The sequence below is a fragment of the Carya illinoinensis genome, chromosome 1, assembly GCF_018687715.1.
Source record: "Carya illinoinensis cultivar Pawnee chromosome 1, C.illinoinensisPawnee_v1, whole genome shotgun sequence".
Classification (NCBI taxonomy): Eukaryota; Viridiplantae; Streptophyta; class Magnoliopsida; order Fagales; family Juglandaceae; genus Carya; species Carya illinoinensis.
Window position 1 is genome coordinate 20,903,157 of NC_056752.1, and position 144,179 is coordinate 21,047,335.

At 37.1% G+C, this 144,179-nt stretch overlaps 4 protein-coding genes, 2 long non-coding RNA genes and 1 pseudogene across 17 annotated transcripts; 6 read left to right on the forward strand and 1 right to left on the reverse strand.

Moving 5' to 3' along the window:
* The first annotated feature begins 22,168 nt into the window (after nucleotides 1-22,168).
* On the forward strand, nucleotides 22,169-28,235 carry LOC122313122. Of its 10 annotated transcripts, none has more exons than XR_006243307.1 (7): nucleotides 22,169-22,587; nucleotides 22,671-22,726; nucleotides 23,602-23,710; nucleotides 24,547-24,615; nucleotides 25,559-27,332; nucleotides 27,671-27,723; nucleotides 28,001-28,235. XR_006243307.1 is itself a non-coding variant. In XM_043127866.1 (7 exons), the coding sequence occupies exons 2-6, from the start codon at nucleotides 22,724-22,726 to the stop codon at nucleotides 27,710-27,712; spliced, it is 432 nt and encodes a 143-aa protein (XP_042983800.1). In that variant the 5' UTR covers nucleotides 22,174-22,587; nucleotides 22,671-22,723; the 3' UTR covers nucleotides 27,713-27,723; nucleotides 28,001-28,235. The 10 variants fall into 10 exon arrangements, 1 of the variants encoding a protein (XP_042983800.1); XM_043127866.1 differs by lacking the exon at nucleotides 23,602-23,710 and having other exon boundaries at nucleotides 22,174-22,587; nucleotides 25,559-25,684; nucleotides 27,141-27,332; XR_006243301.1 differs by having other exon boundaries at nucleotides 22,178-22,587; nucleotides 25,559-25,684.
* A 1,831-nt stretch (nucleotides 28,236-30,066) lies between these two features.
* LOC122313150 lies at nucleotides 30,067-34,612 on the forward strand (annotated as a pseudogene).
* An 11,545-nt stretch (nucleotides 34,613-46,157) lies between these two features.
* LOC122313158 (putative disease resistance protein At1g50180) lies at nucleotides 46,158-50,680 on the forward strand. 3 transcript variants are annotated; one of them, XM_043127927.1, is made up of 3 exons: nucleotides 46,158-47,432; nucleotides 48,182-49,784; nucleotides 50,513-50,680. In XM_043127927.1, the coding sequence occupies exons 1-3, from the start codon at nucleotides 46,385-46,387 to the stop codon at nucleotides 50,580-50,582; spliced, it is 2,721 nt and encodes a 906-aa protein (XP_042983861.1). In that variant the 5' UTR covers nucleotides 46,158-46,384; the 3' UTR covers nucleotides 50,583-50,680. The 3 variants fall into 3 exon arrangements, with proteins under 3 accessions (XP_042983861.1, XP_042983852.1, XP_042983869.1); XM_043127918.1 differs by having other exon boundaries at nucleotides 46,159-47,432; nucleotides 48,149-49,784; XM_043127935.1 differs by having other exon boundaries at nucleotides 46,159-47,432; nucleotides 48,398-49,784.
* An 833-nt stretch (nucleotides 50,681-51,513) lies between these two features.
* On the forward strand, nucleotides 51,514-53,854 carry LOC122313173. Its single transcript, XR_006243310.1, has 2 exons — nucleotides 51,514-53,011; nucleotides 53,094-53,854. It is a non-coding gene; the product is annotated as an uncharacterized LOC122313173 (long non-coding RNA).
* A 26,558-nt stretch (nucleotides 53,855-80,412) lies between these two features.
* LOC122313177 lies at nucleotides 80,413-83,282 on the forward strand. The gene is made up of 4 exons (XR_006243311.1): nucleotides 80,413-80,996; nucleotides 81,653-81,720; nucleotides 82,630-82,945; nucleotides 83,044-83,282. It is a non-coding gene; the product is annotated as an uncharacterized LOC122313177 (long non-coding RNA).
* Nucleotides 83,283-94,975: 11,693 nt separating this feature from the next.
* On the reverse strand, nucleotides 94,976-95,488 carry LOC122318863. Its single transcript, XM_043136610.1, has one exon. It carries the CDS (start codon nucleotides 95,486-95,488, stop codon nucleotides 94,976-94,978), a length of 513 nt encoding a protein of 170 aa, XP_042992544.1.
* A 30,256-nt stretch (nucleotides 95,489-125,744) lies between these two features.
* Nucleotides 125,745-130,281, forward strand: LOC122313185 (putative disease resistance protein At1g50180). The gene is made up of 3 exons (XM_043127960.1): nucleotides 125,745-126,938; nucleotides 127,668-129,315; nucleotides 130,096-130,281. The coding sequence occupies exons 1-3, from the start codon at nucleotides 125,894-125,896 to the stop codon at nucleotides 130,136-130,138; spliced, it is 2,736 nt and encodes a 911-aa protein (XP_042983894.1). The 5' UTR covers nucleotides 125,745-125,893; the 3' UTR covers nucleotides 130,139-130,281.
* Nucleotides 130,282-144,179: the final 13,898 nt, after the last annotated feature.

Here is a 144,179-nt window from a genome sequence, read left to right on the forward strand (position 1 = left end):
CACCTCATTCCTTCTCTTCCACAGTCTCCATGCCACCACTGTCATCTCAATAAGTATATTATCATTCATTTCCTCCAGCAGGTTGATCACTAGTTCTCTGAAGGATTGGTTTTGAAGGCTCCTCTTCTGCAGTTTCTTATAACACAAACCCCACACATCTCTCACTGATTCGCATTCCCAAATGGCATGTTCAATGCTTTCAACTTGATGTAGGTAGATTGGACAGTTAGGCTCTTTAACTATTCTCTTTCTGAACAGGTTTTGCTTAGTTGGTAGGATGTTGTTGCAGGCCTTCCATGTGAAAAGTTTTTTGAATTTGGCATAGCTAGACTCCACAACTTACCCCATTTCTCTTTTACCTTTTCACAGCTGGATTGTCCCTTGTTTCTCTGTTGAATGTCATTTTGCATGTGGTAGGCACTTCTGACAGTAAATATTCCATTGTTTGTGCCTCTCCATATTATCCTGTCAGGGTTGTTGCATATGCTTATAGGGATTTTCTGAATGGATGATGCTTCCTCTTCAGAGAAGATGTCTTTGATCAATTGTACATTCCATGCTTTTGTGTCTTGGTCTATTAATTCAGTTACCTTAGCCTCTAGATCGAGTCTAGAAACCCCAGATTGTATTTTGAAAGATGTTGGAACTAATAGCATCCCTTCTTCAATTAATGGCTTGGCTGCCATGATGCTCTTCCATATGAGGGAAGGGTTTTTTCCTTGCTTTGCCTATAGGAACTCACCATCTCGGAAATACTTTGTGGAGATGACTTTTACAACCAATGATTGAGGATTTTGGAGTAATCTCTAGCCAAATAATTTGTCCCATGAATACCAGTGGATCTTCTTTTCTTTAGCCTTCTGTCTCCACCAATACTGCTACATAATGCGATTGAGTTCCATCAGAATGTTCTTTGGGATCTTGAAGACTCCCATGCAGTAGGATGGTATAGCTTGGATCACTACTTTTATTAGTATTTCTTTTCCAGCTTGAGTTAGGGATTTAGTTTTCCAGTTACTAATTCTGCTCCTTGCCATGTCCAAGATGTTTTTGAACCCCTTTGATCTAGATCTTCCAATGAGAGCTAGCTGGCCTAAATACTTTTCATAGGGCTGAGTGGCTTGGATACAATCCCTTTCGCTTCTTGGTTTGTGTTTTTGCTAAAATAGATAGAAGTCTTATCTTTGTTTAACCTCTGACCTAAAGCATTCTCATATACTTCTAGGAGGTGGATTAATCTACTCCACTCTAGGGAGTTAGCCTTGCAGAAGAGCAGGCTGTCATCAGCAAAGAGGAGGTGGCTTATATGCAACTGATTTCAAGCTAGAGGGACTCCTGTTAGTGTCCCAGATGTTTCAGCTACTTGTAACATGCAAATAGGGCTTCAGCACAGAGGATAAATAGGGAGGGTGATATTGGATCACCTTACCTAATGCCACGAGTAGGAGTGAAAGCTTTCTAAGGCATACAATTGATAAGAATGGCATAGGATACAGTTGAGATGCACCTCATTATGACCTCAATCCACTTATGAGAAAACTCCATTTTCCTCATTACTGCTACCAAGAAAACTCATTCTATTCTATCATATGCCTTGCTCATGTCTAGTTTCAAAACCATGTACCCTTCCCTCCCTCTTAATCTTCCTTGCATGGTGTGAAGTGCCTCGAATGCAACTATAACATTATCAGTAATCAACCTTCTCGAGACAAAGGCACTTTGGGATGGTGATATGACATGAGGAAGGATCTTTTTTAGCCTATTGGCTAGGACTTTTGCGAGGATTTTGTAGCTTACATTGCACAGTGAGATAGGTCTATATTCAGTGACTTTGGTTGGATTTTTTATCTTAGGAATTAAGGCAATATAGGTGGCATTGAAATCACCAAGCCATGAATTTGTTTGGAAGGCTTCTTGGACTGCAGCACATACTTTTGGTCCTACTATTGTCCAATGGGTCTGGTCGAAAATGGCAAGGAAGCCATCGGGTCATGGAGACCCTAGGCCATTCATACTGAAGACTGCCTCTTCAATCTCAAAATTTTTGATTTTCTTGGTTAATGAGTTGTTCATGTCATCAGTAATGGTTGTTTTTGTGTGCTTGATGTAGTCCTCAATTCTACTTGGCTCTAATGAAGTGAAGAGGTGCTGAAATAAGTCTTGAAACAACTGGCCTATTCCTTATGGTGTAGAGGCTTGTTTTCCACTCTCGTCTGAAACTTTCTTTATAGAGTTGTTTCTTTTCCTTTGGCTTGCACACTTGTGGAAGAAACTTGTATTTCTATCACCCTTTTGCAACCATTGTTGCTTTGCCCTCTGTTTCCATCTTATATCCTCCTCTTCAAGTAGGCAGTCCACCTCATTGTCTCATTGTCCTCCCACTCATTTGAATCCTGAAGCAGCTTTAGCTGGTTGAGTTTTTCAAATATGATCCATTTTTGGTTCTAAAAGGATTTCTTATTCCAGATCAACAGGTGATGCTTGCACCTCTCTAGTCCTTGTGTAACTTCTTTGATACTCAACAGGTGAGTGGCTGATGCAGTCCAGGCTTTTGTTATGAGCTCCTTATATTCTTCTCTTCTGTCCCATTTGGATTCATACCTGAAAGGTCTTGCTTTAGATCTATACCCCTACTTATTACCATATTGTAACACAATTGGACTATGGTCAGAGCTTTGGGCTGCCAGAAAGGCGACATAAGAGTTTTCATATAGTCTGAACCAATTTGGGTTTCCAAAGGCTCTATCTAGTTTTTCTTTGGTAAAGAACCTCCCCTCCCTTCTGTTACTCCAAGTAAAATAATTACCCCGAAATTGTATCTCACTCATGTCACATGCCTCGACTGCTTCTCTGAATGATTCCATCTACCTATATGGTCTTGCTGCTGCCCCTTTCTTCGTATAATGATGCAAAATTTTGTTAAAGTCCCCTATGCAGATCCAAGCTATATCATCTTTTGGTTTCAAAGCTCTTAAAAGCTCCCAACTGCCATTTCTTTTTTAGGTTTCAGGGTTGCCATAGAACCCAGTGAGGAGGACTATAAATCCTGATTCTGGTAACTTAACTGAAATTGAGACGTGGTTTCTGGTGTAAGTTTCTAAAACCACATCCTTGTTATCTTTCCATAGGAAGGCCAACCCTCCACTATAGCCCTTGCTAGCCACCACAAAACTTTGCTGAAACCCGATTTGTTTCTTGATATGTTCCACTCTATTTCTACTACACTTTGTTTCCATGAGGAAGACAAAGTCCGGGACCTTTTCCCTCACCAAGAGGTGGAGCTCTTGCACTGTTTGGGGGTTCCCAAGCCTCGGACAATTCCAACTGATGCAATTCATGGTTGTAGGTGGGGCTGCTTGGTAGCCTCCACCTTTGAATTTGGATGGTAATACTTAGGGCATGAAGTATGGTGCCTTGGTTTCTTAGAATCATATTAGTTTGAGATATCTCCCAATGTTTTTTTTGAGGTTTTTTTTTTCTTTTTCCTTTGTTTGCTATCCCAGTAGGTTCATCTGAGTTGGTAGTGTGGGGTTCTCGAGCTTTCCTCTTCCAGCTGGATTGTCTAGTTTTGATTGTGCCTATGACAGGCGACTGTTTGGAAAGGAAAACCTATTCACTACTATTCATATTCTTGCTTGGAACTTTGAAATGGCCCTCTTCTACCACAAACTCTATATGTACAGGTTCATGTTCCATGTCATCCTAGGGACAGTTTTAAGAAGGGGACTTTTTTCCTTGTGGGTAGGGGAGTTGTACTATATTATTGGCCTCTTCAAGATTTAAAAAGTCAGCTTTGCCAACTATAACAGTATGGGCAAGTTTACCTGTCATGTAGCAGCTTTGACTTTCTACCTGAGTTGTTGGGCTTGCAGACACCTTTTGCATAGATCCATGCCTTATTGGTTCTAGGTTCACAGCTACTACTTTACTTTGTGCCATGGCTCTCTTTGCTATACTTTTTCTGGATCCTTTACCTACCCCCGCCTTGCCTGGTTGTTGCTGCCTTGGTTCTATGTTATTGGAGTTTGCTCTGCCTCTATAGTGCCATTGACGAGGACCTGGTTGGAGCAGCTCTTAACCAAGACCCGTATTGAGCAGGAAGTTCAGTCTGAGGCTAATTTCCAAGCTTTTGGTTTTGGCATCATCTCCCCTTGGATGTTTGATGGTTCCAAATCTGAAACAAAAGGTCTGTCGCCTCTTGTATTTGAAGGCTATCGATGTTTGTCTTTCACCTATTTGGAGCCACCTTCCTCTAGCCAGAGGTTTGGTAATGTCCACCTCTACTTGCACCCTTAAGTATCTGCCCCAGCTCTTCCCTTCTTTATCTACTTCGACCTTGAGTACCTTACCAATTGCAGCAGCTATTTTTTTCCATAGACTTCATTCATACCCGCAAAGGGGACATTATGTAGTTGAACCAAGAAGGGCTCATGAGAAAAGCTCACTTCATTTGTAGGGAGGGGTGCTATCAATGTCTTGGATAACTATGAGATTTCTGTCAAAGGTCCAGGGCCTTCCTTGGAGCACATTATCTTTGTCTTCTATCTTCGAGAACTCCATGATGAAACTATTGTTGCTTACTTCAGTGAAAGTGATGCCATCTTCCACTCTCCAGACCTGAGGCATAGTGGAACAGAATGCTTCTTTGTTAAAACTCTTTTTGTTGATAACCATTACTAGAAGGCAATTGGTTCCTCTTTGCACTGTTGCAAACATGTCATGTTCTAGGAGTTGAACTAGGCCTTCCTCTTTTTCAGTAAGATTTAGGCCTTTCCATAACTTTGAGAGATCCTTCTCTACCATTCTTTTACGTTGCAAACTAGATCATTACGTTGAAACTTAGAGAAGGAAACCGAAAAAACAAAAAAAGACTGGACTCTCAATCTGCACTGAGAGTAGGGGGGAGATCGGTCCGGTCCGGTCCGGTTCCGGGGGGTTTGATGGACCGGACCGGACCTATTCGGTCCAGGGATTCCCTACCCTGGACCGGACCGAATCTCAATGGAACCAGGCGGTCCGGTCCCATTCGGGACGGTCCGGTCCGGTCGGTCCAATCGGTCCGACCGGACTCCAAATGGGCCAATGGCCCAATTTTTTTCTTACATCAATTTCGGCCCAACAGTTAAAATCCACTAATAATTTATCTAATTTGAAGCCCAAAATACCAAAAAAATACTTAGAAAGAAAAATAAAAATAACCATTAAAAAAAATTATCTATATACAATAAATTTGAATAAAATATTTTACTACCAAATGAAGAAAAATTTCTATATACGTTCCAAACAATTTAAAGATCAATCAATTATAGTATATACTATTTAATATTTATCATATATCTAAAAAAGGAAAGAAAGCTCTTCTAACAAGAGAAAAATATAGTTACACTAATAGATAATAACTTAAATATATTAATTTAATATATAACTAATAGTATACTATAATTACTATTATATATATTAGTAATTTACTATATACTAAATTACTAATAGACTATTATACTAATATAGTAATACTATTAGTCTATTAATATATAGTAAATTAGTAATATTTATTAACTTATTTATTATAAGTTTATAAATTATAACTAATAACTAGATGTAAATATCATGTAATACTAATAACTAGTAGTCATTTATTAATATAGACGGTTAGTGATTTAGTCTTAGTCTTAGTAAGTTAGTATAAATATTATTATATTAGTATTATTGTATTAGTATAAAATTATATATATTAATAATTAGTATGATAAATATTAGCCTATTAGGTAAGATAAAAATTATAAATAATTATAGATTATATACAATTATAAATAATTATATACAATTATAAAAATTATAAATAATTATATATAATTATAATTATTATATAAATAATAAAATATATTAATATTCATTCGGTTCGGTTCGGTCCGGTCCGGGGCAAAACCCCCCTGAACCGGGACCGAACCGAAACCTGTCGGTCCAGAGAAAATAGGACCGAAACCGACCGGACATTCTACCGGTTCGGTTCGGTCCGGACCGAAACTGCCGGTCCGGTCGGTTTTGCCGGTCCGGACCGTCCGATACTCGCCCCTAACTGAGAGACAATTTCTTTGTATCAAGATACAAAGATACTCAACCTTACACTTGCTCTCTCTCAACTAGAGAGGAAAGAGAAGGACCATCTCCTAATTCATCATTTCAAAACTTGCCGAATGGGGGCAGTGTGTGATCTGATCTCTCTTTGCCAAAATCCTCAATATTTATTTTCAACAAGAGTAATAGTGTAATATTATGTATAATCATGTAGCGGCTAAGTATTATATAATCTTTTTAAAAAAGAATTAGATTTATTATTAAAAATAAATTTTTTCATAAAAATCTCGTATTTATTTATTTTTTTCAAAATGCTTATACGATAGTTACATAGTCACAATTATAAGTATATCTTAAAATAATGTCTTTACTTCACCTCTCAAATATATTATACCGTCAAATTTAAAAGTTAAAAAGCTTGTATAACATTTTCAATCTTAACTTTCTTTAAACAAAAATAAAACTTCTAAAAAATATATAGTTATTTATTTTAAATTCAAAATTATTTTTACAAGTTTTTTTTTTTTTTTTGTACTTTTAAATGAAATTTTGTTTTTATATTAATACTATAAAAATCAACCAAATTACACCTTCCATACATTAGAAGGCCGGATAATATAAACTTTTTAATTGAAATACATTAAATTGTGTGCATCCCATGTTTGAAACATATAAAAATAACCAAATGTCGATGGCTTGATTGGCATAATCTCTAGTCTCCAAAATGGAAATTTGGAGTTCGAAACCCCCATCTCCCAAATGTATCAAAAAAATATATAAAATAAAATAAAAATAAAAACAATAAGAAAAAGATTTGTTTGGCATGAAACTAGAAGATCCAAACTTGACCCAAATAGGCATGCCTAACGGAAGACTAATTAAGTTGAATTCATAAAAGCTTGGATTCACATACAATCTAAGTTCAACCCCTAAAAGCTTTTAAAGCTTATTTTCTTTACTTCACTTTCTTTAATTGCTTCCATCTAAATATAGAAAAGTGAAAGAAAGTCATAAAATGTTTAAACCCATTTTTTACTCTTTTCTCACATTACCAGGTAAGCAAACGTATTAAGAAGATTTTCTTCTTTATTAAGCATTTGGTATAAAAGATATTTGACTAAAAATAAATAAAAATTGCTCAAACTTGAAAGTCATCAACTAAAAATATCTATAAATAAATCTAAATCTCAGTCCCTTCTCCTTGAGTTAAGTCCTATTTTGCAACTTCAAACCCCACTTTAATTATTACCCAAGATAGTCACATATTAAGATAAATCAAGTCAAATACTCATTAAGAACTACCTTTATAAACATATAAGAAGATAGGTTTTAAATAATAAAATAACATTCATATTTAGTCATATTCATCACATTCATTCTCATTAATATGTATACATTATTTTCCCTAGACTTATCAAGGTCTCAATCATGCATTAACATTCAATCTCATTTATGCCTTTACAGAATTTATTTTGACCTCATGACCAGTACACATTGCTAACTACTGTGTTAGGGTTAGTAACTCTTGTAGCCTAGGCACTTCCTAGACTATTAAGAAAAAACACAATCCTTGTGAGGACCCCGTCAGTGCAAGGGGACAGACCACCGATGGGCTTGAATGAAAAGATAGATGAGGGACACTCTATTGGTTTAGTGTAGAAAATAGTTGTGGGGGCTACAAAGTGCAGCTAGTCCAACATGTGGCCGAGCAAGCACCTTGTAGATAGCCTGGTAGATATGCCCAAGAGCAAGGTGGAGATGAGTGCCTCCCTCCCCCCTCCCTAAATGGTAGGTGAGCTAGAAAATTCATCTACTGTGTAGGCGAAAGCGAAGAGCTAAAGAGGCTAATGGCTCTAATGAGACAAGAGGTACTCATCTAAAGCGAGCAACGGTCTAGGACAGACCAAAACAGATATGAGAGCTTTTCCGAACAACACGAAAGATGCTTAGAAGAGTGGCAGTGTCGTATACAGAAGCCCACACATCACCTAAAGGGTAACATCCAAAGTGGGTTTGCTATAGAGATTACAACTCAAGAAGTTATATCATTGTAACCCAGAGGTATGACCCAATGCCACATGGAAGACCCTCATTCAAGGAAGAACTAAGGAGTTGACAAGTCGTAGGGAAGTGCAGACCATGCCCTGGCCATCTATCTTTGTCACCTTGCAATACGACAGTCGAGGCCAAAGAACTTCTATCCAAGTATACCTAGAGTCAGATATATGTTAGAAGGACATCTGACAATCACATCCTATAAAAAGGATTTGGATATGAGATCGAATCTCACTTTTAAGATCTTAAACACCTAGGACCTTGTGGAGCCGAATTCTTTATAGGAGGCAAGGAAGGAGCGGTGCAACAGAGTAGCGAACCCAACGTTGTGAGGTATGTTAGCTTGTAAGACAGGACTGGGGAATAGGGGGAATAAGGGGTAAATGTTGTATGTAAGAGGCATTTGCATTTTTTGTAAACTTCCCCTTTTTTAGCATGAATAAATCTATTTTTGATCATTATGTTTATCTTATGTTCATTTCTTATTTTCTGAGACTTTGAATGTGCTTGCTATTTTTTATTGATTCATGATCCTAATGTGAATATCTATATCTATGTGTGAGTGTACCTTGTGTCAATAATCATGGGATAGGATAGAGTTCCCTGAACCATTCCTGCGAGACATCGCCATAAGTTTCAAATGAAAAAGGTAGGCTTAGTGGCATATAGAGTTGCATTACTAGCCGAATGCCAAAAGGTGCATGATGTATATCATTCATTCTTTTTGAGAAAGAGTTTCATGACTCAATGTTAAGGGGTTTTTCCCTGGGCTCAAAAGGCCTAGTGGCTGAGCCCAATACCCAAGGGCATGTACCAACAAAGCCACTAGTCAACCTGGCTAAAGGGCTCTCAACCTGTGTAAATCAAATTCGGGGCCATGGAGCAGAGGTCAGTCCGCGACCCAAGAAGCGCGAAAAATCTGCCCCAACAAAAAGGGAAGAAGAACATGTTATCTCGACGGGACTGAACCTTAAGACGAAACAAAATATCACGCTACATTAAATACGTTCACCAGAAGATCACAGTACATTAAATGCATCCCTCAAAGAGCCACGCTACATTAAATGGGTATGGCAAAAGGGTTTCAGGAGGACATCCCTCCCCCCAGCCGTAGGGCATGACTATCTGACCCTCGAAACCAAGTATAAAAAGGGACCCCGAGGTATCAAAAAGAGGTTACACTCTAGACTCTCTGAACTCTCTAGACATTTTCTATATTCATCTGCATATTCTTCTAGAGTATTATGGACTTTAGCATTGGAGGCTCCCTCGACTGCCACAAGGGCGACCTCCTCTCAGTACCTTCTTTGTGTTTGCAAGCCTCAAGACTGAAGACCCGAACTACTAAGAGCCTGACCCATAGGCATATGAAACATGACGTTAACATTCAGGATCCCCGAATAATTAGTCCAAGCGAGATTTAGTTGCAACCAAATTTTACTTATGAGGAAATGCCAGTACGAATCGTATATGGGAAGGAATGAAAACTACGGTCCAAAACTGTACTTTTGGTAAAAGTATTGTGGGGAAGCCTAGGAAATGAGAAGTTCACATAGGAAAGTGAAAAGGTCACAAGGGAACATTTTCCCTAATTATTCGAGCCACAGTAAGTGAACGGTCATGCACTTTAATAAGGGCATTTTATGCCATTGGATGAGTAGTTATGCGGCTATAAATAACCCCTAAACCCATTTTTCAGAGTTAATACTCTTAGGGGATGCTTGAAGAATAAGATGAGATGAGAAATCTGTGAATAATAGTGAAATGGTTTATGAATAGTAATAAAATGGTTTGAGTTATGATGTTGTATGAGATTTTGAAAAGTGAGAGAGAAAAAGTTGAATAAAAATGTTATAAAGTTAAAATATTGTTAATATTATATTTGTTTTGAGATTTGAAAATATTGAATTATTTTTTGTATTTTATTTTACAGTTTGAAAAAGTTGTAATGATTAGTTTGAAAAAATTATAATGATTAGTTTGAAAGTGTTTGTGTTTGATTGATGTTTGAGAATGAAATAAAATGAAATGAGATGAAAAACATTACTAAACATCCCCTTAGAAATTTTAAGAAATATCACTATGGTTAGGGAGAAGAAGACCGTGCGGAAGGCAGCTCCAGCACCAGGATTAGCGATTCATAAAGGAAAGGCGTGAAGAGGCAAGGCTATTAGAGGAACAACAACGGGTCAAGGAGGAACATCAACTAGCAAGAGCTCTAGTTGCGAGGAATTGTAACAAAGTCTTGGACTATAGCGATGGTGTTGTGTTCACCCAACCAATGGGATCATGCGAAGTAACACATTTAGTTTTGGAACAAGAGTTCCAAAAGGAAAATGAAGACGAGATTGCGTTGGGAATCGATGTCACTGAAGCTTGCAAAGATGCTAGGATACGACAGAGTAGAAGTCGAAGGAGCAAAAGAAGCCAACAACTAACTCAAAGGGAAGAAACTTTTGATCCAATGATGGAGGGTCAGGTTTGGAGGTGCATGAAGGATCGAATGTACCCCTACTATCAACCAGTGAGCCCGTCCATAATAATGGACAACGCAATTAGAGATCTACCCCAAAAGCACCCCTGGCACTCCTATTAGGGGTGGGCTCTGACTCCTACAGATTTGGATTCCTCAACTTCAAGCTCCGACTTCGATAACCGTCGGAGTCCAAAAACAACTCTGATTCCTACTCTGAGATAGAGCTAACTTCAGTTCCACTCTGCTTGATTGGTATTAGAGTCGGAGTTAGAGTTCCATTTAGAGTTGGGTTTTTCTTTCCCATTTTCTTACCCACTCACACTTTCTCAAAATCCAAACAAATAATAAGAAATTTTCTTAGCCACTCTCACTATCCCAGCATCCAAACAAAGCTTAAGAAATTTTCTTTTGCATTAAACACACTTCCTTTTCTTTTTTTTTTTTTTGAAGTAGAAAACTTGTAATCTATTAAGGATAATGTTGGCAATCAGCCATTACAAGATCTGAGACATTATACACATTCTCCTAGCATCCAAAAACTGATTAAAAACAAGTTATAATACTAAAAAAAATATTCCAAACTAGTAAACACAATCGGCGATAGAGACAACAATTTCGAGACATCTATATTGGTTGTTGACGACGTTCTTTACATGGGAGGTATGACACCGTTGATCCTAGCCACAGGCTGGTATACATGAGACGATGACAAAGAATAAAAAGAGACTGAGGAGGAAGGGAGACTGTGAGAGAAAATGACTGAGGAGAAATAAAAATGCGTAGGGTTAGCAAAGAGATGAATATATAGGATTTGAAAAATAACGTCATTTCAATATTTGTTTTCTTATAAAAAAAAAGAAAGTTGTAGGTGCATGGTTTGGTGTTTGTTGGGGCTCAAACCATGTTCAATTAGTTCGCAAAACCTAACAATGACTGTTAGGCTACTTGACAAGTTCTATCAATTCAAATATACTAAGTATACCTATCGAAGTCAGAGTTGGTAGCTGAAGTCTTGTTCAACTCTGAACTCCGACACCGACTCCGACTCTAAACTCTAAATTTTCTGACTCAATTGGAATCGGAGTTAGAGTGAGTGTCAGCTGAAGTCAGACTCACCGGAATTTTTGTCCATCCCCTAATTCCTATAACAAAGAATAGTCATCCCAAAATCTTAAGGACAATTTTTTTTTTTTTTTTTTTTTTTTTTTTTTTAAGGAAGGGAGGATGTAAGGACAGCTCCGAATCGAGAGAATATATCCCTTCAAGTAGGCAAAAAAATCCAACGAGAAGAAGGTAGTTAGGCAAGTAACATGTAGCCGAGGATGAAGTATGGCGAGCAGCACATTGTGACAAATAAGAACAGTGTGAGCAGCACAATGAGAACAAAGGGACTAAGGAGGTTAGCTCTATATCGGGTGAGCGAAGGATGTGTTGATCGTATGTAATGCGAGCAGCAGGTAATGGAAAGCCTAGTGCGGAGCTAGGAAAGCTTCGAGATAACACGAAGGAACTCAAAGGGTAGCAGGTGACGTCTCAACTGGAGCATGCCTAAGAAAAAAGGAATACGGACCTACAAGCCATACGTTTGAGCTCAGAAGTAAGGTCTAATGCCACATGGTTATTTTTTTTTATAAAGAGACAGACTGTAGGCCCATTTTCGAGGCAAACTGTAGGGACGTGCACATCTTGTCCCATCAGCCCACTCAGTCTCTACCATTCTTTAGTTCAGTGTACATGTGGACAATCGAGACTCAAGATCACTCTTTTCATCAATCAAATGCCAAAGTTGTCAAAACCGTAACTGACAGTCCTATCATATAAAAGACATTTGCATAATAGTCTTCATCTCACTTTTGAAATCGTTAAGTACTTCAATACATTTTCTTTCCTTTCTTCTGATTAGAGACTTCAAGGAGGTTAAGTGATCAGAGTCTTCATCACTAAGGCGACCAACGACTCCAGTGCTACCCTTAGTGTTTAGCACTATCCAGGTAGATTCACTCCTACAACTATACTACTGATGTGGAATAAATGTCTATGGGTATGTTCTAGTCATTCAAGAAAGTGTCTACAATTGTTTTCAAGTTATTAAATGAGGGAAGAAATGTGAATACAAAAAGTAGTTGGATGAAACATCAAGCACTTAATTGAGGGAAGAAAAATGACACATTAATTAATTAATAAATAATTAAAAGTAGGACTTGGATATAAAAGTAATTCTTTTTTTTAGAGAAAAATTTGTCTGAAGTCAAAATTTCTCAAAACTTACAAGACTTACGTGAATGATACAGTAGGATAAATGGATGATGTGAGTGAACATCATGAAAATGACACCAAGTATATATATGAATGTGTCCCATTTTTTCTTTCCAATATTAATTGACCTTCTACTACACACAAATTGACTCAGTGATCGAGTTGGATTAAATTCAAAGAATTTGTAGTAGAAATTGGACTATCAGTCTAAACCCATTTTAGATGCTGCATTCTAACTTTTTAACAAATTCTCTCCTAAAATAGGTTCACAAACTTTTTAGAATCTCAATTCCTACAAATTAATTCTCTTTTATTTTGGCTGATGATGAAATCGTGCATCTAATTTATTCTGGCACTTTTATGTATTTTTATTTATTTATTTTTATTCTGCGTTCTACCATGCGGCAATGGATGACATGAAAGGTGTCTATTTTTCTAAGCAAAAATAAAATTTCCAAATAGAATTGATTGCATTGGTCCAGCATATAGAACCTTCTAGTCCTCAGTTTCTAGTCCTCAGTATATCCACATATCTCCTATGTCCTTCAAGATCAATAATCAATTTCTCGGCTCTCAGTCACCCTTCATTACCAGAAAAAATTTGGGTAATGGTGGAATAGGAACTTCTCATACGGACAACCCCTAACTTTGGGTTTGGGTACGTGCATTTGCTGCTGTTGCTGATGTTTAAGCACGTCAATCAGCATACATACAGCTTCAGCTAAACCTCCATTTATCGGGGGATTCTGATTCTTCTGATTCATATCTCTTTTAAGGTTCTGAGATATCTTACTGCTAGTCATGTATCACTTCTTGAAACACACAAGTAAACGTATCACAACCACATACTATCTCTAATACTTCAAGAAATTTAAGCCGAACAAAGATGAAATTTTAAACCTAATATTTGGTGCATTTCCTAAAGACATGTAGATTTATAACCCAAAGACGTATTGCTCTGATACCACCTTGTGATGTCCCCAAATTTTGCTTGAGATCAGACGGACATTTTAAGTGTCAAGATATGCAACATAAGGTTACCTGCCCCCGTTCATGACAATAAGATGCAATGTTTATAACATGCATCTAGCATTATGCAATATTCGCATAAGATAATTTTTTTTTCTTTAGCAATACTATGCACCAAACTGAAAATATCTCAAATATTTAAAACATACTTTATACATAAACGATCACAATGCTAGTCCAAAATGGTTGTGACCAAAAGAGTGCTGGAGATTCAACTCCATAAGTACAAGTTGTAAGCTAAGTTAACTACTATACTATCATCGATATCGCAGTGTCGCTTAGTGATTGAGCTGAAATATTGCATATTTTATACATTTAGAACCAATATATTTTATTTATTTTATTACATTATTATTGGTTAGATAAAGAAAAAATGTTTAAGATGAATAAATCCGAGTTGTGATTTAAATTGTTTAATAGCATGATATATGCTTAATTTTAGAACTTATGATTTAATTGAGCAATTTTTCTTTATATGCACAACACATATTTTTTTTATATATATTTTATTCTTCTTATTTTATTCTATTTTATTTATCTTTATATGCAGTGGTCAAAAAAATGAAAGTTTGGAGTTATTAAAAGTTACACATGGGGCCCGGAAGGAATTCCTTTTCTTTTTAGTTTTTGCATTACACACGGGACTTGACTTGGTTTATGAAGAGGATGCATGCCGCACGGATAAAAGGGAGAATTGATTTTCGTATTGGGACTTTTGACCTGGGACGGCAACACATATTTTTCTTTTGGGGCATTTCAGCGCCGCACACAATTTTCTCTCTTGGGCATTAATTCATTCACGCCGCACACATTCTTTTCTCTGGATGGAATTCACGCACACGGGGATAGATTCGTTTGGGACTACACTGCAGCGCCATTGAAGAGCTCCAATTGAGGGGTCCAATGTCTGCTGCTGTCCAGCCTCATCCACTACTTTCCATCTCCTTCACCATCCATTTGGCTTGTTCTTTCTATTCCATACTTTTTATTTAATTTCAATTTGAAGTTTATGGTGTATTTTTGTTGTTTTTGGCTTAAAATTTTGGGCATTTAGTTTGCTGTTTATTTTATTTTATGTTAGTTATTTTTCTTGTTTCTTTAAACTTCTATTAAATATGCATTACAATTGCATTTTAGATTGATTAAAGGTTAATTAAAACTTAAATAAATTCAGCTTTATTATTTAATTTTCAGATTACTTAAAATTGTTTAGCGTAGTTGAGTCATTACTTGTTAATTTCAAATTGTTAGTCTTTTATATTCTATTTTGACACTTAAAAATTCAAAAATATAAATCTAGTCTATGACTAGTACCTTTTTTTTTTATTTCCGTTGCACTCTTCTATTCATTGTACATACCACCAATTTGTTTTGTGAAATTTTCACCATTTTATACGAGTTTGAATTTAAACAATTTTTCCCGTGAAGATGATCTAGGAATTTTTATTCCTAATTATTACACGACATCCTCCTATAATTGAGATAGCATTTGTGCTACTTATCTTTGAGTGAGTCAAATTTTTGGCGCCGCTTAGTCGACCGTTTCCAGTTGGTTGATTCCTTGCTCTCCTTCAGATCCTATAACAAGATCTACCATTCGGTGGGAAATGATAGTTAGGACTACCATAATGAGATTTGATTACAAATCTTAGTAACTTAACAGAAAATCTCAACATAGGTTAATGATGCATGCATGGCAGTAAAAGTATGAATATATAATCAAAGTCATAATTAAACATAACATAACTTGACATACAACATAGTATAACTGGCATAATTGAATATAGCGTAACTGACATAAATTGAACTGGAATATGAACTGAACTTGACTTGACATGATATGAACTTGATCTAAGACTTGACTTAATATGAACTTGATCTGAGACTTGACTTAACATGACATTGATCTGAGACTTGACATAATATGAACTTGAACATAACATACTGATTATAGTATTGCAGATTATAATACTCCTTCACCATAGTACCTGACAACACATAAGCCTTGACTACAGTACCAAGCAACTCGTATAATCCTTAACTGTAATATAAATTAATTGATATATTTTGTTTGTAGTATGATAGATTATATTTCTTCACCGTAGTACTCGACAGAGCATAAGCCTTGACCGAAATACCAGGCAGCACATATCATCCTTAACCGCGGTAAAACTTAACTGATGACATGAACTTAAAATCTTGTTCCTTAACTGAATAAAATAAACTTTATAGGTGCTACATGGGTCCCTTAGAACCATGTGTCCATGCCGATTACCGCATCACAACACAAATATCTACACTAGTTGTGAGTATGTTGTATGTGCTACATTGACGGTGGACCCCATACTTCTTGTGCCACACTAATTGTGAGCCCCACGAGAACTGAACTGTGGCTCCATCTGGGTTAGTGTCTGTGCGCTATGGTGACCAACTAGTTAGGCCTCATTCGCAACTTGTTAACCATATTTCGTCAATAGGGAATTTCACGCCTATTTAGACACTCCAGCATGAACAAAGGAGTTTCACTAGGATATTGCCCCATCCTAGTACTTTAGATCGTGATTGACATAAATAACTTGATATGACTATTCTTGAAATACAAAAATTGTATTCAAAGATGAAACGTGATTGGAATATGAAATGACAGAAGCCCTGACGCAACATAACATGACTTGAACGTAAGTAGAAAGACATGACTTACTTGAGATAAAAATATTTTGTAACATGACATAATATATAACAGACAAAATTTATAATATGGCATAACATATAACAGATTTGGTCAGCCATGTAACAGACAAAATGAACTTATGATTAGTGATCCAATTAGCTTTGAGGAGGCTAACAAAGATGATAAATGGCGAGGTGCGATGGATGAAGAAATCAAATCCATTGTGAAAAACAAAACATGGGAGCTAACCAATCTCCCAAAGGGCCGAAAAACCATTGGAGGAAAATGGGTCTACAAAACCAAGAAGAATGTTCAAGGAGAAATTCAAATATACAAGGCTACGCTTGTAGCAAAAGGATACAAGTAGCATAAAGGAAGTGACTATGGGGAGGTGTTTGCCCCAGTAGCTAGAATGGAGACCATAAGGTTGTTGATTTCAATGGCTGCACAGAAGAAATGGAAAATCTACCAATTAGATGTGAAATCAGCATGTTTGAATGGATTCCTCGTAGAAGAAATCTATGTCCAGTAGCCACCTAGATACGTAAAGAAAGGTCAAGAAGATATGGTCTACAAACTAAAGAAGGCTCTATACAAATTGAAGTAAGCTCCACGTGCATGGAACATGAGGATTGGCAATTATTTCAAGGAGAATGGATTTGAAGAGTGTCCATATGAGCATGCACTGTACCTAAAGAAGGAAGCTAATGGAAGCTTCTTGTGTGCACGTCTGTAAGTTGATGACTTGATCTTCACTGGAAATAATCCAGGTATGTTTGAATCCTTCAAACAAAAAATGGTCCAAGAAATTGAGATGACAGATATAGGGCTTATGGCTCATTTCCTTGGCATTGAACTCGCGCAAAGCGACAAAGGCATATTTATCTCCCAAAACAATTATGCCAAAGAGATTCTCAAAAGGTTTAGCATGGAAAACTACAATCTTGTTACAGATCATATTGAAACAAGACTCGAGTTAAGGAAGAATGAAAAAGAAGATGTTGATTTAAACTATTTCAAAAGTCTAGTTGGAAGTTTAAGATATCTCACATGCACCAAGCCAAATATACTTTATGGAGTTGGACCAGTTAGCAGGCACACGGGGACTCCTGACCAGTCTCATTTAAATGCAGCAAAGAGGATACTCTGTTATATCTAGGATACTATAAATGATAGTTTGTTTTCTACATCACATAAAGATTCCATACTCATAGGCTATTCAGATAGTGATTGGGGAAGAGATCTGGATGAAAGAACGACGACTGGATTTACATCCTATTTATGAGATACAACATTTACATGGTCTTCTAAGAAACAAGCTATTGTGAGACCATCATCGTGTGAGGCTGAATATGTTGATGCCAACTCAACTGTATGTCATGGCATATGGATAAGAAACATGCTTAAATATTTAGGATTTCCACAAGAAGATCCCATAGAAATCCACATCGATAATTGTTCAACAATTGCACTAGCCAAGAATTGAGTATTTCATGAACGAAGCAAGCACATTGATACAATGTATCATTTATCAGGGAGCATGTGAAGAATAAAGAAATAGAACTAATCTCTTGCATGACATATGATCAAATTGCTTACTTATTCACAAAGCTTTTAAACAGGATGAAGAAATTTGGAGAGCCAAGTTTGAGGGGGAATGTTGAAAAATAAACTTGAACATTGGAGAAGCATGGAGAAGCCACCAAAGTTGGTGGAGAAGCCATTAAGTTAGGTAGCCTAATTCTGCATTCAAGTAAAAGGTAGTCACCATTTTTATCTTGTTATGAGGTCATTGGTTATGTAATAGATGTCCAAATTGTATCTATAAATAAATAGAGCTCAATGTAATGAACAAATCATGGTGTGGAGAATAAGAGAATAAGAAAGAAAGAATTGTTTTCTTTGAGAAATTGTTGTAAGTGTTTTGCTCTTATTTCTTGAGTATAATAATTCTCTGAGGTGCACAACAAGTGACCACTTCCACTCCATGCCATCCAATAGTGTGGAGGTCTTCTTTGTAATTTTTTTTAAATGTTTTGGTTGTATATTTCTTCAATAAACTTGTATTATATATTCCAAATAAGGTTTGTTGTAATACTTAGGTCTGCCAAGGTGTTTTCAATTCTTTTTTTTTTTTTTTTATTTATATGTGTGTGAAAATGCCATTTAAGTTTTCAAATATCCTTTTAAAATATAGACTACAAGCCTAAAATCTCTGTTTTGGTAGTTTATGATTTTACCTTGAGTTTGATATTTATTTTAAAAGTCCTTTTATGGGCTAAAATATTTTTTTAAACGAGTTTAGATTATTCTTTTAATGTTTAAATCGAGATTTAATTTATTTATGGATCGAGACCTTGATTTGTTTTTGAAAGTTTTTATTTTTATCTTTTTCATACATAGGATTACAACTCTAGAGTCTCGTTTCCATTAAAATCCTTTAACCTATTATTCAGGTCCGTGATCTTTTATTTTTTTTTGAAACCCTAGTTAGTTTTTGGTTGCAGTCACCATGTTCACCACACATGCACGTTCTCTCTTATTTTTTTGCCTCTAGGGTTTCAACCATCTAACGTCTATATATAGATGCACTTTCATGTCTCTTATGAGTACAGTGCTACTGCCGCCAACCTCATCCAAAGCCAAACCTCTCCCATCACACTCCCTGCACCATCACATAAACACCATACAGCCATAGCAAACCACAGACCCACGTTGCCGTGACCCAAAGCCTTCCGCCGCTGCACTTGGACTGATCGAAAGAAAAGGGAGCAAAGCCACAGTTCACTACACGTTCAACATTGCACCACCATCACCTCCACTGCTCAGCCCACACGAAACTATGTTCCCTCCTTGGACAGCCACAGCTTCTTGTCGGAAACTCAGGCCGTTTTGTCCCCTTTTTCCCACACTTGAAGCAGAGCAGTTTTCTTTTCTGCTTATCACATGTTTGAAGCAGCCCAGCGGTCTCAGCCTTGCCGTCGTGCACCACAACACTTTTGTTAGACGCTGCCACCGTGTGACTCAGCCGAACCACCCAACTTAGTCCGTGTGTCCCCTATTTTTCCATACCAGAAACAAAGCATCCACCTCTCCTTTTGTGACCCAACAAAAACCACCACCTGGAACTTTTTGGCCCCAGTCTGTTGTGTCTCTTAGTGAGCCTAATCTCTTTCCCCCACGTTTCTCTCTTTCTCGGTTTCTCTGTCTTTTTCTCTCCGTCTCTCTCACTCTTCCTTTATGTTTCTCAGTCGTTCAGCCGCGCCACTCACCTCCGAACCAACCCATCTCCTTCATGTTCTGCTTGCTCCCGCTTTGTCCTTTGTTTGGTTGGGTAAGCTGCCGCATACTTTAGTTTTAGAAAGTTTCTTCCTAATGCTTTAGGTTTTTTTTTTTTTTGCTATGGACTTTTGTTATTAAACTACAAAGAGTCTTGTTTTCTTAAAACCTTTAAGTATATTTTTATTTCCATAAATCCACCTTTAAGTTTTTGGTATAATTACAACTTTGCCCTCAGTATCAAAACACAGTGTTTAAAGGATTTATTTCAGTGAGTTTGTTTTTACTTTGTTCTGTTTATATATATATATATATATATATATATATATAGTGTATTACGTTAAGTGATTTTGAAGTAAAATTTTTTTGAGTTGAGGTCGGGTTCTAAATTATTTTTGGTTCGGGTAATATTTTTTTTATTTCAGCAACTCTTCATTTTTTTAAATGGGTTGAGTTTTGATTTCTTAAATAGACTGATGTTTGAGTTGAAATTAGGTTAAGTATGTTAAGTGTATAATTGATGGTTTTGGAAAAGGATGGTATTTTAAGGAATTTTGAGAATTTAGGTTCTTGAAGAATTAAAATAGGTTATTTGGCATCTTAGGCTTAAATATTAAAATAAGTGATCAATTGTAAATTTATGGGAATTACGTAACTATTTTATAGTTGACGATTAATATTTGTTCGGCATTATTGAGGAAAGTTTCGAAAAACTAAGAAGTTCAGGTAAGCAGAGTTTCTATACTAGACTTTGCATAAAAGAAATGAACTGATGTTGATTTTAGAAAAGTATGCATGTTTTGTTATGAAAATAATTTTGAAACACTTCAGTTATTTGTTTTGCATTACTTATAAAATTTTGTATAAGAATAAGGTATTTTCTGGTATGATTGGTGTAGACATGAGTTATTTTGGCATTTTATTTCTAAAGTGTACAAAAGAGAGCGAATATGAAATTTTATTCATAAATTATACTTTTGTGATCTAATTCTGTTATGTTCTGAAAATATTTTGTACTCTAATATGATATGATGTGATTTCTGAAAACCTTTGGCATGACATTCTATTTCTATTTTTGTTATGTTCTGACCCTACCACAGGTGTAAAACTGTGACATCTGTTCAGGTTGATACCAACTTTTTTGTTTCTGGTGCACCCATTTTGGAAATAAAGTGTTTTCTGTGTGGTTTTTCCTGTGTGCACACTCAGGGCTCCGAGAATAACATGTTCTAATGTGATGTTTTAGTTATGCTGTGCCAAAGGAACGTTGAATAAGAATACTTTTTTAAAACTTTCGCTCTGATATTTTTGATAACATGTTATGATTCTGCATTTTGAAACTAAAACCATTTTGTTCTGTATTTTGAACTTTGTAGATACTCATGTTTGCACACTAGTATATGTTTTATGCTTACTGAGTTGTTGATAACTTACCCCTTATATCCAAATATTTTTCAGATAATTTTGATGGTTCGGTTGGAAAACAAGAGTAGGAAGTTTTAGTAAGGTGTGATGATCGTAGTGGAATAAGTGTCCGAGGGTATAAGTGCTTATTTGAGAGTTATAGTCAGTAAATTGATTTTTTTTAGATATATTGATTTGATGAGTTAAGGATATTTTCAGGTCTTTGGGGAGTTTTTAATTTATGTTATTGAGAATTTCTTTGTTATCCCTATGAAGGAACATGGATATTTGGATTGAGTGAATAAATGAATATTTTATGAAATTTTCTGGATTTTATAATTGTGTTATTAAAGTTAATATTAAGTAATAAGAGCTAACTCCAGACTTATGAGAATGGAGCATTATATTTGTAGTGCTCTGGCATGATAATATCATGTGGGTGCTTAATTGAAAATTATATTTTGAATTTTGAATTTTGATGCCGTAAATTATGATACTTTTTTATGTTGTAATACTGGAAATTATGTTCCTTGGAGATTGGGACTGAATTTATTTCAAATTCTGGTATTGGAATATTAATCAAAAGGTTTTATTATTTGTAAATAGAGAAAACATTTTTTTTAGTCGAGATATTACATTTTATCAGAGTATTACACAATTTTGAATTTTGATTGACTGATATTCCTTAATCTTTTTAAAAAGATTTTAAGATTTTGCTAAATGTTTGTTTTTTTAAATTTCAATTCAAACATTTTTTAAATTAGAAAAATAAAGAATAAAAAGATTCTTTTCTTTCAAAGATAGGCATTGGCCGTGGTTGGTCAGTGGCCACGAGAAATTACAGCTTTTTGTCAAGGAATTATTTGTCGAAGCATTTTTTTTTCTATTATAATAAGTTACTACGGTAATAAACAGTATTTTCATTTTCCTTCTGTGCATCGTGTGTTTACCTTTCAATTTTATTGTGTTCTGTCCGTGCAAAAATCCCTCTCTCTCTCATTCCTGATTCCCTCTCTCCTCTGATCTCTCTCAACCTAACATTCTCTCTTCTCTCTCTCTCTCCACCTCACGGCCCTTGCCGTTGTCAGCAGCCACGGTGCACGGCGGCCCCTAGCAATGCCGTGCGTCGCCTCCAGCCACCAAATGCAAGCCCGCCCATCCCATAGCTCTCTCACTCCTCGATTTCTCTCATTTTCTCAGCTAGCGACGCCATGCGTCGCCTCCAACAAACCATCGAAGCCTTGATACCCAGCCGCAATGCCTCTCTCTCCCTTTGTTTCTCTCATCTCAGTCACAACCTAGGCGATTTCCAGCGCCACCACCAGGCGGCCACATCATGCCGGTAAGCTCCTTTCTATAGATCTCTCTCCGACAGCTTCACCCTCTCCATACCTCACTCTCTGTTTCTCTCTTCCTCTCTCTCAGCTCTCAGCAACGTCACTAGCCTCCGTGTTGTGGTAGCGGCTCCACCGTACCAAATGGTGAGTATTTTTTAAGGGTGGAAGAAACTTATTTCTTTGTCTGGTAAAATATTTCAACAACCCAATCCAAGTATTTCATGAATTTGCACAACAATTTCGTAGTGATCTAGAACTATATGCATGCATGCCATTAATGCTAGCTAGCTGTTAAACAAGTTAGAATTAATTGAGCACCCACTATTTTGATATATAAATGATCGAAGACATGCGAGTCAGCAATTCAACTAAGGGAGAAAGGAGAGGTGGTGGTGGCTGATACAACTTTGAAGTATTTGCACAGCTAACTATTTTTTTTCTTCCATTAATAGAAGTTGTTCTATTTTGTTTTTAAATTCGTGGTATTTTGGTGTTTGTCTTTGATTTCCTTGGCGACTTTCTATGGTTTGAATTTTAAACTTGTGGTCTTTTTTGTTTTTAAACTTCTTGGTTTGGTTTTTGTAGGGAATCTGCTTTGTTTGGCTTGAAGTTTATGCTGCTTTTTATCTCTTTTTTGTTGCATTATTAGAAGTTGTGTTTTTTATTTTAAGAATAGTTGGTATCTTTCTTTTATATATTTTGTTGGATTTGTATATTTTATTATTTATTTGGTTTTTTGGTTTCATTTGTCTTGTATGTTATTGGGTTTTGATTTGCAGATTCTTGGAAAAAAAAGATGGCTTTTACTTTTTTATTTTATGATTAAATGAAAATTAAGATCAATACTAAGATGGGAAGAGGCGTCCTCAGCTAATTAAATATGGTGATGGTAACAACGACTGGACTTAAGTAGTAGCAACCCACCTTTTTTTTTTTTTTTTGAAAAAAGCAACATATCATTGATTAACTCAGAGGTATACAAGATACATCATTTGTAACAGAAGTTTTGACCACCTCAGGTCCATCTTCTAGCCAAACTATTTCTTCAACTTCCTTGATGGCTACCTTGGCTGCTTTGTGGGTAGCATTGTTTGCAGACCTGTAGACAAAAGATAACCTCCATGTCAGGTGAAGCTCCATTAACAGTTGCATATCTTCTGTCTCCTGACCATGCCATGAATTGTCTTCACTTTTAGAATTAATAGCATCTATGACCACTTTGGCATCCCCCTCGAAAATTACTTGATTCATTCCCAACTCAACACTTAAGTCCATGGCTCTGTGAAGAGCTGCTCTTTCTGCTTGGAAGAATGAGAAAACCTGCTCCTTTGGGGCTGTTAAGCAAGCTTGTAGGCCCCCTTCACTGTCTCTCATAATAATCCTCATTCCCATTCTGTTTGAATTATTGTCATAAGCTGCATCAAAGTTTACCTTGAAAAAAGGCCACTCAGGTGGCTTAGCAACCCACCTATTCACTGTCAAGATAGCTAACAAAAACAGAATACACTATTACTGGAATGTAAGAGGGATTGGTCTTTTGCCATTTATTCTTTACCTGATTTGGTTCAATAAAGTTAATGTCAGGGATAAATATTCAAACATGAAGAAAGGGAGAAACACCTTTATTCCTGGTTGTTACATGCATCAAATCAAATATCAATGTTTTAATAAGTGCTAGATCCACCTTTGTAATAGTCCAATAGATGAGCTTGGAGCCCCATCTCACTTCAAGTAATGCTCTGTCAACCACATGCATTTTAAATCTCCAAACCCTAAAATAAAGGTTGAATGTTTGTCTTTGGAAATAAATAACTAAACTATTACTTTAAAGAAGGAACCGAGGACCAATCCTGTTTTGACGTGTATTGTTGTATCCAATTTGGCTATTTGCCTCTCTTTCATGGGTGCCGGTTGCTTCATTTTTGTGGTTCTGTTTGTAATCGACTGTTTTGGGTATCCTGTAGTGCTTTCTATTTTTCTCTCTCATGGAAAATGCAGTACAATCCGTTGCAGGAATTTTTATTTCTTATGAGGTTTGCATCTATACAGTGATTCTAATTTTTATATATCAGTTATATTTGTTTTAGTTTTAATTATTTACATGGATGACTGTCTTGAGTGTTTGTAATGTCTAGCAATTAGGAATTCCTACACCTTTGTTGATGCTATGATATACATGTTTTGCATCTGGTTGTAATATGTTTTCTTTGGTTTTGATTCTTATGGAATTCTATATCAACGACGAAGCACAACTTTTATACTTTTCTGCCTAAAGGTTTATTTGAACAGCTAATCTTCAAGCATCCTCACAAGAAAATGTGCATATATGATCATATGGTTTTGTTGATCTATTATCTAGGTGTTTGCTTATGATCAAAGGTGGCAGTTACTGGGTGGTTATTTCCAAATCAACCTATGCATACAACTAGAGTTAAACACTGGGTGTTAAGCCAACATATCTATCTATAGGTTGCTTTGTGTTTGAGGGGTTAGCATATGCAAATGGAGATGCATAGAAATTGATGAAGTCCATTTCTTTCATGTCTTGGAAATGAGGAATCATAATTCTTGAAGATTTGAAATAATTTGTTATCTTATTCAAGGACTTACAGGAAATAGGTAGTAGCTTCAAATTGAAATTCCATTGTATTATTGAAGAGGCATGAAGATGAACAGATTGTCTCAGTTAATTGATTCAACATGAAATTATGCTGTGAAAAGTAAAACTATGGAACCAAAGCAATGACCATAGAATGACCATATAGTTTCCACCATTTCTGTGAAGGTGCCTGGACTGTTTTGTGTGGTAGATCATTGAAAAGTTTTGTGATAAGCAAGTGGCAATGTTAAGAACAGAACTTTACTTTCTCATTGCTATCTTTACATGCGATTTATCATTTATTTACTGTAGAATAGACACGTCATTCTTCCATATTATATGTGATAATTATATTTTTAATCTGTTTGAGAATGCAGAGAAGCTCTAAATGTCGTGGAAAAGATGAGTGTTGCCACAAGTATCTCAAAGCAGTGCTGCATTGGCATCTTCTTTGGAGACCGCCCAAAACAATTGAGTTCCATGTTCCTGCCATTTGGCAAGCGGTACTCGTACCTCTTCTTGAATTAAAAAATTAAATAAAAACATCATTTGGAAGTTTGAACCCTGAGATTTTTAAGGTTCTCATTGCTTCCTGCATGTAACTAGAGGCAGATATAGTTATATGAGATTTTATGTGCAATATTCACAGCCTTAGTTGTGTCATTGCTGGTACCTAGATTTGGAAAATCAAATCCAATTTGAAGATTCAACGTTCTATTATCAAATATAGTGTGCTCTTAGTAGCTGGTTTGAAATTTTAGTTTAGCCCCTTTTCATCCTCTCCATTGTCTAGAACAGTCCTTTCGATTTTTGTTTCTTGTAAAATTTGGTTGCAGGATGAAATCTCATTCAGAATTTCTGGAGCCATTGACTTCATTTTCTCTTATATTAAATTGTGAAGCAAACTAAAACAAATATCCGACAACTAAGTTGCATCTGAAATTTTTGGTATTTTAATAATTTTTACTTGTCAAAGATAAGTGCATTTCTTTTCATGTTGATCAGGATCACCATCCTTTTGAAGAATTCCTTGGAGTTTTGTAGTGTGATGGAGACTTGATCTGTTTAGCTAAGTGGGTTTTGGTGGTTTGTAACAACATCAATACTTGCTTGGAGTTGCAACTAGAGATGAAATTGTTGCCTGTAATGTTAGGGAAGATACGAGTCTAGATAGAGCTGCCAAAAATTTATTGATTTCCTCAAGTCTTGATTATTTTAGTTTGTTGGAGGATATTTGGTTGTTCCTCCATTTAGGTTTCAACTTTTTGGAATTTGGTTGATGTGTCAGTTATCCAAGTAATTGTTAAGGTGTAAGTTAGAAAGAGTTGTCCTCTTTCAACATGTTTCTTTTTGTATATTATATTAATGAGAAAAATTCCTTTCAACATGCACTGGGCTGAGAAAAATTCCTCTTTCAATGTTTTCATTGCATTTATTTGTATTAAAAGAAGGATATCAAAGTACTAAGCAAACATTCAGGTTATAAATCCTCCAGTGTACCTGGAATATGCTTATTAATAAAATTTCTTATTACTTATAAAAAAAAAAATCCTGCTTGCAAATAGAAGGTTGTTGATATGCTTTAGTGCTTCAGTGGTTACTACTTTTGACAGTGAAACATTGGTGGGCAAACGTGCCTTTCACGTCACTCCACTTTTTCCCAAACATATTCTCAATTGATCACCACTTCCACACAATTAAATCTGTCTCAAGAAGTGAAAATTTTCCAACCATCATCCCCAAATGTTTATGATTTTGGAATACTGGTTTCATTTAGTAAGAGAAATGGTCATAGGTAAACACTTGTAGGAAATCTGTTTTGATATACGATTGGTTTGATACATTATTTTGTTTCATAACCATGTTGTGATTATGGTCCATAGAAACTTTGTATTTTTCCATATAGAAGAAAGAGGTCACTTGTACACCAATTTTTAATTTGAGAAATGCTATTTGTAGGGAGAACATCCTTTCCACAATTATATCCTATGGTCCAAGTATAGAAAACGGTGTCCTACTAAAAACTCACTTGGAAATGGCAGTGTTTCTAGAAGAGCAAAAGCATGTGGTGAAACAGCTTTTGAGTTCCAGGAAAGTGATGGGGAATGGTCCAGTAACTTCTCACCGACACTTGCAATAAGCATGAAAATGGTCTGAAGTCCCACACCACCAATATAGTTTTCCATGCAAGATGGCTACATGAACTTGATTTGTTATGTGTTCCACAATTTCACATTTTTTATTTTTTTATCTTGGTAAAATATAATAGCACTTTGAACCAGGCATATCCGACTCAAACTTTATTTACTTAGTTTCTATTTTTGGTGTGATCTGGTTTGATTCTGATTAGTTCATGTGGTTGAAAATTTTGTTATTTTAATGATTTTTTGAATTTCTTTTGTTGATTTCATTCTTTTGAATATAGGCTGTTTTATAAACTTCAAACATGCAATTCTTCTGTCTTATTTCTAATGCTCTACTTCTCTCAGGTTTTACCTGAGTCAAACAGCCACTGTGGAATAGTGTATTGACACACTACAAGGTATTCCTCTCATGTTATTACGTTATTTAGGTTATTTGAGGCAGTATCTTATCATATTTGCCAATATATATAATGGAACAACAAAAAAATATATATTATTTTTCTGGCAGGTAAATTATTAACATAAATAGAACATTAGATTTTGTTGCCTGCATTCACTTTAGATAAGTATTTTCTTATTTTTTGTATCTATGTTTTAATGCAGTTTAAGTGATCTTAATTTAGTATATGCTTGTACAAAGGACAAAACCTTAATTTAGTATATGTTTTAATCCAGGTCCTACAAAGACAGTCGCTCCCCTGGTCCTGCTTTGCTGGTCCGCATTCTTTCCCTTCACGCAGGGTCTCGTCCTTTCTTCTTCAAGTTTTTTTCTCCAGACTTAAGAAAAAAAATCTATTTCTCAAGACAAATTTTGTATTATTATCATGTTTGTGTTGTCTGATTATCGTAATATTTTGTGTTATTATCTTGGCTTCTCATTTATATGCCAGTAAGTTTGCTCTTCTCCTTTCTTTGATTCCTTTACTTTAGCAAAGTCTTTTTTCCCTTTTATATGCAATAGGATCTTATCAATTAGCTAAACTAATTGCAATTAGCTTAGGAATTGATGAAAATTTTATATTATATCACTTGTCTATGTTATTCTACTCCACCAACTTGTATTAAACTATAGTGTATTTTAAACTAATCTTTTTATTTTCGTATGTATCCAAACATGTAATTATTATACTTTATATATATATATATTTTTTTGTAAAAAAATTTTATTATCTTTGAATAATAATCTGTTTCACCCAACTAAGAAAATGTGCTTTGGACCTTACTTCCTGCCTAGTTTCATGTATAAACCGTAGGAACCGTAGGAATTCATGAAGGCCTATAAGTCATTATTCTCCTACTTTTTTCTTCTACTTCCTTTCATAATTTTTCATTTATCCAAACATTTCATCCCTTCACCACAAAAATGAAGAAATCTGGGCGTTGAAGTTTGGACTAAGAAGCATATTTCGATGCATGAGTCTTTTTGAGTAAAAGAATAAAAAAAACACAAATTTTATTCTTATCAATTAATTTTGTAGAACAAAAAAAAAAACGCTCGCCTACTTTTTTTGTTTGTTTGTTTATTTTTCATTTATCCAAACATTTCATCCCTTCCCCCAATCACTGAGAAAACCACAAGAAGCATATTCCGATGCATGAGTCTTTTTTAGTAAAAGAATAAAAAAACGTAATTTTTTTTTCATTATCAATTAATTTATTAGAAATAAATTTAAAAAAATAAATTAAAATAAATATAATATATAGCGTATGCAATTATGAATAATGTTAAATACTCAATAATTGTCAGATAGAATATTCGCTCGATATTCGAGCAACAGATCGCTCGAGCGAGATCAGGTGGAGAGCTCGGTTGACACTCACTAATAAGAATATTTAACAGAGTTTACTCAAGATTCGCTTGACAGTTAACACCTCCCTCAAGCAAATAATTCAGGAATTGTGAAATTAAGATTTTCACGAGAATCTGGAATAGTGTAATTTTGTCCCAAAATGTAGTTGATCATTTCTCAAAATAATAAAATTATTTGCAGATCCGTGGATATTATTTACTTTACTTACTTTTCTCAAAATTAAGATTTTATGTAGTGTGATTATTTTCTTATTTTACTTACTTTTCCTCCATTGTTTTTCGCAACATTTCTCCCATTTCCCTTAAGTTCTTTTTTTCTTTTCCATTTTTGTTTTCAATATTTGTCAGCCACGCTAACAACGGACACATTTCGGAATCATTACTTTTACCATGCAAGGACTAGAATTATTCATAGCTTTTAACCGATCTTCTCAAGTCTCTTATAACTATGATATGTTATGATCATTTTTTACTATCCATGCCAGGTTCTTTGCCTATTTAAATTTCTACAGTGATATTTCTCAAGAGCTTTCTTTGTTTTCGTTTTATTCTTAGCGTTGTACGTACGTGATCTTACAAATCTTGTGGAGTGACAAAAAGATATAAGCTTACTTAAAGATGTTACGTTGGTCTTATGCTTTTGTGCTTTGGACATTTAACAAGAAATCCTTGAGGAATCACCAAAACCATATGTGTCATGATTCACAAGATCACCAACTTAATTTCCTTCAAAGATCAACTCGAAACAGAATATCTCATCAGTTGCATTTCTTCGTTTGGGATTCCTTTCCTCATTTGTAATGCTTCATTTCTTCAACCTTTGCCTTTGCAAATTTTTGAGGGACCCATACCCTCCCTTTTTCTTTTGAATTGCTTCGAGCATGGGCGAATAAAAGGTAGAAAATATGTATAGAGGATATTATGTGACGTTTCATGCGGTTTTGGTGTCGACCCTACTCTTTCCATGCTTCTTTTCCCATTAAACCAGCAACACCACAAAACATAATACTTTCTTCCAAAATCTGAGCCAAGTTACAATCAAAGTTCAATCCCATCCATCCCCTCTTTTACGTGAAGAAAAATGGCAGAGGCTATCGTCTCTATTGTGGTGGAAAGGCTTGGTGATTTGCTCTTACAAGAAGCAATATCCCAAGCAATATCCTTGCACGGGGTGAGTAAGCAAGTTAAACAGCTACAAGTTGAGCTCAAACGGATCCAAAGTCTCCTAAAAGATGCAGATGCGAGGCAAAATGAAAGCGAGAGTGTACGCCAGTGGGTTGCAGATATGAGAGATGTTGCTTATGACGCTGAAGATATTATTGAGAGGTATGCCCTCAAAATTGGCTCCCGAAAGGGAGGAGGCATACAAAATGTCCTGAAGAGGTTTGTCTCCATCTTGGGAGAAGCAAAAGCTATTTATCAAACTAGTTCAGAGATTCGTGAAATAACGAATAGAATTTCTACATTGAGCTCGCATTTACAAAAATATGGCATAAAATTTGTTTCAAAGGAAGCTGGAGGGTCGAGTTCTTTGAGTGAGGAGATAAGAGAGCAAAGGCAAACTTATGGTCATGCTGAATATAATGTTGTTGTTGGATTGAAGGATAGCCTGAAGGAAGTGGTGGCATATTTGACAGAAGAGATCAAATACAAATACAAAGTCATTTCCATATGTGGTATGGGTGGTCTTGGAAAGACTACTCTTGCTAGGAAGGTTTATAATCATCAACAAGTCACGAGTCACTTCGACTGCCGTGCCTGGGCATGTATCTCTCAACAGTATCGAAAAAGAGATGTTTGGAAAGGAGTTCTGATTAGTCTTATCTCTCCATCTAAAGAGCAGAGAGAAGAAATTGAACTTAAGACAGATGTAGAGCTTGCTGAAAAACTTTGTGAAATTCAGCGCCAAAAGAAATGTCTGGTTGTTCTAGATGATATCTGGAAAGTTGAGGCTTGGAACAGTTTACGTGCTGCCTTCCCAATGGATGATACAAATAGTAGAATATTGCTTACCTGTCGTAATGAAGCCTTGGCTTCGAAAGTAGATCCAAGTGGCCACATTCACAAATTACCATTTCTAAACGATGAAGAAAGTTGGGAATTGTTTCAGTATTTAGCAATATCAAGGAGATCAGAAGGTATATAAACAATATCATCTAATTCTCATCCACTAGATTTAGATTTTTTTTTTTAAAGTGTTTGATATGAAAGATTGCTGGTTTCACGTTTTGAACATGAATTAAGAGAGAAAAAATTGGTTTGCTACTTAATGATCCAGAAGTTTTGCAGTCTTGCGGCTAGAATTGGTTGATTGCACTACGGAACCTTAAATCCTCTTAAAAAATGACCAAAAGATGAAAAAAATTGTTAGGTTGGTCAATGATCATGAGTTTATGGTATTAGTCTGGATGAAAACTTGACATAAATATATATATATATATATATATATTCAAAATTACGCATGTATTTATTTTGAATATCAGAATATACATACATATTGATTTTTTTGATGGGAAGGATTCAAGAATATCCCATGAATCAAGTTCTTGTCCAGATTTTCAAGACTTCAAGTGGAAGATCGAGACACACATATGTTCATCAATCCTCATTGAAGGGATTTTTTGTTTTTTCGTTTTTTTGTTTTTTAATATAAGACAACATTAAATTGGATGAAATTGGATGGATCATGAAGGACAATCTTTCAATAACAATTGCATACTCTGCATTTTAGTCCATATGTTTCAATGTTTCCATCACTCTATAAGATATTGAAAGCTTTCTAGTCTCAAAATAGCCAGTAGATTATTTATTTATTTATTTCAATACTTTAGAAGAAATGATATTGTTTATATTGTGGTTGGCTATGCAGAATGTACAATCAAGGAAAATATGAATATTTTAGGGAGAAAGATGGTTAGATATTGCAAGGGATTACCATTGGCCATCACTGTACTTGGAGGAATTTTGGCCACAAAACAGACATTAGAAGAGTGGAACCAAGTACACGGAAATGTTAAATCATACATCCATCAACAGGATGGTCTTCCTATCAGCATTGTGTTGGGTTTAAGTTATGATGATTTGCCTTCCCACTTGAAATTGTGCTTCCTATATTTAGGTCATTTCCCAGAGGATTTTGAGATCAGGACTACGATGTTAATTCAAATGTGGGTGGCCGAAGGTCTTATATATCGAATGCAACACATTGGAAGTAACGAGGAAACACTGGAGGATGTTGGAGAACGATATTTACAGGAGCTAGTTCAAAGGTGTATGGTACAAGTAGGACAAAAGAGTTCACTTGCAAGGATCAAAACTTGTCGTCTCCATGATCTTATGCGAGACTTCTGCATGGGAAAAGCTAAATCGGAAAACTTTCTCCACGTCATCAATATTGATCATGAGTCCAATGAAGAAAGAGAAGCTCCCATTGGTGAAGTTCAAAGAGTTGCTATCACTGGTGGATCAAGTCCCATGAGACATGGATTTACACTTCCGTCGACATCCCAAAAATATTTTCACCTAAGGTCTCTTCTAACATTCTCTGTGCCTTTGAAAGAGCAATCTATGCTAAGGAACTTCAAATATCTTAGAGTCTATATGGGGATGGATTTCACCCCTAAGATCAACAGTCTCATCCACTTGAGATTCTTATCGATGAGGCCTACTAATGTAAGAAGTATCTCATCTCTAAGAAATTTGAAGTGCTTGCAAACACTAGATTTGCGAGGGACAGAATGGCCAGGTATTGTGCCAAATGATGTGTTCAGAAATATGGAGCACTTGCGGCATCTGTATCTACCTTTTTATTCCAAATTCAGGGGGAAGTTGCAACTACCTAATGCTAATAAGTTGCAAACACTTGTAAACATTCCTGCAAACGACTTACCTTCAAATTTCACATTCAATTGTCTTCAAGTTCTTAAGGTCGATCAAAATAATTTGAGTGAGAGTTGGACTATAACACAAATGGAAATGAGTTGTCCTCAACTATATCAGCTACGACTTCGGGGGAACATGGAGAAATTGCCAGAACACGACAAGATTTCTCAACATCTTGCCTAGTTAAAGTTAAATTTCACTAGCCTTGAAGAAGACCCAATGCTGATTTTGGAGAAGCTTCCCAACTTAAAGATTCTCCACCTTGGTATCGAGGCCTACACAGGGAAGAAGATGATTTGTTCTGTAAGAGGATTTCCTCAACTTCAATCTCTCATTCTTAGTCGTTTAAAAAACTTAGAGGAGTGGGAGGTGGAGGAAGGATCCATGCCCAAGCTCTGCCATTTGAAGATTGAATTTTGCTACAAACTTAGGATGGTTCCAGATGGACTCCAGTTTGTCGGTAACCTGCAAAAATTGGAAATCGTAGGCATGAACTCGTCATTCAAGAAGAGACTTGGTGAAGGAGGACAAGATTTTTACAAAATACAACACGTGCATTCCATCAAATTTATATCTCCAAGGTAATAATGCTAAAACAAAAGTTATCATAGTTAGAAGCAGTGCACATATATATTATATAGTGAAGATTTCATTTCATGAGCTTAAAATTTTCAAAAATCTGATCGTAATACGCTATATACTGCTTTAATTATCCTGATTTCAATGTCTTTGGTAAATTTAATTAGTTACTTTTTTCATAAGAGCATCTATAATCTTGTCTTTTAGTATCTTTTGCACGAGCTCTATCTATAATAAAAATATATATTGATTTTATTGTAAATATATGCAAGATTTGAAATCAGTTTTCATGGTACTAAATTTAGGTGTGTTTCATGAATTAAAAATTTTTGGGTTTATCATCATAATCGTAATAGGAAGGTTTTAAAATCTATTTTGGGTCTGTCCTGATCTTGATTTGTTTCAATGGAAAATTCAATGTGTCCTAATTAATTTGGGGCGTATTTAAGGCATAAATAACCTTTAGTAAATTAAGGTTTCCTTGTTTGACTTTTAAGTATTTCATTGAAGGGAAAATTGAAAAATCCTTATTGATATAATTTGATACTTATCCATGAGTTTGTTGCAAAATTTTAACTTTTCTAGTATATATGATATTAGAATTATTTTACTCTGCAATCTTACACAATATTTCTGTTGAGTAGAAGTATTTTTTTTATTTTTTTTATTCAGCAGTTCATATATGGTGTAGGACTGCTGAGTGATATTTTTCAGAATGTTAATATGTTCATGTATATATTGGATTTATGATTAATTGTGATTAAAATCAATTGTGCTACGTATTGATTGTCTTGTACCTAACTCATTCTTTTGTTTTCGTCCTTTCAGCGAGTACTGGAGAAACAGAGAGCATATTTAATGGAGGTACTCTCATGGGCTGATCAATTCCAGCGTTCTGATATGATATATATATATATATATATAAATTTATTCTGAACTCTGATGTTATAAATTGTGATATTCTTTTACGTTCGATAATATTTGTGAAATTTAAATTATATTGTGATCATTTATTATTAGAAGAATAACACTACATATAGTTTTAGTTAGGGTGTGCAAGCCAAATGCACTTTATTTGAAAAAATGGTATCCATTGTTAGAAAAATAATATTTTCAAATGAGTCTTATATTTGAAAAAATGGTGTACGATATTTACATATCTTAAAACTGTAAATCCTAATTTGTATTAGCGGAACTGAATATATATATTTCAAATTCTATCATTTGAATTTGTAAATGGGGAAATAATTGGGGGCTTGAAGGTCTAGTAATTATTCGCCCTCTCATTCTTTTTTTTATTTTTTGTGGTTTATTTTTCATTTATCCAAACAAATTTCATCCTCCATTTGCATATTGATTTCATTTTTATGAACCAATCCACGTGTTTTAGTAAATATTAATGGAACTTTTTTAGTCTGGGCATGCTTGGACGGTTGGATATATAGTAGAAAAAGGATCTAAGTGAAGTTGTTTTATTGAATTTTGAAAAAAAAAAAAGAAAAGAGTAAAAGTTGAATAAAAATATTATAAAATTAAAAAAATTATTTGAATATAATTTTTATCTTAAAATCTAAAAGGTTATATTGATTTTTGGATTAGGATAGTATTAGATAATTATTAGATAAAAAAATTAAAAATATAAAATCGAAAATGTTTTATGTTAAAGTGAAAATTCACTGTGGCCATGGGTTGTAAAATACCCACTTTTGAACGGGGACAAACCAGGGCTTGGGATTGATAGGGAATGGTCTAGGGATGATTATGAAACTATTGGAAGTGGTAGTTGGCCGTGGGTGGCGGCAGAAACGGCGGAGAGAGGCCGGATTTCCCAAAAAGGAAAACTAGCTCGCGGGAGCTGTTCCGGTGACCATTGGAGGCCGAAAATAGGTGGGTTAGGACGGCAAGAGACCGGTGATGAAGTGGTGAAGAAATGGTGGCCGGAGGTGGAGCGACGGCGGCGGATCGAGGCAAAAATCGTGGGAGCTTTAAGGGGGTTTTCCGGCCAAACGGCCAGCCGGATGGGGGCTAGAAATTGGTGGGGAGGTGCGCCGGAGGGAGGGGAGTCGAACGGTATGGGCGGTGTGCCACACGGTGGCGGGACGGTGGCGGGTCGAGGGCAGGAAGCAGCTCCGGCGAGAGAGAGGAGGAGAGAGAGAGAGACGGGGTCGACGCGCACGGGGAAGAAAAGGAAAAAGAAGAAAAAGAAAAGAAAGAAAAAGAAAAAGAAAGAAGAAAAAGAAAGAGAAAAAGAAAAAAGGAAAAAGGAAAAAAAGGAGATGTAGGAAAAAAGATGAGGTCTAATCCTCATTCCGGGAAAACAAAACTAACCCGCCAAAACGAGATTAAAAACAGTAAAAAGACTAAAAGAGATAAAACACATCATCAAATAAATTAAAACCAATTTTAAAACGCAATAAATTAAAATAAATAAACTAATATATTAATTAAAATAAAAACAACCTTTCAGTGAAAATGCACGCGAAAGCGGGTCATCACATGGTCTTAAACATGTCATTCGTTACCTTCGAGGTACGATTGATATGAGATTATTTTATCAACATGGATCAAGTTCACAATTAGATGGATATACGAATGCAGATTATCTTTCAGATCCATACAGAGAGATCATTGCAATTCATAAGAAAAAATGTGAAATTGATCTCAAGCAGATACGATCAAGTGATAATTTGGCAGATTTATTCACTAAGACATTACCAACTACAACATTTAAGAAGATTGTGCATAACATTAGAATGCGAAGACTTCAAAACCTATCATAATGCACTTTTCAGGGGGAGTAAATGTTTTAAAGACTAGTACTGATTATATTCTTTTTCCTTCGCTAAAGTTTTTTTCCCATTGGGTTTTCCTTTATAAGGTTTTAATGAGACAATCCTAAAACAATTGGCGGTACATATGAATACTGTACTCTTTTTCCTTCCCCATTAGTTTTTTTCCACAGGGTTTTAACGATGCATATACTTTATATGTGGTCATCCAAAGGGGAAGTGTTATAAACCGACTTGTATGACCACCTTTAGCTGTCATTATTGACCGCCCTTAGCCATCATAGTTGACCGCCCGTAGCCGTCATTTATGACTACCCGTAGTCGTCATAATTGATCATCCTTAACCGTCAATTATGACCGCCCGTAGCCGTCATAATTGACGGTCCTTAGTCATCAGTTATAACTGCCAAGATCTCCTTTGTACTCCTATATATATAGGTATTCTTCAAAGTTTTCAATATTGAATCCTACGCATTCTTTCATCTCTCTTTCCTTCTCTCTCTTTGTCTTTCCCTCTCTCTCTTTTCATTAGTTTCATAACAAATACATTTTTTTCGTTATTTTTTTAATATTTATTTTAGATATATAAAAATAAATTTATAAACTGATATTATTTGATACAGTAAGTTAGGGCTAGTATGCCTAAGCCTAAGCAAATATGGTCAACCCTCATGTCCCTGGAAAGTTTTTGACCTTATTTATGACTCAATAATCGCCAAACAAGATATTCACTCGACATTCGAGCAACAAATCGCTCGAACGAAACTCAAATAGAGAGCTCGCTCGATACTTACTCGTGAGAACATTTGACAGAGAATTCACTCGAAATTTGCTTGACAGTCAACACTTCTGTGAAGTGAATAATTCAAGAATTGTGAAATTAAGATTTCTACTATACAATTATATATATATATATATATATATATATATGTTTATTATAAACAGTATAATCGCATGAAATAGTGTAATTTTATATCAAAATATATTTTATTATTTCTCAAGATAATAAAATTATTTGAAGCTCTATAAATGTAAGCAAATTACCAAATCAAATAAATCTTTATATGTAACTGTTTTCTTATTTTATTCACTTTTCTTACCGTTCTCCTATTTTCATTTTTTTTCTTTCTTTACTGTCCATTTTTCTTTTTAATATTAGTCAGCCACGCTAACAACCGACACATTTCGGAATCATTACTTGAATATATCAATTCGAGGGGCCCATACGCGCCCTTTTTCTTCTGAATTGCTTCGAGCATGGGCCAATAAAAGGAATAAAACATGTACAAAGGATATCATGTGTTTCACGCGGTTTTGGTGTGGACCCTACTCTTTCCGTTAGGGGTGCTACCCGCACCATACGGTGCGGGGTAGCCCCCTCCCCGCACCCCGCCCCGCACCATGCGGGGGGTGGGGTTTTCCTCCCCGCCACCCTCCCCTGCATCCCTGGGACGGGGTACCCCGCCCCACTAGGCGGGGTGCGGGGCGGATACCCAATCCGCCCCGCTTTATTTTCACTTCAAATATTAACTATATTTTATTATTTTAAAAAATTATTTCTAGATCTAAAAGTGATAAAAAATATATGTTTAGATCTAAATTGTAAATTTAAATTTTGTAAATATGACTATAATTTAAAAATTATCTCATTTTTAAATTTACTAATGCATATTTTGTGTAAGTTGTAGTGCAGTAGTTTTTAAACTATATAGTTTTTAAATTTGCTAATGCATAATTTGTGAACAAGTCTAACAAATTATAATATATATATTTATATATACACAATTTGTAAAATATAAATATATATTTATATATATAAACATATATTTATGTTTTTGTAAATATAAATATTTATGTTTATATATATATATAATATATATATATATAGGTGAGGGCGGGGCGGGGGAAATGCGGGGCGGGGTTGGGCTCTCCCCGCCCCCCGCCCTCGCTAGGGGGACTAGATGCGAGGCGGGGGCCCCCAACCCGGCCCATGCGGGGCGGTGCACCCCGCCCCGTCGTGCGGGGGCGGGGCGAACGGGGGCGGGGTAGCGGGGTGCGGGGCCCCGTTGCCCACCCCTACTTTCCGTGCTTCTTTTTCTCTTCTACAGAAAAAAAAAAAAAAACTATATTACGAATTTAAGTATTCAAAAGTGTTAAAATATATTATGAATAATAATAAAAAATAATAATAAAATAATAAATAATAATGAAATATATTTAAAAAAATTAAGAGTATCTCAATACCTAAATACACCCGAGTCACCGAAACATCTCCTAAAAATACATCTTAACAATGCATTTTATTTTATTTTTTATATATTTTTTTAATCATCATAAATACTTAAAAAAATAAAAAAACACAACATTATTTAAATTTTTTTCATAAAAAAAAAAATTTGGAACGCACATTTGAGACACTATTTAGGTAAAAATATTATTTATCTTAGTAGCAATAAAATAAAAAATCTTAATAGTAATATAATTGCATTATATTTATTTACTTTTATTAAGTTTCTCTTATATTTATTTATATTTTTTAAAAAAATTATATGATATTTACGTATTTTATAATTTTAAATATTATTTCTTTTTCACATTACATTTGCCTGTCCTATGGGAAAAAAAAAAAAACTAATAATGGCTGCTAGTCAAGATTTTGTATTTATTCATATTTAAAAAAAAAAATTATTGTTGTAAAATAACATTGTTGTAAAATAAATTGTATGACCACCTTGAGCTAGTCGATATATGCACAATGCATAGTGCCAGCATAGTACTGTATAGTAACTGGCATAGTGAATGGCCGACATAATGTACAGTGTATAGTGCCAACATAGTACTGCATAGTAACTGGCATAGTGAATGACTGATATAATGCACAGTGCATAGTGCCAGCATAGTACTGCATAGTAACTGGCATAGTAAATGGCCGACATATGCACAGTGCATAGTGTCAGCATAGTACTGCATAGTAAGCTAGCATAGTTCCCTTTGTACGCCTATATATATCGTTGAATTCTTTAAGAAATTCATAAGTTTCATAACTTCTCTGAGTTCTATCTCTCTCTCTCCTTTTAGAAAGTTTTATAATAAATCTATCTCTCTCTTTCTTTTTCGATAGTTCTATAACACGTTATCAGCACGAGAGTTCTGACGATCTTGAAGCTAATAGTCCTCTACTTCAAGTAAGTCTTTCAATATATTTTTTTTTTGTAGTTTTCAAAATGAATATAAAATATTAAACATACTTATGTTCCTGATTTATATATGTAGAAAATGTCAAATCTTACAAAATTGGAATTCGTTGCTCTTGACATTTCTGGAAAAAATTATTTATCTTGGATCCTTGATGCTGAGATCCATTTGGATGCAATGAACTTGGGAGATACAATTAAAGAAGGAAATCAAGGGTCCCTGCAGGACCGTGCTAAGTCAATGATTTTCCTTCGGCACTATCTTCATGAAGAATTAAAAACTGAGTATCTAACGGTGAAAGATCCACTTATTTTGTGGAATGATTTAAGGGAGAGATATGAATACCAGAAAACTGTAATCCTCCTAAAAGCTCGTCATGATTGGATGCACCTAAGGTTGCAAGACTTCAAGAGTGTTAGTGAGTATAACTCTACATTCTTTAAAATTAGCTCGCTATTGAAATTATATTGTGAAAAAGTCATTGATGATGACTTGTTAGAGAAGACATATACTACTTTTCATGCCTCGAATGTGCTCCTGCAGCAGCAGTATCGAGAGCGAAAGTTCAAGAAATATTCTAAACTTATATCTTGTCTTCTATTAGCTGAGCAAAATAATGAGCTTTTATTAAGAAATCACCAGTCACGTCCTACTGGTTCTATATCATTCCCTGAAGTGAATGATACTAGATTTACATCATTCCCAGAAGCGAATGGTGCATCTTTTCAAAGAAAAAGAGGGCGTGGACGTGGTAAGAAAAACTATAGAAGTGGAGGTCCTAGAAGTGACCACACTAAAAAGGAAAATAATAGATATACACCGTACCACCAGAAGTGGTTCAACTCAGAAAAGGGCAAAGGTCCTCAAAATAAATTTGTAAAGAAATATGAAGATGAATGCCATAGATGTGGTATGACTGGACATTGGTCTCGTACCTGTCGTACAGCTAAGCACTTGGTTGACTTATACCAATCTTCCATAAAAGAAAAGACAAAGAAATTTGAAACAAATTTTGCTGAACCATCATATGCTTTAAATTCTATAGATGGAGAAGATATTACAAGTCTTGATGTTTCTGATTTCTTTGAGGATTCTAGTGGTAGAGTTGATCATGGAAGTGTTCCTTTTTAATTAATGTATTTCCTTTATATTATTGTAAAATATTTTTATTCTGTAATGTTTTTTTTAGTAATGAAAGTTTTATATATTTTGTAGAATCATGAGTCTTATTGATGAACTTTCTATCTCCGAGATGAATAATAAAGATGTATGTCTGGCTGACAGTGCTACAACTCACAATTCTTAAGGATAAAAAATATTTTCAAAATCTAACATTGAGTAAAGCCTATGTTCATACCATCTCCGGTTCATCGAATCTAATTGAAGGTTCCGGAAGAGCTTATATTGTGTTGCCTAATGGTACCAAATTTTGTATTAATGATGCTCTATTTTCTTCACAATCTAGAAGAAATTTATTAAGTTTCAAAGATATACGTCGTAATGGTTGTCATATTGAAACTATTAACGAAGACGATAAAGAGCATCTTCTCATTACTAAAATAATTTCGAGCCAGAAGCTTGTATTAGAAAAACTGTCTGCCCTCTCATCTGGATTGTATTATACAAAAATGAGAACAATTGAATCACATGTTGTAATGCACCAGAAGTGCATTGATCCTAAAATATTTATGACTTGGCATGATCGCCTTGGACATCCGGGATCAATAATGATGAGACGAATAATTGATAATTCGTATGGGCATCCCCTAAAGAATCAGAAGATTATCTTACCCAATGAATATCCATGCTCTGCATGTTCTCAAGGTAAATTGATTATCAAACCATCTATCTCAAAGGTTGTTTTTGAATCTCCATTTTTTTTTACAAAGAATTCATGGAGATATATGTGGGCCTATTCAACCATCAAGTGGACCGTTCAGATATTTTATGGTTTTAATTGATGCATCAAGTCGATGGTCACATGTTTGTCTACTTTCCACTAGAAATACTGCATTTGCTAAACTTCTTGCACAAATAATTAAGCTACGATCACAATTCCCTGACTATCCAATTAAAACTATTCGATTGGATAATGCAGGAGAATTTACAGCTCAAGCTTTTAATAATTATTGCATGTCAATAGGAATAGATGTTGAACATCCAGTTGCCCACACACACACTCAAAATGGTTTAGCTGAATCATTGATTAAAAGGCTTCAGCTAATCGCTAGACCTTTACTCATGAAATCAAATCTTCATATTTCTGCTTGGGGACATGCTATAATTCATACAGCATCATTAATTCGAGTTAGGCCATCAGCATATCACAAATATTCACCATTACAGCTTGCATTTGGTCAGCAACCAAATATTTCTCATCTTCGTATTTTTGGATGTACTGTATATGTTCCAATTGTACCTCCACAACGTACAAAGATGGGCCCTCAACGTAGACTTGGAATATATGTTGGGTTTGATTCTCCATCTATTATCAGATACCTTGAGCCTCTTACAGGGGATATGTTTAAGGCACGTTTTGAGAATTGTCATTTTGACGAATCCATTTTTCCAACATTGGGTGATGAGAAGTCGGTGCCTGAAGTATGACAGGAAATTACTTGGAAAAATAAAGCTCTTTTCCAATTTGATCCTCGTACAAAAGAATGTAATCTAGAGGTTCAAAAGATTATTCATTTGCAAAGTGTTGCAAACCAATTACCAGATGTATTTACTGACACTAAAGGTGTGGTAAAATCATATATTCCTGCTGTTAATGTTCCAGTAAGGATTGCAGTCCCTGAAGGACAAGTTGCCAAAATAGCAATAGGCGAATCTAAGATACGCCTGAAGCGTGGACGGCCTATTGGTGCTAAGGACAAAATTCTTCGGAAGAGGAAAATACAAAATGAATTTGGTACTCCTGAAGAGTCCATACCAAAACAGGCCATAAGAGTAATTGATGCTCCTGAAGAGAATAAATCTCCTGAGAAAGAACCTTCTGAAGAGGTATTTCATGAAATGTCTTCCCTTGAAGAGGGACAGGTACTTGAAAATAACAAGATCTCGATACATTTCATGAGTACAGGAGAAATTTTGAATAGAAATAAAACTGTTGTCGACAACATATTTTCATATAAAATGGCTCTTGACATTACCAGAAGTAATGAAGAAATTGAGTCAAAAACTGTCGAAGAATGTCGATGTAGAGATGACTGGCCAAAATGGAAATCAGCTATTGAAGCTGAATTAAACTCGCTAGCAAAGTGAGAGGTCTTTGGACCAATTATACAAACACCAAAGGGTGTAATGCCCGTTGGATATAAATGGGTATTTATACGTAAACGTAATGAAAGCAATGAAATTGTGCGATATAAAGCACGACTTGTTGCACAAGGTTTCCTGCAGAAACCGGGGATTGATTATGAGGAAACATACTCTCCTGTTATGGATGCAATCATATTCAGATATTTGATCAGTTTGGCAGTTATAAAAAGATTGAATATGCAATTGATGGATGTGGTCACTGCATATTTATATGGATCATTAGATCATGACATATATATGAAAATCCCTGAAGGATATAAAATGCCTGAAGCTTCTAATCTGAGTACATCCAGAAGTATGTATTCTATTAAGCTTCAAAGATTTTTATATGGGTTAAAACAATCCGGACGCATGTGGTATAAACGCCTTAGTGAATATCTATTGAAAGAAGGATTTGAGAATAATCCAATATGCCCATGTGTTTTTATTAAGAAATCAGACTCCGGATTTGTTATTATTGCGGTTTATGTTGATGATCTAAATCTTGTTGGAACTCCTGAAGAGATCAGAAGAACCGCTACATATTTAAAGAATGAATTTGAAATGAAGGATCTTGGCAAAACGAAATTTTGTCTCGGCCTGCAACTTGAGCATTTGCCAAATGGAATTCTTATTCATTAGTCAAATTATACAGAGAAAGTCTTGAAACACTTTTACATGGACAAAGCTCATCCCCTGAGTACTCCAATGGTTGTTCGATCACTTAATGTGCAAAAGGATCCATTTCGTCCTTGTGAAGACAATGAAGAAATTCTTGGTCCTGAAATACCTTATCTCAGTGCAATTGGAGCCCTGATGTATCTTGCAAATTGCACTCGGCCTGATATTGCATTTTCAGTTAATTTACTTGCAAGATATAGTTCCGCACCAACTCGAAGACATTGGAATGACATTAAACATATCCTTCGATACCTTCGAGGTACGGTTGATATGGGATTATTTTATCAACATGGTTCAAATCCACAATTAGTTGGATATGCAGATGCAGGTTATCTTTCAAATCCACACAGAGGTAGATATCAAACTGGATATGTATTTACTTATGGAAATTCTGCTATATCATGGAGATCTGTCAAACAAACATTATCTGCTACCTCTTCAAATCATTCAGAGATCATTGCAATTCATGAAGTAAGTCGAGAATGTATTTGGTTAAGATCAATGATCCAACATATTCAAGAAAAGTGTGGTATTCCAGTGATTAATGATAGCCCAACAACTTTATACGAAGATAATGATGCTTGTATTACTCAAATTAGAGGAGGATATATCAAAGGTGATAGAACCAAACATATTTCACCTAAATTCTTTTATACTCATGAACTTCAAGAGAAAGGTGAAATTAAAATCAAGCAGATACGATCAAGTGATAATCTGGCAGATTTATTCACAAAAGCATTACCAACTGCAACATTTAAGAAGATTGTGCAGAACATTGGAATGCGGAGACTTGAAGACCTTTTATCATGCACTTTTCAGGGGGAGTAATGTCTTGAAGACTTATACTGATTGTACTCTTTTTCCTTCGCTAAGGTTTTATCCTACTGGGTTTTCCTTTGCAAGGTTTTAATGAGGCAATCTTAAAGCATTTTACGGTACACATGAATATTGTACTCTTTTTCCTTCGCCATTGGTTTTTTTTCCCACAGGGTTTTTCCTTGGCAAGGTTTTAACGAGACATATTCATTATATGTGGTCATCCAAAGGGGGAGTGTTGTAAAATAACATTGTTGTAAAATAAATTGTATGACCACCTTGAGCTAGCCGATATATACACAGTGCATAGTACTGCATAGTAACTGGCATAGTGAATGGCCGACATAATGTACAGTGCATAGTGCTAACATAGTACTGCATAGTAACTAGCATAGTAAATGACCGACATAATGTACAGTACATAGTGCTAGCATAGTACTGCATAGTAACTGGCATAGTGAATGGCCGACATAATGTACAGTGCATAGTGCCAGCATGGTACTACATAGTAACTGGCATAGTGAATGGCCGATATAATGTATAGTGTATAGTACCAGCATAGTACTGCATAGTAACTGGCATAGTAAATAGCCGACATATACACAGTGCATAGTGTCAACATAGTACTGCATAGTAAGCTAGCATAGTTCCCTTTGTACGCCTATATATATCGTTGAATTTTTTAAGAAATTCATAAATTTCATAACTTCTCTGTGTTCTATCTCTCTCTTTTTAGAAAGTTTTATAATAAATCTATCTCTCACTTTCTTTTTCAATAATTCTATAACAATTACACAATACTTACGATTTTATAATTTCAAATATCATTTTCACTTCAAATTACATTTGCCTGTACAGGGTTAAAAACAAAAAAACACAAAAAACAAAAAAACAATAATGGCTGCCGGCCAAGGAAATAGGAAAAAGAATTCTTGTGTCGGTCAAGTCCAAAGCCACTTTAATTATTTCTTTTTTGTTTTTAAACGAAAAGAGGAAAAGGCGAAAAGAGAACCTAATGTGAAAAGAGGTAAAAATGAAAGGGTAACGATAGAATTACATCCCTTTCACCGTTACTTTACTTATTTGTAATGTATTTATTTATTTTTATTTTTTATTTTTAAAAAAAGTAGTAAAATAATAATAAGCTATCATTATTCAAAAATAAAACATTTATAATTTTTCAACATTTAAAAAGATTCCACGAAAAACGACAACATTTAATTTCTAATCCCACCACACTGCAAAAGTAAAAAAAAAAAAAAAAGAAAAAAGAAAAAACAAAGAAAAAGAAAAAGAAAAAGCTATAGCATTGAGTTGTCGCTCTTCAACGACAAATGCCATGTGAGGTTATGAGAACATGGACGAACTAATCAATTTTTTTTGGACTATACGTTAAAATTTCTATTGCATTTTATCAATTAGTATCTATTTAACTTTTGAAGTACTATATTTTAGTCATGTTTATGATAGTGACTAAAATATTATATTTATAAATTATTAATTAACATATAGTTAGCATAGTTGTAAAATATAAAAAAAAATTAAAAATATTATTATTAAAAAATAATATTATATTACTATTTTAACTAATCTAATATTAAATTATATTCTGAATGATTTTAATTTTATACAAAATATATACTTTTAACTAAATTTTAAAAATAATTTTGATGAAACTAATACGAATGCTTTACTGCCATTAATTAGTTACGACTTTCATATGCAGGTATTGATCGGATCCAGCAAATAATGAAAGAGGCATCCCACCAAACCCATATACTCAAACTTTATTTGAAAACCGAGTTCAAGTGAAGTGAAAACCGTGTGGACCCTCCTTGCTGGACGATTTGTTTGACGCAATTTTGGTTGAATCCTCTCGTCGTGATACCACGCGTTGCACATCAATAACATGATATTTTCTTGCAAAACTTGAGCCGAGAGTTACATCCAACTCTCAAATATCTTCTTCTATTATTAGTATTTTTTTTGACAAGCAGCAGAGAAATGGCAGAAGCTATCGTCTCTATTGTGGTGGAAAGGCTTGGTAATTTGCTCATACAAGAAGCAATATCCTTCGCCGGAGTGAGTAAACAAGTTAAACAGCTACAAGTTGAGCTCAAACAGATCCAAAGTCTCTTAAAAGATGCAGATGCGAGGCAAAATGAAGGAGAGAGTGTACGCCAGTGGGTTGCAAATATGAGAGATGTTGCTTATGACGCCGAAGATATTATTGAGAGGTATGCCCTCAAAGTTGGCTCCCGAAAGGGAGGAGGCATACAAAATGTCCTGAAGAGGCCGTTTGTCTGCATCTTGAGAGAAGCAAAAGCTATTTATCAAACTAGATCAGAGATTGGTGAAATAACGAAGAGAATTTCTACATTGAGCTTGCATTTACAAAATTATGGCATAAAATTTGTTTCGATGGAAGGTGGAGGCCCGAGTTCTTCGAGTGAGAAGATAGGAAAGCAAAGGCAAACTTATGCACATGTTGAACATAATGTTGTTGTTGGATTGGAGGATAGCCTAAAGGAAGTGGTGGCATGTTTAACAGAAGAGGTCAAATACAAGTATAGAGTCGTTTCCATATGTGGTATGGGTGGTCTTGGAAAGACTACTCTTGCTAGAAAGGTTTACAATCATCAACAAGTCACGAGTCACTTCGACTGCCGTGCTTGGGCATGTATCTCTCAACGATGTCAACCAAGAGATGTCTGGGAAGGAGTCCTGATTAGTCTTATCTCTCCATCTAAAGACCAGAGAGATGAAATTCGAAGCTTGAGAGATGAAGAGCTTGCTGAGAAACTTTTTGAAATTCAGCAGCAAAAGAAGTGTTTGGTGATTTTAGATGATATCTGGAATGTTGAGGATTGGTACAATTTACGTGCTGCCTTCCCAATGAATGATACAAACAGCAGAATATTGCTTACCTCTCGTAATGAAGCCTTGACTCCGAAAGTAGATCCAAGTGGCCACCTTCACAAATTACCATTTCTAAACGATGAAAACAGCTGGGAATTGCTTCAAGGTTTAGCAATATCAAGGAGATCAGAAGGTATATAAACAATATAATCTAATTCTCATCTGCTAGATTTTCTTTTGAAAGTGTTTGATATGAAAGATTGCTAGTTTAGTAGTCGAGGTAACTTAACGTTTTGAACAAGAATTAAGAGAGAAAAAATATTCGTTTACAGCTATAGCCTCTCTTAAAAGAATGAAATTAGTTTGCTAGAATTGGTTGATTTCACTACGGAACCTCAAATCCTCTTGAAAAATGACCAAAAGATAAAAATACTTGTTAGGTTGGTCAATGATAATGAGTTTATGGTATTACTATGAATGAAAACTTGACATATATTCAAAATTACGCATGTATTTATTTTAAGTATTGGAATATACATACATATTGATTTTTTTGATGGGAAGGATTCGAGAATATCCCATGAATCAAGTTCTTGTCAAGATTTTCAAGACTTCAAGTGGAAGATCAAGGCACAAATTAATATGTTTATCAATCCTCATTGAAGGGATTTTTTTTTTTTTTTTTAATATAAGACAACATTAAATTGGATGAAATTGGATGGATCATGAGGGACAATCTTTCAATAACAATTGCATACTCTACATTTTAGTCCATATGTTTCAATGGTTCAATCACTTTATAAGACATTGAAAGCATTCTAGTCTCAAAATAGCCAGTAGATTATTTATTTATTTATTTCAATTTATTTAGAAGAAATGATATTGTTTATATTGTGGTTGGCTATGCAAAATGTACAATCATGGAAAATATGAATATTTTAGGGAGAAAGATGGTTAGATATTGCAAGGGATTACCATTGGCCATCACTGTACTTGGAGGACTTTTGGCCACAAAACAGACATTAGAAGAGTGGAACCAAGTACATAGAAATGTTAAATCATACATCCATCAACAGGATGGTCTTCCTATCAGCATTGTGTTGGGTTTAAGTTATGATGATTTGCCTTCCCATTTGAAATTGTGCTTCCTATATTTAGGTCATTTCCCAGAGGATTTTGAGATAAGGACTAGGATGTTAATTCAAATGTGGGTGGCCGAAGGTCTTATATATCAAATGCAACACATTGGAAGTAACGAGGAAACACTGGAGGATGTTGGAGAACGTTATTTACAGGAGCTAGTTCAAAGGTGTATGGTACAAGTAGGACAAAAGAGTTCATTTGTAAGGATCAAAACTTGTCGTCTTCATGATCTTATGCGAGACTTCTGCGTGGAAAAAGCTAAATCGGAAAACTTTCTCCACATCATCAATATTGATCATGAGTCCAATGAAGAAATAGAAGCTCCCATTGGTGAAGTTCGAAGAGTTGCTATCAGTGGTAGATCAAGTCCCTTGAGACATGGATTTACACTTCCATTGACATCCCAAAAATATTTTCACCTAAGGTCTTTTCTAACATTCTCTATGAGTTTGAAAGAGAAATCTTTGCTAAGGAACTTCAAATATCTTAGAGTCTATATGGGGATGGATTTCACCCCTAATATCAATCGTCTCATCCACTTGAGATTCTTATCTCCAAGGTATACTAGTGTAAGAAGTATCCCATCTCTAAGAAATTTGAAGTGCTTGCAAACACTAGATTTGCGGCAAATGTATTGGCCAGATAATGTGCCGAATGATGTGTTCATAAATATGGAGCACTTGCGGCATCTGTATCTACCTCTGTTGGCCAAATTCAGGGAGAAGTTGCAACTACCTAATGCTAGTAAGCTGCAAACACTTGTGAATATTCCTGTTTCCATATGTGATGTTAAAGATCCGACGGCTGGATTTGACGAGTTTGGAAAGGACTTAATGCCTTCAAATTTCACATTCAATTGTCTTTGTGTTCTTAAGATCAGTCAAAAGAAGACAGTGGCTATAACACCAATGGTAATGCGTTGTCCTCATATATATCAGCTACGGCATCTAGGGAAAATAGAGAAATTGCCAGAACACGACCAGATTTCTCAACATCTTGCCCAGTTAAAGTTAGCTAATACTCGTCTTGAAAAAGACCCAATGTTGATTTTGGAGAAGCTTCCCAACTTAAAGATTCTTCACCTTAGGTCATTTGCCTACACAGGGAAGAAAATGATTTGTTCTGTAAGAGGATTTCCTCAACTTCAGTCTCTCATTCTTTATAGTTTAAAAGACTTAGAGGAGTGGGAGGTGGAGGAAGGATCCATGCCCAAGCTCTACCATTTGAAGATTGAATATTGCCTCAATCTTAGGATGGTTCCAGATGGACTTCAGTTTGTCAGTAACCTGCAAAAATTGGAAATCGTAAGAATGTACCCGTCATTTGAAGAGAGACTTGGGGAAGGAGGACAGGATTTTTACAAAATACGACACGTGCCTTCCCTCAAAGTTATACCTCTAAGGTAATAACTTAAAATTTTCAAAAATCTAATCGTAATACGCTATATGCTGCTTTAATTATCCTAATTTCAATGTCTTTCGTAAATTTAATTAGTTAATTTTTTCCTAAGAGCATCTATAATCTTGTCTTTTATATCTTTTGCACCTGCTCTATCTGTAATAAAAATATATTGATTTTATTATAAATACATGCAAGATTTGAAATCAGTTTTCATGGTACTAAATTTATGTGTGTTTCATGAATTAAAAATTTTTGGGTTTATCATCATGATCGTAATAGGAAGGTTTTAAAATCTATTTTGGGTCTGTCCTGATCTTGATTTGTTTCAATGGAAAATTCAATGTGTCCTAATTAATTTGGTGCATATTTATGGCATAAACAACCTTGAGTAAATTAAGGTTCCCTTGTTTGACTTTTAAGTACCTCATTGAAGGGAAAATTGAAAAATCCTTATGGATATAATTTGATACTTATCCATGAGTTTGTTGCAAAATTTTAACATTCCTCGTATATATGATATTAGAGTTATTCTTGTTGAGAAGAAGAATTTTTTTATTTTTTTATTCAGCAATTCATATATGGTGTAGGACTGCTGAGTAATATTTTTCATAATGTTAAATCAATTTTTTTTATTCAGCAGTTCATTTATGATTAATTGTGATTAAAATCAATTGTGCTACGTATTGATTGTCTTGTACTTAACTAACTCTTTTATTATCGTCCTTTCAGCCACTTGGAGCTGTCCTATGTTATGCTGCTCACTTCTAGCGCTATGGTATCATATACTGTGGGTGCTTGAAAATTAAATTTATTCTGAACTCTGATGTTATAAATTGTGATATTCTTTTATGTTTGACAATATTTGTGAAATTTAAATTATATTTTGATGATTCATTACTAGAAGAGTAACACTACATACAGAGTCCTATATTTATCTAACTTTTTCAAAATAATATACGATATTTATACATTCTAAAACTGAAAATCTTAATTTCTAGTAAAGGAACGGAATATATATTTCAAATTCTTATATTGGAATCATGAGGTTTTATTATTTGTAAACGGGAAAATAAGATCCCTTCTTAGTCGGAGTTTTACTTTATATAGAGTATTGCACACTTTTGACTTACTGATATTTCTTAATCTTTTTAAAGGTTTTAAGATTCTTTTTTTAATTTTTAATTTCAATTCAAAAATTTTTAAAACTATAAAAACATAAATCTTTTTCTTTCAAAGATCTGGCAGTGGTTGGTTAGTTGGACTTTCAGTTGCCACAAGCAATCAGAGTGTTTTGTGAAGGCCGAGTAATCATTCACCCTCTCATTTTTATTTTATTTTATTTTTGTTTATTTCTCATTTATCCAAACAGATTTCATCTTCCGTTTGCATATTGATTTCATTTTTATGAACCAATCCACATGTGTTTTAGTAAATATTAATGGAACTTTTTTAGTCTGGGTGGATATTATTGATTTTTAAGAAAAGGATTTGAGTAAAGATGTTTTATTAATTTTTAAGAAAATAAAGAGTAAAAGTTGAATAAAAATATTATAAAGTTAAAAAATTGTTTAAATATAATTATTAAATATTATTTTTATTTTAAAATTTGAAAAGTTGTTTTGATTTTTGGGTTATGATGGTATTAGATAATGATTATATTAAAATGTTAATCATTTAAAATCAAAAAATGTTTTATGTTAAAGTAATGTTTAAAAAGAAAATATCTTAAAATACCTCGTCATCCAAACATTTCTTAAGAATCGTTCAATGATAAGTAAAAAAAAAAAATAAAAAAAATTATATTTATAGTCATAGAGTGTGCAATCATCACATACTCATTTTGAAAAAGATTAAGTAAATTAGGATTTACATGAAAAATTAATTTTTTAATAGTGAAACTCATTCGTTTTCAATTACATGTTATTAGACTTTAGTAAATTATTATATATGTTACTAACTTATTATACTATATTTATTTAAATAATAGTGTCTAACTTATTTTTATACTTTTTTTTTTCTAATCAAGCTTAATATATATATAATAAAAAAGGATTACAAAAGTGGGGGTGGATCCTTTCCACTGTCCAAATACAAAAAGCATTGAGGAATAGAAAAAAGGGGTAGGTTACCAAACACATGGTTTGTAGCTGCTCATTGCGCCACCGAGTACGCACATCAATTCTGTGATCGATGGATTTTGATAAATTTTCAAGCTGGATGGTCTTCTGCATATGATCTGATGTCTTCTATAATTTCCAAGCTGGATGGTCTTCGGCATATGATCTGATCTTAATTACATATAGTAGTAATAATATGAAGTTTTATATAAGATGGACAAAACTCTTCTTGGACTAGCCTTGTTTGACTTAAGTCCTATCCGTCTACCGAGTGAACCGCGTCGAGGGGAGTATATGTAGCTTCTAGGCTCACGTCCCCAATCAGAAGATCGATACCCTCGAATAGCATCACTCGAGCGTCTAGGATTGGAACCAGAGATTTTGTTTCGTGTCAAGCTCAGGATAGAAGTACCCCACGGGAGAAGAGGCCCACCAACAGTACCCGGCAGGCTATTTGAGAGTTCCTCCCTTCCTCCTAGAGCCTCTACTAGCCATCATGTTTGCTTAGGTGAAGGCCCATCTCTTGGAGTTGCACACCGACTAGGCCCTTTCCAATGACAACATACGGGACTACCTATGCATGCCCGAGGCTTCCCCTACCACTACTGGGGTTGGAGGTTAGGAGGAAGGGGAGGGGGCCCTCCCTGACGCTTCCCCTTCCATCACCAAGGTTGGGGGACCAAGGGGTGTCGCTAGGTCAGCCTTTCCCAATGTTAGGAGTGTTCCTTCCACGTCCTCTTCCATCGAGCTGACTAGTAAGGGTTGTGGGAAAGGTTCTAGTGATTCCCACACTGTTGTGGTGCTGAGTGACGATGACGACTCTTGGGACTCCGAGATAAGCTCCTTCTTTGCCACCCATTGGGGGGGGGGAGGGGGGGCGTCCCCTCAGGCGTCATTGTCAGGCGGCCCTATTTAGTCTGAAGAGGTTCCTTTTGAATAGGAGAAGGAAGCTGAAGTGGGGATACCAAACTTCTCCTAGCAGTTGGGGGTTGCTGACCCTTCCTCTTCCATCGGGGCTGAGGGGGGCCAAGCCCCTACCTTGGATCTTGACAAGTTATGGGCTACGACCACCGAATGGGTGGCCTAAAGGCTGCAACCCTTCTTTGCCCAGGTAAGTCCTCTCACTCATTACTTATTCCATTAGGCCTTTTCCACCCTTGCCTCTGAATTTCTTGTTGTTCTCTTCATTGTAGGCTGCAATGATTGGCGAGGAGCTAGGGGACTTAGAGGAGGCCAATCGAGAGCTCGGGACATTGGGCCGCTACGGGTACTATAAGCTGAAGCAGGCAGCCCAACAGATCGAAGTTCTATCCGCTGAGCCTAAAGAGCTGATCGACGAGGTGGAGGATATGAGAAAATGCAACCGGCGTTTGGTGGTAGATGTCGAGAGGCTGCGAATCAACTGGCTGCAATGATTGGCAAGGAGCTAGGGGAGCTAGAGGAGGCCAACCGAGAGCTCGGGACGTTGGGCCGCTTCGGGTACTATAAGCTGAAGTAGGTGGCCCAACAGAACGAAGTTCTATCCGCCAAGCTTAAAGAGCTGATCGACGAGGTAGAGGATATGAGAAAACGCAACCGGCATTTGGGGGAAGATGCCAAGAGGCGCAAGCAGAAGAAAAAGTTGCTAAATCAGGTGCTGGCTGAGGCCGAGGAGGGGCTCACCTGGTTGCATTTAGAGGCGAAATGCCTCGAGCAGGATCGTGTTGAGGCCTAAGGAACTTAGTTGCCTGGGAAGCATAGTTGGGGTTGACTCGGTAGAAGTTCCAAGAGCTCCGACAGGATCATAGAGTGCACAATCACTACATACTCATTTTAAAAGAAATTAACTAAATTAGAATCTACATGAAAAATTAATGTTTTAATAGTAGACCTTATTTTTTTCCAAAGTAGCAATGCTTACACAACTCATAATTGTATCTAACATTGTTAAAAATAATATAATGTTTTTCAGATCTCAAGATTTAATTTTATGTGAGATGGATGAACTCTTCTTGGAATAGTCTTCTTTCATTCAAGTCTATCGTGCCTCGATTGTTCTATGAGCCTTTTGGGCTTATGATAATATATCCCTATAGTAAATAATGCGGACCTTAGAAACAATTGTTTTTCTCCTTTTCCCCTACCTATTTTGGGTATATTAATATTTTACATCACAATCACACTTCACTCATTCCATTTTTTCTCCTCTTTTTTCTATTTATAATTTCTTCTTCTCTTGGGAACTTTTATTAATTGTTTCAATTAATAATAGCTTGACGGGGGAAAATTGGAATATGAATCATGTCTATGAGCATTCTCGATAGCTTAAATATCTAAACTTTTTTTTCTATTTTAACTAATTATCTTAAAATATCACAATCTAGCCGTTACCCAAATTTCTTCTTTATTTTTTGAAGAAGAGAATTGAAAAGATGAAGAGAGATAAATGATGAATGAAGAAAGAAGTAAAAGGGAGAGCAATAATACTGAAAAAGGACTAAGGAGAGAGAAATTATATAAAAAATTAAAAAATTATGCAATGTATTATTGCTCAACATTAACCTCAACTACTTCTTCATAAATAGGCGCTAGCTGTGGGTCTAAGAGCAATGGCTTCTTCTTCTTCGAGAACTGGGTTTCTCTCATTCTTGTTTGCTTTCTTATTGCTCTGCTCGCTTTCGTTTTCTATTGATGTTTCGCATGATGGAAGAGGAATCACGATTCACGATTGACGGAGAACGCAGAATCCTAATATCCGGTTCTATTCAATATCCTCGAAGCACTCCTGAAGTAAGTGCATATTATATGCCATGCAACTCACTACAAGAAAGCTGCTCAATTGTAACTAATTATTTCCTGTAAAAATAATTATCTTTTATCAAAATGAGTCGGTTTGGATTTAAATAGTTATTCTTGTTGCATATAATTCGTTAATAAAAAATAAATTCAATTTTACATAGAGTAGTAAAATAGTTATAGACTAATTATTATAAGTTTATCATTTTTCCATAAATATTGCATAATCTAGTAGTACTAAGACTATTATATCTCCTCCTAATTTCGATAAAATCTGTTTGTTGAGTATTTTGTGTTGGTGGTTGGTAATCTTATCGTCTTTTTCTCCCCCTTTAATATTCAACAAATTAACAACTGCAAATTACAACACAGTACTCTCATAAATTTTCTCATCAATGACCACAGATATATAAATTTAATCTAATGGATAGAATTTTCATCTTGATCTAGAGAGAACTACCTACTTAATTTAATGGATATAATTTAGGAGAATTTAGAAATGATATTTGCAGTACTATGGTGTGTAAGATTCGCACACTCCATTTGAAAAAAGTGGACCTCACATTTTTTTAAATGGAGTATGCAGGGCTTGCATATCTTAGAACCGTATCTAGCATTACTCTATAAATACAATTTTACGTATAATATTATACATAAAGTAATACTATGTACAATCGTGAAGCATGCAAATGCTGTGTAATCGTTTTGAAAAAGAGTGTGGTCCTCTATTAAAAATGAATTTTCTATTAATTTGAGTTATGGATTTATTTAATTTTTTCAAAATGATTATGCAGCACATGCATATTTACGATTGTAAATATCATTTCTCTCTTATGCTTATTGAGTGACAATCCCATTTTATTAGTTCTTTTTTTTTTTTTTTTTTTTAATTCGAGTTTTGAATTTCATATTTCAAAATCTTCATCATCATGCGGAAAAAGTATTGGCCGTTTGGTAGAGTATCTCTGATCAAGTGATTAGTTTTGGCTTAGCAAAATTCCCTAACAACATTAACCTCAACCACTTCTTCATAAATCGGCGCTAGCTGTGGGTCTAAGAGCAATGGCTTCTTCTTCTTCGAGAACTGGGTTTCTCTCATTCTTGTTTGCTTTCTTATTGCTCTGCTCGCTTTCGTTTTCTATTGATGTTTCGCATGTGTAATGGGCCCTTTTCTGTAGACTCGTTCGAGAGAGTCAATCTCCAAGAAGATCAAGAAGAAGAGAGAGAGAGAACTGAAGAGAGAAGTATTTCAGAGGGAAGTTGTTTGCACAATTCGGGATATGGGATCCTTCCTCCCATTCCTCTATTTATTGAACATCTGTAACGAGAATCTGTTATTACAGTTAGAGTTTACACTACGTCATGCCAAGCTTAGTACAAGTAAGTTCTATTTAATGAAACTATGCGTATTACTTTTAAACGACAATGTAATCTATTTACAACTCAACGACATATCTCCTGCACTTCTCTAAAATTCAACCCTTCACATACCCTCTCCCTTTAAAGCACCTTGCCCACAAGGTGAGGGAATTTCTGCCTGAGTTGCCAATATGACTCCCATGTAGCACTTTCAGAATCTGCTCCTTGCCATTGGACCAAGACTTCCACAACAGCCCGATTATTGACTTTTCTACTTCTTCTCTGCAAGATCACCTCAGGTTCCAACACTAACTCACCTTGAAAATCAACTGGTGGAAGTGTTGAAAGTGGAGCCTGCTGCTGTCCAAGCTTTTTCTTTAAACAAGAAACATGCACCACCGGATGCATTGAGGAATACGAAGGAAGATCCAACTTATATGCTACTTTGCCCACCCTTTGTAAAACTTGAAATGGACCATCAAATCGGGGTGACAGCTTGAAGCTCTTCCTTGCTGCCAAGGACTGCTGTCTATATGGTTGTAGTCTTAGAAAGACCCAATCTCCCACATCAAATTCTCTCTCAGTCCTATGTCTATCATATTGCATCTTCATTCTGTCTTGAGCAGCCAACAAATTCACTTTCAAGGCTGAAAGAATCTGTTCTCTTGTCTTCAACAGCTCTGCTACTGCCTGGTTTGAAGCTAATCCAGGAATATAAGTTTGCAATTTAGGTGGAGCCACACCATAAACTGCTTCATAGGGAGTACACTTAGTCGAAGCATGTAAAGAAGTATTATACCAATACTCAGCCAATGCCAACCAATCAGCCCACAATCTTGGTTTTTCACCAGAAAAACACCTTAAGAAGTGCTCCAGACATTTGTTAACTGCTTCACTTTGACCATCACTTTGAGGATGATAGGCAGAAGAAAAGGATAAACCAACCCCTTGGAGTTTAAACAATTCCCTCCAAAAGCTGCTTGTGAAAGTAGAACCACGATCTGAAACTATACTCTTAGGCATGCCATGAAGTTTAAAGATGTTATCCAGAAATAGTGAAGCTACTTTGGCTGCAGTGAATGGGTGTTTTAAAGCCATGAAATGAGCATATTTCGATAGCCTATCCACGACTACTAAAATCACAGAATAGCCCCTAGAAAGAGGCAAACCTTCCACAAAGTCCATGGACAAATCAGTCCAAATTTGTTGGGGCACTGGTAATGGCTGTAGCAATCCAGCTGGATGTACACTTTCAGCTTTATTCCTCTGGCAGACCTCACATTCTCTAATAAACCCCTTCACTTCCTTCTTTAATCCAGGCCAATAAAAATCAGACCTAGTACGTTGTAACGACTTGTGGAACCCCGAATGACCTGCATAAGGACTGGCATGCACAAAATTCAAAATTTTTAGTTTCAGCTCAGGAGAATTAGGAACATAAATCCTTCCTTTTTTGAACAAAACACCATGCTTGAGGGTAAAGGAAGTGTTGGTATTAGAATTTTCTTCAAACAGTTTCATCTGTTGCTGCACTATAGGATCCTCATTATAAGCAAGCTTCAATTCCGTTAACCAAGTAGGATTAGGAAAGGTAATTGTAGATAAGGAAGCCACATCAGCATCCCTCCTTGATAAAGCATCTGCAACCTTATTCTCAACACCTTTCTTGTATTCAATCGAGAATTCATACCCAAGAAGCTTGGATATCCATTTTTGTTGAGCAACTGTCCCCACTTTCTGTTCCAACAAATATTTCAAACTATGATGATCAGTTTTTACAACAAATGAGGCTCCCAATAGATAAGGTCTCCACTTCTTGACTGCCACAACTAGAGCGAATAACTCTCTTTCATAAGTGGAGAGTAAAAGGTTTCTACCTTTTAAAACCTGACTGAGAAAGGCTATTGGGTGCTGGTCCTGCATTAACACAGCCCCTATACCACTACCAGAGGCATCACATTCAATGATGAAGGCCTTGGAGAAGTCTGGTAATGATAAAACTGGAGGTGTTGACACTGCAATTTTCAGATCCTGAAAGGCAGAAGTGGCTGTTTCACTCCATACAAACGAGTCTTTCTTCAATAAAGCTGTTAAAGGAGCAGCTGTTTGTGCATAACCTCTAATGAACTTCCTGTAATAACCAGTTAAGCCTAAAAAACCTCTTAGAGACTTAAGGTTCTTAGGAACTGGCCATTTAATCATTGAGTCAATCTTCTTGGGATCAGCCTTTACACCCACATCAGAAATAAGATGTCCAAGATACTCAATCTCAGCACAAGCAAACCTGCACTTAGATTGTTTAGCAAACAGTTGATGAGTCTCCAAGGTTTTCAATACCAGTTTCAAATGCTCCAAATGGCAATTCAAATCCTTGCTGTAAACAAGGATGTCATCAAAAAATACAATGACAAATTTTCTCAAAAATGGTCTGAAGACATCATTCATGAGAGCTTGAAAAGTTGAGGGGGCATTAGTGAGTCCAAAAGGCATAACAAGGAACTCATAATGACCCTCATGTGTTCTAAATGCAGTTTTATGAATATCTTGAGGCCTCATTCGAATTTGATGATACCCTGATCTTAAATCCAGTTTTGAAAAGATAGTAGAGCCAAATAACTCATCTAACAGCTCATCAACTACTGGAATGGGATACTTATCTTTAATGGTGGCCTCATTAAGCCTCCTGTAATCCATACACATCCTCCAAGACCCATCTGCCTTCCTAACCAAGAGCACAGGAGATGAAAATGGTGATTGGTTGGGTCTAATTACACCAGTCTGTAGGAGCTCAGCCACAATCTTTTCAATTTCTTCCTTTTGACAATGTGGGTATCTGTATGGCCTTAAACAAACAGGGGCAACTTCATTCTTCAACAAAATCTTATGGTCTTGAGACCTACGTGGAGGAAGACCCTTAGGTTCCTCAAAAATACCCTCATACTTCTTTAGTAATTCATCAATCTGAGGATATGATATCATTTGCTTCTGAACTGGTTCTACAGCCATCAATTGGAGCCAAAATCCCTTGGAACCCACTTTAGAAATAACAGTCATTTCTTTATTATCCACCAACTCAGAAGTTGGTGAGCTAAGTCCTTTAAGAACCACACTTCTATTATCATAAGAAAACTCCATTTGCAACTTAGCAAAATTCAGCATTATAGGACCCAAGGATTGCAGCCACTGCACACCCATAACAACATCACATCCTCCCAAATCAATAGTAAAAAAATCAGCTAGAAATTTATTACCTTGCATATGAATTTGTACATTATGAACTCTGCCCAAACTCTGCACAACCTCCCCATTGGCCACTCGAACTTGTATTGACTGGTCTTTCTCAACTGTTAAAGCACATTTGGCTGCAATTGTAGTATCCACAAAGTTGTGGGTGCTACCAGTATCTATTAAAACCACCACTTTCTTTTTATTAATTTAACCCACAATCCTTATTGTCTTAGGATTAGGTGACCCAACAATAGCTTGTAGGGAAATTGAAGCCACATCTGCAATCTTGACAGGTTCTTCTTCAGGTACCGTTTCATCATCTTCAACAATCTCAGCATCAAGAATATCCATACCTTCTAAAAGGTAGATTTTTGGTTAGTACACTTATGGCCTTGATGATATTTCTCCTCACAAAAATAGCAAAGGCCCTTCCTCCTTCTTTCCTGCATTTGAGTTTCTGAAATCCTTTGGTAAGGTGTTTTAGAGACAACCTGCCCTTTAGGAGGAGCCCCCAAAATAGAAGGAACTTGTATTGATCTTTGTACACTAGTTCCAGAAGCATAAGAACTCGACTTCCAAGCTTTCCTTGTACTCCAAACATTCTGTTCTTGAATCTTGGCCAAGCCAAATGCATCATTCAAGTTCTTGGGACTTAACAACTTGACAGTAAACCTCACCTCATCCTTCAAGCCACTTATAAAGCAACTCAACTTATTTCTTTCAGAAATCCCCTTGAGTCTATTAGAGATCAAATCAAATTCTGCCTTGTAAGCCACAACAGAACCCGATTGTTTCAGCCTTGTTAACTCCTCCATTGGATCATCATAATTAGACAATCCAAACCTCACTTGTAGTGCTTGGATAAATTCATCCCACGAATGAAAAATGCCTGCTTCTGTAGAGTTCTGAAACCAAACCAAGGCGTCTTCCTCCATGTAAAAAGAAACAAAGAAAATCCTTTGTGCTGGTGGAACTTGATGATACAAGAAATACTGGTTTGCCTTATACACCCAAGGAACAGGATTTCCCCCAGAATACTTTGGTAACTCTATCTTAATGCTTTTAAAGATTCCTCTATCAATTGAGTCACGAAACTGCCCTCCATGACTGCCTTCATTTTCTTCAAGATTCACATTTTCTTGATGCTGTCTTGTTCCATGATCATTCCCAAGAGAATTATTGAAAGAAATTCTTGAGATTTGCTGCACCATCTCAGCAAACTTTCTTTCTTGATTTTCCCTATCCACACGAACAATTTCTTGCTGCTGAATCAAAATGGATATTGCATCTTCCAACTGCTTTTGCTGCACTTCTTGCTGTTGCCTTAACTGGTTTACTGAATCAAGAACCTGCGCATATGACCTCGTGCCTTCTGCCATCGTACTGGCTCTTGATACCAAAAATGTAATGGGCCCTTTTCTGTAGACTCGTTCGAGAGAGTCAATCTCCAAGAAGATCAAGAAGAAGAGAGAGAGAGAACTGAAGAGAGAAGTATTTCAGAGGGAAGTTGTTTGCACAATTCGGGATATGGGATCCTTCCTCCCATTCCTCTATTTATTGAACATCTGTAACGAGAATCTGTTATTACAGTTAGAGTTTACACTATGTCATGCCAAGCTTAGTACAAGTAAGGCATCAAACGATGCCGTTCTATTTAATGAAACTATGCGTATTACTTTTAAACGACAATGTAATCTATTTACAACTCAACGACATATCTCCTGCACTTCTCTAAAATTCAACCTTTCACAGCATGATGGAAGAGCAATCACGATTCACGATTGACGGAGAACGCAGAATCCTAATATCCGGTTCTATTCAATATCCTCGAAGCACTCCTGAAGTAAGTGCATATTATATGCCATGCAACTCACTACAAGAAAGCTGCTCAATTGTAACTAATTATTTCCTGTAAAAATAATTATCTTTTATCAAAATGAGTCGGTTTGGGTTCAAATAGTTATTCTTGTTGCATATAATTCGTTATAAATATTCTTTTTTTTTTTTTAAGTAACTCCCCCATGTATATATAGAAAAATTCTAAACATAAGCCTACACACCATAAACCATATTTTTTTTTTATTTTTTTTTCTTTTATCAAATGTTTAATATATAGATAATGAGTAAAAAAAATTTAATTATTTTAATAAGAATAAACTCAAAAAAAATTTGGAAAAAAAAACATGTTGTGTTCAAAATAAGATCACTTTATATAGAGTATTGCACACTTTTGACTTACTGATATTTCTTAATCTTTTTAAAGGTTTTAAGATTCTTTTTTTAATTTTTAATTTCAATTCAAAGAATTTTAAAACTATAAAAACATAAATCTTTTCCTTTCAAAAAGGTTTTAAGACTTTCAGTGGCCACCAGCAATCACAGTGTTTTGTTAAGGAATTGTTAAAGCATTTTTTCTTGTATAAATAATAGGGATTGAAGGCCGGGTAATGATTCGCCCTCTCATTTTTATTTTATTTTATTTTATTTTTGTTTATTTTTCATTTATCCAAACAGATTTCAACTTCCGTTTGGTTATTGATTTCATTTTTATGAACCAATCACAGTGTTTATTTGAATATAATTATTAAATATTATTTTTATTTTAAAATTTAAAAGGTTGTTTTGATTTTTGGATTAGGATTGTATTAGATAATGATTATATAAAAAAGTTAATCATTTAAAATCGAAAAATATTTTATTTTAAAGTAATGTTTAAAAAGAAAATATCTTAAAATACCTCGTTATCCAAACATTTCTTAAAAATCGTTCAATGATAAGTAAAAATAATAGAGAAATTATATTTATAGTCATAGAGTGCACAACCGCCACATACTCATTTTGAAAAAAAATTAAGTAAATTAGAATCTACATAAAAAATTAATTTTTTAATAATAAATCTTATTCTTTTTTAAAAATAGTAACGCTTGCACAACTTATAATTATATCTAATTTTATTAAAAATAATATAATATTTTTCGGATCTCAAGATGTAATTTTATGTAAGATGGATGAAACTCTTCTTGGACCAGTCTTCTTTCATTCAAGTCTAGTGTGCCTCGATTGGGTTCTATGAGCCTTTTGGGCTTATGATAATATATCCCTACAATAAATAATGCGGACCTTAGAAACAATTGTTTTTCTCCATTTTCCCTTCCTATTTTGGGTATATTGTACATCAAAATCACACTTCACTTGTTCCATTTTTTCCCCTCTTTTTTCTATTTATAATTTCATTTTCTCTCGGCAATTTTTATTAATTGTTTCACTTATTAATAGCTTGACGGGTGGAAAATTGGAATACAAATGTCTATGAGCATTCTCAATAGCTTAAATATTTAACCTTCTTTGTTTTTTTTCCTATTTTAACTAATTATCTTAAAATATCACAATCTAACCGTTATCCAAATTTCTTCTTTATGTTTTGAAGAAGAGAAAGGAAAAGATCAAGAGAGATAAATGATGAAGGAAGAAAGAAGTAAAAGAGAGAGAAATAATACCGAAAAACGACTAAAGAAAGAAATTATATAAAAAATAAAAAATTATACAATGTATTATGCCAAGTCAACTCACATGTGGTTGTACATTACCTTTAGAGCTGTGTTAGGCTACCGTCCAGCAATGACCATTGGGCTGCCTAGTACATTTGGGCAATTTTTTTATTTTTTTTGTATTTTTTAATATTTTTAAAAAATAAACCAATATACTAAAAATCACTTTCTTACTCATTAAAGAAAAAAAAATTTACTGAGCAGTCAAATAGAGCGGTAACAAATAGGCGACTATTTCTTACCTCTATATTACCTATATATAGAAACTTGGACGGACTATTTCTATTTTACACGTAAGACTTGTTGAGTACTGTGGAGTTTGGTTCACACAGCTTGAGCGGAGACATTGGCCGTTCGAGCGAAATCAGACAGAGTCGAACGCTCGATGTTAGCTCGACAGTGAGCTCGAGCAGGAGGCTTTGGCTCGAGCGGAGGCATTGGCCGCTCGAGTGAAGGCAGGTAGAGTTGAACGCTCGATGTCAGCTCGACAGTGAGCTCGAGCAGGATGCGGAAGGGAAGTTCGCTCGACGCGTGCTCGACACGCCGCTCGAACGAACATGCATTCTGTAGGGTTTTCTGCCGTGTAACTATATATATGATGTTTTACATCATATGGCCGTACGAGTGAATACTGTGGACGTACAGTGTTGAGATCCATCTTGTAGTGTGATATTCCTCAATAATAAAATCCTCTGCAGCTCCTGTGGACGTAGGCAATTTGCCGAACCACGTACATCTTGTGTCGTGTGTGATTGCGTGTTTTATTGCTTTTCTTGTTCCATATTATTTTTCAATTCATTGTCATCGTTTTTCATGACAATTGGTATCAAGAGCCAAGGTTACGGGTCTGAGGAGAAACGATGGCTGGAGATGAATTGAAGGTATCGGGGATCGAGAAGTTTGATGGCACAGATTTTTGGTTACTGGAGGATGCAGATAGAGGACTACCTCTATGGGAAGAAACTTCATCTTCCACTATTGGGACAGCAACCGGAAAAGATGGATGATGCTAGTTGGAACCTGTTGGATCGACAGATTCTGGGGGTTATTCGATTAACCCTGTCGAGATCCGTTGCACACAACGTCATCAAGGAGAAGATGACTGCGGATCTCATGGCGGCTTTGTCAGGTATGTATGAAAAACCGTCAGCGAATAACAAGGTACATTTGATGAAAAAGTTATTCAATTTGAAAATGGCAGATGGTACTTCTGTTGCACAACATCTGAATGATTTTAATACTATCACAAATCAATTGTCATCTGTTGAAATTGAATTTGATGATGAGATATGTGCACTGATACTATTGGCTTCACTGCCAAATAGTTGGGAAGCCATGAGAATGGCTGTTAGTAATTCTGCTGGTAAATCAAAATTGAAATATGATGATATTCGTGATTTGATTTTGGTTGAGAAGGTGCGCAGGAAAGATTCAGGCGAGACCTCGGGTTTGAGTTCAGCCCTAAATGTTGATTCTCGAGGGAGATCACATGACAGGAACTCAAACAGAGGAAGATCAAAATCAAAGTACAGGGGCAAGAGCAAGTCGAGGCCTGGTCAGCAGGCAACTTGCTGGAATTGTGGCAAAGCTAGCCACATAAAGAAGAACTGCAAAAACCCTAAGAAGATCGAGAATGACAGTGCTAATGTGGTAACTGAAGAAGTACAGGATGCACTATTGCTTGCAGTTCATAGTCCAGTCGATGATTGGATACTGGATTCAGGGGCTTCCTTCCATACATCTTCCCATCGGGAGCTAATGTGGAACTATGTTGCAGGTGATTTTGGGAAGGTGTATTTGGCTGATGGTGAGGTTTTGAACATAGTGGGGATGAGAGACATTGACATTGCACTCCTTGGTAAGAACAAATGGACCTTGCAAAAGGTCAGACACATTCCTGAGTTGAAGAAGAACCTCATTTCTGTTGGGCAGCTTGATGAGTGTGGTCATTTAGTGGTGTTCTCAAATAGCACCTGGAAGGTCACAAAAGGAGCATTGGTACTGGCTCGGGGTAAGAAAACTGGTACACTATATATGACTACTGGTTTAATTGACACTATTGCTACTACCGTTTCAGAGAGCACAGCAGATTTGTGGCATTGCAGGCTTGGCCATATGAGTTAGAAGGGTATGAAGGAACTTCGGTCTAGAGGCAAGCTACCAGAACTGAAGTTAGTTGATCTCAGTATGTGTGAGAGTTGTATTATGTGGAAACAAAAGAAGGTCAGCTTCTTGAAAAGTGGCAGGACGCCTAAGACAGGAAGACTGGATCTTGTGCACATAGATGTGTGGGGTCCTTCCCCAGTGGCATCTCTTGGAGGTTCTCGCTACTATGTCACGTTCATTGATGACCATAGTAGGAAGGTATGGGTTTATTTTTTGAAGCATAAATCTGACGTATTTAATGTTTTCAAAATTTGGAAAGCCATGGTTGAGACAGAGACAGGCTTGAAACTGAAATGTTTGAGGTCTGACAATGGTGGTGAGTATGTCGATGGCGGGTTCAAGGAGTATTGTGCAGCTCTGGGTATCAGAATGGAGAAGACCATTCCTGGGACACCACAGCAAAATGGAGTTGCTGAGCGTATGAACAGAACCATCAATGAACGTGCTAGAAGCATGAGGTTGCACGCTGGACTACCATCTACTTTCTGGGCAGATGCAGTCAGCACTGCCGTTTACTTGATAAACAGAGGGCCATCAGTTCCACTGGATTGTGGATTGCCTGAGGAGGTTTGGAGCGGGAAAGAGGTTAAATTTTCTCACCTTAAAACTTTTGGTTGTCTTTCTTATGTGCTTGTTGATTCTGATGCTCGTAGTAAGCTGGAGGCTAAGTCAAAGAAATGTTATTTCATTGGCTATGGAGACGAGGCATTTGGTTATCGTTTCTGGGATGATCAGGGTCAAAAAATCATAAGAAGCAGGAATGTGATTTTCAATGAGAAAATCATGTACAAGGATAAGTCTAGTACAGCTTCTGTAGTAGCTCCTCAGGAGTCCGAGTTTGTAAGATTAGATGACCTACCAGAGGTCACAATGCAGTGTAGAGATGTGAGTGACGGGGAGAGTGGGTCCAGTGCACCCATTCCTATTATTCCGCAGGCAGTTTCAGAACCGTCCACTCCTACAGTTGTAGTTCGCAGGTCAGTTAGGACTATACGTCCTCCACAGCGTTTCTCACCTATTTTGAATTATATTTTGTTGACAGATGGTAGGGAACCGCAGAGTTACGAAGAAACCTTGCAAGATGAAAATTCTAGCAAGTGGGAGCTGGCCATAAAAGATGAGATGGATTCCCTATTAGGGAATCAGACATGGGAGTTGACAGAACTTCCATCAGGGAAGAAGGCATTACACAACAAGTAGGTGTACCGGGTGAAAATTGAGCATGATGGCAGTAAGAGGTACAAGGCTAGACTTGTTGTAAAAGGCTTTCAACAGAAGCAGGGTATTGATTACTCTGAGATCTTTTCTCCTGTGGTGAAGATCACAACCATCAGAATGGTACTGGCTATGGTTGCTACTGAAGATCTATTTCTTGAGCAGTTAGATGTGAAGACAGCTTTTCTTCATGGAGACCTTGAAGAAGACATCTACATGCACCAGCCTGAGGGGTTTGTGGTACAGGGAAAGGAAGGTTCAATTTTCAGATTGAAGAAGAGCTTGTATGGCCTGAAGCAAGCTCCTAGACAGTGGTACAAGAAATTTGACAACTTCATGCACAGTGCAGGGTACATTAGATGTCAGGCAGATCACTGTTGCTATGTCAGGCATTTTGACAATTCTTACATTATTTTGTTGTTGTATGTGGATGACATGCTGATTCCAGGGGCTAGTATTGATGAGATCAATAATCTAAAGAAGCAGATGTCAGAGCACTTTGCAATGAAGGATTTGGGAGCTGCAAAGCAAATCCTTGGCATGATAATTGTCAGAGATAGAGTCAGAGGCACGTTGAGACTCTCACAGGTTGAGTATGTGAAAAAGGTACTTAGCAGGTTCAATATGGATAAGGCCAAACCAGTTGGCACACCCTTGGGAAGTCACTTCAGACTCAGCAAGAATCAGTCACCAGAGTCAGAGGAGGAACAAGATTACATGAGTAAGGTTCCTTATGCCTCAGCTATTGGTTCACTTATGTATGCTATGGTTTGCACAAGACAGGACATTGCCCATGCAGTGGGAGTTGTGAGTAGATACATGAGTAACCCAAGAAAGCAACATTGGGAAGCAGTGAAGTGGATTTTGAGGTACCTAAAGGGTTCCTCAGAAACCTGTTTGTGTTTCTCTGGAGAGAGCTTGGAGGTGCAGGGCTTTGTTGATGCTGATTTAGCTGGAGATATTGATAGCAGAAAGAGTACCATGGGCTTTGTTTATACACTTGGTGGTACTGCAGTGTCATGGGGTTCTAATCTACAGAAAATAGTTTCTTTGTCTACAACAGAAGCTGAGTATATTGCAGTGTCAGAGGCTGCAAAGGAGATGGTATGGCTACAGGGCTTCTTGGAGGAATTGGGTAAGAAGAATCAGAAAGGCACTCTCTACAGTGATAGTCAGAGTGCTATATTCCTTGCCAAGAATCCAGTATTCCATTCTAGGACCAAGCACATTCAGATCAGGTATCACTTCATACGGTCATTGTTAGATGACAGACAGTTGTTACTTGAGAAGATTTGTGTAAAAAAAAAAATCAGAGCTACATGTGAAACTATTAGATATACATTTAGATTTTTATATGGGTTTTTTTAAAAATAAAAAATAAAAAAAAAAATACCTGGGTTTAGTCCGGAACCCGGAATCCGAGTTTTGAAAACTCAGATTTATCCGGGTTCCGGCCCGTTTCTGACCCAGACTAACCTGGTCCGGGTTCTGGTCCGGATTTGAAATCTGGGTTCCGGTTTCGGTTTACCCGAATTCCCAAGTCAAAACCCGGATGAACAAGCCTAATTTAGCCTGATTTATTGCCCAGGCCAAGAGGAAAACTCGATTCTACTGCATGTACAAAAAACTCAATCTTAAGAAAACAAGACATTTAATTATAAAATTTACAAATTACAAGTACCCAAATTCAATTATAATTTTTAAATAAGCATAAAATTCAAACAAATGCATGCAATAACAAAATATATATAAAAAAATCTAATCTCATAATTTTTTTCATCTTTAAATTTTATTTTTTTCAATTTATAAAAATCTGAAATATAAAAAACAAAACTAGAGTCCAAAATATTAAAAAAAAAACGAAAAGTTCTTCTTTATGTTCTTTTTTTTTTTAATTATAAAAGTTCAAATATTTGAAGAAAATTGTAGAATCCTTGGGGGACCTGGCCTCCCAGTGGATTCGTCACTGACTGCTGCAGAGCTCACCTTCATTTCCCAATTTAAGCAACATGTTTCTAAACATTAAGTCATTAATAGTCTAGGGTTAAAACTAATTTAAGCCAAATATGATAAGATATTGTAATTTCTAAAATCAGCAAAAAATCAATAATTGTCTGCCAATGCTGCATATCTTTATTGAGTCTTCTTCTTCTTTTTAAAAGATTTCCTTACTTGTGATTGTTCAACGGTTTTCTAATCTGTGTAGGTTAAGCATGGTTCAAGAGTGTTTGTACATATACCTTACTCTACACAGATATTAGAGTTATGTGCATGTCTTGAGACAAGATTTCCTAGTATGATCCTTCTCCTTTTTTCATCTTGTTAAATCATACCCTTCCTCATACTAGGTTATGAAACAGAATAACGAATCAACAGTGAAAAAGCTCATAGTGATAAAATGGCATTGCAATCAACATACAATAAATTTTTTAGTGAAAAATAGTAGGCAAGCATGATTGGATGAACCAGGCATTCTTTGTTTACCACAGTGCTTTATTACTATGAATTAACAAAATAGGAGAAATAGTAAAATGTGAAATGCAAACAATAGACCAAACTCATACCTCGATCATGTGCAATATCCATGGTGTTCCAATAACATGATTCCCACCAAAAAAACTTTGTGATATAGACCAGCATCAACGTGGTATTGATGAGCATAGAATTTGCCACTCTCCCATTCATTTCGTACTGGTAAAGAGTTAGATATTAGGGAAAAAAAAGGCAAAAGATTATGTACTCGAGCATTTAGAACTTAGAAGCTGGAAAGTTTTCTGTGTCTGTGCGTAGCATGCTTGTGTATTTCAAAAATGAATGGGTTATCTTGCAACAAAGAGATGCCTGTCAACTTTATTTGTCTTGTATTGTTTACATGCTTTATTCTAACGCTTTGTAATAGTTTCCTGGTTGAGTTCTAATTTTGCTAAATTTGAGATGGTTCTAGTGGGTTAGAAGTTCAGCATCTGCTCTAGTTTAATCAAGTAAAGTCACAACCAAGATGAGAGAGAGGCCTTGTGGAAAGCAGCAGTAGATTATAACTATGGATGCTCATGGGATGCGGGATGTTCTAACGAATAACAAGGAACTCACATGATGGATTATGGAATAATATAACAAAAGGATGAGGGAAGTTTTTTACCCGTAATAGATATGCAATTAGAGGCAATTCCAAGCTTTAATTTTGGTATGATTTATGTGCAGAGATAGAGCTCTTTTCAATTTTTTTATTTTATTTTTTTAATATATAAGTAAAAGTAACGTTTTATTTATAGCAGAGGCATCGCCCAAGCACACTGGTAGCATACAACGAACATGCCTAATTACATCTAAACACCAGTGAGAGATACAAGCAAATCATGAAGATTGTCCATATTACAAATAATGGTCGAAGCCCAAGAGAGTAAAGTATTGTAAAAAAGAACGCTCCATGTCCAGCAGCTCAGAATATCCCTAACTTTTCCAAGCATAACCCATGCCACCCTGGTCTAAAGATCTCATTCCATAAACACCAGGCCACCTCACAATATAACAAAAGATGATCTACCCATTCCCCATCTCTCTTGCACATAAAACACTAATATGAAATGATGAGACCATGTTTTCTCAAATTATCTAAGGTGAGAATCCACCCAAGAGGTGCAGTCCATACAAAGAAAGCAATCTTAGGAGGTACCTTGCACTTCCAAGGAAAGTTATAATCATTAGAAAATCCCAAGATAGCCTTATAGAAGGAGCGCACTGAGAATTTTTTATTTCACTTAGATTCCAAATCATCCTATCCTCCATCTCATTGCCAATCAACATTGCATACAAGAAGTCAAAGAAATCAGTAAACATATCCAACTCCCAATCTTGAGCCGCTCTCGAAAAACTCACATTCTAATACACCATTAAATGATACCAAAATCAGCCACAATAGCCTATTTGTCACAAGAAATTTGGTAGAGCATAGGAAACACCTGCTTTAGAGCCCTTTCACGGCACCAGAAATCATGCAAAAAATAAACACTATTACCTCTTCCAATTGCAAATCTAAAAAACTGGGAGAATCTTCCTCATCTAGCTAAAGTTATCTCCCCCTCCCCCCCGGTGGGGGGCGCGAATATTCCCATACTTAGAATCTATGACTTCTCTCCATAAGCCCTCCCCTTCCCTACGACATCTCCACAACCATTTCCCCAAAAGTGTTTTGTTGAAAACCCTTACATTACACACCCCCAACCCACCACATGGTATTGGTGAACAAATTTTATCCCAACCAGCAAGATGGAACTTAGTTTCCTCCCCAATGCCTACCCAAAGAAAGTTACAAAAAGTTTTCTCGATACAAGAGGCCACACTTGTAGGTAACAAAAATAGGGATAGAAAATAAGTAGGGAGTTAAGATAAAGTGCTCTTGATGAGAGTTAATTTGCCACCTTAGGACAAATATATTAGTTTCCACCTAGCCAATCTTCTTTCAATTTTTTCTAACACACCATCCCAAAATGATTTTGTCTTGAAAGCAGCTCCCAACGGAAGACTGAGGTATTTCAAGGGCAGTGAAGTAATACAACCCTCAAGTACTAAATATGATCATTGTCCGACTCACAAAACAATAGTCTGTCATCAGCAAATAGAAGATGAGATATAATAACACCTCCCACCAAAAATCCAGCAAGAATCCATTAATAGCTGCTCTCAACATACGACTCAATGCTTCCTTAACAATAACAAACAGCAAAGGGGAGAGGGGATCCCCTTGTCTTAATCCCCTAAAGCTGTTAAAGAATCCTTCTAGTGCTCCATTCACCGAAATCGAATAATGAACCGTAGTTATACAATGCCTAATCCATGAAATCCATCTATCTCCAAAACCAAACCTCCCAAGTAAATAACACAGAAAATCCCAATTAACATGGTCATAAGCCTTCTCCATGTCTAGCTTGTACAAGAGCTAGTGATGATGCTTTGATCCCTCAATTTCATCTTGGTTTCTCGCAAACAAACAATATCCAACTTCCATTGACATAAAAGATTCTTCACCCGCATACACTTATTGGGATCATTAAGACCTTGAATGTTGCAAGAAAGAATTCTAGGCTTCATGGGGAGAAATAGCCTTTCCCTTGGATCTTCCTTTGTTAGTACCCACCTCCCTTTCGTCATAATTGATTGAACAAGTGAGACGCTTCAGCTCCCATTTTTTCCTAGAAGCAGATTTAGGGGATTGAAATTGACCCTCCTCAATGGCGATAAGTAATGTCCTGAATTGCTCCTCGAACCTGTCACAAGAAATCCCTTCACTTTCTACCATTATAAGCAAGGGAGACAAGGTGCATGCATAACAACTTTAGGTCCACCTACGCCTCCATATACACCAACTGAAGTGTAAAATTCACGTACTCTGACTTAGACGAGAAATCAAGAGGCATTGACTTCTCCTCACCTATCCCCATGCCACACTCTGCCCCCGCTACCATCCCTTGGACTGGTTGAAGCTGCCAGAGGCCTTCGCTAGAGAGGAAACCACCTGAGCCTCCTCCCTGCTACCCATCGACCCTGTCTGTGTATGTTGTGCCGAAGATCCCATCTCCACTGGTTAGAAAAAGGTGAGATCCAATTCTGGATTGGTTGTCAGCAACTCCACGAACACCTTCTGAGCCACCATCAATGATTCCTTGGCTGCACGTGATCCCAATGAGTTGATTGGCACATGAACCATGGTCCTTGGCACCTTTGCTTCTTCGTCACTTTCTTGAAGGTCCTCTATCACTGTTGATGTGCTCCTCGGTACCATTGTCCCCTTCTTGCAAGTCCGATGGGTGACTTGCAGGTCAGATGGATACCTCGAGGTTGACTAACTCCCGCAGGTATGCCAGTAGAAGGCCTAGCCTCTCTGCCCTCCCTAACTCTCCACACGGACTGGGTTCCAGCCTTAAACTTTTCTCTATTTTGCCCCACTTTTTGAAGCCCAACCAAACAACCCATTTGATTTGGACCTAACCTAGCCTTTTTTGCTTGCCCTATCAGATGGCCCATTTGCTTAGAGCCTAGCCTAGCCTAGCCTCCTTTAGTTGCCCTCTTGTTACATCACACTCCCTTAATAGCCAACTGACCTCATTTCCCAAGCCCATTACATTGCCCAATCCAATCACCTCCCTTCCCTAGCCCATCTTATTAGGCCCGTAACCGTCCTTCTCAACTCACCATATTAGAGCATCAACCTTCTCTTACATTGTCGACAATTGCATTTTCACTTCTAGCAAGGTATCGTGCACATCCTCCTTTGCCAGACCCATGACAAGCTTGCCTTCTCCACTGTTCACTTGCTTTCCTAGAGGTAAGTGGAGCCTTTCCACCCTTGTCAGCACCATCTGCTACCAAAATTAGAAGTATAGAATAAACTGAAAAAAAAATCATAAATAACTCCTATTTCCTAATCATGAGCAGCTCTAAGAAAATGAACATTCCACTGTAAGGATCCAGTAGAGCTATATAGCTCTATAGCTTTGACACCAATGCCTCTTGATCAAGAGCCAACCTAAAAGGGGAAAGAAACATGGTCTTGAGAGTTGAATTACCACATCAAAATCTGACGCCGAATTCATTGCCAATCACAAAATTAATAAAACAAGAAAGACCTCCCATCCATTTCTAATATTCTTCCACCAGCCTACACCATGTGTAACTCTTACTTCATTGGAACACCAACCCCCCTGCAAGCTCCCGTACTTCAACTTAATAATAGCCTTCCAGAATGACTCCCCTTCTTGATGCTACCTCTATAACCATTTTCCAAAAAGTGCCTGATTAAAAATTCTCAGATTTCGAACCCCCAACCATCCACTAGAAATCGGAGTGCTTGCCTTTTTCCACTTAACCTTATGGAACTTAGTCTTCTCTCTAATTCCTCCCCACAAAAAAACTTGAAAAACTTGCTCAATTTGATTAGCCACACTAGCCGGCAATAGAAAAAGAGATAAAAAGTAAGTGGGAAGATTAGAGTGTACTCTTGATTAGCGTGGTTCTTCCCCCTTTTGACAAGTAATACCTTTTCCATCCTACCAATCTCATCTCGATTTTCTCCACAACCCCATCCCAAATAGCCTTGACCTTGAAAGAGGCCCCAAGAGGAAGACCCAAATATTTCATTGGCAATGAAGCTTCCATGTAGCCCAAAATACTTGCCAAACTTCTAATGTTCCTTACTTCACCCACTAGCACCATCTCAGACTTCCCTTAGTTCTACTTTAGACTAGAGACAGCTTTAAAACAAATCAAAAGATCCTTCATCGCTTGAATATGATCCGGATCCGTATCACAAAATAGTAATGTGTCATCTGCAGTAAGAAGATGGGAAACATTGATAAAACCATGGTTAGTGCTTCCCACCGAGAAACTAGATAGAAATCCCGCAAGCCTCCACCATCTAACTAAGCAAATCCATAATGATCACAAACAGAATAGGGACACTAGGTCCCCTTGTTTCAAACCACGTGAGCTGTTAAAAACCCAACTGGGATACCATTTACCAATACAAAGGACTGAACAGTGTTGGCACAATGCTTGATCCACATACACCACCTCTCCCCAAAACTACACCTCTCAAGTAAAATAGAAAATCTCAATTCACATGGTCATAAGCCTTCCATATCCAACTTACATAGAATGGTTGGCATTCCTGTTCACAATCTACTCTCGAAACATTCATTTGCAATAAGTACCGAATCAAGAATTTTCCAACCCTTAACAAAAGAATTTTGAGGTTTCGAGATTATCTACCTTGACAACTTACACCCCATCTTCTTAGGAATAAGTGCTAAGAATGTCATATTGAGGCTTTTCTCGAACTTTCTATAAGAAAAGAATTCATGAAAAACACTCATAACATCCCCCTTCTTACCACATGGTGCACCTCACCCTCCTCAAATGGTCTTTCCAACTAATTTGCACTTGAAATATCAATAGTCTCAAAAACCAAAGACTCAAGTTTTGGCCTCCACGTATGTTGTTCCGAAAGAAGTGTTTCATAATAGAGAACAACGTCGTCCTTGATTTCAAAATGGTCATTAAGAACAAGATCTTCATAATGGAGCATCTCAATGGCATTGTTCCTACAATGAGAATTGATCACCCGATGAAAAAACTTTGTACAAAGATATCCTTCTTTTAACCAAAGATCTCGAGATTTTTGCCTCCACTATCAACCAGCGAGCCTGTCCATGATGATGGACAACGCAATTAGAGATCTACCCCAAAAGCATCCCTGGCACTCCTATTAGTGGTGGGCTCCGACTCCTACGAATTTGGGTTCCTCAACTTTGAGGTCCGACTTTGATAACCATTCGAGTCCAAAAACAACTCTGATTCCTACTCCAAGATAGAGCTAACTTCAGTTCCACTCTGCTTGATTGGTATCGGAGTCGGAGTTAGAGTCCCATTTAGAGTTGGGGTTTTATTTCCCATTTTCTTACCCACTCACACTTTCTTAGCATCCAAACAAACAATAAGAAATCTTCTTAGCCACTCGCACTATCCCAACATCCAAATAAAGCTTAACAAATTTTCTTTCACATTATACGCATTTCCCCCCCTTTTTTTTGAAGTAGAAAGACTTGTAATCTATTAAGGATAATGTTGGCAATCAGCCATTAGAAGATCTGAGACATTATATGCACTTTCCTAGCATCCAAAAAAAGATTAAAAACAAGTTATACTACCAAAATCAATATTCTAAACCAGTAAACACAATCGGCGACAAAGACAATGATATCGGGACGTCTATATTGGCGGTTGACGACATTCTTTCCATGGGAGGTATGACACCGTTGATCCTAGCCATATGCTGGTATACATGAGACGATGACAAAGAACAAAGAGAGATTGAGGAGGTAGAGAGACTGTGAGAGAAAATGACTAAGGAGAAATAGAAATGCATAGGGTTAGCAAAGAGATGAATATATAGGATTCGAAAAACAACGTTGTTTCAATATTTGTTTTCTTATAAAAAAAGAAAAGGGAAGTTGTAGGTGCATGGTTTCGTGTCTGCTGCGGCTCGAACCATGTTCATTTAGTTTGCAAAACCTAACAATGACTGTTAGGCTACTTGATGAGTTCTATCAATTCAAATATACTAAGTTTACCTATCAAACTTAGAGTTGGTAGCTAAAGTTTTCTTCAACTCTGAACTCCGATACCGGCTCTGACTCTAAACTCTAAATTTTCTGAATTAGTCAGAATCGAAAATGGAGTGGGTGTCAGCCAAAGTCGGGCTCAGCGAAATTTTTGCCCACCCCTAATTCCTATAACAAAGAATAGTCATCCCAAAATTTTGAGGACAATTTTTTTTTTTAATTTTTTAAAGGAAGCTAGGATGTAAGGACCACTCTAAATCGAGAAAATAGATCCCTTCAAGTAGGCAAAAAAATCCAACAGGAAGACGGTAGTTAGGCAAGTAACATGTAGCTGAGGATGAAGTAAGGTGAGTAGCACATTGTGATGAATAACACCAGTGCAAGCAGCACGAAGAGAACAAAGCGACTAACACGAAGGATGTGCTGACCATATGTAAGGCGAGCAACAGGCAATGGAAAGCTAGTGCAGAGCTGGGAAAGCTTCAAGATAACACAAAGGAACTAAGAGGGTAGCAGGTGATGTCTCAACTATAGCATGCCTACGAAAATAGGAATACAGACCTACAAGCCATATGTATGGGATCAGAAGTAAGGTCTAATGCCACATGGTTGATTTTTATAAAGAGACAGACTGTAAGCCCATTTTCAAGGCAAACTGTAGGGACGTGCACATCTTGTCCCATCAGCCCACTCAATCTCTACCATTCTTTAGTTCAATGTACACATGGATGATTGAGTCTCAAGATCACTGTTTTAGTCAATCAAATGCCAAAATTGTCAAAACCGTAACGGACAGTCCTGCCATATAAAAGACATTTGCATAATAGTCTTCATCTCACTTTTGAAATCGTTAAGTACTTCAATACATTTTATTTCCTTTCTTCTGATTCAAGACTTCAAGGAGGTTAAGAGATAAGAGTCTTCATCACTAAGGTGACCAACAACTCCAGTGCCACCCTTAGTATTTAGCACTGTCCAGGTAGATTCACTCCTATGACTATGCTACTAATGTGGAATAAATGTCTATAGGTATGTTCTAGTCATTCAAGAAAGTGTCTACAATTATTTTCAAGTAATTAAATGAGGGAAGAAATGTGAATACAAAAAGTAGTTGGATGCAACATCAAGCACTTAATTGAGGGAAGAAAAATGACACATTAATTAATTAAGGAATAATTAAAATTAGGACTTGGATATAAAAGTAGTTCTTTTTTCAAAGAAAAAATTGTTTGAAGTCAAAATTTCTCAAAACTTATAAGACTTACGTGAATGATATAGTAGGGTAATCGGATGATGTGAGTAAACATCAAGAAAATGACACCAAGTATATATATGAATGTGTCCCATATTTTCTTTCCAATAGTAATTAACCTTCTGCTACGCATAAATTGACTCGATGATCGAGTTGGATTAAATTCAAAGAATTTGTAGTGGAAATAGGACTATCAGTCTAAACCCATTTTAGACGCTGCATTCTAACTTTTTAACAAATTCTCTCCTAAATAGGTTCACAAAGTTTTTAGAATCTCAATTCCTACAAATTAATTCTCTTCTATTTTGGCTGATGATGAAACCATGCATCTAATTTATTCTGGCACTTTTATGTATTTTTATTTATTTATTTTTAAAAGCCCACAGGATAAGTTCTACCATGCAACGATGGATGACATGAAAGGTGTCTATTTTTCTGAGCGAAAAAAAAAAATCCAAATAGAATTGATTGCATTAGTCCAGCATATAGAACCTTTGGGTCCTCAGTACATCCACATATCTCCTATGTACTTTTGAGATCAATAGTCCATTTCTCGGCTCTCGTCCTTCATTACTAGAAACAAATTGAGTAATTGTGGATTAGGAACTTCTCATATGAACAACCCCTAATTTCAAGTCTAGGTACGTGCACTTGCTGCTGTTGCTGATGTTTAAGCACATCAATTAGCATACATACAACTTCAGCTAATCCTCCATTTATCGAGGATTCTGATTCTCCTGGTTTATATCTCTCTTAAGGTTCTGAGATATCCTCCATGTGTCACTTCTTGAAACACACGAGTACACATATCACAACCACGTACTATCTCTAATACTTCAAGAAATTTAAGCCTAACAAAGACTAAGATTTCAAACCTAATGTTTGGCACATTTCCTAAAGACATTGAATTTATAACCTAGAAACGTATTGCTCTGATACCATCCTGTGATGTCCCCAAATTTTGCTTAGGATCAAATAGACATTTGAAGCGTCAAGACATGCAACACAAGATTACCTGCCCCCGTTCATGATAATAAGATGCAATGTTCATAACATGCATCTTGCATTATGCAATACTCGTAGTAGATAATTTTTTTCTTTAGCAATACTGTGCACCAAATTGAAAATATCTCAAATACTTCAAACGTACTTTATACATAAATGCATACTAAACGATCACAATGCTAGTCCAAAATGACTGTGATCAAAAGAGTGCTGGAGATTCAACTCCATAAGTACAAGTTGTGAACTAAGTTAACTACTATACTATCATCGACATCGCACTGTCGTGTAGTCTACCGTTTCTAGTTGGTTGATTCCTCATTCTCCTTCAGATCCTGTAACAAGATCTACCATTTGGTGGGGAATGATAGTTAGGACTACCACAGTGAGATTTGATTACAAATCTCAGTAAGTTAACTGAAAATCTCAACATAGGTTAATGATGCATGCATAGTAAAAGTGTGAATGCATAGTCAAAGTCATAATTAAGCTTAGTATAACTTGACAGAAAACATAACGTAACTGGCATAACTGAACATAGTGTAACTGGCATAAATGGAACTAGAATGTGAACTAAACTTGACTTGACATGATATGAACTTGATCTAAGACTTGACTTAACATGACATTGATCTAAGACTTGACATAACATGAACTTGAACATAACATACTGATTATAGTATGGCAGATTATACTCATTCAACGTAGTACCCAGCAATGCATAAGCCTTGACTACAGTATCAAGCAACTCGTATCATCCTAAACCATAATATAAATTAATTGATATATCCTGCTTGTAGTACAGTAGATTATACTCCTTCACCGTAGTACTTAACAGAGTATAAGCCTTGACCAAAATACCAGGCAGCGCGTATCATACTTGACCGAAATGACATGAACTTAGAATCTTGTTCCTTAACTAATTAAACTTAACTTTATAGGTGTTACATGTATCCCCTAGAGCCATGTGTTCCTGCCAATTACCGCATCACAATATAAATATTTGCACTAGCTGTGAGTACGTTGTATGTGCCACATTGATGGTGGACCCCATACTTCTTGTGCCACACTAACTGTGGGCCCCATGAGAATTGAAGTCTGGCACCATCGGCTTTAGTTTCTGCACGCTCTGGTGACCAGCTAGTTAGGCCTCATTTGCAACCTGTTGACCATATTTCGTCAACAGGAAATTTCACACCTATTTAAACACTCCAACATGAACAATGGAGTGTCACGAGGATGTTACCCCATCCTAACACTTAGAATCGTGATTGACATGAATAACTTGATATGACTGTTCTTGAAATAAAAAAATCGTATTCAAGATGAAACATAGCTGGAATACGAATGGACAGAAGCCCTGACGCAACATAACATGACTTGAATGTAACTAAAAAGACATGACTTACTTGAGACAAAAATATTTCATAACATGACATAACATATAACAAACAAAATTCATAACATAGCATAACATATAACAGATTTGGTCAGCCATGTGGAGTGTAGAATGGAAAGAGTGAGGTGGCCTTTTAGCCTATCACCTCAAGTACACTCTAGGCCTTCTTGATCAAATCTGATCAGCCATGTGGGGTGCAAATACTTAGCTAAGAAGAAATGTTAACGTGTCCAAATTCATGGGCCTTAATGGGCCCAAACCGAATAGGCCTCAATTTCGGATTTTAAGAGGGTTTGGGTTGCCATCAAGCCTAAATCTAATTTCTCTTAGCCCAATCAATTATCCAAGGTTAAAAAGGTTGAATATTTATTTCATAACTTTATTTGAAGGATTAATAGCATGTGAAAGTAATTTAATTATGTGACTAAACACAATACTAAAAACCAATTCAGTTACAGTGTCTAATACTATTCATCATGTGTGGCTAAGATCTTGTCAAGTATCCAAATAAAACTTCTCTTACCTAATATGGACATTCCACACTATAATTTTAAAAACATTGCACTTGGTACGCTTATTGAGGTTACTATTCACTTCAAAAAAATGAATAATAAACTTAGTATTGAAAAAACATAAATATTCTTATAAACGTATGGTGAAATTCGTTTATCGAGATTTAGCTCCAAAGTGCCATTAAAAATAAAATTATAGTTTCGAACAAGTGTTTCGTCCAAAAATATGACAATGGACTTAGTGCGCCATAAAATCATAAATAATCAACTGATTCTAATGGCACAGACCATAACACATTATGAGACTTCTAACTACCTCAAATAATTAAAATCGTATTTTTTACACCATAGTGAGTAATAACACCTATTATGTTGACAGACTAAAACCTATGTGATTGGTCAATTCATAAAAACTTATGGGGTTTCCATGAGATTTTAAAACAATAGAAATTTCACCATTGAATTTCTAACGGGCTATTACAGGGTGATTTTCGTATCATTTTGGTGGAAAGAACCACTTGTTGAACTAGTTAAGAGATTCCCCATGTCAAACAGTTGGAGTGATTCTCCTTATTGTTTCGTGGAAATATTTCATGCGTTGACCCGGTAAAGAGATTCCCTGAGTCAAATGGGTGTAGTGACTTCTTGTATTATTTTGGTAGATGTATTCTAAGTGTTGACCGAGTAGAGTGATCTAGGGGTGGCAATATGTGACACGACCCGTTAACCCAACACGAACCCGACACGATAAAAGCGGGTTATAGTTTAGCCTTAACGGGTTCAGGTCAAAACAAGTTGACCCGTTAAGACACGATTGCTTAATGGGTCACTAACGGGTCAACCCATTTTGACCCGTTAAGGAAATGAAATTTACTTTTATACCCTTAAGACCTAAAGGCTAAAGCTAAAAATAAAAAAGTAAAAACCCTAAATCTAATAACCCACCCATGCCGCCCCCCTCCAGTTTCAAGTTTCAGTTTTGAATCCTTCGTCTTTCTCTAGATTCTCCTTCCCTGAGTCATTGACGCCCCCCCTCCACGCCGCCGCTCCAGCTAGCTCTTTGGAACGGTGTCGTCGCATGCCATCACCACCCCTCTTGGCCGCTTCAAGTTGGTGTATTTCGAGCTTAACAGATCACTTCCTCTGATCATCAAATGGTGCATTCCCAAGGCCTCCAGTACGTTGAGTTTTAAGTTCCCACATAACATCCCCATCTCACACGACAGACAAAACACTTCTAACTTCAACTTCCTCACGCCTCCCCTGTTGCTGCTAACCCTGTCATCTCTTACTTCATTGGGAGGCCATAACAGAACGTGACTCCTTGAGCTTGCCTCAACCCATCACTCGACTGCGACTTCCTCATTCAATGGTTTCGTTCTTCAAACCAAAAAAAACCCATCACTCCAAGCCTTAAACCCAGCAACCGCGCCGGCCTTAGTCTGAAATCTGCTCTGTCGCGGCGTCGCCCAGACCAACGCGTCTCATCACCCACGACCCCACACTCGTTGGCCGTCGCCCACTGTAAGTGAATATATTAATAGATTATTAGATTTTTACTCTACGTCCGAGGTCTCTCTACTGCTATGTATTGTTTGGCTGCCGAGAAAGAAGAAAAAAAATGGGAAAACGATGTGAATCTGGTTATACGTACGATTTTCACTAATATCCGTGGCTACCTAGATAATGTAAAACCACGTAATTAATTTGATATGGCTTTTGATTGAGTTTTGATTGAGTCTGGTTATGCATACAATTTTCACAATGTTCTAATTGAGTTTTGCTGCTTAGATAGTGGAGGAAAAGTAGAGGAGAAAAAAAGAGATTAATCTGTCCCAAATGCAGTAAAACTCAGCTAAGATAGTGGAGGAATTCAAGTCACCTATAGTTCTTTTTGTTTTTTTTTTTTAATAACTCAGCCTTTTTTTTATGAAAATAAAGCTATTGAGGTTTGAGATTATAGATTTTTTATGTCTTTGTTTCCTACATCTTCTCATCACCTCTAAAACTCGGTATGGTGGTGTTGCTTAAGTTTATTTTGGTTTATTTTAATGACAACAACTCAGCTTAATTCCATTGAATTTATGCACTAGGATTTACTCACCAGGTTTTTTTTTAGAAAAGTCCAAGGAGGTTTGAGATTATAGATCTTGATGTCTTCGTTCGCTATATTTTCTCAGTACCTGAAGGTTGAACATAGCATTGGAGTTTTCACTGATTTCTAGAGGATTTTGTCATAATTTTCCAGGTAATTGTCCGAAGATATTTGTCAACAGAGCATTCATTTCAAATTGCAAACATGATAAAGAATTTCATTTGAGACACATAGATAGCTAGTGTAGGGACTTTAGCTGAGTTCACAAGTCAGCCAAATATTATTAAAAGATTAATGCTATATATATCCATTATTCGATCATTTTATTACCATATTTCCTCCATCTCATGATATGTTATTTAATGATGTACTAGTAATTATTTGTTATATTTTTCCTGTGAATCAATCATTTAATACTATATCAAGAAATATTATAAAATAAAGTATAAGCATGTTAGTTATTATGGGGTTTGTTACAATTATAAAATAAAGTCAAAATATAAATACCTTTTTAATGCTTTCTAGTGTGTTGAGCTTCTACGTACATCATGGGGTTCCCTTGCTCTCACTCCCACTTCTATTCTTTTAATTTTGTCAAGGTTTCTAAATATAACTGATACGATCTGGTGAGAACGAATACTTGTCACACCTTCATTGGTTGACCATCGTAAAAAGTCAGAGTTTGAAAATAAGACAATTAAAATCTTCTGATTTTATACTAATCAAATCCTCATTCAAATGGTTTTGGGCACATCCAAAAACTACTCCCTCCCCTCGACCAAACTTTCCTCTATCTTTCAAATGCATTCCACGTGCCCATGCACCAAAAGCACGTATGTGTTTATCTATTTGTTTTATATTCCTTAATGGCCATAGTTAGTACAAACCATGTAGCATTATTATTGTTATTGTTATTGTTATTGTTATTGTTATTATTATTATTATTATTATATAAACTATTATCATCATCATTATTGGTATTATTACTATTATTATAATTATCATCTTCATTATTGGTATTATTACTATTATTATAATTATCATCTTGTTGTTTCTTTTCAGATGAGTTCGGCAGTAGGTGAAAATGATGATTTGATTGATTTGGACCCGTTTGAGTTACAAAGTTTTCAAAATGAGGAATCTAAAACAAAATGAAGGAAACGGTAAAATGTTTGGACTTTTTTTGAAATGGTTCCTAAGTCTGAGAACAATGATGACAAGCCACGAGTCAAGTTTTGGTGTTCCAGTTTCTACAGTCGCATTTGAATCTACTTTTAGTGTTGGTGGGCATATCATTGATCAGTTTAGGAGTGTACTAAAAGCAGATATTGTTGAAGCATTAGTCTGCACTAGAGATTGGCTATATGGCGAGGAGCAAGTTAATATTATTTTTACCTCATTGAATAAATAATTGTAATTTTTCAATACAATAATATTATTTGATATAAAACTTTACTGATATCTTTTTTTTAATAGAAATACAAGAAGTTAAATTGGACGAGTTAACCGAAGATATAATGGAGTTAGAGAAAAACAAGGGCAAGGAGGACGCTCCACCTCATTCTTGAAGCTCTAAATTTGTTTAGATTTGTGTTTTTATTATATTTGGGATTGTAACATTAATATACCGTCTATGTGTGTTTTTATTATTATTTTGGGATGTAATATTAATATATTATTACAATGTGTGTGGATCATATTTGCTTGGATTGTAATTTTAGACTTGTAATTAATTTTTAATTTTCTAATTTTTATAAATAATATTTATATAAAATTTCAGTTAGGTCAAACGGGTCGTGTCGTGTCTGTTCAACTCATTAACATAAACGGGTTGAAACGGATCAGGTCGTGTCGTGTCGTTTCGTGTCACTTTATTTCTTATTCATTAACGGGTCGTGTCGTGTCAACCTGTTATCTTACAGTGTCGTGTTTGTGTTTCAAATTTTGACACGAAATTCTTAACGGGTCGTGTTCGTGTTGACCCATTAAGTGTAATGTATATACCTTGACATGACATGAACATGACCCGTTAACACAATTTGACACCCCTAGAGTGATCCCCCATGTTGAAGGGGTGGAGTGATTTCCCGTATCGATGATGTGTATTGTTGATGTCGTGTTTCACGGCCTGGGCAACTCCACAGAAACCCAACTAGATAGTCCTGGAAAAAAGAAGGTGAGTGGGCTCCGGTGACGTTCGGGGTCCCTCCGATGCCAAAGTCAGTAGAGAATACTTGAATGGAGAAGAAAGCTAAGTGAGTGAAGATGAAGAAGAGTTCAAAGAGATCCCCCTTGGGTTGGATCGGGGTATTTATACCTGGCTTAGACTCGGTTACCGAGGGAAATCGTTAGGTGTCAGGTCGTGCCTGGGTCAAACCTGCCACTAGCCTACTTCTATAGCAAGGTGTCAGGCTGAGGTCGTGTGGTCCCATGGTGCCTCAGACTGTACGCTGTCATGTGTTCAAGTTCCCTTACACATTAAATTAGGCAAGTCCTTGGCTTTGTGCACCCACGATCAGACACACCCAATTGCCTGTGCTCTACGATAGTTATCCATTATGTACTTTCTTGTAGGGATTGGCTTCCTACTAAGGCACCAGGTGAGTGCTACCCATTGTGGGTTCCCCAGCCAAGGTGAGCCTAGTGCTAGGGCTTCTTTAGGCAAGAAGGCTTGCCATGGGCTTAGCACATGGCCTCCATCTTGAGCTCCCCTAGTTTGCCTAGATCTCCACCCAATGGACCTATGGCCTTCCCGTGGCTCGATATTGTTGGGCCTGGCCCTCTCCTCCTCACATTACCCCATGAATTTTCATCACATAGGCGTGGTGTGAATTCAATTAATGCATTGTGAATGAGGCCTTGGGCTCCTGACGTCCCTTTGGTTTTCAACTGTTGGGGTCATCTTGGCATCCCTCCCTATCCCTACTTTGGATCAGTTCGTTCCCCCGTCGGTTGAGTTCCTGAGGCCACCTATCCCCCTATAAATACCCATCTCCTTAGTTCTTACAGCCTTTCCGCCTTCCATCAGTTGATTGGACAGGCCAGCTACACCTCTCCCCACGTCCTGGGAGCTCGTTGGCCCGTGTTTCCCACATGCCTGACATGATGGTTGCTACCCAGTCTGATCGTGCCCATTGGGATCCGCATTCTGTGCAGCTGGTGTCAGCACTGTCAGTGCTGTTTCATTTTCGATGCACCTTCCAGTCTTCCTTGGCTATATAAAGCCTCCTTCATTCTCATTCCCCCTATTTCTGTTCCTCTCTCTCTCTCTCTCTCTCTTGGTGTTTCCTTTCACCATCAAACCTCTACCTTGCCATCAACCCTTCTTATATTTTCCTTTTGTAGTCGTGCCTTCCACCCCCCCCTTTTAGAACCTTTTACTCCTCCTCTTCTTTCTAGATTCTTCTCTGTCACTTTTTCCCTCTCCACTTCTTCGCATTCTCCTGTCGTCTCCTCTCTCTTCCCAATTGATCCCATGGCTTGGAAAGCTTCCTCTGAATCCAAGCCCCTTTACTTCACAGGGAAGAACTAGGTGTCATTCATCATGCTCAGGGACCTCCGGTAGGTTTGCTCAAAGTATGATGTCCACGACTCAGTAGTCATCAAAGTCCCTAGGGCGGGGTAGAATGCCATGGACTTTGACGGGATGGCACTCTACCCCCTCATATTCGTAAATGGCCTGGGCCTCCCCTTCTACCACCCGGTCTGCAAAGTCCTCAACTTTCTGGGGTTGGCTCTAGCGCAGCTCAACCCTAACGCCTCGAGGCTCCTGATATCTAACTACATCACTGTAAGAAGGCCTTCAGTTCAATTGTGGAGGAGTACCCTGACTTGACAGCTCGAGAGCTACATATGGACCATGATATGTTACACTAAGCAGATTACATACCCTTTTAATACCATGGATGAAGAATCATGTTAAGCATTGTCTAAATGTTGATTATGAGTAGGTTGTACAAGAAATTGATCAATCATTGATGTGGGACACAAGCTAGTTGCTCAATCATATGTATGTCTTTAAATACATATGTCTAGTTCTCTGAAAGCAAAGCAAAGACAGCATGAAAACCACTGCAGAATATGCTACATTTTTTGTATCTAAATTAGACCAACGTATGTAAAGTCTTTAATTTGATTTTGGAAGGAGTTGTTAGCCTATGCAAATCATGTTGTTCAATTAACAACATAATGTCATTGAGTAAAAGAGGCCAATATGGAAAGAATTGAATCTGGGTCTTTTCGGGCATAATCATCAAGATACAAAAAAACTTGATGAGCACATTAGTTGGCCAGTTAACCCCTTCCTCTATTTCAATGCCCTTCAAATTTTTTTGATCACATTGAAACAAAGGTTTGATGTGTTAAAATTATTGCTATCTGTCACATTTCAACTTCACAGTTTCAGCAAGGACAATGTAATATCAGGCCTTAGTCTAATAATCAAATTAAAGCAAAAAAATATTGAGTTGAAAAGATTGAATAGAAGTTAATGTTTAAAAAAGAGGATGAATTACTTTCAATAGTTGAAAGGGATTGAAGATATATGACATTAGCTAGCCTTACAAAGTTTCCAAAGTAAGGCTTGATATATAAGATCTCATGTATGGTTTGCTATGAAACCAATTGAAATCTCTATGAAATTGGATTGTTGAACTATGTGGGTACATATTGGACAGCCATTGAGCTGGAACTTGTGGGTCTATATATATGCTTATATATACCAGAGGAAGATCACATACGTCAAAGATAGCAGAAGAGAACTTACCGCAGGAGGTTGTGCACTGCTAGGGGCTGGTTCAGTGACACAGCAAGGCAACCTAATCACGAAGGGAGAGAGAGAGAGAGAGAGAGAGAGAGAGAGAGAGAGAGAGAGAGAGAGAGAGAGAGAGAGAGAGAGAGAGAGAGATAGAGTGAGAGAGGGTGGGAGCGAGATTTATACAGAGAGAGTTAGAGAGATCAGTTGGAGGAGAGAGATACGAGCTTGAATTTTTAAAGGTGCAGACTCAACAGCATGGCAGCAAGCTCACGGTGACCGGAGTAGTGGCAAAAATTTCATAGAGAAGAGATCAGAGAGAGAGAGACAATAGAAGCAGCCAAGGATGAAAAATTAGGCAACATTTCGAAGTGTAGAAAAGGAAATATATAGTTGTTTTACAGGCGATATTTTGTGCTGCAATATATATAACTTCAGCCCTAATTACAATGTTCTATCGCAACGATTAATGTACTCGTTAGAAATTACATATTCAAAAAAAGTGAGTTTAATTTTGCTGCGATATGCATTGCTGCTAAAAATATTTTTTGCGGAGAAAATGGAAAAACGATGGAAAATAAATTCTAAATCGCAGATATAATTTTCATGACAATAATATATCGCTATAAAAAACATTTTCACAGTGATGACATATAACGCCGGAAATAATACCCCACAATAGTGATTGGGGAACAACCAAGCCCATATCATGTCATTCAACACCAATAAGGAAATAAAGTTTCTCATCATCTGCGTACTTGTATATTTCAGGATACAAAAGGTACAAATTCATAGGTTAAATCGTCAAAAGAAATGTAAAAAGAATAAAGAAATAATGGAAACTAGAACTAATGAACATGAACAAGAAATGGGCCAAGGGTGGGTGATTTGAGTTAATTATAATCTTGTGAGAGGATTGCCCAAGATTTCTATAGCAATAAGTGGTGGCTACGATAGATAGAACTGCATCAATTTTGAATAAGTTATAGTGATTGAGAAAGAAATAAGTTATAGTGTATAAAAAAGCAAGTGGTGTCGATTAATTGTATGGGTGCATGGAGACTAGTCAAAAGACCAGGAATCATCATTAAATTGAAGCGTTACAAAATTCCACATTCTAAGAAGACTTGAATGGCTCTCACATCAAGGGCTAGGTTCTAAAAAATTGTGGGCTTATAGATTTTGATAAGTAAAAATTGTTAAAGGGTCACCAAGGTGGTAGTCATTTGCGAGAGCCATAGATTGAACTTGTCTTCATAGATTGAATAGTGCAATGATGAGTTTTAGTTTAGGAAATGAAGTAAGATCTGCATGACAATGGATTAGGCTTATCATAATTTGTTTGGCGTTTGAGAAGCACGAAGAAATGTAAGGGGAGTTACGCTTGAAGGCTGAAGTGAAGAGGCAACGGTTTTACCTGTTGTATTTAGAGATGGTGCATTTAAACATTAGTTATACGGTGAGTATTGAGCTTGAGTGGTAGCAAATTTGGCAAGGCAATACAAGGCGTTTGGTTCTTTAATGAAATGGTACATTGGAGCATTCTTGAGAGACTTTAGTTGTTGAGCAAGGCGGCGTCATTTTCTCATGTGTGTAGTAGCATAAGTGCATAACTATAGTCTGTTATTCTGTTAAGAGGAGAATTGTAGTATAAATAGGGAAGGGGATTCATTGTAGAGGATATCTCGATTCTTGAAAGTGTTTTGAAAACTTGTAAGGAGATCATTTGAAATTAGTGGGTACGTGACAATTGGTATCATAGCAGTCGATCCTTACAATGGTAGACGGGACGCATGACCCAAAAAGTAAGCAAGAAATCTCACAAAAGCAGCAGGAAGTGGTGCAGAATCAATTGGACCATCATCAGCAATCGATCTTTGGGATAACTGAAAGGTTAGATCAAGTTTTAGAGATGTTAAGGTCTGTGGTTGAAACTGTAAATGTAATTTGTCGTCGGGATAGAGAGGTCTCTAGAGATAGAGATCATAAGACTAGGACTCATGAGGAAATGAGTGTGTTTCAGAGGAATTTTTTATTGGACTTTCCACATTTAAGTGGAAATGACCTTGCTGATTGGATCTTTAAGGCCAACCAGTGCTTTGATTGTTTTCAAGTACCTTTCCCTCAAAAATTAGTGGTGGCATCTCATCATATGGAAGGGGAGGCTTTAGTGTGGTACCAAAATGGGTTAGACTTGGGCAGTCTAAGTCTTGGGAGGCTTTAGTGGTTGCTTTACAAGGAAGATTTGGGCCTTCAGCATTTGATTACCCAATGGAGGCTTTAACCAGATTTAGAAAAACTACTATTGTTAATTTGTATACAACTGAATTTGAAGCATTGTCTAATAGGTTGAAAGGGTTGTCTGAAAGGCATAAAATGAGCTATTTTATAAGTGGATTGAAAGATGAAATTCATATTCCGGTGAAAATGTTTAATCTTCTGAACCTTGGGACTACATTTGGGTTAGTAAAGTTACAAGAAGAGTATGTGTTGTCTACAAGAAGGTTGTGGAAGCCAATTGGCCATTTTGCTGACAAGTGGCCAATTGAAAATGTAGCTCCTGCTAATACAGTTAATATGGGCCAAAATATTTTTTGCCTTTCGAGAAGGTAAACTATTCTCATATAGATGAAAAAAGGAAAAAGGGTTTGTGTTTCCATTGTGAGGAGAAGTGGAACCCAAATCATGTATGCAAGAATCCCAAAGCTTACTTCATTCAACCTGATTTTGATATAGTGAATCAACCTGTTGTGGAGGAGCCTGTGTTTACAGTAGATGGGGTGACTGTTTCTAAAGAAGTTGATAGCTTAGAGGTTTCTGTTAATGCCATTTCTGGCTGTATTAGTGGTAATGCTATGAGATTGCAGGGGAGCGTGGGATCTTCTGTTGTGGAAATCTTAGTAAATTCGGGGAGCACACAAAATTTTTTAGATCCCTTAGTGGTTCAAGAAGCCAAACTGTTTATGAACCAAGATTCAACCTTGCAAATGTGTGTGGCTAATGGTGAGAAGATTTTGACTCAAGGCAGTGGGCAGGAAATTGTTAAGATTCAAGGTTCTAAGTTTTCTATGCCTTTTCATGTTGTATCATTGGGAGGATGTGATATAGTACTTGGGGTCTAGTGGTTGAAAATTGTTGGCTCTACATTCTACTTGAGAGATACAGCCTTTACATTGTCTTCTAAGAAACAAGCTATTGTGACACTATCATCGTGTGAGGCTGAATATGTTGCTACCAACTTAGCTGTATGTCATGGCATATGGATAAGAAATGTGCTTAAATATTTAGGAATTCCACAAAAAGATCCCATAGAAATCCACATTGATAATCGTTCAGCAATTGCACTAGCCAAGAATTCAATATTTCATGAACGAAGCAAGCACATTGATACAAGGTATCATTTATCAGAGAGCATGTGAAGAATAAAAAAATAGAACTAATAATCTCTTGCATGACATATGATCAAACTATTGACATATTCACAGAGCCTTTGAAACATGATGTGTTTACAAGACTAAAGGCCATGCTTGGGATGAAGAAATTTGGAGAGTCAAGTTTGATGGGGAATGTTGAAATATAAACTTGAACATTGGAGAAGCATGGAGAAGCCACCTAAGTTGGTGGAGAAGCCATCAAGTTAGGTAGCCTAATTCCGCATTCAACTAAAAGGTAGTTACCATTTTTATCTTGTTATGAGGTCATTGGTTATGTAATAGATGTCCAAATTGTATCTATAAATAAATAGAGCTCAATGTAATGAACACATCATGGTGTGGAGAATAAGAGAGAAAGAATTATTTTCGTTGAGATAATTATTCTGAGTATAATCATTCTGTGATTGGTTGTTTTCAGTGTCTTGTAGTGCTATATATTTTTCTCTCTCATGGAAAATGCAGTACAATTTGTTATGGGAATTTTTATTTCTTATGAGGTTTGCAACTATACAATGATTCTAATTTTTATATATCAGTTATATTTGTTTTAATTTTAATTATTTACATGCATGACTGTCTTGACTGTTTGCAATGTCTAGCAATTAGGAATTCCTACACCTTCGTTGATGCTATGATATATATGTTTTGCATCTGGTTGCAATATGTTTTCTTTGGTTTTGATTCTTATGGTATGATTTTTGTCAGGGGAATTCTATATCAACGACGAAGCATAACTTTTACACTTTTCTACCTAGAGGTTTATTTGAACAACTAATCTTCACGCATCCTCATAAGAAAATGTGCATATATGATCATATGGTTTTGTTGATCTATTATCTAGGTGTTTGCTTATGATCAAAGGTGGTAGTTACTAGGTGGTTATTTCTAAATCAAGCTATGCATACAACTAGAGTTAAACACTAGGTGTTAAGCCAACATATCTATCTATAGGTTGCTTTGTGTTTGAGGGGTTAGCATATGCAAATGGAGATGCGTAGAATTGATGAAGTCCATTTCTTTCATATCTTGGAAATGAGGAATCATAATTATTGAAGATTTGAAATAATTTGTTATCATATTCAAGGACTCACAGGAAATAGGTAGTAGCTTCAATTTGAAATTCCATTATATTATTGAAGAGGCATGAAGATAAACAAATTGACTAAGTTAATTGATTCAACATGAAATTATGCTGTGAAAAGTAAAACTATGGAACCAAAGCAATGACAATAGAATGACCATATAGTTTCCACCCTTTCTGTGAAGGTGCCTGGACTGTTTTGTGTGGTAGATCATTGAAAAGTTTTGTGAGAAGCAAGTGGCAATGTTAAGAACAGAACTTTACTTTCTCATTGCTATCTTTACATGCGATTTATCCTTTATTTACTGTAGAATAGACACATCATTCTTCCATATTATATGTGATAATTATATTTTTAATCTGTTTGAGAATGCAAAGAAGCTCCAAATTTCATGGAAAAGATGAGTGTTGCCACAAGTACTATCTCAAAGCAGTGCTGCATTGGCATCTTCCTTGGAGACTACCAAAACAATTGAGTTTCATGTTCATACCATTTGGCAAGCGGTACTTGTACCTCTTCTTGAATTAAAAAAATTAAGTAAAAACATCGTTTGGAAGTTTGAACCCTGAGATTTTTAAGGTTCAAGTACTTTGGCTTTGCTACATTGCTTCCTGCATGTAACTAGAGGCAGATATAGTTATGTGAGATTTTATGTACAATATTCACATCCTTAGTTGTGTCATTGCTGGTACCTAGATTTGGAAATCAAATCCAATTTGAAGATTCAACGTTCTATTATCAAATATAGTGTGCTCTTAGTAGTTGGTTTGAAATTTTAGTTTAGCCCCATTGTCTAGAACAGTCCTCTCGATTTTTGTTTCTTGTAAAATTTGGTTGCAGGATGAAATCTGATTCAGAATTTCTGGAGCCATTGACTTGATTTTCTCTTATATTCATTTGTGAAGCAAATTAAAACAAATATTTGACAACTAAGTTGCATCTGAAATTTTTGGTATTTTAATAATTTTTTTTATAGGAAAACATGCTTCATTAATCAAAGAAACTTACAAAGTACTTGAATCACTCCAAAGAATATTAGAAATTACATCAGGGTATGCTCCCCACCATAGACTAATATTTTGCACACTTAAACCAAACTTGGCAAGTGAATGTGCTGATGTATTGCAGCTTCTACTAACATGTTGCACTTCACATGTACCAAACCGTGCCATCAATTCCTTAGCCTCTCTAACAACATTGCCAAAAGTAGCCTTTGAAGATCCTTGCATATTGAACTCTTTAACCACCAGCAATGAGTCACTTTCAATCACAAGATTATGAATTCCAAGGTGAATGCAGAACTATAATCCTCGAAGAATAGCTAAAGCCTCAACAGCAGTCATAACAGAAAATTCTTTCTTTGCAGCAGACATAATTACCTCTCCCTTAGAATCTCTGACAATAGCTCCTATTTCAGCCACTGAACCATTAGAAGAAAAAGCTCCATCTACATTAAGTTTAAACACACCAAAGGCCGGGGCTTCCCATCTACATTGTTGTCTACTAACTGAAACAGATTTACTCTTGAGTTCCTTATATGACTTCTGCATTGCTAAAGCATTTCCAACAATAGTCTCAACATTCACTTCCTTTGCCTCGAACATCTTCATGTTTTTTTTATACTAGCAGCTCCAGCATATTAGGAAAAACAACTCAAGCATCTCTGGTCCCTTATTCTGTTGCAACCTCTGAACTATGTCAAGAAAAGTGTCATGCTCTCTTATAACTACCCTTGAAGGGAAATAAAGAGACCATACTTCTTTTATGGAAGGGTAGGAGCAAAGTGCATGTAGTGTATTTTCCTTTTCTGCATTACAGAAATCACAACCCTCCTCTGTTAACACCTTCTTTTTCTGTAAATTGGACTTTGTTGGTAGAATCTCTTTAGTAGCTTTCCAAGCAAAAATTCTCACCTTTGAAGGAAGCTTCATATTCCATATAGATTTCCACTCTTCTCAACACCATGGCATTAGAGGATTCCCCATTCTGTCTATTTGAATATAAAGCTTTAAACATCCTATAAGCACTTTTGACAGTATAAATACCATTAGCTTCATTATTCCAACAGATTAAATCCTCCCCATCTTGACTAAGCACAATCTTTAAAATTTGAAGAGCTATAGCTGGTGTAAATAGAGAATTGATCTTTCCCACATCCCATACTCTTTGATTAGCAACAAATAAAGAGTTCACAGTAGCATCCTCCTCTCTAATCACATCTGCTTTCTCACTTATGAAGGACCTATTCTGCTATCTTATAACAGTTTTAAAACCAGGAACCCATGAGTCTTTCCATATCCTTACTTTGTGTCCCGAGCCAATTCTCCACTGACATCCCTCTTGCATTTTATGCTTTGTTCCCCAAATACCTCTCCATACATAAAAGGGATTATGACCAAATGTAGCATCTAAAAAGTGTGTTTTGGGGAAATATCGAGCTTTGAAGACCTTGTGAAGTAAGGATTCAGTATTCTGCATAATTCTCCAACCATTTTTTGCCAGAAGAGCATCATTAAACACTCTCAAATCTTTAAATCCCATTCCCCCATTCTGTTTAGTATCACATATCTTAGCCCAATTCATCCAGTGTATTTTGTGCTCTTCCTTTCTTTGACCCCACCAGAATTTTGCCATCAATTGCTCAAGTTCATAACACAAAGAGGAAGGTAATTTAAAACAGCTCATTGCATAGGTTGGAATTGACAATGCCACAACCTTTATTAATATTTCTTTCCCTCCAGCTGAAAGCATCTTCTCTTTCCATCCTTGTAACTTCTTCCAAACTTTATGTTTTATATCAGAAAAAGCTCTATACTTTGCTCTCCCTACCAAAGGTGGCAGCACCAAATATTGCTCAAATTGCTGGCTGTTCTGCACTCCCCAAAGCTCCAGGATATCATTTCTTGTTTTAGGGAGAACATTTGTACTGAAAACAATGCTTGTTTTACCTCTATTTATCATTTGACCTGAAGCAATCTCATAACAGTGAAAAGATGTTGAATTCTCTGGTTTTCATACACATTTGCCTTACAGAATAATATACTATCATCAGCAAAAAGCAAATGTGATAGTCTAGGAGCACCTCTGCAGATTCTTATAGGTGTGATCTCACCATTCCCTTTAGCCTTCTTGAGCAAAGATATTAGACCTTCTGTACAAAGAAGGAACAAATAGGGGGATAAGGGGTCCCCTTGTCAAAGTCCTCTTGAAGGAATGATAGGTCCTTTCAGCTCACCATTAATCAAAACTGAGAAAGAGACAGTTTTTACACACATCATCACAAGATAAATCCATTGAGTATTAAAACCCATTCTAGACATTACACTTTCAATAAAAGACCATTCCACTCTATCATAAGCTTTCCTCATATCCAACTTAATGGACATATAACCCTCTTCTCCTTTTCTTTTTTGTCTCAAGTAATGCATCACTTCATAGGCTATAAGTATATTATCTGAAATAATTCGACCAGGGACAAAAGCACATTGTGAAGTAGAAATAACCACATTAAGCACTTGTTTAAGCCTATTTGCCCGAACTTTAGAAATTAACTTGTACACCACATTACAAAGGCTAATAGGCCTAAATTCATAAATCATTTCAGGCTTGCACTTCTTTGGTATCAACGTTATAAAAGTATGATTTAGAGACGAGGGAATTGTACCAATTATGAGGGCCTATAGGACAGCAGAGGTCACTTCATTTCCTACAATATGCCAGTATTGTTGGAAAAAAAGTGGTGGCATACCATCAGGTCCTGGTGATTTTGTAGGATGCATCTGGTTTAAAGCTGCTTTGACTTCCTCACTTGTAAAATCCTTTAATAGCTCCACATTGATATCCTCGGTTACTCTTCCGCTCAGCCCTTCCAAGAAATCCAGCTCCTCATTCAAATTGTTGTTTTGTTGCTTAGATTGAAACAAGGTTTGGAAGTAGGAAAGAATTAGTTGATTCCTTTCCTCATCATGCTACCAAATCCCTTCTTCATTTTTCAGGCCTGTGATCCAGTTTTTATTTTTTCTTTGTGATGCTCTATAATGAAAAAACTTAGAGTTACTGTCACCACCTTTGAGCCACAATGCTTTGGCTCTTTGGTTCCACAGAATCTCTTCCCTTTCTAACCAAACTTGAAGTTGATTCTAAGCCTTCATCATTTCTTCTCTTGTTATACTACTTGGTTCAGCTAACTGTAATCTTTGAAGAGACTCTCGAGCCCTTTTGATTTGCTGTTTCACATGCCCAAACTTCTGTTTGTTCCATGCCTCCAATCCCTTACTGCATATGCTCAGTCTATCAATAATAGAACCAATAGGCCTATTTTCATGAGTTCCTTGCCAACATCTTGAAATAACTTCACCACATTCGTCATCCTCCACCCACATTGCCTCAAATCTAAAGAGCTTATGCCTATATTCATTATCAGCAGTGCTTGGTACAAATATGATAGGCAAATGATCAGAAGATGCAGCAACACCATGCACAACTCGAGAAAGGGGAAAACATGCTTTCCAGCTGGGAGTAGCAACAAACCTGTCCAGTCTTTCACTAACCACCCCATACTCATATCTTCTGTTACACCATGTATACTTCTGGCCCTCAAATCCCAAATCAATCAAATTGCAATCATCAAGTACACTTCTAAAAGCTTGCATTAACCTTTCTGGTCATGGCCTGCCTCCCATCTTTTCTTGTTGACTGAGTACTTCATTAAAATCTCCACATACCAACCATGGTATATCTCCTTCTTCCCTCAGTGTTCTAAGTAAGCTCCATGTTTCCTCTCTTTTTTCAGTTTCTGGATGTCCATACAAACCAGTAAATTTCCACTCCATTCCTTCATCAGTCTCACTAATTTTTGCATCAATATGAAACAAAGAGAAACTTTTTATTGGTAACTTTATTTCATTCCTCCATAATAATGCCACACCACCTTTCCTTCCATCACTATCCACTGCAAAACAGCATTCAAACCCAACTCTCATACGAATTCTTTCCATCTGTCTACTACTCAATTTTGTTTCCATTAAGAATAGAACAGCAGGAACTTCTCTCCTGACCAAGTCACAGAGAGCTCTAACTCCTCGTGGGTTCCCAAGCCCAGGAGAGTTCTAACTTATAGTTTTCATTGTTCTCGCGAGGCTGCTTAGCAGCCACCACCGTTGAGCTTAAATTGAGGTCATTATCAACCACACTTTCAACCATTACTCTCCTACCTCGTTTTTGAATAGTAGAAGTCAGTTCAAAGTCCTTCCTCTTACCTTTCACTTCTTGCACCAGAGACACGCCAGTATCTTCATGAGTTGCATGACACATTCTGACCCACTTTCTATTAGGCCTGCCCTTCTTAGGTTTTAACTGTGTTTTGACCATAGCCTTCACTCCAATGGGCTGAAGCCCATTTGTAGTAATCACCATTGACTCAGACACCATATTAATACCTTCATTTGATGGATACTAAACCATTTCCTCTCTATCTTGATTAGAGGAAACCTGCTGAGTTGGCTTATCAGTTATAATAACAGGAGTCAACATACCCTTATTATGGCATGCTACGTTATCTCCCATTAACTCCTCCTCCCTTGATTCATGCATAACAGAAATATAGAATAAATCTTTCTCTTGTAACGCCTCCTGATTCTCCTCCCTCTTCTCTATCGATTCTGTACCTCCCAGCTTGACACCAGTGGCCTGTCAATCACTTTCTGATGAAACTTCTGGTGTAGAATTCTAATGAGCTGAAGGCTGAGGTTAAGAGCTTTCCTTCCCTCTTCGTTGCAATGAACCAGCACGTAGCCAAGCTTCGAATGGTAGTTGAGAAGAGACCCGTGCGTCTTGATGGCCAACAAACTCACAATCTTTAAGTTGATGACCAAGTTTACCACACCAGTAGTGTCCCAGGTTGACTCTAGCACCTTGCATAAGAGGCTGAGATATATCAATCTTGACTCTAATTCTCATGAACTCTCCCCATGCAGCCTACTCTCCCCATGCAGCCTCTCCTTGTTCACCATCTACCTCCTCCACAGTGCCTATCTTGTTAGCAATAAGGCGTCCCACCTCCTCATTCATAGCATTTAACGGCATCTCATATAATCTAATCCAAAAAGACGCTTCAGAAATTCTAATTTTTGTTACCTGTTGATCACCTTCCAAACGTTGCAAAAGAACCAAGCTTCTATCAAATGACCATGGTCCCTCACGAAGAACACGTTGCTTATCATGCTCATCCACAAACTCCACCAGAATAAGTTTGGAACCCAATTCCTTAAAACTCACTTTATGAACAGGTTGCCATACTTTCCTCATCATGCTCTTAAGGGCTTCACGGTTATAATATCGATCCGATAGCAATGACATCACCAGACAGCATTCTCCACGTATAATATTTGGTTCCAAAACATTAGGATCCACATGAATCTCACTTCTCTCTTTCTCAGATAATGACAAATGTTGACATAAAGATTCTATCTCTTCTGCCATTGAGACAGTAGACAAAAGAAACAAAAACCTGCACTAGGACAGGGGAGAAAACCTCTACTCAGAGAGGAGAAATAGTCCCTTTGGTATTTTAATAATTTTTACTTGTCAAAGATAAGTGCATTTCTTTTCATGCTGATCAGGATCACCATCTTTTTGAAGAATTCCTTGGAGTTTTGTAGTGAGATGGAGACTTGATCTGTTCAGCTAAGTGGGTTTTGGTGGTTGATAACAACATCAATACTTGCTTGGAGTTGCAACTAGAGATGACATTGTTGCTTGTAATGTTAGGAAAGATATGAGTCTAGATAGAGCTGCCAAAAATTTTTTGAGTTCCTCAAGTTTTGATTATTTTAGTTTGTTGGAGGATATTTGGTTGTTCCTCCATTTAGGTTTCTACTTTTTGGAATCTGGTTGATGTGTCAGTTATCCAAGTAATTGTTAAGGTGTAAGTTAGAAAGGGTTGTCCTCTTTCAACATGTTTTTTTTTTTGTATTTATATTAATGAGAAAAATTCCTTTCAACACGCACTGGGCTGAGAAAAATTCATCTTCCAATGCTTTCATAGCATTTATTTGTATTAAAAGAAGGATATCAAAGTACTAAGCAAACATTCAGGGTATAAATCATGCTTGCAAACAAAAGGTTGTTGATATGCTTTAGTGCTTCAGTGGTTACTACTTTTGACAGTGAAACATTGGTGGGCAAATGTGACTTCCACATTACTTCACTTTTTCCTAAACATATTCTCGCTTGATCACCATTTCCACACAATCAAATCTATCTCAAGAAGTCAAAATTTTCCAACCAGCATCCCCAAATGTTTATGATTTTGGAATACTGGTTTCATTTGGTAAGAGAAATGGTTATAGGTAAACACTTGAAGGAAATCTGTTTTCATAGATGATTGATTTGATACATTATTCTGTTTCATAACCATGTTGTGATTATGGTCTATAGAAACTTTCTATTTTTCCATGTAGAAGAGGTCAGTTGTACACCAATTTTTAATTTGAGAAATGCCATTTGTAGGGAGAACATCCTTTCCACAATTATATCCTATGGTCCAAGAATAAAAAATGGTTTCCTACTAAACAATCACTTGGAAATGGCAATGTTTCCAGAAGAGCAAAAGCATCTAATGAAACAGCTTTTGAGTTCCAGAAAAGTAATGGAGAATCCATCATTTTCCATTAACTTATCACCGACACTTGCAATAAGCATGAAAATGGTCTGAAGTCCCACACCACCAACATAGTTTTCCATGCAAGATGGCTACATGAACTTGATTTGTTATGTGTTCCACAATTTCACATTTTTTATTTTTTTATCTTGATAAAATATAATAGTACTTTGAACCAGGCATACGTGACTCAAACTTTCTTTACTTAGTTTCTTTTTTTGGTGTGATCTGGTTTGACTCTAATTAGTTCATGTGGTTGAAAGTTTTGGTATTCTAATGATTTTTTGAATTTCTTTTGTTGATTTCATTCTTTTGAATATAGGTTGTTTTATAAACTTCAAACATGCAATTCTTGTCTGTCTTATTTCTAATGCTCCACTTCTCTCAAGTTTTATCCGAGTCCTGAGCAAACAGCCACTGTGGAATAGCTTATTGACACACTACAAGGTATTCCTCTCATGTTGTTACGTTATTTAGGTTGTCTGAGGCAATATCTTATCATATTTTCCAATATATATAATGGAACAACAAAAAAATATATGTTATTTTTCTGGCAGGTAAATTATTAGCATAAATAGAACATTAGATTTTGTTGCCTGCATTCACTTTAGATAAGTATTTTCCTTTTTTTTTGGTATCTATGTTTTAATGCAGCTTAAGTGGTCTTAATTTAGTATATGCCTGAACAAAGGACAAAACCTTAATTTAGTATAATGTTTTAATCCAGGTCCTACAAAGACAGTCGCTCCCCTGCTCCTGCTTTGCTGGTTCGCATTCGTCCTCTTCACACAGGGTCTCTTCCTTTCTTCTTCAAGTCTTTCTCTCAAGACTTATAAAAATAAAAAATAAAAAATAAAAAGTATTTTTCTGAAGAGAAATTTTGTATTATTATCATGTTTGTGTTGTCTGATTATCGTAATATTTTGTGTTATTATCTCGGCTTCTTATTTATATGCCAATAAGTTTTCCCTTCTCATTTCTTTGATTCCTTTACTTTAACAAAGCCTTTTTTCCCTTTTATATGCAATAGGATCCTATCAATTGGCTAAGTTAATTGCAATTAGCTTAGGAATCGATGAAAATTTTATATTATCTCATTTGTCTATGAAAATTTTCATTTTACTTTCACTGTAGTTTTGACTTGTCTTGCGAGGTGCTTTTACTATACACATTGTATGCCTCCTACTTAAAATGGATGCCTCCTTTTTTATTTTTCATTATCACTTTATTTGAAATAATGTTAAATACAAATTTTAAATCAATAAGTCTCGTGCAGACTTTTTTTTTAAAAGGTGAATCCGTATAAAAAAATAAAAATAAAAATAAAAAAATAGATTGTTTTTTACACTTTTTTAATATAGGCTCTACTTTTATACAAAAAGAATTATTCGATATTTATTTAAATCATTTCTCTTATATTATTCATATATTGGATTTTTAGATAGTTAAATCTCTTAAACGTATTAAATTAAAATCAAACAAGACATCCACCGGGAGATGTAACCCTGTACGTGTACGTACGTATCATGTGGACTGTGTCTTCACGACTTCAACATTCATAATCACAGGGCATGGAGAAAAATATAGGAAGAAGAGATTCAAGCCGAGACAAAAATAGAGAGCAAACCTAAATTAATACAGGAAAAAATATCCTTCTTATAAAAATAAATTTATAATTTTTTTTTTAATAAATTGAAATATTTCTTATAGGGTTTGTGGAACTTTGTTTATTCTTGTGGTGCCTTGTTTATTATTGAGGTAGCTCGATTTGATGATCGGTGCTAGAGAGTTGTCACAATTTTTTTGCGGATATTCAATAAGACTTACGCTATGGAATGCAGGCTTGGGCTAATATACCTAAGCCTAAGCAAATATGGCCAACTCTCGTGCCTCCGAAAAGTTTTTGACCCTGTTTATGACTTAATAATCGCCAAACAAAATGTTTGCTTGACATTTGAGCAACAGATCGCTCGAACGAAACTCAAATAGAGAGCTCGCTTGACACTCACTGGTACTCGTGAGAATATCTAACAGAGAATTCACTCAAGACTCACTTGACAGTCAATACCTCTGTTAAGTGAATAATTCCAGAATTGTGAAATTAAGATTAAGATTTCCACTATACAACTATATATGTTTATTATGAACAGTATAGCATTCTAAAATAGTGTAGTTTTATCCTAAAATGTATTTTATCATTTCTCAAGATAATAAAATTATTTGAAACTCTGTAAATGTAAGCAAATTATCGAACCAGATATACCTCTGTACCGTGTAATTATTTTCTTATTTTACTTTATTTTTTGTATATCGTTTTTAGCTACATTTCTCTCATTTCCCTTTCATTTCTTATAAAAAAAATAGATTTTTACGATCAAAATTTTATAACTAAAAAGATTATTTTCAATGAAAACGTGTTCAGAAATAATCATTTTAATTACAAAATTTTAATAGTAAAAACTCGTTTCTCTTATAGATATTCCTTCTTTATTTTCCATTTTTCTTCTCAATATTTTTATTCTAAATTGCTTCGAGCATGGGCCAATAAAAGGTAGAAAATACGTACAAAGGATATTATGCGACGTTTCACGCGGTTTTGGTGTGGACCGTACCCTTTCCATGATCTAGACAAATTGGATTTTTGAAAACCGGTTTTCTATTTTACACGTATGACTTGGGCTTTAATTCCACCCTTGGCAATATTTATTACCACTTTTTAATCATACCCCTCTCTTACACTTTTAGTTTTGCATTTTTCGTCTGAATATGACTCGGAGTCAGATTCTTCTAATATCTAATTTATCTAAATTATTCACTACTAATTTACTTCTATACTAATATATAACTTATTTTTATATTAGACTTATACTATATTGTCTAATTACATGTTACCATACTATTATATATTAATTTTAGTCTTATTATATGTTATTATACTATAATATTACATGTTATTATATTATAGTACTGTCTAATTTATCTATAACTTATTTCTACACTAGACTTATTTCTAATGTCTAATTACATGTTATTATATATTAGTATTACATGTTATTATACTAATGTCTAACTTATTTATAACTTAATTATATACTAGACTTTCTAGTGTATAATTACATGTTATTATACTTTAGTAAATTATTATTTATGTTACTAACTTATTATATTATACTTATTTAAATACTAGCGTCTAACTTATTTTTATACTTAATTACATATAGTAGTAATAATATGAAATTTTATGTAAGATGGACGAAACTCTTCTTGGACCGGCCTTATTTGACTTAAGTCCTATCTGTCTACTGAGTGAACTGCCTCGAGGGGAGTATATGCAGCTTCTAGGTTCATGTCCCCAATAAGAAGATCGCTACCCTCGAATAGCATCACTCGAGCATCTAGGAATGGAACTGAAAATCTTTCTCGTGTTGGGCTTGGGGTGGGAGTACCCTTTGAGGTAGGAGGTCTACCAGGAGTACCCAGTTCGGGTTATTTGGGTGTTCCTCACTTCCTCCCAGAGCCTTTACATCAAGTTGGACTGGAGGGAGGAGGCTCAGCTAGCCATCATGTTTGCTTTCGTGAAGGCCCATCTCATGGAGTAGCACATCAACCCAGCCCTTTCCGATGACAACATACGGGACTACCTGTGCATGCCCGATCACTCATACATGATTGGCTGGGACTTTCTAGGTGAGATCCCCTCACCCTGGGGCCGAAACGCACTTCAAGCTGCTTTGGCAGCAAGGGGAAGCGGCCGAAGGTGCGTCACAACCCGCCCTAGGGGACTTCGTAGTAAGTTCACAGACAAGGGGAACAAGAGTTTCTGCGCCAGGAGATCCTGGTCCCCCTGACTTGGAGACCGGGTGTCAGGAATTAGAACATGACGTCTCCCTCGAGGCTTCCCCAACCGTCCCTAGGATCAAGAACAAGAAGAAGAACAAGAACAAGAGGGAGACTCCCCATGGGGCAGTGATCGATGTTAGCTCCTCCGGGGGTAGTGCGGTACTGGCCCGTGCTCTTGACACTTCAGGCATTTCCTCGTGAAGTTTTCTGCATCCCAGAGAGAATGGGGCCTATAGTATCTGGCTCGGGTCACCCTTGCGGCCACCACCCTTCCTACTAAGTGGCTCCAACAGATTCCTTCATGGATCTCTACCAGCATGTACTACGCTTCGTCTTGTGAGAGGCATCTAAGGAGTGATTCGGAGAAGGTGAACCGAGTTGCCCTATTTCTGACCTTGCATGCTCCTTCCCAGTCACTCTATAGCTTGCACTCCTACAAGAACTCGCTGATATCTGCAGCCCACTCGATGGACACTAGGAATTGACTGTTTTGACCATAGTGTGTTCTAGGAGGGGGAGCTCTTCCTGTCCAGGCGTAGCCTTTGCCAGTCGTTCTGCCTCTTGATTCTCTCTTCTCGGGACTTGTTGGATGTGAAAATCATACTCGGGTTCATTGTTGGTTGCTTTGAAAGCAAGGTTGACCGCGAGGTTGTGCTCCTCCCCCTGGTCGGTCACTATGTGCACCCCTACACCCGTGCTAACTCTGTAGGATGAGCCATCTATGTAGACCTGCTAGGGCGTTCGTCGGGGTGCAATCGGGACTTCCTTCAAGAAGCTAGTGGACTCTGCAACAAAGTCTGCCAACACTTATCCTTTGATCACAACGTAGGGCAAATACTCAATGTCAAACTCGCTGAGCTCGATCGCCCACTTAGCAAGCCGGCCTGAGCTGTCTTGCTTCTGTAATATTTTCTTAAGGGGGAAGGTCAGTGAGCACTTTCATCGGGTGTACCTGGAAGTATGGTCTTAACCTTCTGGTGACAACGACCAGTGCAAACACCAACATCTCGGTCCTTTGGTATCTAGCTTCGGTGTGGAAGGCCCAACTCATGTAGTATATGGGTCGCTGCCCTTGCTCTGTCTCCTAGACCAATAAGGCTGATACAGTACGTGGGGACATAGCTAGGTACATGGTCAAGTCCTCACCTAGCTTTGTTTGGCAAAGGAGCAGCAGGTGGGCCAGGTACTTCTTCAGGTTGGCGAAAGCTTCTTCACAGGCTGCATCCCAACCTTGGAACTTCCTCAGAACTTTAAAGAAGGGGAGGCACTAGTCGGTTGACTTGGAAATGAAGCGGTTCAAGGTTGCGGGGGGAGAGCATCCCCACTATTGCTTCAACATTTTCAAGGTTCGCCTCTATCCCTCTTTTGGAGACCATGAGCCCCAAGAACTTTCCCGACCCTACTCCAAATGAGTATTTTGACGGATTGAGTTTCATCTGGTACCACCAAAGGATCGAAGATCTACCAGATGTTGCTTGGGCTTCTTACTCTTTACTAGCAGGTTGTCCATGTACACTTCCATGTTCTGCCTGATTTGTTGTTTCTGATTGATCAACCGCTGGTAAGTAGCATCAGCATTCTTGAGGCCGAACAACATGGCTTTGTAGTAGTAAAGTCCTTGGTCTGTGATGAATGCTGTCTTTTCTTCATCGTCTAGGCTCATCCAGATTTGGTTGTATCTAGAATAGGTGTCCATGAAGTTGAGAAGGGGATGTCCCACAATCGAATCCACAATTAGGTCAATGCGTGGCAAGGGGAAGCTGTGCTTCGGGCAAGCTTTATTCAGGTCGATAAAGTCGACGCACATCCGCCACTTACCATTGGCCTTTTTCACCAAGACCACGTTAGAGAGCCATTCCATGTAGTGAGCTTCTCGGATGAACCCCGTTGCCAAGAGACGGTCCACCTCCTTGGCTATCACTTCATACTTCTCGACATTGAATCTCCATTATTTTTGCTTGACTTTCCAAACCACTGGGTCGACATAGAGTCGGTACTCAATGAGAGAGTTGTCTATCCCGGGGCATCTCCTCGTGACTCCAAGTGAACACATCTTGATGCTGATGAGAAGACGTTTCAAAGCCTACCTCAATTCTAGGTCTAGCTTGGTTTTGACCCAAACTGTCTGCTCAAGTCTCTATTGGTTGATTGAAACCAGCTCTAGGGTCTCGTTGGGTTCAGCCTACTAAAGAGCTTGCTCATCGTGGACCTCTTTGTCCTATTCGGCCAGGACTGGAGGTGAAGGTGCCATGGCCGTCTCTTCGGCTTCTCCAACTGTTGCGACTACCTTGACCTCGTGCCTTAACTCTCAAACGTAGCATTCCCATGCTAGGACCTATTCGCTGCGGACTTCTCCCACTCCTAAGTTGGTAGGAAACTTCATTTTGAGGTGCCTTAACTCTCAAGTTGTTCAAGGAGGGATGCCCCATTATTACATTGTATAAGGAGGGGACCTCACCACCAAAAAATGGGCCATGGTTCCAACCACCCTTCTTCCTAGCCAGGACGGATAGGGTGATGACCCCCATTGGTTGAACAATGCCACTCGTGTAGCCTTTGAGTGGCACAGGGACTGGGCACAGCCAGTCAGGTCTGATCCCCAGCCAGCCAGTCAGGATGTCCACTGAACTTCCATTGTCAACAAGGATCCTCCTAGTTGTAAAGTTCACAACTTGCATCGTTATTACCAGGGCATCATCGTGTGGGTGTAGGATGCCTTTTTCATGCTTCTTGCCGAAGGTTACTCTCCTAGTGGTGAACACATCCTCATATTGTGCTCTTTGGGCATATCCCCTGCAATCATGCGAATCTCTCCGATTGGTCCATTTGCCCTTGGGGGGCTCCTGCGGCCTGGGCTCCTCCAAGCCTCTCCCCTCTTTCCATGCCTTATTGGGCTGGTAACCCATGTGGCCAGGCTAGTGCTTCTTCCTTCCTCTTTGCATTTGACACTCCCATTTTTCTCGTTTCAAGGCCATGGCCCTCCTCTCTGCTCAGCTGCCTTCCGATCCACTTGCTCCATCTCAGATCGTCCCAGGGTAGTCAAAGCCTCGAGAGTGTCTTCGGCGTTGATGAACTAGTTTGCCCGGTCCATGAACTCCATCAGTGTCGTGAGATTCCTCCTATGTATCCCCCTGCAATCGTGCGGATCGCCTCGATTGTTTCGTCTGCCCTTGGAGGGCTCCTTCGAGCCTCTCCCCTCGTTCCATGCCTTATTGGGCTTGTACCCTGCATGGCTGGGCTAGTGCTTCTCCCTTCCTCTTTGCGTTTGACGCTCCCCTTTTTCTCGTTTCAAGGCCATGGCCTCTTCTCTGCCCAACTGCCTTCCAATCCACTTGCTCCATCTCAGATTGTTGCAGGGTAGTCAAAGCCTTGAGAGTGTCTTCGGCGTTGATGAACCAGTTTGCTCGGTCCATGAACTCCATCAGTGTGGTGGGATTCCTCCTATGTATCCCCCTGCAATCATGCAGATCGCCCAGATTGTTTCGTCTGCCCTTGGGGGGCTCTTACAGTGTGGGCTCCTCTAAGCATCTCCCCTTGTTCCATGCCTTATTGGGCTCGTACCCTGCATGGTTGGGCTTGTGCTTCTCCCTTCCTCTTTGCGTCTGACGCTCCCCTTTTTCCCATTTCACGGCCATGACCTCCTCTCTACCCTACCGCCTTCCGATCCACTTCCTCCATCTCAGATCGTCACAAGGTAGCCAAAGCCTTGAGAGTGTCTTTGGCATTGAGGAACCTGTCCTCCCGGTTCATGAACTCCCTCAGTGTGGTGGGATTCCTTCGTGATATTTCTGCCATAAATGGATTCTTGGGCCAGATTCCCCCCAGTAGGGCCGCTAGGGTAATCTTCTCATCTTGGTCGTCCATGGTCATGCGTTCTTAATTGAAGCGGGCAAGGAACAACTTTAGTCTCTCTCCTTCCTGTTGCTTCACAGTCAGGAGGTACTTAGCCGGTTGTCTCCTCTTTCCACTCACCATGAACTGCGTCATAAAAAGACATTCCATCTTGTCGAAGCTCCCTACAGTCCTAGACGGCAGGGATCTAAACCCGATCCGCGTGGCTCCCTTCAGGGTCAAAGGGAAGGCTCGAGAGGCAATCTCCCCTGGAAAGCCTTGTAAGGTCATGTGGGCCTTGAACATTTCCAAGTGCTTCAATGGATCCTTGGACCCATCTTACACCTCCATCTGAGGAACTTTGAACTTTGGCAGGAGGGGTGCTACCATGACTCCTACATTGTACGGAAGATTTGTGCTGAAGAGCAATTGGTCCACGGTGGATGGCGTACCCACCTGCTTAACCCTCCCCGCATATTTATCCCCTGCTCCTGGAGCTCCATGTGCATCCTATGCCTCTCTTCATCTATCACAGTGCTTGTCGAGTCCCTCTCTTCATCTGCCATGACACTTGCCGACTCACAGCGTGCTTATTATCGCTTGGTTGGCCTCCCTCAACCAACTCTTTGTTAGTCCTTCTCAACATTGCGTTCTCCTGGTAGAGTGTTCATGTTTCTTCTGTGAGCTTCCTTATCATTACCTCCATCTCTACAAGCCTCGCCTCCATTGCTCCATCTCGGTTCTCCTCTCTCTGCATAGTTTGAGATCGTGGTGTTGCCAACATGTGAAGTACACACTTATAGGAAAATTATCCCAGAGACGGAGCCATTGTTGATGTTGTGTTTTGCAGCCTAGGTAGCTCCATTGAGACCCAACTAGATAGTCCTAAAAAGATGAAGGTAAGTGGGCTTCGGTGACGTCTGGGGTCCTTCTTATGCCAAAGTCAGTAGAGAATACTTGAATAGAGAAGAAAGATAAGTGAGTGAAGATGAAGAAGAATTCAAAGACATCCCTCATTGGGTGGGATTGGGGTATTTATACCTGGCTTAGACTTGGTTGATGAGGGAGATCGTGGGTTGTTAGGTCATGCTTGGGTCAAACCTACCACTAGCATGCTTCTACGGCAAGGTGTCAGGTCGAGGTCGTGTTGTTCCATGGTGCCTCAGGCTGCATGCCGTCTCGTGTTCGGGTTCTCTGACCTGCATTAAATGTGGCATGTCCCTGGCCTGGTGCACCCACAACCGGAGACACCCAGCCACCTATGCTCCATGACAATTGTCTGTTATGTACCTTTTTATAGGGCTCGATTTCCAACCGAGGCCCAAGATGACTGTTGCCTGTGGTGGGCTCCCCGTCCAAGGCGGGCTAGGTGCTAAGGCCTTTTTAGGTAAGAAGGCATGCCATGGGCTCGCATGACCTCCGTCTTAGGCTTTCGTGGTCTGCCTAGATCCCCCTCCCAATGGGCCTATGGCCTTCTCGCTCCCGGCGGCTCGATACAATTAGGCCTGGGCCCTTTCCCCCTCACATGTATGATAATTCATGATTATGTTGTTTTGTTAAAGGGTGATTCCTTACAATACTTATAATATATATGTTCCATTCAGAGGGTTTGTTCCCCAACTTGCTTATGACATGTGGTTTTGCCATTGTCTCTCATTGTTAGTGCTATTATGAGTTTTAACTTACTAAAGTTTCATTGAAATCTCACCGTGATAGTCTCACTACATTTTCACTCATTGAAACTGTAGACTTTGATGCAGATGTAGCTCATTAGGATTCCCTAGAGGAAGAAGAACTAGTCTAGCCTGAGGAATAGCCATGGGGGCCTGTCACCATTAAGCTTAATATTTTTGTAAATTTCAAGATGTTTATTATACTTAGGCAATGAAGCATTTATGGTGCTTTATATTTTGATGTGGGTGATGAAGTAATGCTGGTATGTAACTATATTTGGGATGAATGAACAATGACTTATGGATATTCCCATTAACGAATTAGTATTGTACAATTTATCTAGTACTACTAGTGTTAGTCACCGACTAATACCCTTTACCTATTCTATTATGATTTTGATACACATGTGTGCTTAGCAAATGAGCACATAAGAGTCCCATGAACATAAGGGATTTAGCTGTCTGGCTTGCATCTTGAGCATTGCACTCCCTCATAACAATCGACAGGGGGCCGAGGCACCATGGTGTAGCTCTTCCAGATGCATACAAAGATGTACATGATGTCTTTCATGTCTCTTCCTTGAGAAAGAGCTTTGGACAACAACAACTCCAAATTGAAGATCCTAGAGGCATTCCACTTTAGCCTAACTTAACTTATGAAGAGATCTAGGTACAATTGTTGGATTGGAAAGAACAAGAGCTTAGGACTAAGAAAATCCCACTAGTTAAAGATTTATGGCAAAACCAGGACATTCAAGAAGCCAATTGGGAGAGAGAAGAAGAAATGAGGAGTAGATACCCACATTTATTTGTTTGAACATATGTATCATGACCATTGTTAGACATTGATAATTTATCAATACTAGATGCATGTTGTTGTAATTGTATTGTTTGGAATAGAATTTACAACTTGTATTGTATGATTATTTTGATTCTAACTTCATGAGTAAGCCACAAGCATTAATGTTGAGGACCTAAATAGACCACACATAAATCAACATTACCCTCGGTTGTCGTTAAGGGAATAGAGAATATGTACTATGATTCATCTAATAATGAATTCTATTACTTTCATCAAGATATTTATTTTTTAAAATTGGATAATCCACCCAAGTCTCCTTGAAGGCTATGAGGTAAGTCTCAAGATTTTCATAATTAGATTTGTACATTAATAATTCTAACGAATTATGAGGACAAAATTTATTTTGAGGAATGGAGGATGTGAGAGCAACAACCTTAGCTAACATTTGCTTAAGAGAAATTTTAAGAAAGAATTGAATTTGCAATTTTGGGCCAATAAGGTGAGCAATGATACTGGCAAGAAAGGTCAATGAGACATAAACAAATGAACCATTGAGGTGAGCAATATCGGGTAGCGTGAATCAAGTGGAAAGGCGATGAGCAAGCAAAGACTTGGGCTAACAATTCACAAGGCGGGCAAAGATGGGAAGCAAGAAATGAATATATTAAGTGATAAAGGACAATACATGGGCAAGAGGCTAGCAAAGGAAGGTGTGCAGCATGCTGAGTGAGCACCGTGAGGCGAGCAACATATTCGGTTGACATAGCTAGATGAGCAAAGTGTTTGGAGTTGAGAGTCTTAAACAAGTCGGGTTTGGTTTACATGGGTTTGATGGTGGTGAGAGCCCTAAGGTGGCATTTTTCTGAGGTGCAGTGGCTACTAGTTGCAGGAACTCACATATGTAGAGGATTCGGTATGATTGGTTCTGTTTGCTTGAAACAGAGGTTGTGGTGTAGCTTCGTGCAGAGGGCAGTGGCAACTAGGTGGAAGATGACACTTGAGCTTGCCCATTCCAAGTAAATGGCATTGTAGCAGGCTTTTCCTTGGGACTGGTTGCAACTTGACTTCACATGCAACTCTAACTTGTGGATTACGCTCTACACGGTGGTTGGGGGTTGTATAGAGGCTAGTCGATTTGTTGGAGAACTGTGGTGGCTGCGGATGGAACCCTAGACACAAGAGAGAGAAGGGTGTTTTAAGTGCATGAGGTTCAAGCCATGCTGGTCTTGAAGTTGTGCCTTTCACATGGCTTGGCCCTTGGGCTGAACTATGGGCTTGACCCCTGGTCCTAGGGTTTCCTCTTGGGTCCTTATTGGGTTCTATGAAAGGGATTGATTAATTTATTGGATCCAACTATATTATTGGGCTTACTGATGGGCCAAGTCACTTAACAATCCCAATAAGTAGATCTTAAATTTCAAAATGGCCCAACTCATATAATAAATACTTTTGGACTTTTAAATAAATTCTCAAGCCTATTGCTCAATAAATATCATCTCACTTACTTCATAAATATTAAATGAGCTTTATCCAATTATTGGGCCAAATAAAAGTCATTGATCCATCATAATAAAATCTGGACGTATGTCCTGTTCAAAATTATTTCATAATTCTCAATTGGGCTTCCCAAAATATTAGCTCATTAATACCATCCAAAATCATCTATTAAACATTAAGGGGCTTTCAAATAAACTCTTAGACTTATGGGCCTAATTAAAATTTCTTAACTAACCTCAATAAATTAGGGGTGAATAGTAGGCCACCGTACACAGTCGACGTGCAGGCGGACACTCGCACGCATATGAGTGCTAGAGGTTGGGGCCTAAGCTAAGCCCAAGCCTATTCAAGGGTTCTCCCATCCTACAACAATATATATATTAAAAATTATTTTTTAAAAAGTAAAAAGATATCGTTTTAGTGTTTTATTTGATTAGTATATAAGGGAAAATTACAAAACCCTAAATCATTTTCTCTCGTCCCTTCTCTCTCTCTCTCTCTCTCTCTCCCCCCCCCCCTCCCCTCTGTCATTCGACTTCTACCTCTCATTTTCTCTTCTTTTGTTCTTCATCTCCTCCTCCATTGCCAAGCCAACCTTGAAGCAAGCATAAGTCGTCTTCTCCTATTCTTATTCCTCTTCTCTCCTCCCTCCTCCACTTTTTGTTCTTGAAGGCTTTGAGACACCCATGAGCCACATTGTGACCAAGGTTCTGGGGCCACATATGGTCGTGGGTTTGTGAAGAGACCCACGACCAGTCGTGGTCATGGTTCTTTGCTCAGACCCATGACCACGTCATGGTCTAGTTGCTTGTACTGTTGCAGTTTTTTCTAAGATGATATTTTTTGGATATGTATTTGAATATTTGTTTTTTGATTATGGATCGGTGTATTTTAGGAATCGATCTATGGATGTGGTGAAAAATCTGGGTTGTTTGGTGGATCGGGTGTTGCTCTACCCCCTCATGTTCACGAATGGCCTGTGCCTCCCCTTCTACCGCCTGGTCTGTGAAGTCCTCAACTTTTTGGGGTTTTGGCCCTGGCATAGCTTAACTCCAACGCTTGGAGGCTCCTGATATCCAGCTGCATCATTTATAGGAAGGCCCTCAGTTCCAAAGTAAGGCCCGATATATAAGATCTCATGTATGGTCTGCTGTGAAATCAATTGAATTCTCTATGAAATTGGATTGTTAAACCGTGTGGGTAGATATTGAATTCTCTATATATATGCTTATATATACTAGAGGAAGAGTACGTATGTCAAAGATAGAGGAAGAGAACTTACCAGAGGTTGCGCATTGGTAGGGGCTAGTTTGGTGACACGGTGGGGCAGCCTAATCACACAGAGAGAGAGAGAGAGAGAGAGAGAGAGAGAGAGAGAGAGAGAGAGAGATATATATATATATATATATATATATGAGCCTGAACTTTTAAAGGCGAAGATGCGACGGTGCAGCAGCAGACTCATAGTGACCATAGTGGTGGCAATAATTTCACTGAGAAGACATCAGAGAGAGAGAGAGAGAGAATCCAGGCAGCCAAGAATGAAAAATTAAGCAACATTTCGAAGCATAAAAGGAAATATATTGTTGTTTTACAGGCGATATTTTGCGCCGCAATATATATAACTTCAGCCCTAATTACAACATTCTCTCACGGTGATTAATGTACTTCATAGAAATTACATATCTGGAAAAGCGAGTTTATTTTTGCTACGATATGCATTGCTGCTAAAAATATTTTTTTGGCAAAAGTGGAAAAAGATGGAAAATAAGCTCTAAATTGCAGATATAATTTTTGTGACAATAATATATCCCTGTAAATAAAATAAAATAAAATAAAAATCACGGCGATGACATATATCGCAGGAAATAATACCCTGCAACATTGATTTTTGATTTTTTGTGAGTAAATAATCTTTGCCAAAAAAACATCTGGCCGCAAAAAGCCATATCTCTTGTAGTGTATTGGGGAAAAACCAAGCCCATATCATGTCATTCAACACCAATAAGGAAATAAAATTTCTCATCAGCTGGGTACTTGTATATTTAAGGATACCAAAGGTGGGGGACTGGAGAGGACTTGGAGATCTCCGATTCTCTATAGTCATCCCATAATATTTAAATTCATAGGTTAAATCATCAAAAGAAATGTAAAAAGAATAAAGAAATAGCGGAAACTAGAACTAATGAACATGAACAAGAAATGGGCCAAGGGTGATTTGAGTTAATTATAATCTTGTGAGAGGATTGTCCAAGATTTCTTCTATAGCAATAAGTGGTGGCTACAATAGATAGAACTGCATCAATTTTGAAGAAGTTATAGTGATTGAGAAAGAAATAAGTTATAGTGTATAAAAAAGCAAGTGGTGTCGATTAATCGTATGGGTGCATGAATACTAGTCAAAAAACCAAGAATCGTCGTCGAATATAAGTGTTACAAAATTCCACATTCTAAGAATACTTGTATGGCTCTTGCATCAAGGGCTAGGTTCAAAAAAATTTCGGGCTTATAGATTTTGACAAGTAAAAATTGTTAGAGGGTCACCAGGGTGGTAGTCATGATATGAACCCACCGAATTGGAATCCTTTGAACCCACAATCAATTTGAAAACTCACCCAAGAAAGCTAAAATCAAGTCAATGGAAAAACCTAGACCCGTTGAGGAACTCGTTTCAAGAACCTATATTATATGAAAATCTAGACCCATTGAAAAATCTGTCTCAAGAATCCAAATTACAAAGGAGGAGCACCAGAAAGGTTGTGATTTACCTTTGATAAGTTCAAAAGTTCAATAAAGAATAAGAGGAGATAAACTCAACTAACAATGAACAAAATTTATCAATTTTCATAAACTTTCAAAATGAGGCAATAAAGAGTATTTAAACTAAAACTTCACAAAACCCTAGGTAAAATAAAGCTCCATCTTTCAAAAATGCCCCTGAGTAAATAGTGCCATGGCTACAGTGCTGCCTACAGTAACTAGGCTACAATAACTCTCTTGAAACCCTAGTTCAACAAGATAATAATTTTTCCAACATGCCCTTAGGTCCTTCTCACAATAAACTAAATTATTCTAAACTAATAAAATAAGTCCTTTAAATGAATTAAACAAGTCCAAAGCCTTAATCACATAAACATAATAATAGGCAATAATTTATGTTGCACTCTTCCATTGGTTGTATCACGTGGATGAGAACTCGATCTCCTTCTCTCAAGCCTATCTTGAATATTGGGCTCTTGCTAGACTTGTCCTAAGTGGATTGCACCAAACCTTGCACTACCTCCTTACTCTTCTTAGCTCTCGATCTTATGATTGCCCCATTTGGAACTTGCAAAGGATCTTTAAGACTCGGTCCATCTTAGAGCCCATCATTCCCCCTCTCCTCCAAACTGTATCCAGTTTAGTTACAGGCAGGTATAATATTAATTTGACTCGCCCGAATGTCATCCAAGCAGATAAGATTCACCCAAATTTTCGGGTTCAGGACCAAATAGGAAAAAAATCCAACCCGGATGCACACCCCTACCTCAGATCCAATAGAAAGAAGGATTGTAAAGCCAAATCCAATTCATACCAAGGTCTGGATGAAGCCATCTTCAAAATTATTTCAACATAAAAAAAATCTAAGGAAGTGTGGAAGACCCTACACAAGATGTATAAAGGTGCCGACAAAGTAAAGAAGATTCGTCTTCAAACAATACAAGGTGAGTTTGAAGCTTTACATATGAAATCCTCTTAATCCATTTCTGACTATTATATATGAGTTATGATAGTTGCAAACTAGCTGAGAAGAAATGTAGAAATTCTCACAAACACGAGAATTTCTAAGGAAATTTTGAGATCTCTAGATCCAAAATTTGATTATATTGTCATGGCCTTAGAAGAAACCTAAGACCTCAAGACGTTGTCTGTGGAAGAGCTAGTGGGCTCATTGCAACCCCATGAGCAAAGACTAACTAGAAGAAAGGTATGAGCAAGGGGGGACATCACAATGAGGAAGAGGACGAGGTGAAAGTTATCATGGAAGAGGTTCTTGAAATTCAAAACTTGGTGGTAGAGGCAGTTGATGATAGCAAAACTATATGTCCCAAGAGGAAGAGGACGTGGAAGAAGAGTCGATTTTCAACAATCGCCCAAACGTTGACAAAAGAAACGTTTAGTGCTATAACTGCCAAAAATATGGCCACTATAGCAATGAGTGCAGAGGAAGGCCATCAACAAATGAAGTTAGTGAGCAAGCTAACTATGCTGAGAAAGATCAAGTTGAAGAAAAATCACTGAGTCTAATGGCACGTCACTCAATCGAACATGACATAAATATTTGGTATCTTGACTGTGGAGCTAGCAACCACATGACTAGCAAGAAAAATCTTTTCATTGAGATCAATGAGAAAATTCATGGAGATATCTCGTTTGGAGATCTCTCCAAAGTTCAAGTTCAAGGAAAAGGTGATATATTGATCAAGTGAAAGGATGGAGATCATGCCTTCATCACCAATGTCTATTAGGTTCCTAACATGAAGACAAACATATTGAGTCTAGGACAACTCCTGGAGAAAGGCTTCCAAATTAGCCTAAAAAATATGCGGCTAACCCTTCTTAATGGTCAAGGAAAGCTGATGACTCAAGTATAGATGATGGAGAACAGGATGTTTCCACTCACTATTCAACATGACATGCCAAGATGTCTGAGCGCTGCTATCAAAGAGAAAGACTAGCTATGGCATCTCAGGTTTGGACATCTAAACTTTGAAAGCTTGAAGCAAATGGGAAGCAAGAAGATGGTAAAAGGCTTGCCAAACATTTAGCATCGCAATGAGGTGTGTGAAAACTGTGTTCTCGGCAAGCAACACAGAAGCAGCTTTAGAAAGGAAGCTGACTAGGGAGCAACCAAGTTGCTCAATTTATTACACACTGATGTGTGTCGTCCATTGAATCCAATTTCAAATGGGCAAAACAGATACTTCCTGTAATACCCGAGTCCTACTACATAGACTTGTACGTCATTTTATTAATTATTTTAAATAAAATATTCTTTGATGTATGTTAAAATAAAGATTTTAATTATTTTATTTATTATTTTAATATGGGTGTGCATGTATTTTTATGTGGTTTATTTAAAAAAAAATAAAGGGCATGATTTTAAGACTTTGCAATATTTCGCTTAAGTTCTCTAATTTTATTTATTCAAAGAATGGCTCCCATCACCCTCTACCATTGGATTGGTAGGTGAGGAAATATCTTTGAGGTAAATAGATCTCCACCGTCCATCCACTAGTTTATGAAGAAAGATTGCCCAAAGGTTATCAATCCTCTTTTCTCTCCTACCCATCAGTCTCCCCAAGAAAGAAAGAAAGAAAGAAAAAATTTTCTTCTCCTCTAAGTCCTAGCCAATGCCCTCACTCCTTCCATCCTATTCTCCTTACATCTTCAAGGGATCAAGGCTTCCTCTTCTCCATCTCCAAGCCATGCGATTCCATAGCAAGGGAATAAGATATTTTCCCTTTCACATTCTCCTAGCAGCACGGATTCAACCCCTTTCTACCCATTTTTGAGTTTTGTTGAAAGTTTACAATCCAAAGCTTATTTCATCTTTCAAGGGGTAGAATTTTGAAGGTAATAAACTCTTACTTCATTTTCTACTATGATTTCCATATGAGTTTCAAAATTCTTCAATAAGCTTACTCATGTATGTCTTAGTTTTTGGGGTTAAAACAGTGTCATCATTTTGCTCTTCATCCACACAACCATACTACTAATTGGTCCTCTATGTTGCCTCTTGAAAAGAGTTAAGAGTTTAAGGTAAAAACCCTAACTTGACTCACTTTGATTTGGGTATTATTTTGGAGGCCAACCGAATTCTTTTATGATGGAAAGCTTGTGTCTTGGGTTGTGTTTATTCCTCTGTGTTACAAAATATTATAGATGCCCTGTTTTGGTCCTAACCAAATGATAATGGAGCTATTTTACTATTGATTTCCTATGTTTCAAAAGTGGTATCTTGCTAATGAACTTGGTTCAACGATAAATGATTTTAATATGATTTTGAGTTGGTACTAAGAGAAGGTGATTAAAGGTGTAAAAAGGGTACTATAGTATGCAAGCTATCCAACAAGTAGAAAATTTATATGTGCCCTATGTTTGATGCCTAAAGTAGTCCGTGGTTTTGCCCCTTTCTCAATTTATTTCCAACAAACCCAAAAGTCCAATTGTTTGCAAGATAGCCTTTTCTAGTAAGGGACACAATTAGCTATTTTAAAGGGGCGTGATTCCTAAAATTTATTTAGCCTATTTGAGATGCCTAAATCTATTTTAAAGCCTTTGCTAATCATTTTCCAAATTCGAGCTCTTAATTCCCATAACCCCAAAATGAACTTGAATCAAATTAACTTTGTTAAACCTATGAGTTCTCAACTACCTTTCCCTTGTAAACTATCTAAATGGCCTTCCAAGGACAGCAAAGATGTTTTAGTATTTATTTGCTATTCATGTAAGTTGGGGAGAGAAGTTAATTAATTGGGTTATTGCTAAGCATAGAAGGGATGCTAGATTGTAGTATCATGACTTTCTCATTTAAAGGGAGGGGTAAAGAATATTGAATGAGTATTAAAGCATTTATGCTATTCATTGGAATAGGACCTATTGTGAATTTGGAAGTTCCGAGGTGCATTGAGGTAAGTAGCTATGACCATGCTTCTTACACCAAGTTCTCTTTATGAAAGAATGTCTCTCTCTTATTTCAAATGTTCTTCTAAAGAAAAGAGTAAATGTATATATTATGTACAAGCCTTTTTGGTAGCACTTGTTAAGCACCCTATTAATTATAATTGTGTGTATAGGTATAATGTAATGCATGCACGTTAAGTTTTAGATCATAAGATTTTTATACACGCTTTCTTAAATCACTAACGCATTTCGTTATACGCAGTATGACATGAAACGCCTTTCAAAGAAATGCATATGCATTGGACTAAGAAAAGATGATGAAAAAATTTTGACTGTAAAGAAAAGAAAGAGATGAAATGAAAGTTTTAATGTATGAAAATATGTAACGGTCATATGAACAAAAGGGTACCAAATGAATGGACAGATAGCAATGCTAGGTAAGTAGTACTGGAAGTACACCCAGTGCTGCTCCCTGACTAAAAGGGGTTCTTAACCCATGGCCACGGGCAGAGTCTAGGTCCAAAAGACCACTAACCCTAACACATAGGGTGTAATAGTGTGCACCGGCCAAATGAAAGTGAAACATGAAAGCATAGTTATTTCTAAAAAAGTTTATGTAAGAAAGAATTGCTTATTTCCTTAAACTGTTTACACATGAAAGTATTGTCAAAGTAGAAAATATTAATGTATGCATATTTACAAGGAAAAATATTAGATGATTATTATGTTAACAACATGGTGTTTTACTTACTAAGTATTAGACTCATTTTGTGTTTATGTTTTAAACGTCCAGGTAACGACAAAAAGGGTGAGGAGCAAGGCACTACTGAAGAGGGAGAGGCAGACTCTTGTATTTTCCCTGTTGGTTCGACCTTATGATGATGATGAGTTTATGGCAATGGTTGGTTTTATGTTTAGGATGGGTCCCTTGTTGGGACGTTTTCCTGGTTTAACTTTTAAACAATGTATCTTTTGGTATGGTGTAACTGCTATGGTGGGGTGATGGTAACTCCTTATACATTGACTTAGTACCATTTGTATGTATTGTAGGGACAGAGTCCATTCCTATTTGGAATTATTCAAGTTTTGATAAGCATATGATTGACTACGAGAGTCTTTTATGGATGAATGATTGATTAAAATGTCTATCAGGTATTTCTCTTTATTAAATTAGAAATTTGAGTACATGTGTGATATGCTCATGCTTACCACACATTCGTAGGAAAAAAACTATATATGTATAATAGGGAAAGGACATGTCAAAGGTAATAGTTTCTCCCATCGTAAGGCGGGGTTCTTACACTTCCTCACATTCACTGGTGACTACAGCAAAAAAACGTGAGTCTACTTTCTGAAGAGAAAATCAAAAGTATTTGACATCTTCAAGGAGTTCAAAGCTTTTGTGGAAATGCAAAGTAGCTATCGCATCAAGACATTGCATTCAGATCAAGGTGGTGAATATACCTCAGGTGCAGTTGAAGAATTCCTTAAGCAAAAAGGAATTAAGCATCAATTTACACCAGCCTATACTCCGAAGTTAAATGGTGTAACTGAAATGAAGAATCATACAATCCTTAACATGGCCAGAAGCATGTTGAAGGATAAGAATATGCCCAAGAGTTTTTGGATTGAAGTGGTTTCACATGCAATTTATCTACTGAATAGATGTCCTACCAAGAGTTTAAAGATGAAGACACCACAAGAAGCATGGAGCACTCACAAGCCCAGTGTGAGTCATCTTAGAGTTTTTGGAATTATTACTTGTGCCAAGGTTCCTGAAGCAAGAAGAACAAAAATCAACGACAAATGAGAGAAGTGTATCCTTGTTGGATACTGTGAAGCAATTATGGGACACAAGTTGCATAATCCCATCACCAAGAAGATGTTTTATAGCAGGGATGCCATTTTTGAAGAAAATGAATCCTTTAACTAGTATCAGACCGAAGATTCCAGAAATACGAAGCTGATTGAAAAAGAAAAAGAACCAAAACAACAATCATATCCATGTGGTTTCCCCTCATCACAAAGAAGTGAAGTTCCAGCATTGACTTCATAAGAACTATCTGACATGAGGCCTCAAGGAGTTTAAAGCTTAATGATCTGTATGAGAATACAGAACCAATGGATGATGATGTCAATCTATTTTGACTGCTGATGAGCAATGATCCAATTAGCTTTGAGGAGGCTAACAAAGAACATAAATGGCGAGGTGCGATGGATGAAGAAATCAAATCTATCGAGAAATACAAAACATGGGAGCTAGCCAATCTCCCACAGGGCCGAAAAACCATTGGAGTAAAATGGGTCTACAAAACCAAGAAGAATGCTCAAGAAGAAATTCAAAGATACAAGGCTAGGCTTGTAGCAAAAGGATACAAGCAATATGAAGGAATTGACTATGGGGAGGTGTTTGCCCCAGTAGATAGAATAAAGACCATAAGGTTGCTGATTTCAATGGCAGCACAGAAGAAATGGAAAATCTACCAATTAGATGTGAAATTTGCATTTCTGAAAGGATTTCTTGAAGAAGAAATCTATGTCGAATAGCCACCAGGATACGTAAAGAAAGGTCGAGAAGATGTGGTCTAAAGACTAAAGAAGGCTCTGTATGAATTGAAGTAAGCTCCTCGTGCATGGAACATGAGGATTGACAATTATTTCAAGGATAATGGATTTGAAGAGCGTCCATATGAGCATGCATTGTACTTGAAGAAGGAAGCTGATGGAAGCTTCTTGTATGCACATCTGTACTTTGATGACCTGATCCTCACTAGAAATAATCCAGGTATGTTTGAATCCTTCAAACAAAAAATGGTCCAAGAATTTGAGATGATAGATATAGGGCTTATGGCTCATTTCCTTGGCATTGAAGTGTACAAAGCGACAAAGGCATATTTATCTCCCAAAACAACTATGCCAAAGAGATTCTCAAAAGGTTCAGCATGAAAAACTGCAATCCACTTACAACTCAGGTTGAAACAAGACTCGAGTTAAGGAAGAATGAAAAAGGAAATGTTGATTATGTGATATCCACTCCTTCTTTCTTCTTCTTTAATTATGAGCCTTGATTTACGTGTCGAGCTTCGGTCTATGTGTTGAGCGTGGTTCTACATGCCAAGTTTCGATCTACATACTAAGCCTTATCCTACATGTTGTACCTTGATAGTGTGTTCCGAAAGTTATTCAGTGGATTTCAAAGTAAGATAGATAATTTAAAACTTACAGATATTTTAAATATTATGAAAATATCTATAGGAGATATTTCCAGTATTATTAGATAAGCTTGTTTTTAAAGTAGCACAATTATAATATTTTAATGAGCTCTAAAAATATTATAATTGTGAATAATTACTTAAATTAAATATTTTAGTAATTTAAAATATTAAGAGGTTTAACTTTACGTTGAAAACTCTAAATTAAGTTAAATGATTTTATTCTCTTTGAGTAATTAACGATACTTTATCATTTTAAATAATGATGAAAAAATATTATTTTATAAACTTTAGTTTATAAAATAATATTATATCTTAATTCCTCTGAGTGTTTTATTTTAAATAAAACACTTACGCATTTTCAAATCAGTATTTAAATTCATCATTAAATCGTTTTGAGGATCCCGAAGCAAATGAATGAGATTAAATACCCAGGCCCCTACCTTTTTCTCTTCACTTTTTCCTTTCTTCATTTTCTATCTTCTCTCTCCTCTCTTTCTTTTCCATGCCAAACGTACGCGTGTTGTTCTTCTTCATCGTGCTTGTTGCACTTCCAGCCGGCGCCACGTCCAGCCACCGTGTCTCACCTCCACCTTCGGTATGTTCTCCTTCCACCGGTGAGCACAACCCCACCAGTGGTGAGCTACACTGACAAACCTATCTCTCTCTTTCTTCCTCTAAGCAAATGGGCCTTAGAGCCATTTCCTCCACCTAGAGCCGCGATACTCGGCCAAAATGGCCACCAAGCACCACCAATGGCTTCACCACATCATGGGCTTCCTCCCCATGTCCTCCTTTTCCTCTACCTCCCTCTCTTTCTCCGATGGGTCTCCACAACTACCCATTCGGTTGCACCACCGTGCACCACCATGCACGGCTACCCACGGTGTGTCACCACCACCATCTTGCTCCTCTCATCACCATGATCTTCTACCCAACCGAGCTTTGTACAGCTCTCACTCTCCCTCACTCTCCAAGGCACTGTATTTCACTTCTTGTGGCCAATTCGCCACCGTGAGCCACCGCCTCGCCACCACAGCTCCACCACATCTTCATCTACCTCTCCCTAGCTTCCCATGAAGTTCTATGACCTTCTTCCACCTCAAGCAACCTCCCACCGTTTCGGATGCACTGTTCACAGCGTGTTGCCGCTGTGCTCCACCACCTTTGACCACCATGAGGCCACCTTGAGCCTTTCCAAGACCATGCCTAGCTATTCTAAAGCCCAAACTGCCACTTTATGTGGTGGATAGTCACCGTACATGGTGTTATCACCACGTACGACTCCTCCGACACTTTAATCATGACGAGCAGCGAGCGACGCATGGATTATCCTGTCAATGGTATAACCCTCTATTTCTAGTTATTTACGTTTATAGTAGTTGATTGGTTGGGCTGTAGACTGTGTAGTTAGCAATTGTAGAGTTCGCTGCGTAGTTATGAAGTGCAATATAGTTGTGAAGTGTTGGGCTTGACTGTGTAGTATTGCGGACTGTGTTATGAGTATGGGCATGAGATGGATGTCGTAGTTTTGATACGGCATGAAGTGTGAAGGGAGTACGCGTGGAGCGTATTCTATGTAGTGCAGCAATGCACTGTGTGGCGTGCGCTGTAGTGACATGTGACGTAGAATGAAGGGAGTGCGTGTGGAGCGTACTCCATGTTGTATGGTGATGCATCGTGTGATTTGCGCCTTGATAATAAGTGTTGTAGCGAAGGGAGTACACGTGGCCCGTACTCTATGTCGCGTAGCGATGCACCGTGAGCTGTGTATCGTAGCGATGTGTGTCGTAGAGTGGATGGAAGAGAGTTTACGTGAGTGTACTCTGTCCTATGTTGTGATACACCAAATGGCGTGTCACGAAGGGTTGGATGGCATAGCGGAGAAGCGTGGAGTGTATGGTGTAGTGTCGGGAACTGTGTAACAGTATCCAAAGCAGTGGTAATGTGTCTGTAATCCAAGGTGATGGGTGTAACCTTGAGGCTGACTTGTTGTTGAAAGTAAGTGTGAAGTGGTGAAAAGGTATTAGAGAGTGCAACGGAAGCATGATGGGCATCGTGCTGTAACTCGAGAATTTGTCTCGAGCTGCATAATGTGACAGAGGCACATTTGTGGATGCAGTCTTCTTGTTAAGTGGCGGGAACTGTGTAACATTGTCCCAAAGTAGTTGTGATGTGGCCTCCGAGGTGACGAGTGTTACCATGTAGTTGACTTATGGCTAAGAGTATATGAAAGTGGTAGAAGGGTATCAGAGAGTGCAGCTGATGCATGATGGGCGTCGTAACATGACTCGAGATTAGTCTCGAGCTACGTGACGTGACAGAGGTGCATTTGTGGATGTAGTCCTCTCCGATCAAGTGTTGGGATGAACTTGTACAGGGTTAGGAAGTAGGAAGAGTCCTATCTACTAGGTCTAAGCATGTTGGTATCGGAGTATGGAGTTTGTTATTACAAGCAGGCGTTCATTGGAATTATAAGTTGCTCTAAGGTGCTAAAAAGGGGTAAGATACATGTGCCTCTGACGAGACACGTGTGTCAGACAGGTTCACCATATATAATGGGTAGGCTGTTCTCAGCATGGTTACATGGTATTTTAGCCCAAGAGTTGGCTTGAATTCATGTAGCTTGTCTAGATGGGAATGAGGATTTAGTATGGGCTAGGATACATGAAGGTAGTGACGAGTATATCGTCTAAGGTTGGAATGCATGACTCGGTCGGTTGGAATCATGTGTCGCAATATGTGGAAATAGAAGAACGAGACGGAGGTCTTAGTGTCTTAACCCTAAGGTGAATCACGGGGGTTCACTTCAAGGAATAAGATCCCGAAGGTTTTAGCATAGTAAATGGTACGTAAGAGCCCAGGTATGGACGGAGAGTGTTCCAAGTGAGACATAGTTCTATTTTTAGAATAGTTCCTTATGCATTAGATAGATGATGACGTAAGGTTATGTGTATGCATGTAGGTTGCCATCTGACACGCACACAAATGGACTGTATGAATTGAGTATGGCATGAAGTCTAGGTAAGTATTACATTCATACTCTTATAGAGTTTTTCTTATATAAACGAAGAAGACGATGAAAGCTTTTCTCTAAAAAGAAAATGAAACTTTTCTCTATGGAGACACGCTTTACTTAAAAAGAAAACGAAATATAAGTTTTCAACTATAAGTATGTACGACCCTCCTTGGCAGCCCCTTTTCACACGCTCAAAGTATGTACGTTTATGCATGTGAATGGATGCTATAAGTAGTACGTATTGTATGTATGTTCACAAAAGGAAACGAAAAGAAGCTTTAAAAGACACGTAAGAACTGTTAAAGACTGTAAGGACTGAAATTGTAATGGACTGTTTCTAAAACAACTTTTAAGAAAGGAAAGAAAATTATTTTTTTAATAACTTTCTCTTGTAAAAACGACTTTCTAAAACAACTTTTATTAAAAGAAAGAAAACTATTTTCTTTTAAAGAAACTTCTTTTAAAACAACTTTTACAAAAAAAGAAAGAAAACTATGCTATAAACGATGTGAAGAAAGTGTTTTAAAATGTCCTTATGAAAGACGATGCTTTAAATGATGCTATGAAAGATGACTTTTTCTAAAATGACTTTTACGAAAAGAGAAACTTATTTTAAAATGACTTTTTCTTTTAAAATGACTTTTTATGAAAGAAACGAACTGAAAAACCGTAAGAACTGCAAAGGAAAGGAAGGGACTGTAAAGGAATGAACGGACTGAAATGAATGGATGATATATAAAAATACGTAACGGCCACATGGACTGAAATGGAAATGGCACCAAATGAATGGACTGGACTAGGCAGATTGCAATGCTGGGTAAGTAGTACTGGTAGTGCACCCAGTGCTGCACCCTGACGGAATGTATTCCCAACCCGTGGCCATGGGGGGAATCAGGTCCAAAATACCACTAATCCCAGCACATGGGGCGTAACAGTGTGCTACATGGCCAATGAAAGTGAAAAGAAATAAGGGATGTATGTTAAGAAAGGATGCATGTATGTATGAATGGACTGAATGCATGAATGTACGTAAGAAAAGAAGAATGCATGAATGTAAGAAACGACAAATGCATGAAAAGACTCTTTAAGAAATGAAGGCAGCGATGCGTGGAGAACTGTTTTAAAGAAGAAAATGTTTTTAAAGAAAAACCCCATCTTGCAACGTTTTTAAAACGAACAGAATGACAATGCATGATAAGTATGATATGTATGTATTGAATGATAACTACATGACTGAAAACTTATGTTGATATATTTTGACTGTATGAAGTAATGCTTATGAGTCATCGACTCATTTTAGTTTTTATTTGTGCCCTCCAAGGGACAAGATGAGCATGACAGGTCAAGACGGACACAGTCCAAGGAGAAGAGCACAAAAACCTAGGCAAGATATTTTGTACGAGAAACTTAGTGTAAATAGAGCTTAGTGTAATGAACAAATCATGGTATGAACAAATCATGGTATGGAGAATAAGAGAATAAGAAAGAAAGAATTGTTTTCTTTGAGAAATTGCTCTAAGTGTTTTGCTCTTATGTCTTGGATATAATCATTCTAAGAGGTGCACAACAAGTGACCTCTACCACTCAACGCCATCCAACAATGTGGAGGTCTTCTTTGTAATTTCATTTTTAAATGTGTTTGGTTGTATATTTCTTCAATAAACTTGTATTATATATTCTAAATAAGGTTTGTAGCGCTCTGGCATAATGATATCAAGTGGGTGTTTAATTGGAAATTGTATTTTTAATTTTGAACTTTGATGTCGTAAATTATGATATATTTTTTTTTTATGTTGTAATATTAGAAATTATATTCGTCGGAGATTGGAACTATATTTATTTCAAATTCTGGTGTTGGAATATTAATCATTAAGTTTTATTATTTGTAGATGGTGAAGTCAAATTATCAGAGTGTTACACACTTTTGATTGATTGATATTCCTTAATCTTTTTGAAAGGTTTTAAGATTTTGTTAAATGTTTATTTTTTCAATTTGAATTCAAATATTTTGTAAACTAGACAAATAAAAAATAAAAATTCTTTTCTTTTAAAGATAGGCATCTGGCCGTGGTTGGTCAGTGGCCACGAGAAATTATAGCTTTTTGTCAAGGAATTAATTGTTAAAGCATTTTTTCTTTTTCAACGTTCAAAGAAACCAATGTGAAAAGAGGAAAAAAAAGAAAACATTTATCATTTTAACATTCAAAAAGAGATTCCACGAAAAACGACAGCATTAATTTCTGATCCCACCACACTGAAAAAGCCAAAGTAAAAAAAGAAAAAGCCAAAGAATATGGACGAACTAATCAATTTTTTTGGACTATACATTAAAATATCTATTGCATTTTATCAATTAGTATCTATTTAACTTTAGAAGTACTATATTTTAGTCATGTTTATGACAGTGACTGAAATATTAGATTCTTAAATTATTAATTAACATATAGTTGTAAAATATAAAAAAAAAATTAAAAATATTATTATTAAAATATAATATTATATTATTATTTTGACTAATCCAATATTAAAAATATCCTGAATGATTTTAATTTTATACAAAACATATACTTTTTAATAAATTTTAAAAATAATTTTGATGAAACTAATACGAATGCTTTAATGAAAGAGGCAGTTTTGGACGATTTGAAAACCGAGTTCAAGTTAAGAGGAAACCGTGTGGACCTCCTTGTTGGACGATTTGTTTGATGCAATTTTGGTTGAATCCTCTCGTCATGATACCAAGCTTTGCACATCAATATCATGATATTTTCTTGCAATACTTGAGCCGAGAGTTACATCCAAATCTCTAATTTATCTTCTTCTATTATTCCTATTTTTTGTGACGAGCAGAAGAGAAATGGCAGAAGCTATCGTCTCTATTGTGGTGCAAAGGCTTGCCGATTTGCTCATACAAGAAGCAATATCCTTGCCCGAAGTGAGTAAACAAGTTAAACAGTTGCAAGATGAGCTCAAACTGATCCAAAGTCTCCTAAAAGATGCAGATGCGAGGCGAAATGAAGGAGAGAGTGTACGCCAGTGGGTTGCAGATATGAGAGATATTGCTTATGACGCCGAAGATATTATTGAGAGGTATGCCCTCAAAGTTGGCTCCCGAAAGGGAGGAGGCATACAAAATGTCCTGAAGAGGTTTGTCTGCATCTTGAGAGAAGCAAAAGCTAGTTATCAAACTAGATCAGATATTGGTGAAATAATGAAGAAAATTTCTACATTGAGCTCGCATTTACAAAATTATGGCATAAAATTTGTTTCGATGGAAGGTGGAGGCCCGAGTTCTTTAAGTGAGAAGATAAGAAAGCAAAGGCAAACTTATGCGCATGTTGAACATAATGTTGTTGTTGGATTGAAGGATAGCCTGAAGGAAGTGGTGGCATGTTTGACAAAAGAGGTCAAATACAAGTATAGAGTTGTTTCCATATGTGGTATGGGTGGTCTTGGAAAGACTACTCTTGCTAGAAAGGTTTACAATCATCAACAAGTCACGAGTCACTTCGATTGCCGTGCCTGGGCATGTATCTCTCAACGATGTCAACCAAGAGATGTTTGGGAAGGAGTTCTAATTAGTCTTATCTCTCCATCTAAAGACCAGAGAGATGAAATTCGAAACTTGAGAGATGAAGAGCTTACTAAGAAACTTTTTGAAATTCAGCAGCAACAGAAGTGTTTGGTGGTTTTAGATGATATCTGGAATGTTGAGGACTGGTACAATTTGCGTGCTGCCTTCCCAATGAATGATACAAACAGCAAAATATTGCTTACCTCTCGTAATGAAGCCTTGGCTTTGAAAGTAGATCCAAGTGGCCACATTCACAAATTACCATTTCTAAACGATGAAAACAGCTGGGAATTGTTTCAAGATTTGACAATATCAAGGAGATCAGAAGGTATATAAACAATATCATCTAATTCTCATCCGCTAGATTTTTTTTTTAAAAGTGTTTGATATGAAAAGATTGCTGGTTTAGTACTCGAGGTAACTTAATGTTTTGAACATGAAATAAGAGAGAAACAATATTTGTTTACAGCTATAGCCTCTCTTAAAAGAATGAAATTAGTTTGCAACTAATTAATGATCCAGAAGTTTTGCAGTCTTGTGGCTAGAATTGGTTGATTTCATTACGGAACCTTAAATCCTCTTAAAAAATGACCAATAGATGAAAAAAGATTGTTAGGTTGGTCAATGATCATGAGTTTATGGTATTAGTCTGAATGAAAACTTGATATATATATATATATATATATATTTTCAAAATTACGCATGTATTTATTATAAGAATGAGAACATACACACATATTGATTTTTTTGATGTGAAGGATTCAAGAATATCCCATGAATCAAGTTATTGTCAAGATTGTAAAGACTTCAAGTAGAAGATCGAGATATATATTTTTTAATATAAGATAACATTAAATTGGATGAAAGTAAAAACCATATAACAACGCAAGTATTGAATGGATCATGAGGGACAATCTTTCAATTACAATTGCATACTCTGAAAGCTTTATAAGACATTGAAAGCTTTCTAGTCTCAAAATAGCCAGTCGATTTTTTTTTTATTTATTTCAATATTTAAGAAGAAATGATATTGTTTATATTGTTGTTGGCTATGCAGAATGTATAATCAAGGAAAGTATGAAGATTTTAGGGAAAAAGATGGTTAGATATTGCAAGGGATTACCATTGGCCATCACTGTACTTGGAGGACTTTTGGCCACAAAACAGACATTAGAAGAGTGGAACCAAGTACACAGAAATGTTAAATCATACATCCATCAACATGAGGATGGTCTTCCTATCAGCATTGTGTTGGGTTTAAGTTATGATGATTTGCCCTCCCACTTGAAATTGTGCTCCCTATATTTAGGTCATTTCCCAGAGGATTTTGAGATAAGGAGTACGATGTTAATTCAAATGTGGGTGGCCGAAGGTCTTATATATAGAATGCAACACATTGAAAGTAACGAGGAAACACTGGAGGATGTTGGAGAACGATATTTACAGGCGCTAGTTCAAAGGGGTATGGTACAAGTAGGACAAAAGAGTTCAGTTGCAAGGATCAAAACTTGTCATCTCCATGATCTTATGCGAAACTTTTGCGTGGAAAAAGCTAAATCGGAAAACTTTCTCCACGTCATCAATATTAATCATGAGTCCAATGAAGAAATAGAAGCTCCCATTGGTGAAATTCGAAGAGTTGCTATCAGTGGTGGATCAAGTCCCATGAGACATGGATTTGCACTTCCATCGATATCCCAAAAATATTTTCACCTAAGGTCTCTTCTAACATTCTCTGTGCCTTTGAAAGAGCAATCTATGCTAAGGAACTTCAAATATCTTAGAGTCTATATGGGGATGCATTTCACCCCTAAGATCAACAGTCTCATCCACTTGAGATTCTTATTGATAAGGGATCCTATTGTAAGAAGTATCTCATCTCTAGGAAATTTGAAGTGCTTGCAAACACTAGATTTGCGGCAGATAGATTTGTTAGGTGATGTGCCAAATGATGTGTTCAGAAATATGGAGCACTTGCGGCATCTGTATCTACCTCAGAAATCCGAAATCAAGGGGAAGTTGCAACTACCTAATGCTAGTAAGCTGCAAACACTTGTAAATATTCCTGTTTCCATATGTGATGTTAAAGATCCAACAGCTGGATTTGACGAGTTTGGAAAGGAGTTAATGCCTTCAAATGTCACATTCAATTGTCTTCATGTTCTTAAGATCAATCAACATAGTTTGGATAAGAGAGTGGCCATAACGCCAATGGTAATGAGTTGTCCTCACATATATCAACTACGGCTTTGGGGGAAAATAGAGAAATTGCCAGAACACGACAAGATTTCTCAACATCTTGCCCAGTTAAAGTTAAAGGAGACTCAACTTGAAGAAGACCCAATGCTAATTTTGGAGAAGCTTTCCAACTTAAAGATTCTCCACCTTGCTCATCAAGCCTACACAGGGAAGAAGATGATTTGTTCTGTAAGAGGATTTCCTCAACTTCAATCTCTCATTCTTAATGAGTTAAATGGCTTAGAGGAGTGGGAGGTGGAGGAAGGATCCATGCCCATGCTCTGCCATTTGAAGATTGAATTTTGCTACAACCTTAGGATGGTTCCAGATGGACTTCAGTTTTTTGGTAACTTGCAAAAATTGGAAATCGTAAGCATGGGTTCGTCATTCGAGAAGAGACTTGGTGAAGGAGGAGAGGATTTTTACAAAATACGACACGTGCCTTCCGTCGAAGTTACACATCCAAGGTAACAATGCTAAAACAAAAGTTATCATAGTTAGAAGCAGTGTACATATTATACAATGAAGATTTCATTTCATGAGCTTAAAATTTTCAAAAATCTGATAGTAATACGCTATATACTGCTTTAATTATCTTAATTTCAATGTCTTTGGTAAATTTAATTAGTTACTTTTTTCATAAGAGCATCTATAATCTTGTCTTTTAGTATCTTTTGCACGAGCTCTATCTATAATAAAAATATATTGATTTTATTATAAATATATGCAAGATTTGAAATCAGTTTTCATGGTACTAAATTTAGGTGTGTTTCATGAATTAAAAATTTTTGGGTTTATCATCATGATCGTAATAGGAAGGTTTTAAAATCTAATTTAGGTCTATCCTGATCTTGATTTTCTCCAATAGAAAATTCAACGCATCCTAATTAATTTGGGGCGTATTTAAGGCATAAACAACCTTTAGTAAATTAAGATTCCCTTGTTTGACTTTTAAGTACCTCATTGAAGGGAAAATTGAAAAATCCTTATTGATATAATTTGATACTTATCCATGAGTTTGTTGCAAAATTTTAATGTTCCTCGTATGTATATATGATATTAGAATTATTCTATTCAGTAATATTACACTATATTCTTGTTGAATAGAATAATTTATTTATTTATTTATTATTCAAGAATTCATATATGATGTGGGACTGCTGAGTAATATTTTTCATAATGTTAATATCTTTATGTATTGACTGTCTTGTACCTAACTAACTCTTTTAATATTTTCGTCCTTTCAGCGAGTGGGCTGATCATCAATTCCAGCGCTCTCTGATGTTATAAATTGTGATATTTTTTTTATGTTTGACAATATTTGTAACACTATATACAGTTTTATTTGGAATCAGGAGGTTTTATTATTTGTAAAGCATTTTTTCTTGTATAAATAATAGGGATTGAAGGCCGAGTAATCATTCACCCTCTCATTTTTATTTTATTTTATTTTTTGTTTATTTTTCATTTATCCAAACAGATTTCATCTTCGGTTTGCATGATTTCATTTTTATGAACCAATCTACATGAGTTTTAGTAAATATTAATGGAACTTTTAAATATAATTTTTATTTTAAAATTTAAAAGGTTATATTGATTTTTAGATTAGGACTATATTCAATAATGATTAGATAAAAAGTTAAATATTTAAAATCGAAAATATTTTATGTTAAAGGTTATATTAATATTTTTTTTATTAATAATTTCATTTTCTCTCGACAACTTTTATTAATTGTTTTACTTATAAAAGCTTGACGGGTGGAAAATTGGAATACAATGTCTATGAACATTCTCAATAGCTTAAATATCTAACCTTTTTCTCTTTTTCTTTCTATTTTAACTAATTATATTAAAATATCACAATCCACCTGTTATCCAAATTTCTTCTTTATTGTTTGAAGAAGAGAAATAAAAAGATGAAGAAAGATAAATGATGAAGAGAAAAAAATAAAAAGTAAAAGAGAGAATAATAATACTGAAAAAAGACTAAAGAGAGAGAAATTATATAAAAGAATAAAAAATTATGCAATGTATTATGCCAAGTCAACTCACATGTGATTGGCACGGGATTCTATTTTACACGTATGAATTGGGCTTAGGTTTAATTCCACCCTTGGCAATATTTATTATCACTTTTAGTCTCTCTTAGTTTGCATTTTTCGTCTGATTATTACTCTACCTTTTATTATCACCAAGGGTAGCATTAATTTAGTCGGAGTCGGATTCTCTTAATATCTAACTTATCTAAATTATTTATTATTAATTTACTTCTATATTAATATCTAACTTATTTTTATATTAATGCAGGTTTCCTTTCAAAAAAAAAAAAAAAACTTATTTTTATATTAGACTTATACTATATTGTCTAATTACGTGTTATCATACTATAGTATCACATATTAATTTTTGTGTCTTATTATATGTTATTATACTATAATATTACATTTTATTATATTATATTAGTGTCTAATTTATTTATAACTTATTTATACACTAAACTTATTTTTAATTTCTAATTACACGTTATTATATTTTAGTAAATTAGTATTATGTTACAAACTTATTATAATATACTTATTTAAATACTAGTATCTAACTTATTTTTATACTTAATTATATATAGTAGAAATAATATGATGTTTTATGTAAAATGGATGAAACTCTTCTTGGACTGGCCTTATTTGACTTAAGTCCTATCCGTTTATCAAGTGAACCTGTGACACCCCCAAATCCTACGTACGGTACGGGGAAATCGAGACGTCCGGATGATGACATCACGGGTACCACCCTATCGCCAAGTACCAAGTGTGTGTATAAGCAACAAGTGTACAAAAAGAAACACGCAGCGGATAGCAAAAGTCTCATAACTAAGTACTAGAATCTTTTTCTTAGTTTAATACAAACCCGCTCAAAATATACATAATAAAATATTACAAGCCACAAATATGTTTCAAAATCAACTACAAGACATAAACCCCAAATCAATACTTCGGCGGAGCCGCATCCTCGGGCTCAGCCTACTCCTCCTCCTCCTCGATCTCTGCATCAAAATCTACGGTGCCAAAAATAGTGTCGCAGGTAAGTAAGACCCAAACGCCACAAGATAAAAACATATTAAACTCAACAATATGCATGGAAGAATTCAAATGCACATGTCCCACAAAAATCACATATTTCCACGCACGCCAAAATCTCATTTGGCCCAAAAACATAACATTTAAACATAACCTCGCCATTATCCCCGATAATGGCCCAAAAACCAAACAATCAGAGCACTGTAGGCGGGAATCGCAAGCGGGACTCTACCACCATCCCTACTCACCACCGTCCCTACGCATGCACCGTAGGCGGGAATCACAGGCGAGATTCTACCACTGTCCCTGCTTACCACCATCCATACGCCGCGTGCACCGTAGGCGGGACCTTCAGGCGGGATCCTACCACCGTCCCTGCTTACCACTATCCCTACACGTGCCTCTGACTTGAACCAGTTAGTCCAACCGTTCACATATACCATAAATCATTTCTCACTTACAATTCCAGTTTTCATTTTACAAACACATGTACATGCATGCAACTATACGAAAACTCGGTTTTTCTTTTTTTAAACATGAACGTGCGTGCACTATACAATGCGAACATCAAGGCACAAATATCTCAAACAAATATCAACATCAACCCAACAACTTCGTCCTCAATCCATCCAACCCTCAAACTTCTCGGACTCAGTTCGGAATCAACTAACCAGTCCAATAATTTATTGTAAGAGCAAAAATATATTTAAATCTAAAATAGAGTTTAAAAAATACTTACAGCGCTATAAGATATTTTTTGAAGGATCACGACGTTGCAAATGGCAGAGAAAAAACAACGTAACAGTGTATTTTACACTGTGGCCGTGGGTAGTAAATTACCCACTTTCGAACAAGGACAAACCAAGGCACAAAATTGATAGGGAATGGTCTAGAGATATTTATGAAGCTTATGGAAGTGTGTTTTGGCTGTGGGTGGTGGTGGAAACAGCAGTAGAAGTGCAAAAAGGGGCTGATCGGAGTTGAGCTCGTGGGAGCTGCTCGGGCAACGGATCGAGGCTGGAATTGGGTGGGTTAGGACGGCAAGAGGTAGAGGATGAAGTGGTAAAAAGATGGTGGCCGGAGGTGGAGCGACGGCGCCTGAAACGGCAAAAAGCCGTGCAGCTTAGATGGGCTATAGGGAGTGATCGGCGGCACGGATGGGGCTGGAAATTGGTGGGGGTGTTCACCGGCTGGAGGGGGATTTTTCTGGGTAGGAGGTGTCGGCCACGCCAGCTTGATGGCGGTGGTTCGGGGTGGAGAGCTAGACGGCGACGGGAGGGAAGAAAGAAGCATGGGAAAAAGAAGAAGAAGAAGAAAAGAAAAGAAAGGAAAAAGAAAAGAAGAAAAGGAAAAAAAAAGAAAAAAAGAAAAAAGGGAAAAAGAAAAAAGAGAAAAGAAAAGATGGAGAAAGAAAATAAGGTCCAATCCTCACTTCCGGAATCCAAAAGCTGATCTGACGAAAATGATTTTAAAAACCATAAAACGACTAAAATAAATTAAACACCACATCAAATAAAATAAAATAAATTAAAATACAATCATTTAAAATAAAAGAACCAATATATTAATTAAATTAAAAACAACTCCTTCAGTGAAAATATACATAGAAACGGGGTATCATAGAACCACCTCGAGGGGAGCATATCCAACTTCCAGGTCATGTCCCCGATCAGAAGATCGCTACCCTCTAAAAGCGTCACTCGAGCTTCAAGGACAAGAACCAGAAATCCTTTTTCGTGTCGGGCTTGGGAGGGAGGAGGGAGTACCCCACGGGGGAGGAGGTCCACCAAGAGTACCCGATTCGGGCTATTTGGGCGTTCCTCACTTCCTCCTAGAACCTCTACATCAAGTTGGACCAGAGGGAAGAGGCTCGTCTAGCCACCGTGTTTGCTTGGGTGAAGGCCCATCTCGTGGAATCGCACACCGACTCAACCCTCTCCGATGACAACATACGAGACTACCTGTGCATTCTTGACCACTCGTACATGATTGGCTTGGATTTTCTAGGTGAGATCGCCTCACCCTGGGACCAAAAGCTTGCTTCAAGCTCCTCTGGCAGCAAGGGGAACCGACCGAAGATGTGTAACGACTTGCCCCAGGGGACTGGAGGAAGTTCGTGGACAAGGGGAATGGGACTTCGTGCACCTGGAGAGCCTAGTCCTCCCAACTTGGGGGAGCACGATGTCATTCCCAAGCGGGTCACGCTCCATCGTCAGGCATTCCTCTTCAGCAGGCCCACACACTACCTTCGCCAAGCCGTCGTTCACCTTTATGGAAAAAGAAGATGATGGCGATTTTCAGGCTGCTTTCTTTAGCTCATTTTCTTATCCCGCCCCCTATCGGGCCTGGGATGTCGAGCCATTCGTGTCTTTCGAAGACACCTTGAGGGAGGAGGCCGCTGGCAAGGCTCCATAGGCGGCCTTAGAGACTGAGTGCCAGGAATTAGAATAGGACATCTCCCTCAAGTCTTCCCCATCCGTCTCCGGGACCGGAAGCCAAGAAGAAGAAGAACAAGAGGGCTTCCCCTACCACTACCGGGGTTGGAGGTCAGGAGGAAGAGGTGGGGGCCCTCCCTGACGCTTCCTCTTCCGTCACCAAGGGGGGGTCGCCAGGTCTACCTCTCCCAATGTTTGGACTATTCCTCCCCCATCCTCTTCTGCTAAGCTGAGTGGTGCGGGCTGTGGGGAAGGTTCCCGAGATTCCCACTTCGTTGTGGGAATCTCGACCCTTCCTCCTCCGCCAGGGCTGAGGGGGGCTAAGCCCCTACCTTAAATCTTGACAAGGCCCGAGCCACAGCCACCAAGTGCGCGGCCCTAGTCATGGGTTTTGGTGGTGGGTCGATATTGGATGAGGGAGGGTGGGGGGTAGACCCTTTGAGTTTGAAGGCCATAAGTGTGCCGATAAAGGTTTCAATGCCGTCACAGATAGGGTCGTTGGACATTGGCATCTTTGTTGATGCTACTGTCACTATGCCTCATGAGGGAGCAATAGGGCCTCAAGCTCCAGTTGCAGACGGGGCTGGTACTTCTATCTAGGGTTCATTTTTAGTTGAAGATGGGAGTCCATCCTAGGTCTTGAATACTTTGAAAGAAATAGTCAAGCCTCTTCTAGAAGATGGAGGGGAGAAACCTATAATGGTGATAGAAACAATGGACAACAACCATATTGTTGTCGAGCAACCATATGGCGGGAAGGAAAGTTTGTCGTTGGTGCCTCATGTGGAGGAAGGTTTAGATTCGGCAGTTGGGTACTGTGTCTAGGGATAATGTCGTTCCCTTGGTTTCTCTTCCTCCGTTAAACGATATAACGGGGTCACCATCGGATTGGGTTCTTAATAAAGTTAACGGGTTTAAGCAAATCGTGGAGATTTCAAATGATGCATATGAAGACCAAATTAAAGCTCTATTCACTGCGATTGAGGCGAGCCACACGCTTAAAACCAAATCAAGTTTTAAGAAAAGTAGGGAGTTAAAGCGTCTTTCATGGGCAATTAACTACGACACTATGGGGAGGTAGTTCAAGTCGAGGGAAGACTAAAGGGAGGGCATTGTGAAGAAGGTCTTGTAGAGGGATTTGGATTAGCTGTACGGGAAACAAAGGGATGGGGTTGGGGAGGTGTGTTCCATTCCAATTCGGGTTTGGTGTATTTTGGGTAGTTTTCACTGGCTTTTGAGTCATTCGGGGCACTCTAGTATGGGTTAGGTATTTTCTTGTATACGTCCAATGTACTTGGTTACTCCTATTGATATATATAATATTTTTACTTATATAAAAAAAAGGTTATAGCTGTCGCTAGTGCAAACTCAAGGCACTGAAGGCAAGACTGCGTCGTTTGTTTATCCAAACCTAAACTATCTCATCTTATCTCATTATTACAATTTTTTCAAATCTCCATACAAAATATAATAAACAATTCAACTTTTTCAAATTCCAAAACTAAACTAATATTAAAAAATTATATTATAACATGATTCTATTCAATTTTCAACAAAACATCTCATCTCATCTGAACTGTGTAACAAAACGAGACCAAGCCAAATAATATGCACATGAGAAAGGTCTAATATCTCATGCCTTACCTGAGAGTTGAACCAAACAGACTGTAATTACACTCTGAATTGTTATTATTATTATTATTATTATTATTTTCTTTGCCAATCAAGTTGGAAGAATTCAAATATACAAAAATAACAAACTAAGAACTACAGTTACCAGGGATGAAACCATAATAAGATTTAAAATTTTTTTAACAGTTAAATGTTCAAATTTTGGTACAAATGCATTTTTGTCTTGCATGGCATTATTTGTGTCATAAATTCGTCATATAGCCCAAAGCATACGTAAAAAGTTAATCCTTCCTAAATAAAAAAAGTTAATTATCTAATGAATGGCTTAAAAAGTGATGTCTAAAACTAATATAATTAACAAGTGCACAAAGAAAGAAAAACGTCAAACTCGATTATTGCTTTTATGGGAAATCAAGAAGCTTAATTCATAACATAATATGCATAACCAAGCACACACGCGCGACATATACATGAGTAATGCCTAACTAGGATTTACAACCGAAATATGAAACTCATGGACATTTAGCCTGATTTATTGCCCAGGTCAAGAGGAAAACTCGATTATACATGTACAAAAAACTCAATCTTAAGAAAACGAGACATTTAATTATAAAATTTACAAATTACAAGTACCCAAAATAACAAATGCATGCAATAACAAAAAATATATATATAAAAAAATCTAATCTCATAATTTTTTTCATCTTTAAATTTTATTTTTTTCAATTTATAAAAATCTGAAATATAAAAAACAAAACTAGAGTCCAAAATATAAAAAAATAAATAAAAACTAAACTAAAAGTTCTTCTTTATATGTATATATTTTTTTAATTATAAAAATTCAAATATTTGAAGAAAATTGTAGAATCCTTGGAGGACCTGGCCTCCCTGTGGATTCGTCACTGACTACTGCAGAGCTCACCTGCATCTCCCAATTTAAGCAACATGTCTCTAAACATTAATTCATTAATAGTAGGCAAGCATGATTGGATGAACCGGGCATTCTTTGTTTAACACAGTGCTTTATTACTATGAATTAACAAAATAGGAGAAATAGTAAAATGTGAGATGCAAACAATAGACCAAACTCATACCTCGATCATGTGCAATATCCATGGTGTTCCAATAACCTGATTCCCACCAAAAAAAACTTTGTGATATAGACCAGCATCAACGTGGTATTGACGAGCGTAGAATCAGCCACTCTCCCATTCACTTCGTACTAGTAAAGAGTTAGATATTAGGAAAAAAAAAAAGGCAAAAGATTATGTACTCGAACATTTAGAACTTAGAAGCTAGGAAGTTTTCTGTGTCTGTGCGCAGCATGCTTGTGTATTTCAAAAATGAATGGCTTATCTTGCAACAAAGAGATGCCTGTCAACTTTATTTATGTAATTGTCATAAAAAATGCTGTCCACTTGTTTTGATGGAGGTTTTCTATTAGGTTTTTCAATGGAGGAAAGGAACTCTGGTGTCAACATATTACATCTTCTGTATGCCAAAAATACTTTGTTGTATCATGGGGCAAACCGGACAAGTTGTATTGTTTACGTGCTTTATTCTAACACTTTGTAATAGTTACCTGGTTGAGGACTAATTTCACTAAATGTGAGATGGTTCTAGTGGGTTAGAAGTTCTGCATCTGCAAGATGGAACTTAGTTTCCTCCCCAATGCCTACCCAAAGAAAGTTACAAAAAGTTTTCTCGATACGAGAGACCACACTTGTAGGTAACAAAAATAGGGATAGAACATAAGTAGGGAGGTAAGATAAAGTGCTCTTGATGAGAGTTAATTTGCCACCCTAGGACACATATATCAGTTTCCACCCAACCAATCTTCTTTCAATTTTTTCTAACACACCATCCCAAAATGATTTTGTCTTGAAAGCAGCCCCCAATGGAAGACTGAGGTATTTCAAGGGCGGAAAAGTAATATAGCCCTCAAGTACTAAATATGATAATTGTCCGGCTCACAAAAAAATAGTCTGTCATCAGCAAATAGAAGGTGAGATATAATAACACCTCCCACCAAAAATCCAGCAAGAATCCATTAATAGCCGCTCTCAACATACGACTCAATGCTTCCATAACAATAACAAATAGCAAAGGGGAGAAGGGATCCCCTTGTCTTAATCCCCTAAAGCTGTTAAAGAATCCTTTTGGTGCTCCATTCACCGAAACCGAATAACGAATCATAGTTATACAATGCCTAATGCCTAATCCATGAAATCCATCTATCTCCAAAACTAAACCTCTCAAGTAAATAACACAGAAAATCCCAATTAACATGGTCATAAGCGTTCTCCATGTCTAGCTTGCACAAGAGCTAGTGATGATGCTATGATCCCTCAATTTCATCTTGGTTTCTTGCAAATAAACAATATCCAACTTCCATTGATGTAAAAGATTCTTCACTTGCATACACTTATTGGGATCATTAAGACCATGAATGTTTCAAGAAAGAATTTTAGGCTTCATGGGGAGAAATAGCCTTTCCCTTGGATCTTCCTTTGTTAGTACCCACCTCCCTTTCATCATAATTGATTGAACAAGTGAGATGCTTCAGCTCCCATTTTTTCCTAGAAGCAGATTTAGGGGATTGAAACTGACCCTCCTCAATGGTGATAAATAATGCACTGAATTGCTCCTCGAACCTGTCACAAGAAATCCCTTCACTTTCTACCATTGTAAGCAAGAGAGACAAGGTGTATAACAACTTTAGGTCCACCTACGCCTCCCTAAACACCAACTGAAGTGTAGAATTCACGTACTCCAACTTAGATAAGAAATCAAGAGGCATTGACTTCTCCTCACCTATCCCTATGCCACACTCTGCCCCCGCTACCATCCCTTGGACTGGTTGAAGCTGCCAGAGGCCTTCGCTAGAGAGGAAACCATCTGAGCCTCCTCCCTGCTACCCATCAACCCTGTATGTGTATGTTGAGCCGAAGATCTAATCTCCGCTGGTTAGAAAAAGGTGAGATCCATTTCTAGATTGGTTGTCAGTAACTCCACGAACACCTTCTGAGCCACCATCGATGATTCCTTGGCCATACGTGATCCCAATGAGTTAATAGGCTCATGAACCATGGTCCTCGGCACCTCTGCTTCTTCGTCACCTTCTTGAAGGTCCTCAATCACTGTTGATGAGCTCTTCGGTACCACTATCCCCTTCTTGCAAGTCCGATGGGTGACTTGCAGGTCAGATGGATACCTCGACACCTTCTCCGATGAGGTTGACTAACTCCCACCGGTATGCTAGTAGAAGGCCTAGCCTCTCCACCCTCCCTAACTCTCCACACGGGTTGGGTTCCAGCCCTAAACTTTTCTCTATTTTGCCCCACTTTTTGAAGCCCAACCAAACGGCCCATTTGATTTGGACCTAGCCCAGCCTCTTTTGCTTGCCCAATCGGATGACCCATTTGCTTAAAGCCTAGCCTAGCCTAGCCTCCTTTAGTTGCCCTCCCGTTACATTACACTCCCTTAATAGCCAACTGACCTCATTTCCCAAGCCCATTACGTTGCCCGATCCAATCACCTCCCTTCCTTGGCCCGTCTTATTAGGCCTGTAATCGTCCTCCTCAACTCACCATATTAGAGCCTCAACCTTCTCTTACATTGTCGACAACTGCATTTTCACTTCCAGCAAGGCACTATGCACATCCTCCTTTGCCAAACCCATGACAAGCTTGCCTCCTCCACTGTACACTTGCTTTCCCAGAGGTAAGTGGAGCTTTCGACCCTTGTCAGCACCATCTGCTATGCCAGAGCCATGAGTCGGCACGTTCTGCTGCACCAGAACCTCCCTATACGAATGACTCTGTGGGTGATTCACCACCACCAATGGCCTCCGTGCTACCCCTACTCTACCATGAAACTCTTGCCCTCCCTCCATAATAGCCTCCTGCAATGCATCCCCCATTCTCCTCTAGCCCTTAGCTCCCAAGCCTTTAGGTATAAAAATGAAACTTCATTGGCCACCACCACCGTACTCCACCAGAGCCATGTAACGGCCTTAAACATTTGAACACCTCTGCGCGATGAAGGTTCTTGTACCCTCCCTTGTGGTTGTGTAAAAATCCTTCTTTTCACCCTTCAAGCAGTCTTCCAAAGTTTTGGCAAACCATTGCATTGTAGGAATTCCTGACCTCATTTCCTTCACCACCCTCCTACTTCTCTCAATGATGAACAAGAATTTTCCATCCTTCAACAAGGCAAACGCCTTTGATTTTATCACTAAATGTTTCAAAAACCTCAAAATATCCCTAATCTCACTTAAAAACACTCAACTCAACAATAATCTCATCGCAGAAAGCCAAAGAACCTCATCGGTAGAAAGTTGTAAACAGAGCAAAAAAACACAATTGTACAAAGGAAAAAACATTCAGGCTCTTAACTAAGTAAACATTCCCAACTATGCACAGTGTTGCTTGTGGTAAGGATGCATGTTTAGCATATCAATTTGAAAATATCTAGTGATTTGCCACAATTGAATGTAAGCTCTCTCAAATGGCTCAAGACTTGGGGTGGGGGGGGGGGGGGGGGGGGGGGGGTGTTGATACTTTCATACCATTCTTAATCAATTGTATCCCTCTAGTTTGGGAGGAGGACGTGAAGACAAGCTTCTTTAGGCCCCTTCAAAGACAAGGATGTTCAATGTTCTCACTTCTCATTTGCCATGATAATAACCCCTATCCTTGAAATAGCATTTAGTGGACCAAGGCTCCCTTGAGAGCTGCAATTTATGCATGGAAACTTCCTTATAAAAAGATTCATAGCATGGATAATTCAAGAAAAAGACATTGCGGTGATTGATTGATGTTGCATGTGTATGAGGATTGCAAGTCTGCTTATCAGCTTTTACTCCAATGCAAGATGGCTAGTGTTTTGTACTTTACCTTTTAAGATGAATTGGTTTGATTTCAGTCATGCACATAAGAATGGTGGTTCTTTTTTCCTTTGGAGAGGGTTAAGTGGAAGCCAACAAATTGTGGCAGCATGGAAGACGGTACCTCTTTGCCTCATAGAGTGTATTTGTAGGGGAAGGAATGACAAATTTATTTTTCAATATTTTGTTTTTATAAAATAAAATTTTATTGAAATTAGTAAAAAGGCATAGCCCATGTACCATGAAGTATACAAACAACATACACCTAGTTACAAGTTAGGATCTAGAAAGTGATACAAGATCATGTCAGCTGGCTCCATTAAAAACACAGGTTGAAGCCTAAAGAAATAAAGTATGGAAGAGGAAACTTCTAAGCTCGTCCAGAGAAAGTTCTCTATCTTCAAAGTTTCGGCCATTCCTTTCAATCCAAAGATACCACATGATATATAAAGGAATCATTCTTTATACATCCGCAATAAGGAAATTTTCCCAACTCCTTTGCCAACAGGCAAACAAATCAACAATCCTTAGGCATCACCCATGCAATACTAGTTCTATTAAAAATCTCCACCCATAACATCATTGCTACCTCACAGTGAAGTAAAAGATTATCTACTGACTCCCCATTCTTCTTTACATTTATAGCACCAATCCATCACAATGAGTCCACGCTTTCTCAAATTGTCCATAGTCAATATTTTCCCAATAGATGCAGTCCAACCAAAGAAAGCAATCTTAGCCAGCACCTTACTATTCCAAATGCACTTTTAAGGAAATGAATATAATTTTGACATGACAAAGTGTTGTACAATGATCGTACAGTAAACTTCCTTCTCCCTTTATTCATCCATAGCATCATTTCCACCTTATTACTACCAAAATTCGAAGTATAGAATAAACTGAAAAAAATCATAAATAACTTCTATTTCCTAATCATGAGTAGCTCTAAGAAAATGAACATTCCATTGTAAGGATTCAGTAGAGCTATATAGCTCTATAGCTTTGACACTGATGCCTCTTGATCATGAGCCAACTGAAAAAGGGAAAGAAACATGGTCTTGAGAGCTGAATTACTGCACCAAAATCTGACTCCGAATCCATTGCTAATCGCAAAATTAATATAACAAGCAAAGACCTCCCATCCATTTCTAATATTCTTCCACCAGCCTACACCATGTGCAACTCTTACTTCATTGGAACACCAACCCCCTTCAATAACAGCCTTCCATAATGACTCCCCTTCTTGATGCTACCTCCATAACCATTTCCCAAGATGTGCCTTATTAAAAATTCTCATAATTCAAACCCCCAACCATCCACTAGGAATCGAAGTGCTTACCTTACTCCAGTTAACCAAGTGGAACTTAGTCTCCTCTCCAATTCCTCCCCACAAAAAAGCTTGAAAAACTTGCTCACTTTGATTAGCCACACTAGCCAGCAATGGAAAAAGAGATAAAATGTAAGTGGGAAGATTAGAGTGTACTCTTGATTAGCGTGGTTCTTCCCCCTTTTGACAAGTAATACCCCTTTCATCCTACCAATCTCATCTCGATTTTTTCCACAATCCCATCCCAAGTAGCCTTGATCTTGAAAAAGGCCCCAAGAGGAAGACCCAAATATTTCATTGGCAATAAGGCTACCATGTAGCCCAAAATACTTGCCAAACTTCTAATGTTCCTTACTTCGCCCACTAGCACCATCTAAGACTTCCCTTAGTTCACCTTTAGACTAAAGACAGCTTCAAAACAAATCAAAAGATCCTTCATTGCCTGAATATGATCCGAATCCGTATCACAAAATAGTAATGTGTCATCTGCAGCAAGAAGATGGGAAACATTGATAAAACCATGGTTAGTACTTCCCACCAAGAAACCAGGTAGAAATCCCGCAAGCCTCCAACATCCGACTAAGCAAATCCATAATGATCACAAAGAGAATACGGACACCAGGGACCTTGTTTCAAACCACGTGAGCGGTTAAAAACCCAAACTGGGGTACCATTTACCAATACAAAGGACTGAATAGTGTTGGCACAATGCTTGATCCACATACACCACCTCTCCCCAAAACTACACCTCTCAAGTAAAATTGAAAATCCCAATTCACATGGTCATAAGCCTTCCATATCCAACTTACATAGAATGGTTGGCACTCCTGTTCACAATCTACTTTCCAAACATTCATTTGCAATAAGTACCGAATCAAGAATTTTCCAACCCTTAACAAAAGAATTTTGAGGTTTCGAGATTACCTACCTTGACAACTTACACCCCACCTTCTTAGGAATAAGTGCTAAGAATGTCATATTGAGGCTTTTCTCGAACTTTCTATAAGAAAAGAATTCATGAAAAACACTCATAACATCCCCCTTCTTACCACATGGTGCACCTCACTCTCCTCAAATGGTCTTTCCAACTAATTTGCACTTGAAATATCAATAGTCTCAAAAACCAAACACTCAAGTTTTGGCCTCCACATATGTTGTTCCAGAAGAAGTGTCTCATAATAGAGAACAACGTGGTCCTTGATTTCAAAATGGTCATTAAGAACGAGATCTTCATAATGGATCATCTCAATGGCATTGTTCCTACAATGAGAATTGGTCAGCCGATGAAAAAACTTTGTACAACGATATCCTTCTTTCAACCAAAGATACCAAGGTTTTTGCCTCCACGAAATCTCCTCCATCAAAATAAGCTTTTCAAGTTCAATAGCAACAAAATTTGTCCTACTCGACTCCTCCATCAAAAACAGAATATTTCTCAATATTCAATTCCTTTAGATAGCCTCTATAGACTTTTTAAATTCACTATTTCCTGTATCTAGATAGGTGACTCTCTTGTACACATCTCGTGTATCTAGGTGTGCATTCTGAGTGTTTTTAATGAAGTTTTCTTCCTCTGGAAAAACAAAAATCAGTATGTCATAGTGTTGTTAATGTCGCTTCTTAGTGTTGGCAGGCTGAATTCAAATATGCTTTTAAGGGCTCGTTCGGACATTTGGGGTATCTCAAAATTTTGTGAATAGTACTGAAATGGTTTGAGTTAAGATGTTTTATTGGATTTTGGGAAATGAGAGAGAAAAGGCTGAATAAAAATATTATAAAGTTAAAAAATTATTTGAATATAATTTTTATTTTGAAATTTGAAAAAGTTGTATTGATTTTTGTATTTTGTTTTGAAGTTTGTAAAAGTTGTATTGATTTATGTGTTTGGATAATGATTACGTAATGATTAGATGAAAAAATTGAGGATTTGAAATTGAAAAATGTTTTGAGTTTAAGTGATATTTGTGAATCTCCT

Coding starts and splice junctions, on each gene's coding strand:
- LOC122313122 (XM_043127866.1), top strand. Junction 25,685..27,140: donor TTCCTGCCATTTGGCAAGCG/GTACTCGTACCT, acceptor TGCTATTTGTAG/GGAGAACATCCTTTCCACAA. Junction 27,333..27,670: donor TTGCAATAAGCATGAAAATG/GTCTGAAGTCCC, acceptor TACTTCTCTCAG/GTTTTACCTGAGTCAAACAG.
- LOC122313158 (XM_043127918.1), top strand. CDS start 46,385: ATGGCAGAAGCTATCGTCTCTATTGTGGTGGAAAGGCTTGGTAATTTG. Junction 47,433..48,148: donor AATATCAAGGAGATCAGAAG/GTATATAAACAA, acceptor TTGGCTATGCAA/AATGTACAATCATGGAAAAT. Junction 49,785..50,512: donor CTCAAAGTTATACCTCTAAG/GTAATAACTTAA, acceptor TCGTCCTTTCAG/CCACTTGGAGCTGTCCTATG.
- LOC122318863 (XM_043136610.1), bottom strand. CDS start 95,488: ATGCAAGCTTTTAGAAGTGTACTTGATGATTGCAATTTGATTGATTTG.
- LOC122313185 (XM_043127960.1), top strand. CDS start 125,894: ATGGCAGAAGCTATCGTCTCTATTGTGGTGCAAAGGCTTGCCGATTTG. Junction 126,939..127,667: donor AATATCAAGGAGATCAGAAG/GTATATAAACAA, acceptor TTGGCTATGCAG/AATGTATAATCAAGGAAAGT. Junction 129,316..130,095: donor GTCGAAGTTACACATCCAAG/GTAACAATGCTA, acceptor TCGTCCTTTCAG/CGAGTGGGCTGATCATCAAT.